Source organism: Rhinoderma darwinii, chromosome 1 (genome assembly GCF_050947455.1).
Source record: "Rhinoderma darwinii isolate aRhiDar2 chromosome 1, aRhiDar2.hap1, whole genome shotgun sequence".
NCBI classification, from domain to species: Eukaryota; Metazoa; Chordata; class Amphibia; order Anura; family Rhinodermatidae; genus Rhinoderma; species Rhinoderma darwinii.
This window is the reverse complement of record NC_134687.1, coordinates 657,633,021-657,777,199: the sequence shown is the minus strand read 5'-3', so window position 1 is coordinate 657,777,199 and position 144,179 is coordinate 657,633,021. Positions and strand designations below refer to the sequence as shown.

General features: G+C 42.5%; 3 protein-coding genes and 1 pseudogene across 3 annotated transcripts; 2 read left to right on the top strand and 2 right to left on the bottom strand.

The window, feature by feature from the left end:
• Positions 1–2,076: 2,076 nt before the first annotated feature.
• LOC142664148 (uncharacterized) lies at positions 2,077–3,102 on the bottom strand. Its single transcript, XM_075843133.1, has 2 exons — positions 2,978–3,102; positions 2,077–2,862 (listed from the first exon to the last, which is right to left on the bottom strand). The coding sequence occupies exons 1-2, from the start codon at positions 3,076–3,078 to the stop codon at positions 2,199–2,201; spliced, it is 765 nt and encodes a 254-aa protein (XP_075699248.1). The 5' UTR covers positions 3,079–3,102; the 3' UTR covers positions 2,077–2,198.
• A 22,760-nt stretch (positions 3,103–25,862) lies between these two features.
• Positions 25,863–63,446, bottom strand: LOC142664166 (gastrula zinc finger protein XlCGF66.1-like). The gene is made up of 6 exons (XM_075843192.1): positions 63,344–63,446; positions 52,517–52,680; positions 52,099–52,272; positions 51,903–52,014; positions 44,216–44,313; positions 25,863–27,014 (listed from the first exon to the last, which is right to left on the bottom strand). Exons 2-6 carry the CDS (start codon positions 52,592–52,594, stop codon positions 26,982–26,984), a joined length of 495 nt encoding a protein of 164 aa, XP_075699307.1. The 5' UTR covers positions 52,595–52,680; positions 63,344–63,446; the 3' UTR covers positions 25,863–26,981.
• Positions 63,447–63,779: 333 nt separating this feature from the next.
• LOC142705500 (oocyte zinc finger protein XlCOF29-like) lies at positions 63,780–77,806 on the top strand. The gene is made up of 3 exons (XM_075848295.1): positions 63,780–63,938; positions 76,918–77,081; positions 77,573–77,806. Exons 2-3 carry the CDS (start codon positions 77,004–77,006, stop codon positions 77,804–77,806), a joined length of 312 nt encoding a protein of 103 aa, XP_075704410.1. The 5' UTR covers positions 63,780–63,938; positions 76,918–77,003.
• Positions 77,807–77,850: 44 nt separating this feature from the next.
• LOC142705333 (uncharacterized) lies at positions 77,851–138,333 on the top strand (annotated as a pseudogene).
• The last annotated feature ends 5,846 nt before the right edge of the window (positions 138,334–144,179 follow it).

Here is a 144,179-nt window from a genome sequence, read left to right as displayed (position 1 = left end):
CCGCGTTTTGCGCGCGTTTGTATTGCGTATGCACTGCGTATACGCAGCCTTGTTACGTTTTAAACGCGCGCACGACTAGCGTTTGCATCGCGCGTAAAAAACGCAGAGAGGATTAGTGGGACGCCCGCCTACAAATAGGCCAGCTGGCCCAACCCCTGCTTGCTGGTAGAAATCTGTTTGCAAGCTTATTTCCGCCTCTGCAGAAACCACAGTGTTTGTTTTTCCCTTCAAATTGGAATCGCTTTGACACCCAACTATTATGGCTTCGCCAGCACTGGCGCGTGTGCTTCTTCTCTGGATGATCTCACGTCGGTTTGGCCAGCGCCGACACATGCTGCAGCACCACACGCCTGGAAGAAGTCGCATTTGGGTTCATCCACTTGTGGCCCAACGTACAATAAAAGGGCATTTCCATACCCTGTTTGAGGACTTACGCCGGCATCCCGACAAATTTCGATCCTTCTGCCGCATGTCTGTGGCCACATTTGACCTTCTGCTTGAGCAAACTCGCTCTGGTCTCACCTTCCAGAATACGAACATGAGACGCTGCATTTCGCCCAAGGAACGTCTGCTTGTGACCTTGAGGTATGTATGAAGCTGCTATAACTTAGTCCATGCCGCTGTCTGCTTCACCAGCCCCCCACTAACATGTGTTCTTCCTTTCTTTTTCTTTCTCTTTATTTGCTAGATTTCTGGCCACAGGCAATAGTTATCATTCGTTGCATTTTGAATTTCTTTTGGGAGTGACCACCATTTCCTTAATTGTCATATCCACCAGTGTCGTGTTGTGGCAGAGGTTAAAGAGCACGGTCATGCCTCAGCCCACGACAGAACAGTGGCTAAGTATATCAGAGGGATTTCTTAGAGCTACTAAATTTCCAAATTGCATTGGTGCCCTTGACGGCAAACACATTCGTGTGAGAAAGCCCCCACGCAGTGGCTCGCAATACTATAACTACAAGCAGTATTTTTCTATGGTATTGTTAGCCTTGGCGGACACTAATTATTGTTTCACTATTGTTGACATTGGCTCGTATGGAAGCTCGGCAGATGCACGCATATTCCGTACATCAAGAATGGGGAAGCGACTCGTGAATAGGCGACTGGGGTTGCCGGAACCCTCCATCCTCCCGGGCTCCAGCGGGCCCCCAATCCCGTATGTAATCGTGGCAGATGAGGGGTTTGCACTCACAAGGCAAGTCATGCGTCCCTTTGCAAGAAGGGGCTTGGATGACCGTAGGCGCATCTTCAATCTCCGCCTGGGCAGAGCTCGGCGATGTGTGGAATGTGCCTTTGGCATTATGTCGAACAGGTGGCGTGTCTTTCTGTCAACAATGCAATTGTCCATGCATAATGTCACACGTGTTATCCAAGCGGGTGTAGTTCTGCATAACTTCTGCCGCATTAATGATGCAAACTTTGATGCTGACTATATCCTAACACATGCAGACACCACTGACAATGTCCCGGTGATTCCTCTCGGCCGATCTGTCTCCTCCGGCCTTCGAGTTCGTGATACTTTGGCGGCATATTTTGAGTGCCCATCTGGACCAGCACCGTGGGGGGCTGATGACCTGTGAAGGGGTGAATGTTCTTTTGACGCTTCACTACCCACCTGAGATGTGGGCATTTTTTGTTTTGATTATTTTGGGGGTTGGGGTTGGGGTAGGGACTCGCAAAACATGAGGACCCTTGACGCGGGTTGCGAGCTTATATCTCTCGGGGTTTGAGCAGGACTTTACACAGTTGCCGACTTACTTTGCCCATATATCCTGTTGTGCGGACTCCAGTTAGGGAAGTCCAATTGCAAGTGTACTTATTTTGCTTCAGGGCCCATGGCAGGACCTAAACTTTGCAATCCCTTTCAAGCCATGTCAAACCCCGAGAGATTAACTAAAACCTCATATCACATGCCCATGCATTGGTCCAAAAGGCCAGAAGTGTGTGAGAGTGTAGGCTAAGGAAATGTGTGGCAAACCTTGTGTTGTGTGGTCTAAATGATTAATAAAACGAAATCAAACCATTACCCATAATTTTTTTTATTTAGGGATTCGGACCAATCCCAAATTTTGGGGACAAAAACTTAGACACCAACATGGTGTAACGAAATACAAAATAAAAACATGATCCCACAACATACGTGGCCAGGCCTGCACCACACACAACAGTGCCGTCCAAATATATTGGCACCAACACACTCAGAGGTGTTGGTATAGTTGTCCTGGGGAGGCATATGCCTGCATTTCAGCACCACTATGCTGGACCTGGAGCTGGGTAGGTTGTTCCTGGCCAGCATAGTGGTGCTGATGTGGTGGGTGGAATGTGGGCCCTGCGAAGTGGGGAGCCATAGGGCGCATGTATGGATGCGGACGGGCCATCTGGGGAACAGGGTGGAATTGGCCAGGCACCTGGGCCGTGGGTGGCGGCATGTAATTATTTCGCCACTGCTCTATTGCCGTGAAACACATATGGGGATTGTGTGGCGGTCTGCAAGCGTCGATCAATGTGACGATCGACGCCTGCAGACGGCCCATAAGGTCCATCGGCACCAGGCGTAGGAGGGGGACAATGCTGCGGCCGAAGGCATCATTGCCATCCTCCTCTGCGGCTCGCCTCAGATAGTCCAGTACCCGCGTATCCACCTGGGCAGATGTGGAGGGCTGTGGGGCACGAACACGCCGACTGCGGGCTCGCACGGGCCGCTCCTGGGCTGGAGAGGCAACCGGCCGTTCTGACTGGCCTGGTGCGGGCTCCTGGGGTGTCGGCTCGGGGCTGGGTGGCAGGATATTGGGAGCAGGGGGTTCGGCCACAGACTCCCCCACGTCAGTCTCCTCTGCTGTGTCCTCCAAATTGTCGGTGGTTCTACAAGGAGCAAAAAAAGTATGAGTACAATATCTAACATTGCCCACAACAACACGTTGGCAGACAGGACCTGGGCAAACACACATTACACTCATGCAACGACATAAATGCTTACGTGCGCATATCCATGATGTCCTTCAGGAACATCAGCTGCTTAGTATAAATGTAGGGCCGTTTGCGAGATGCCCCATCTCCGCTGCGTCCCTTGTCACCCATCTCTCGCCTGAATTGATCACGGCAGCTCCGCCACCGTGTCTTGATATCTTGGACTGGTGGATGTAACAAAAACATAACACGCCATCAGAACTATCACCTCTCACTACAAAATGAAGGGCCCTGCAATGGCAATGCGGTGGGACGTGGGGAAGCACCTGCTCCACCAAAGTTTCTTGTGCTAATGAGCGCAATACACATACAGGGCCCAGGTTTTCGATAGGCATGACAGGCATTGACAGAAAATGCCAGGTACTCACCCAACCGAGTGCGGTCACGGGTTCGGCCAGTCTCCCACTCTTGCCCAAAGAGGTTTTTGGCCACCAACTCCCATGCGTCCTCCTTCACCGTCCTGTTATGATACTCCTCACATCTGGTATCCCATATCGCTGGATGCTCCTGGACAAAAAGTATGAGGCGCTCCACATCCATCCCGCGCGGCATGGCTGTAGTATATGGCTGTGAAACGCTCCAAACTATCCGCACACAACTCTCCTGGCACTGGCTAGACTTGCCCCCTCGCACTTGAAAGGCAGGCACTTCCTGGTTTGGAGTAGCTTTGTGTAGCTTTATAGACTAATTAGAATGGACATAACAGCTCTTGCGTGTTTTTCGCGCATGCAACGCAGGACCGTCCGTGTGGCATGCATTGTTTTCACGCACCCATTGAAGTCAATGGGTGCGTGTTGCGTGAAAAACGCAAGAATATAGAACATGTCGTGAGTTTTACGCAACGCACTCACGCAGCGCAAAATACACGCATCGTCTAAACAGCCCCCATAGACTATTATAGGTGCGTACGACACGCGTGAAAAGCACGCGCGTCGCACGCGCGTATAATACGCTCGTGTAAATGAGGCCTTACTCATGTTTATTCTGTTTTATTGTCTGTATGTTCTTCCACATGGTATGATACAATGTTCAGATATGATGATGGCGCATTGCTATGCCAATATATATGATGGGTGCACTTTGTCAGTTCGCCTGCTACTAGGTATGTCCTCAAAGTAACCAAATATGCAACTCAGCTCTCTACTCACTGTAATATCTCAACAAGGAGGTGAACAACCGGAGCAGGTAAAAAAAGAGGTGAAATCCTCAACACCACAAAAAACAGAGACAAAATGATAGTTTTTTACCGCTCAGACGGTTGTAGATGTACAGTCTGAAGTGTCCATCAAGGGTTTGACCTTCCCCTCAGCTAGCATGCAGAAAGAATGATCCAAATTTCCACTGGTGTGTATATCTCGCTGGTACTTGTGGTTCCACACAGAAGTGAAACTGCAGAAATGCAACTGCTTGCTGTGTATATCCTCGTACGTGATGTTCTAAATCTCCAACAAGGGAGAAAAAGGAGATAGTGCACTACCTTTTGGAAACTGCAAATTCCACGACTTTATTCCATACTTACAAAAATGGATATAGATAAAAGCATAAGATAAGCTCTTGTAACACGCCAAATAATGCAACCCGACCCTGGGTTTCGCCCTTCTGGCTTCCTCTGGGGCAACAATGTCCTCAAAGTATATCAATTTCACTATATTTTATAATGGTACTTAAAATTCTTTCCTTAAATGTAAAAGGGTTGAATAGCCCACAAAAGAGGACATCTTTGTGGTCTGAGGCGAAAACTTTATCGTGTGACATCTGTGCTCAGGAGACACACCTTGTTCAGAAGGACGCGTTTAGGATGAAACGCCTTAGTTTCCGATTTGTTTTTCAGGCCCATTATCAATCTAAGTCTAGAGGGGTGCTTTTTTTCTATTAGGGATTCCCTTGCTTTCCAGCTTATCACTGAGGTCTCAGACCCCGTGGGTCGTTTTGTTATATTGGTCTGCTCCATTAATAATGTGGTTTATGCCATAGCATCTATATATGCTCTGAACAAAGGCCAAATTAGATTTGTTCATAAACTTTTGAGACGTGTGAATAAGGTCAAACAGGGGAGATTTATAATCTGTGGGGATTTTAATACTGTATCGGACTCTTCAGTGGATACTTCTTCTGTCAGAGGAAATGACAGATCGTTAGGCAAAGTACTGTGGCAGAGGGAGTTGTATTATGTTTGGAGAACTCATCATACCACAGAGAGAGATTATTCTTTTTTTCTCAGTAGCACACAAAACATATTCAAGAATTGATATGTTTCTGGTAGATAAACACAGTCTGTTAATCTCTCAAGCTTCCACAATAGAAACTATCACGTGGTCGGATCATGCCGCCATTACACTGACAGTGGAGGAGAGGTATAATTTCAACCAGACCTATTTATGGAGAAGCAATTCTTACATTATGACTCACTCAAAATACCAACATATTTTCGAGACCGATTTAAAATAATTTTTGGGGCTAATGTTGATTCCGTATCTGACCCGTACATTCTATGGAATGCACATAAAGCTTTAATAAGGGAAACGTTTATTAAGTTGGGGCATAGGGACAAGAAGTTACGGAATGAACAATCTCCAAGCTTCTTGAAGATATCAAATGATTGGAGGTACTTAATAAAGCTCAGAAAACGCAGGCACAAATAGATCAACTTTTGAATCTTAGACAACTTCGTACCTCTCTTTTATTTCGATATCAAAATAATCTAAAAAAGATGAAAGCCAAATACTATTCTCAGAACGATAAAGAAACTAAACTCTTAGCTTCCCGTATTAAAGTGCAACGTACTAGAAATAGAATTCCATTCCTGAAAAATAAAACGGATACTGGAAAATTATATAGCCTTAAAGATATTGCCACCAGATTTAAAGACTATTATAGCATGCTTTATGATTTTCTCTCCCAATCATAGAATCAGATATTCAACCGTTCTTGTCCAAATTAAACCTTTGCAAATTGACTACGGACCAATTAGAGACATTAAATTCTCCCATAACGTCGGATGAAGTCTCCAGGGTTATTACTTCCCTTCCTTTCCATAAATCTCCTGGTCCAGACGGCCTTGCAAATGATTACTACAAAACATTTCACTCCATTCTTGCCCCATACCTTCTGGGGTTTTTTGATAAGGCTATGTCATTAGGTTCCTTCCCGAAGGAAAACCAAGAAGCTTTAATAGTAACCTTGCCTAAACCAGGGAAGACTTCAGGTGTCCCACAAAATTTTAGACCTATACCATTGCTTAATTCGGACCTAAAAATATATGCTACGTTATTGGCTGTTCGTTTGGCTCCTCTGATACCTGATTTGGTTGACCCTGATCAGGTTGGATTTGTTAAGCACAGACAAGCCTTGGACAATACTAGGCGTATACTAAACATCTTACACTATTTGGAGTTTAGTGGCATTCCTTCGGTTTTGGTGTCACTGGATGCTGAAAAGGCATTCGACCGCATTAGTTGGTCGTATGCGTTCTCGGTTCTCAAACATATGGGTTTTAGTGGCAACATATTGACAGCCATTATGGCACTATAGTCTGCACCCTCAGCCAAGGTTTTTACAAATGGGTCTCTCTGAGAGGAATTTTCCATTTCTAATGGGACTAGGCAGGGATGTCCCTTGTCTCCTCTGATATTTGTTCTGTCGATAGAACCGTTGGCACAAGCATTACGGGAAGCTCCTTTTGTTAAGGGGGTAAAGATAGGAGATTGCGAACATACCGTCTCATTATATGCCGATGATATTATTCTCACACTTTCTGATCCAGAGAAATCTCTTGAAGCAGCTGTAGAAATTATTACAAAATTTGAGCTCATCTCGTATTATAAATTGAATACTTCCAAGTCACAAGTTCTCCCTATGAACATTCCTAAACATTCGCTTTTTTTCTTGAAAAACAGGTTCTCTTTTGATTGGCAGTCAGACTGTGGGGTTGTTATGACTTCATCTCATAAACATCTTTATAAACGCAACTATATACCAATGTTAAATGTTATTCAATTAGAGACACAGAGAATTACTAAATTTGAGATTTCCTGGATAGGACGGATAGCATCTTTTAAAATGATGTTACTCCCTAAGCTTTTGTACTTATTCCGTACTCTTCCTATCTTGGTTTGCAGGTCGTATTTTACTTCCATACAAAAGATATCAAAATTTATTTGGGCTGGGCGTAAACCTAGGACTTCCTATAATTTGCTAACCAAAGATAGGAAAGCAGGGGAGGTTGGGGTACCCGACATATACCACTATTATATGGCTTCCCTGGTATCTCCATTGGTTTCGTGGTGGAGAATGGATACCTATAAACATTGGGTACAGATTGAAAACTATGGGGCACACCCATCTAATTTTAAAATGTTGTTATTGGCTTCATGTTAGAAGTTGCCTATTTCTCCATGCGTTTCTCCATTGACTAAAGCTTCAATCCACCTTTGGACGAAATTTCATGACAATGCCGTTTTAGATATAACCAATTCTCCCACAGAATTATTGGCTATGGCGATTTCTAATTTGAATATAAACCATTGGATTCAAAAGGGTGTCTACGATATCTCTAAACTTTGTGAAGATTCCAAGATTATGTCTTTTGAACGGTTATCTGCCGTATATGATCTAACAGAGGCGAATAGATATAAATATATACAGATTAAACATTTTGTGGCAACTTAGAGACGTGAGAAGGTCTTTGGTAACACTTGTTCAATTGTTTTCACAGCAAAAAAAGGTCTTAAAGCCTATATATTCTCTTATTAAAGGACAGTGTCTGTTTGTTAAGTCCTACCTGTTCAGGGAGTGGGAGAGGGATTTGGGTATTACCTTTAAGAATGGAGCTTGGTCTAAAGCTCTTCCATGGATTAATAAATCACTAAGCTGTAGCTCACACTATGAATCTGCAATGAAAACTATATTGAGATGGTATTACACTCCGGACCGTTTGAGTAAAATATATCCGACTTCTTCCTACTTATGTTGGAGGGGCTGCGGTCACAGGGGTACTTTACTTCATATTTTGTGGAACTGTCCATTCATACTGGGGTATTGGAGGTCGATTTTCGCTCTCATCTCTGGCATTATTAATAATTCTTTTGTTGGATCACCTCAGTTAGCTTTATTATTTTTGGATCTTCATGTTATCCCTCCGAGATTCAGAGTTCTGATTTGTAAGATACTGATCATAGCGAAAATTGTACTGACCAGGTATTGGAAGTCTACATCTATTCCCCCGTTTGAAGAAGTTATTTCTGCAATTAACACCACATATTTATATGAAAGTAGCGTATGGCTCACATTCTATTCACTCCTTTTCGGAAATTTGGAACGCATGGAGAAATAATTTCAATTGCACTTTCCAATAACACCTACTGATACATGCATAATAGGTTATTGAATAGAGGTTGTTATTATAGAAATTTTGCATAACGCTAGCGATGATGACATAATCACTGCGAACGTTGTTATAAGATACATAATTAAGTTCGACTAAGACCATGTGGAATATTTGTATGTTTGTCTGAAATGTATGTTTTTCTATGCTTTTTTGCTGTATTTCATTATTGTATGACTGGATTTGTACTTTGTATAAGATGTCATTATACTTATTGTCATACTTGTTTCAATTGAAAAAACTTAATAAAAAAGATTGAACCAAAAAAAAAAAAAAAAGGAACGAGTGGAGAACTGTGATTCCAGCTCTACCTATGGAGGGTACTCTAGATACTAAACTTTTGAAAACTATTGCTCCATAATGTAAGAATGATGTAGAAAAGGACATGTATTATGAATGGTTGGATTTAGCTAAGGCAGATATTAGAGGAGATGCTCTTACAGCAACTATAACCCCACATGCTCCACCAATGTACTGTATGTCACCTTACATGATGATGATGATGATGTTGATCTACTAACCATGATAAGCAGAATGTCAAAGCCTAGAACAGGGGAATATATCCAAGAAGTGAGTTACAGGATGTAAAAGGTGGTTTGATGACTGATGTTTACATGAATATAGATACCACCAACATGATTGAGTCTAAAACTTGTTCTGAAATGAAGGGTGCTTCTGTCTACCCACTGTAAGTAGCGACAGGTCCTAACAAAGAGCAGTGGTGTATGAGAAAGCGTTGGTCTTGTACTGAATTGTTGGAGTTGAAGAAACAAGTAGGTAATTATAGAACGCACACAGAAACCGCTTGGGAATTTCTAAATACAATGTTTTCCACTCTTGATCTGGTTGGTCATGATGTTCTGCAGATGATGAAGTCTATCTTCACCCCTGCTGAAGTGGATGGGTTGTTGGAGAAAACTGGAATTAATTGTAAGCCCCCGATTTTTAAAGGTTCAGTAGAGGGTGAATGGAATTTGATACATAAAAATTTTGTTGACATGTTCAGAGAACATACATGTAGGTTGGAGTGCTATACACACCATTTATCAAGAGGCGAATGAAACAGTTAGAGAATACCACGACAGGTTTCGTAAGTTGATTAAAGATAAGGCTGGAGCTTTGTATGACATTCCTGATGTTATTGTTATATTGGTACAGACCTTTGTAAATGGTTTAAAGAGGCTCTGTCACCAGATTTTGCAACCCCTATCTGCTATTGCAGCAGATAGGCGCTGCAATGTAGATTACAGTAACGTTTTTATTTTTAAAAAATGAGCATTTTTGGCCAAGTTATGGCCATTTTTGTATTTATGCAAATGAGGCTTGCAAAAGTACAACTGGGCGTGTTGAAAAGTAAAAGTCCAAGTGGGCGTGTATTATGTGCGTACATCGGGGCGTGTTTACTACTTTTACTAGCTGGGCTTTCTGACGAGAAGTATCATCCACTTCTCTTCAGAACGCCCAACTTCTGGCAGTGCAGACACAGCCGTGTTCTCGAGAGATCACGCTGTGACGTCACTTCCCCAGGTCCTGCATCGTGTCAGACGAGCCGGCACCAGAGGCTACAGATGATTCTGCAGCAGCATCGGCGTTTGCAGGTAAATCGATGTAGCTACTTACCTGCAAACGCTGATGCTGCTGCAGAATCAACTGTAGCCTCTGGTGCCGATGTGGCCGACACGATGCAGGACCTGTGAGTGACGTCACAGATCTGCACTGCCAGAAGCTGGGCGTTCTGAAGAGAAGTGGATGATACTTCTCATCAGAACGCCCAGCTAGTAATAGTAGTAAACACGCCCCGAAGTACGCACATAATACACGCCCACTTGGACTTTTACTTTTCAACACGCCCAGTTGTACTTTTGCAAGCCTCATTTGCATAAATACAAAAATGGCCATAACTTGGCCAAAAATGCTCGTTTTTTAAAAATAAAAACGTTACTGTAATCTACATTGCAGCGCCGATCTGCTGCAATAGCAGATAGGGGTTGCAAAATCTGGTGACAGAGCCTCTTTAAGCTCTGCTTTTAGAACTAGATTTGTGACTGGTATGTCTGATGGGAAAGTTAGACAGATACCAGACGTATTGTTGTATAAACATGAGAAAAATCTTGGAAATCAAAAACAGAAAGACAGAAAAACTGATGCAAATAAAAATTGAAGCAAAAGAGACAAATCTTAGAAAAAGCTAAACAAGGAAACAGTAGTGACCAGGTTCAGAGAAGGAAAGACATCAGGTTTTACAATTGCAATGGGCAAGGTCAGATAGCCAGATCCTGTAGAAAGTCCAAGAAACAAAGAAATTATGTCTGTAATGACTTAGTATTTGATAAGTGTCTAAATGAAATGCAGGAAGGGGATTTTATGTTTTTACAATCTCTTTCTCATCCGCAGGAGCCTGAATTGTATCTCTAATCAATAATGAAATTCTTTCCTTATCGGATCAGAAAGTGAAAACAGTGGGAGTCACAGGAGATCCAAAATATCTTCCTCCTTCTAACCCCACCACTGTTTCTGTAGGTCCTATAACTACTGAACATTCCTTTTTGTTGGCAGCAGATGCCCCGATAAGCCCACTGGGACGAGACTCGCTGTGTAAGTTCGGATGTACCATTTACTGTACATCAGACGGTGTACATCTCCAGGTACCATTAACCGCTTCCCGACCGCCCACAGTAAATTCACGTCGGCACTTGCTGGGCTCTGTGCAGTGCCGACGTGAATTCACGGTGGATGTTAAATGCGAGATCTGGGTGTCTCAGAATAGCGCTGACACCCGGATCTCGCTGCTGTCACCTGCCTCTGGTCCCAGAGACATGATCGGGACCTGATTTATTCAGGTCCCGAACATGTGATGGTCATGATAATCAATCATGACCATCGCAGGGAAAGTTTGTTGTAGCAACAAACTTTCCGTCGTTGTTCTATCTCTCCTCTGCTGTTCTATCAGAGAGCAAACAGAGGAGAGACAGTGCCTCTAGTCCCGGAGACATGATCGGGACCTGATTGGTTCAGGTCCCGTTCATGTGATGGTCATGATAACCTATCATGGCCATCGCAGGGAAAGTTTGTTGTAGCAACAAGCTTTCCCACGTAACCTACACTGTCTCCCCTCTGCTGTTCTATCAGAGAGCAAACAGAGGAGAGATAGTGCCTCTGCTCCTGGAGACATGATCGGGACCTGAGAGGTTCAGGTCCTGGTCATGGTAACAAATCATGGCCATCGCAGGGAAAGTTTGTTGTAGCAACAAATTTCCCTGTAACCTACACTGTCTCCCATCTGCTGTTCTGTCAGAGAGCAAACAGAGGAGAGACAGTGCCTCTGGTCCTGGAGACATGATCGGGACCTGATTGGTTCAGGTCCTGGTCATGGTAACAAATCATGACCATCGCAGGGAAAGTTTGTTGCAGCAACAAACTTTCCCTGGGACCAAGTATATATAAACACTGTCTCTCTCCTGCTGCTTTGTCAGAGAGCAAACAGAGGAGAGACAATGTCAGATCTGTGAATATCACAGTATAAGACACAGTGAAAAAACACCACATAACAAATTCCCCCAATCCCATTAATCTGCCTTGTTAGGTAGGATATAGGGTTAGGGTATAGTGCTTGGTTATAGTATTAGGGTAGTTAGTAATAATAATTATTAGGGTATAGTTAGTAATAATTTATGGTGACGGTTAGGGTAGTATAAGTTATATTCGTAATCAATTTGATAGGAAGTGCTGTGCCAGTCAATTAATTTGTTGTGGCAATTAATTTGTTCTAATTAAATTAACGAACTTCATACCATTTACGTTTATATACCTTTACGTATAAAAATCTAAACATAATAAAATGGCCCGTCAATTTTATTCTGCAGAGAAAGCGTATGCCCTTTTATGCTCTGACAGTGAAGATAGTGTCTTGTCAGATGGCGAAGACTATTTTGAGGGTTTTGCTGTTAGCGAAAGTGACAGCTCTGAGTCTAGCGGTCATTCTGGTTCATCCTCAAAAAATACAAGGACCAGTACAGGACAGGTAGAGAGGGCTGTTGGAGAAACATCTCCAAATCAGGGCACGATGCCCAGTACAAGTGACATGCCTCATTTTAGCGAAGAGGCGCATGCCAACCTACAAGAGAATTTGCCAATAGATGTAGCATCTATGAGATGGGAGGCTTAAAATTCTGGTGCGCCATTCATCCCTGACTTTAATGCCACCCCAGGTACAAATGTGGAGGTGGAAGGTTTTGGTCCAATTATTAGTTTTTACTTATTTCTAACAAATGAATTTGCTGGAACATATTGTTTTCCAAACTAATTTATATGCTTCCCAATTCATCTCTCAGAATCCCCGTTCATATTATGCCAGGCAAAATTCATGGAGGCCAACAGATATTGATGAAATGAAGAAATTTATAGGCCTCACATTTGCCATGGGGCTTGTTAAAAAACCGAGAATTCGATCATACTGGTCCACCCGTCCCGTTCTAACCAACCCTGCCTTTTCTGCCATTCTCCCTAGAGCCCGTTATGAAATGCTCATGAGATTTTGGCATTTCAACGATAACGGTCAGTGCCTCCCTAGAAGTGCCCCAGATTATGACCGACTCTACAAAATCAGGTCCATCATCAAAGCGTTGTCAGACACATTTTTATTACTTTACACCCCCACGCAAAACATTTCCATTGAGGAGTCCCTAGTAAAATTCAAAGGGAGACTGCACTTCAAACAATTCATTCCATCTATAAGAGCATGGTTTGGAATAAAGCTCTATAAAATGTGCGAGAGTTCATCAGCTTTTCGTATTTATGAGGGAAAAGATAGCCAACTAAACCCACCAGGATGCCCCCCCTATCTAGGGACAAGTGGAAAAATTGTTTGGGAGCTTATTACCACATTTCTAGAAAAGGGCCATAACCTGTATGTGGACAACTACTACACAAGCATACCCCTTTTTAAAAGTTTGGTCGAACAGAACACAGGGGCTTGTGGGACCATTCGTAAAAACCACCAGGGGTTTCCACAATCATTGGTGAATGAAAAGTACAAAAAGGGGCAGTCAGGCGGTGTTCACAGCGGAGAGCTGCTTGCCCTAAAATACAAAGCCAAAAAGGATATTTTTATCCTCAGCTCGATCCAAACTGATTCAACAATGGATGTTGTAGAACGAGGTTCTACTACCCAAAAGAAAAAGCCTGTGTCAATCATTGATTACAACAAATACATAGGGGGAGTAGACCTTGCTGATCAGGTTCTACAGCCATACCAGGTATCAAGAAAATCCTATACCTGGTAAAAAAAAAATAGTTATTTACCTATTTCAGGTTGCCACATACAACTCGTTTGTGTTATACAAAAAGGCAGGAAATTCAAATACTTTTCTAGATTACCAGGAAATGGTCATTGAAGATCTTGTTTTAGCAAATGTTGGCCCCTCTCATCCATTAGAATCTGAATCTGTCAAAAGACTCACTGAGCGACATTTTATTGCTGTAATTCCCTCAACTGAATCAAGAAAGTACCCCCAAAGAAGATGTTGTGTATGTACCAAGAAAGGAATGAGGTGTGATAACCGTTATTATTGCCCAGATTGCCCATCACTCCCAGCCTTGTGTCTCATTGACGGATTTAAAATTTTCCACACAGAGCCACGTTTTTAAACTCTTTATTCATTTGTCCCATTTTAGACATTCAACAATATAATTTAGTTTATCTTTAGTGTGCCAACATTTTCTTGGATATTTTTGTTCTTGCCATTCTTGTCACAAACCCATCTTCATAAATGAACCACCAGCCAAAGTATACCCAAAAATAAAAATGTACCTAAAGGGGTTGTCCGATGAAAAGAAAAACTATTTAGCATTTTGCGTTTGTGAAATAAATAAACTTTCTAATAAACTCTATTTTTAAAACCTGCACGAGTTGCAGGTTTTAGTCCCCATTGTGTGGACCCAGAAGTGTGGAGCTGCGAATCTTGCTGGGATGCGTCAACACAATCTCCGGGAGGAGCATCCCCCTCCTCTCTGTGTGTTGATAATGCGGATGAAGGGGCTGGCTGCCTGGCTCAATTCATCAGCTATCCAGCCCCTTCCCCCTTAAGGCTGAGCTGATGAATTGAGCCAAGCAGCCAGCCCTTTTATACGGGTCATCGACAAACAGAGAGGAGAGGAACTCCTAAAGTCTGTGTCGAAGCGTGGCAGCAAGAACGGCCGGGTCTATGCAATGGGGAATGAAAACCTGCAATCCATGAAGGTTTTAAAAATTAAGTATATTAGAAAGTTTCTTTATTTCAAAAAAGCAAAGTAATATATTGTTAAAATGCAAGCTGAAAGCCAAAATGCACACAGTCCACTCGAGGCCCTGAAAAATGTTCAAACAGTCGGTAATCTAAACATATAAGGTAACTTACACATTCCTTGAGGGTAAACTTTCCAAAATATGGTTGCTTTCGGGGAGTTTCCACTGGGGCTAAGGGGCTTTGCAAATGCGACATGGCCTATGCACACCATTCCAGATAAATTGGAGCTTCAAAAGCCAAATGACGCTCCTTCCCTTTTGGGCCCTGCCGTGTGTCCAAACAGCAGTAAATGACTGAATATTGGGTTTAACTATACTCAGAAGATATTTCTTTACAAATATTGGAGTGCTTTTTCTCCTTTAGTCCCTATGGAAATGAAAAAAAAAATGTTCAAAACCTATATTTTATCGAAAAAAATGTAGATTTTAATTTTCACTAATTCCAATAAATGTATGCAAAAAAATTCTAGGGGCTAAATGCTCGTTATACCCCTAGATAAATTTCTTGAGGGGTGTAGTTTCCCAAATAGGGTCATATTTTAGGGGTTTCCACTGTTTTGGCCCCTCAATGGTTTTGCAAATGCGACATGGCCTCAGCAAACAATTCCAGCTAAATTTGAGCTCGAAAAGCCAAATGGTGCTCCTTCCCTTCTAAGCCCTGCTGTGGGTTCAAAGAGCAGTTTCTGACCACATATGGGGTATTTCTGTGCTCAGGAGAGTTTGCTTTACAAATGTTTGGGTTCTTTTTCTCCTTTATCTATTGTGAATATGGAATAATCTGAGGTAAAACTTAATTTTACTTGAAAAAAAAAGATAGATTTTCATTTCCATTACCTAATTACACTAAATTCAGCAAAAATCTGTGGGGTCAAAATGCTCACTATACCCCTCAATATATTCCTTGAGGGGTGTAGTTTCCAAAATGGGGTCACTTTTGGGGGTTTCCACTGTTTTGGTCCCTCCAGTCCATTGTAAACGCGACATAGTACTGAAAACCATTCCAGCAAAATCTGTGCTCCAAAATCCAAATGGTGCTCCTTCCCTTCTGAGCCCTGCCGTGGGTCTATACAGCAGTTTATTACCACATATGGAGTATTGCCTCAGGGGAAATTGCTTTATAAATGTTGGGGTGTTTTTTCTCCTTTATTCCTTGTAAAAATTAGAAAATTCTATGTTTTTTCAGGAAAAAAAAATAATTTTCATTTTTACAGACTAATTCAAATAAATTTAGCAAAGAAACTGTGGGGTCAAAATGCTAACTATAGCCCTAGATACATTCCTTGAGGGGTGTAGTTTCCAAAATGGGGTCACTTTTGGGGGGGTTTCAATTGTTTTGGTCCCTCCAGTCCGTTACAAACGCGACGTGGCACTGAAAACCATTCCAGCAAAATCTGTGCTCCAAAATCCAAATGGTGCTCCTACCCTTCTGATTCCTGCCGTGGGTCTATACAGCAGTTTATTACCACATATGGGGTATTGCCGTAATCAGGGGAAACTGCTTTATAAATGTTGGGGTGCTTTTTCTCATTTATTCCTTGTAAAAAATAGAAAATTCTATGGTTTTTCAGGAAAAAAAATAATTTTCATTTTTACAGGCTAATTCAAATAAATTTAGCAAAAAAACTGTGTTGTCAAAATGCTAACTATAGCTCTAGATACATTCCTTGAGGTGTGTAGTTTCCAAAATGGGGTAACTTTTTGGGGATTTCCACTGTTTTGGCACCACAAGACCTCTTTACACCTGATATGGTACCTAAAATATATTCTAATAAAAAGGAGGCCCCAAAATCCTCTAGCTGCTCCTTTGCTTCTGAGGTCGGTGTTTCAGTCCGTTACCACACTAGGACCACATGTGGGATATTTCTAAACACTGCAGACTCTGGGCAATAAATATTGAGTTGCGTTTCTCTGGTAAAACTTTGTGTTACAGAATTTTTTTTGATTCCAAATGAATTTCAGCAAAAAAAAAAAAATTTGTAAATTTCACCTTTACATTGCTTTAATTCCTGTGAAACGCCTGAAAGGTTAAAACACTTTCTGAATGCTGTTTTAAATACTTCGAGGGGTGCAGTTTTTAAAATAAAGTGTTTAAGGTTTTTTAAATATATGGGCCCCTCAAAACCACTTCAGAATTGAACTGGTCCCTGAAAAAAAAGCCTTTTGAAATTTTCTTTAAAATGTGAGAAATTGCTGCTAAAGTTCTAAGCCTTGTAACGTCCTAGAAAAAAAAGAAGGAAGTTCAAAAAACAATGCAAACATAAAGTAGACATATGGGAAATGTTAAATAGTAACTATTTTGGGTGGTATTACTATCTGTTTTACAAGCAGATATTTACAAAAATCATATTTTTTGCACATTTTCGCCAAATTTTGGCGTTTTTCACAAATAAATATTAAATTTATCGACCAATTTTTTTCACTAACATAAAGTACAATATGTCACGAGAAAACAATCTCGGAATCGCTTGGATAGGTATATTCCAGAGTTATTACCACATAAAGTGACACGTCAGATTTGAAAAAATAAGGCTGGTCCTGAAGGCCAAAATGAGCTTGGTCCTGAAAGGGTTAAAAAACATGGAGGATACTGTTAATCTGTTATATCTTACCCCACAATTAATAGAAAACAAAGCAGATGACTCTCATTACAGATCCTGCAGTAGAGGTCATGATACAAAATATACCGACCCATTAATGGAACTCTAATTCCACAGAAGTAGGTACAATAAGCCAAGTTCAGCCAGTGCAAATTTCACTGACACTGCACTGTGTTCTGCCCAGAAAGCCCCAATATCCTCTGAATTCAGAGACAAAGATAGGAATTGGCCCTACAGTTGACTCACTGTTGAAACAAGGCGTCCTTAAGAAAACCAATAGTCCTTGTAATAGCCCTATTTACCCCATTAAGAATCATTGCAATAGTCAAGCATGGGGAATTTTGCAGGATCTGAGAATTCTTAAATAGTGGTTCCCACGCACACAGTAGTCCCTAATCCAGCAACTATATTGATGCAGAGCCCCTCTGACAGGACTCATTTTTCAGTCATTGATTTGTGTTCTGCATTTTCTCCATCCCCATACACCCCGATTCACAATATCTGTTTGCATTCACTTACAGAGGACAGCAGTACACATGGACACGTCTACCTCAGGGTTTTCTAAACTCTCCCACTATTTTTAGTCAAGCCCTCAGCAATAATCTTGCTGATCTTCATCTACCTGGAGGATCTATAAAGATACAATATGTAGATGACTTTTGCTCTGCTGAACGTCTAAAGGGATTTGCCTTCAGGACACGGAAACTCTTACATTTTTGGCAGAGAATGGACACAAAGCAGCAAAGTGCAAAATGCAGTTGTGTCAGACCAAGGTGACGTACCTTGGGCATTGCATAACACGTGGTACAGACATCTACTCCCAGATTGAGTTGCTGCTATACAACAATTTATAATCCCACAAAATAAAAAAGAGATGAGAACATTTCTGGGACTGGTGGGATACTGTAGACTCTGTTTGAAGTTGACACTGTTACAGCCCAGCCAGATCATACTACATCGGTGTTCACATTTGAACCCTACTAGTTTGCTTCCTTATGAGACATGTTTGTCTCAGAGAGAGGAAGGGGAGGATTATGAAGGGTGTTACTTTTTTTTATTCTGACAAAGATCATGACTGTCCTGGACATATACAGACACTACCATGAGCTAAACTGAGACCTCTGACAAAAGCTTGTTATCTAGCGGACAAAAAGACTGTTACATATACACAGACGCAAGGTATGCTTTTGCAAGTGCCAAGCTCACACTACAGACCCAGTGACTAAGGGAAATCATCAAGCAGATGTAGCTGCAAAGCAAGCAGCCGGGAAAAAACTGACACATGAATTGACAACAGTAAAAATAGATATTACAAATTTACCATACTTTCAGAAACTTGTAACTATGCATACAGCTGTTCTCAACAGGAAAAGACCAGATGGAAGGACAAGGGATGGACCCAGAACACCGATGGTCTCCGGCGTGATAGTCAAGGTAGGCCAGTAGCACCAAAAGCATTAGCTGTCGGCATTAGCTGCAGCATCGCATGGTTTAAACCATGGAGGTAAGACCGCAATGCGAAATTTGGTCTTCACTTACTGGTGTGGCCCGAGTTTCACTGCTGTTGCGGTAAGGAAGTGTGCGTCTTGCCTCACTTGCTTTCAACAGAATGCAGGAGGTGCAAAGAAATCCTGTCCTTCACATCTTCCATCAACAACTGGTCCTTTTCACATTCTCCAAATTGATTACATACAGCTAACTAATGGTGGCAAGGTTACAATATGTGTTGGTGTAAAGGATTTGCCTGACACAGCTTCTGTGTCGACGCCCGTGGTTAATCAGCCTGCATCTGTTCCTAGGTCTGCTAGAGTGACTCGATCTGCTACCACTCAGGCTGGTAGGCTGAGGAGTGAGAGAGCCTATCGCAGCCTGGCCAGACGGTTCTAGCTCCCACCCTTGGTCTACTTATACCTTAATTTGCTGCTTGTCCTTTGCCTGTGATTCTCTTGTTTCCTGGCTCTTTTGTTCTTGCTGTTACCGTTGACCTCTGCTTCCTATTGACCCTGGCTTGACTGACTATTCTCCTGCTCTGCATTTGTTACCACGTACACTCCTGGTTTGACTCGGCTCGTCCACTACTCTGTTGCTCACGGTTTGCCGTGGGCAACTGCCCTACTTCCCTTTGCTTCTGTGTACCCTTGTCTTGTTTTGTCTGTCGTGCACATATTGAGCGTAGGGACCGTCGCCCAGTTGTACGTCGTCACCTAGGACGGGTTGTGCAAGTAGGCAGGGACTGAGTAGCGGGTAGATTAGAGCTCACCTGTCTGTCTCCCTATCCTGACATTACAGTTGGTATGTGTAGATCAGTTTTCAGGATGGCTTGAACCCCATCTAACAGCTTCACAAACTGCTGCTGTTACTGCTGCTAAACTTTGCAAAGAGTTTGTTTGTAGATATGATATTCCACAGGTTCTTTCCAGTGATCACAGACCGTCTTCTACTGGTAATGTATTTCAAACAATCTGACCTATGCTAGGAATAAAACAACAATTACATACATCTTATCACCCGGAAGATAGTGGTAAGGTTGTAAGGTATAATCGAACCATTAAAGAAAAGCTGGGGAAGTGCTGCAAAGAGATTGGTATGAAGTGGCCTGACGCTTTACCACTCTTGCTCATGAAACTAAGGACCACACCTTATGGTTCAATGCAATTGTCACCTTTTGAAATACTTTTTGGAAAACTTCCTAATCTTCCACTTTCACCCTCAGACACATACCTGACTGTGCAAAATACTGTGCAAAATATTCTGGACACAGGCTATGTCTTATGATTACAGAAGCAACTGAAGGAGATTCATCACCACGTACCACCTACCGAAAAAAACGTCTGTGTGTCACGACATTCAGCCTGGAGACTTTGTATTGATGCGCAAGTTTTTAAAGGTCTTGTTCTACTTTAGGACGCTGGGAAGGTCCACATCAAGTGCTTCTGATGACACCTACCGCCATGAAGGTAGAGGGCAGAGGTACGTGGATCCATATGTCACACTGCAAATGTGTAAAATTTGCTGTTGAACCATCTGACCAAGAAGGGGAGCTGGCTGATATCCTCGAAACCAGTCAACCAGATCTACAACTGTGACTCTCAGAGGACTGTGGTCCGAGGTAAGAGGTAAGAGGACATAATAAAGCCTCCCTCACAACTGCCACCTAAGCCGCAGCTGTAGCAGTAAGAAAATATACTAAATATACTGCTCTTCCATCGCATGAAGAGGACACTCTAAGAAAGAATGTTTGGAGCACAGCCAGATAGAGGACTTTGAAACATACTGTTGGGTGGATTTCTCATTATGACAATTGCTTGTTTGATATATGTTGATTACATGTGTCATGTTTCTATTAGCACTACCAGCTATACTGCTAATATTTTAGATCCTGCTGCTGAGGTCTCTAAACTAACAAGTAAATTGCAGGAGGATGATGGAAATATGGGTAATAGGAAAATAAAGAGAATCACATTTGAATTTACAGGAGGAATGGGAAAATAAGCTAGTGGGTATGCACAACACTATAGCTAAACATGCCAAGATAAATAACTGTTTGTACTCATTCCCTTATTTCGTCTAAGTCCATGCCATACATTGCAACTCCTGTCAAAGAAAAGTAATGGATTCTGGGTTTACAAGATCAATTTGAGTTTCCTAGAAACTCCTCCTGCACTCGTTATAATAATACTCGAGTTTCTCTTCCTGTAGGAGGCTGGACTTCACCACCGTGGTGGGTAGCAAAGAGAGGAACTACAATCTTCCAGCCCAGCCCCATGATGATATGTGGCACATAGTCTACCACTCTGAAATGTGATAGAATCAATATTACGGTTTATAATTTGGGAACGATTCCAGGGAGTTTTAACATCCAAATTGTGTTTTTCGTCTGGAGAACTATCATTTGGCGAAAACAACAGTTTTTGGAGGCTTAACATATGAGCTTACAAACAAAGCCTCAAAAACTCTAAGATAATTAATGGTTTCACATACCTACCAGAAGAAAATAGGTGCAACGAAAATGTAAAAGGTATTTTCTTGTATATTTGGTATCCTTCACCCCGTAAGCAGCCCTTGTTATGGTATACCACTGAAATAGCCTCTAGATTGTTCTCACACATAGGAGGTGAACATATTGCATTACCTGATAATTGGTATTATGTGTGTGGTATAATGTTGATAAACGTAAAGTAATGCACTTAGGACACAATAATAGTATTAATTCATATACATTAAATGGAATAAAACTGGGTATAACGGAACAAGAGAAGAAGGACCTGGGTATTCTGGTAACAAATAAGCTAAGCAGCAGCACTCAATGTCAGGCAGCAGCTGCAAAAGCAAATAGGATTTTGTGGTGTATAAAAAGAGAGATAAAAACCCAGGATTCAAATGTAATATTACCACTATATAAATCCCTTATAAAGCCACATCTCCAATATGGAATTCAGTTTGGGGCTCCACATTGTAAAAAGGACATAGGGGAACTGGAGAGGGTTTAAAGGCGGGCAACGAGATTATTAAATGGCATGGGAGGTGTCGCTTACAATGAAAGGCTAGAAAAACTAGGCTTGTTCAGCTTGGAAAAAAGACGTTTTAGAGGGGATCTTATGAATATGTATAAGTATATGTGTGGTCAATACAGAGAACTAGCGCATGACCTCTTCCTTCCAAGGACTCTACAAAGGACAAGGCAACACCCATTGTGTGCGGAAGAAAGATGTTTCAGACATCAATATAGAAAAGGATTCTTTACAGTTAGAGTGGTCAAGCTATGGAATACCCTACCCCAAGCGGTAGTGATGGCAGATACTATGTCAGCATTTAACGCCTTCCCGCTATGTGACTTAATAGTCCATCACAGGAGTTGCCCTGTTAATGCAAACTGACGGACTATTATGTCACAGCATTAACAGGAGACTGTGTCGGCAGACGCGTCTGTAGACACAGTTTTAAAGCAGTGATAGCTTAACGCTATCACTGCTTCAATGCCAGGACTGGAGCTAGCCTCCGATGCGGCCGATTAACCCCTTAGATGCAGCCCTCAAAACTGAGAGCTGCATCTATTGTGTTTACAACCAGATTGGAACCCTGCAATGAAATCACGGGGCTCCGATGACTGCTCTGGCAGACCAGAAGCCTAACAATGGCCTCTCGTCTGCCAAGTACGGAAGCCTGCTAGGTCACGCCAACAGGCGGGGCCTAAAAGGCGTCCTACTGCAGTTTCAAGATGGCGCAGGCTCAGAAGCTGAGCCTGCGACATCAGCCGTTGCTGTCAGCTGTATGTTACAGCTGACACCGTGCTGTAATGGCAGGGAACGGAGCTAGCTCCGATTCCTGCCATTAACCCCTCAGATGCCGCATCTTAGTGGCTTGTAGCGATCGACATCGACACAATGTTATCATGACGAATCAGATTGCTGCTATGGCAACTGGATTCCTAATAATGGCCTCCTGGTCTGCCACGTACGATAGCCTATTAGGCCCCACCCACAGACGGGACCTAATAGGCTTGCTGTCAGTGAATGACTGACAGCTCTAATCCATTGCACTACGTGGGTAGTTCAATGCATTAGAGTAAATATCAGAGGTGCAGGACCTCAAGTCCCCTAGTGGGGAAAAAAAAAAATGTGAAAAAAGTTAATAAAAAGTTGAATAAAAGTGTAAAAATAAAAGTTTCAAGTTAATAAAAACAAACACTGCTTTTTTTCCTATAATAAGCCTTTTATTATTGGAAAAAAGTGAAAACAGTTAAAAACAGTACACATATTTGATATCGCCATGTCCGTTACAACCCAAGCTATAAAACTACAATATTATTTTTCCCACACGGTGAACAGTGAAAAAAAACAACAAAAAAAACGCCAGTCACTATTTTTTTTATCACCACCCCTCACAAAACATGGAATAAAAAGTGATCATAAAGTCGCATGTACCCCAAAATGGTACCAATAAAAATTACAACCCGTCTCGCAAAAAACAAGCCCGTACACAGCTTTTTTGACTGAAAAATAAAAAAAGTTATGGCTCTCAGAATATAGCAACACATAATGTGCAGTGTCCAAAAGCGGATAACGTCTGGCCCCATTTATCAGTGCGACATCGGCCACATATCTCTGAAATATTGTTTATTTACTGCATTATTATAACCTCTTATTATGCCCTGATGTACTCCGCACAGCTTACATACGCCCCCGCATTACAAACTGAAATACCAGCAAATCCCCAAACAGACCAACTGCCAAGCAAAATCTGCGCTCCAAAAACCCAATGACGCTCCCTCCCTTTTGAACACTACAGCGCGCCCAAACAGCAGTTTACATTCACATATATGGCATCGCCATACCCGGGGGAACCAGCTTAGCAGTTAACGAGAAGTGTGTCTTCGGTGGAACAAACAGGGCACAACATATTGCTCACTAAAATGGCATATCAACGGAAAATTGCAATTTTCACTTTGCACCATCCGCTGCGCATTAATTACTGATGGAAAAACACCTGTGGGGGCAAAATTCTCACTACACCCCTTAAAATGCCTCAAGGGTGTAGTTTCCAAAATAGGGGTCACTACTTGGGGGTTTGTTTTGCTATTTGACCTCAGAGCCCTGCAATTGTGGGCCAATGCTGTGAAAATCACCAAAATGGACCTCAAATTAACATATTGCTCTTTACTTCTGAGCTCTGTCATATGTCCAGGCAAACGTTAAATGCCTTGAGGGATTTAGTTTCCAAAATGGGGTCACTTCTTTGGGGCTTCCACTGTACTCTGGTACCTCAGGGTTTTACAAATGCGACATAGCGCCCAAAAACCAAGCCAGCAAAATCTGCATGACAAATTCTGCTCCTGCATTTCTGAGCCCTGCCGTGTGTCCAAACAGCAGTTTATTATCACATATGGGGTATTGCCGTACTCGGAAGAAATTGCTTTATAAATGTTGGGGTGCTTTTTCCTCTTTATCCCTTGTGAAAATGAAAAAATTCAACTTTTTAGTGGAAAAAACGCTGATATTAATTTTTACGGCCTAATTCCAATAAATTTTGCAAAAGATCAGTGGGGTCTAAATGCTTACTGTACCCCCACATAGATTCCTTAAGGCGTGTAGTTTCCAAAATGGGGTCACTTTTGGGGGGTTCCTACTGTTTTGGTCCCGCAGGCACTTAGCAAATGTGACATGGCACCCAAAAACCATTCCAGCTAAATTTGAGCTCCAAATGGTTCTCCTTCCCTTTTGACCCCTGCCGTGTGTCTAAGCAGCAGTTTATGACCACTTATGGGATATTGCCGTAATCAGAAAAAATAGCTTTTCAAATTTGGGGTGCTATTTCTCCTTTATGCCTTGTAAAAATAAAAAATGTCAACATTTTATTAGAAAAATTGTAGATTTTCATTTTCACGGCCTAATTCCACTAAAGTCAGCAAAAAACCTGTGGGATCAATATGCTCACTATACCCCTCGATAAATTCCTTGAAGGGTGTAGTTTCCAAAATAGGGTCACTTTATGGGGGTTTCCACTGTTTTGATCCCTCTAGGACGTTGCAAACGCGACATGACACCGAAAAACATTCCAGCAAAATCTGTGCTCCAAAATCCAAATGGCACTGTTTCTCTTCTGAGCCCTGCCGTGGGTCCAAACAGAAGTTTATTACCACATATGGAGTATTGCCGTAATCGGGAGAAATTGCTTTACAAACATTGTGTTTTTTTTTTCTCCTTTGTTCCTTGTAAAAATTAAAAAATTTAAGTTTTTTCAGAAAAAAGGTGGATTTTCAATTTTACAGAGTATTTCCAATAAATTTAGCACAAAACTTGTGGGGTTAAAATGCTAACTATACGCCTCGATAATTTTCTTGAGGGGTGTAGTTTACAAAATGGGGTCACTTTTGGGGGCTTTCCACTGTTTTGGCACCACAAGACCTCTTCAAACCGGACATGGTGCCTAAAATATATTGTAAAAAAAGTAGGTCCGAAAATCCTCTAGGTGCTCCTTTGCTTCTGAGGTCCGTGTTTCAGTCCAAGAGGACACTAGGGCCACATGTGGGATATTTCTAAAAACTGTAGAATCAGGGTAATAAGTATGGATTTGCAATTCTTGGCTAAAACCTTCTGTGGTACTAAATGCTTTTATTACAAATGAATTTTGGCACCAAACAAAATTAAATTAGTAAATTTCACATCTGTGTTGCTTTAATTTCTGTGAAATGCCTAAACGGTTAAGAAACTTTTTGAATGTTGTTTTGAATACTTTGAGTGGTGCTTTTTTTAAATGGGGTGATTTATGGGGACTTTCTAATATATAAGGCCCTCAAAGCCACTTCAAAACTGAACTCATCCCTGTAAAAATCGCCTTTTGACATTTTCTTGAAAATGTGAGAAATTGCTGCTAAAGTTCTAAGCCTTGTAACGTCCTAGAAAAATAAAAGGACGTTCAAAAAACAATGCAAACATAAAGTAAACATATGGGGGATGTTAATTAGTAACTATTTTGTGTGGTATTACTATCTGTCTTACAAGCAAATACATTTAAATTAAGAAAAATGCTAATTTTTACAAATTTTCTTTAAATTTTGGTGTTTTTCACAAATAAATACTGAATTTAATCGACCAAATTTTTTTACTAACATCAAGTACAATATGTCACAAGAAAACAATCTCAGAATCGCTTGGCTAGGTGATAGCATTCCCAAGTTATTACTACATAAAGTAAAACGTCCGATTTGAAAAAATCGTCTGTGTCCTGAAGGCCAAAACAGGCTGTGTCCTTAAAGGGAACCGGTCACCAGCATTTCACCTATTATACCAGCAATACCTGGTGGTAGTGGGTGAAAAATAATTTCTATATAACCTATAATTGTCTTCTTATTCGGCTCTGAAGCTTTAGTATTCCTTTTTTAGTGTTCCCACACCGTATGCAAATGAGCATAAAAGAGTCATATCTTCATTTGAAAAGAGTCAAATCTTCATTTGAAAAGAGTCATATCTTTATTCCTCAAGTCTTTCCGAGTTTACCCCGCCTCCTTACTTTTGATTGACAGCTCCTCGCCTTCCCCCAGCTCACAAAATCCCACGCTCGTGCATTGATGTCCTCTTCTGGTGTGTGCGCACAAAGGGACACCAGATTATTACGATAAATGGCGCGAAATGTTTGCAGACCGTTATTTACAGTTGAAGGAGGAGTTTAGCAGAGGGCATAATGGCAATGAACTTTTGATAGCAGCAGCCAGTGAGGGATAAGTAAAGTTCAATAGGTGAAATGCTGGTGACAGGTTCCCTTTAAGGGGTTAAGGTGAGTTTCTTCCTTAGTTCTACATTACAGTAACACGTCAGACAATGTGTTATACATAGTGCAGAACCTGAGGGAGCTGTGACTGCACATACAAGTTCTCTACAAGGTGTTCTATGACTCCGGTCATGAACTAGGCTTAGTATCAGATTTTGGGGGGCGCCAGCTGCGATTAACAATTGCACTAACAGCCGGGATCTGAGAAAACTCAGTTTAACCACTTAAGTACCGCAATCAATGCTGATAGGTGGCTCGCTTTAAATGAAAAAAAATTATTTCTTGCACAACAGAGAGATAAAGTGATAAGTAAGAAAACATAAATGCACGAGTCCTGGCAAGTAAACCATTTTAAACAGCATCACCATCTTACTCAAGCCGTCTCAACCGAATGTTATCAAACTTACAAGGATATTTGCTATTAATATACAATACTTTGTACCTGGGAATTCACCTTTTAACGAGGTCCAATCAAGTAGCCTGTTCAGAAGCTTAAAATAACATTTAGGTATTCTAACTGTGGAGACATGGAAAAGAAAGAAAAATTATGGTAAGTAGATGGTAAGGGTTGTTACGATTTAATTTGTGTCTCAGTGGATGTTAGAAGGTACTAAATGTATAAAGTAAAAGTGATTGATCCTTCCTGAAAACCACACTACTAGACATTTGATTTGCGTGACTACAGGAAGGTTTGCCGGCAAACTGGATTTATGTTGATATGTAGGATAAATAGAGCAGATTTGAGCCAATTCACCTTCAAGCAATATAGGAAACCAGATTCCTCCATCAAATTAAAGGGGTATTACCAACTTAGACTTTTATGGCATATCCACACAATATGCCATAAGCGTCTGATAGATGCGGGTCCCAGCTCTGGGACCTGCACCTATATCGAGAATGGGTATCACTCGACTCCTCTTTCTCCTGGTGAGGTGGCTGCAAGTTGCTGATTCCAGGTGGGGACTAGAAGAGATAGGGCTGAGGCATGTGCGGGGCTCTGTATTCTGTTGTTTAGAAATTCAGGAAGATTATGTTGAGTTAGAATTGGGCACCGGACGTTTGTATATGACATTTGTGGATATATGAGGACAGGACATTTGTATATGAGTGGTGGGGGTTTGACACCCGGACCCCACACCAATCAGCTGCTCCGGCTGCCTCCAGACACCGGATGTTATGCACTATATGCAGTGTTCGGTCCTGGAAGCAGATGGCTCTGGTCACAGTATAGCGGCCGTGCTGCAAAACTGCTGCTTTACACTGTATGGAGCCATCTGCTTCCGACCAGCCACTGCATAACATCCGATGCCTGGAGACAGCTGATCAGTGCGGGGTCCAGGTGTTGGACCCCCATCAAAAACATACTGATGACCTATCATGTGGAAAGGTGTCCAGTGAGTAAAAACGTCCCGTGCCTGAACAACCCCTTTTAACTTCTGATATTCTGTGTTCAGTTTCAGACATCCGTTCCCTAATAATTTTGTATCAAGCTTAACAATGACAGTCCTGTTTTAAGTTAATCTACTTTGGTTTCAAGCATAGATTGGCAGGAATTGATTCCCCCAAGTACTTCTGAAAATTTCGGATCTTTGCTGGAAGAGAAGCCAAAAAATCTCTGGGGGACTGAGGGAGACCTCAAACATAGAAAGTGAGTGCTCAGGAGAGTCCCATCGTAACGGCTTGATTGTCAGACATGGTTGTGCTTTTCAAATGTTTGAGTTTCATTAAGTAATTTACACAATACTAGTGGTGACAGGGTGTAGACCAGAATCCTGGACTTGATATATTTTAAAATGTTTTTCAAAACATTACTAAGGTTGGAATCACACATGTAGTTTTTGTGGCAGTGCTTGCTGCATTTTTTGTTGAGCCAAAGCCAGGGGTGGATTCATAGGGAATGGCTTATACTTTTCCTTTCTGCTGGATCCACTTCTGGCTCAAACTGCATCAAAAACTGCATGTTTGTTACCAGCATAATAGAAACGTTATAAATTTATCTACTTTGTGGTTTGAATAAAAATAAAAATCGCGAAATCCATTTATAATCCTAATAGAAATTTACAGTAAGAACTCTGAGGGAAACTTCATGTTCTCACCAAATTATAAAGTAGAAGACGAAGATATGCAGCAGTCTACAGGAGAAAACATCATTACCATTAATGTACAGGGTGGGCCATTTATATGGATACACCTAAATAAAATGGGCATGGTTGGTGATATTAACTTCCTCTTTGTGGCACATTAGTATATGGGAGGGGGGAAACTTTTCAAGCTGGGTGTTAACCATGGCGGCCATTTTGAAGTCGGCCATTTTGTATCCAACTTTAGTTTTTTCAATGGGAAGAGGGTCATGTGACACATCAAACTTATCGAGAATTTCACAAGAAAAACAATGGTGTGCTTGGTTTTAACGTTACTTTATTCTTTCATGAGTTATTTACAAGTATCTGACCACTTATAAAATGTGTTCAAAGTGCTGCCCATTGTGTTGGATTGTCAATGCAACCCTCTTCTCCCACTCTTCACACACTGATAGCAACACCGCAGAAGAAATGCTAGCACAGGCTTCCAGTATCCGTAGTTTCAGTTGCTGCACATCTCGTATCTTCACAGCATAGACGATTGCCTTCAGATAACCCCAAAGATAAAAGTCTAAGGAGGTCAGATCGGGAGGCATTCAGGAAGTTAATATCAGCAACCATTCCCATTTTATTTAGGTGTATCCATATAAATGGCCCACCCTGTACATCCAGGACTTCACAGTAAAGATCTGTCATTTAATTCCCCTAATCATGAGGAGCCTTCTCCTGACCATTCACAGATTGTTACCACAAGTACAGCTCAGAAAGGGGGTAAAAGGTTTCATCGTGGTAAAGAGTTTACAAAAAGCACAGGTCGTTATACACAGAGAACAAGTTACACAGGAGAGAAGCCATATTCATGTTCAGAGTGTGGGAAGTGCTTTTCAGGAAAATCAAATCTTGTTTTACATGAGAGAAGTCACACGGGAGAAACCATATTCATGTTCCGAATGTGGGAAATGTTTTACAGGAAAATCAAATCTTGTTATACATGAGCAAATTCACACAGGGGAGAAACCATATTCATGTTCCGAATGTGGGAAATGTTTTAAAAATAAATCAAGTCTTGCTATACATCAAGGAAGTTATGAAGGGAGAGCCTCCAATTTTATTTCTTAATTAAAAAATTGTGATAACCTCTCTTGCTCTGGTGTACACCACCTATTTGTTCATAGAGTTTATAGGAATAGGGAAAGAGGGAAAGTAGAGCAAGAGTGGTCAGTATCGCCTTCAATTATTTAAATTGATACGATCTGGTATAGTAGGTGAAGAAATTTGGTTAGTGCAATGTCGACTTTTTTTTTTGCACAACCGTATTCACTTATTTATATTTTTATTATTTTATATTTTTATTAATTTGCTGTAAATATTTTTTGTTATTTGTTTTATTGTATTTTTCAAATCCCATTGACTAGGAGACCATTCGTTGGCTATTCCTCTTCAATGGGAAAAAGGAGGGAGTACTCCAAAGATTTATATCGTATTTGTGACTTATTCATTGATGTGCACCATACAAAGGTATCAGCTGCAGCTTGAAGTAAACAAGCAGCTGATTATTCCACAGTAAGAGGGTGTTCTCTAGCTGTAATGCTCTGTGGTTGCTTATATTCAGATTTAAAGCAACTTGAGACGCTCTGGGAGAGATTAAATCTCCCAGTTCGTCACTGCTTGTGTCCCAGCTATATGTGTATCCAAAGTGTTGTTGCTTCAGACCTTTAGCTGAACAGCAACACTAGGATGACAGCCTGCACGGCACTGGGGCAAGCTATGTGCACAACACAAGGTATCAGCTGCAGCTTGGAATAAACGAGCAGCTGACAGAGTAACAGCCGTGAGTGCCACAACGTCATCAGCACTCACGGCTGTTACTCTGAACAGGCATAACACGGCCTGTAATTCCAACCCCACGGGTTGGTAGTGGGTGACTGTCAGCTGCTCGTTTATTCCAAGCTGCAGCTGATAGCTTGTGTTGTGCACATAGCTTGCCCCAATGCCGTGCAGGCTGTCATACTAGTGTTGCTGAAAAAACAACCAATAAAAAACTATTCCCGAATTTCTTGTTTTTGGTCATTTCCTCTTCCAAAAAATGAATTAAAAAGTGATCAAAATGTTGTATGTGTCCCAAAATGGTACCAATAAATTCTACAGCTTGTCTCCCAAAAAACAAGCCCGCACACTGCTCCATCAACCGAAAAATAAAAAAGTTATGGCACTAACAATGCAGTGATGAAAAAAAATCCCAACGTGCAGGCCGGGGGGGAACATTCCTCCAGCTTCAGGGCCATAGTATTTAGGAACTAGGAAGGGACATAGCACATCTGCTGGAAGCCACGGCACCCGTATTATACCAGGGCAAAACTTTGCCAGCAAAATTTCCAAAACTAGAAAGGAGAAAAAATCCCCAAAAGGTGCAGAGTGTTACAAAATAGGGATAAGAAAGAATACAGTTTATGAGTGCGACACCGGCCTGTGTATAACGGATTGCTTCACAGTGTAACACACATCTATGGATAATTGTATTATTTACCCCATTATTATACCCTCTTATTATGCCCCTGATGTACTCCTCAAGATTACATATACCCTGATGTACTCCTCACATATTACATATACCCTGATGTACTACTCACATATTACATATATCCTGATGTACTCCGCACATATTACATATATCCTGATGTACTCATCACATATTACATATACCCTGATGTACTCCTCACATATTACATATACCCTGTTGTACTCCTCACAGATTACATAAACCCTGATGTACTCCTCACACATTACATATATCCTGATGTACTCCTCACAGATTACATATACCCTGATGTACTCCTCACATATTACATATACCCTGATGTACTCCTCACATATTACATATATCCTGATGTACTCCTCACAGATTACATATACCCTGATGTACTCCTCACACATTACATATATCCTGATGTACTCCTCACAGATTACATATACCCTGATGTACTCCTCACATATTACATATACCCTGATGTGATTACATATACCCTGATGTACTCCTCACATATTACATATACCCTGATGTGATTACATATACCCTGATGTACTCCTCACATATTACATATACCCTGATGTACTCCTCACATATTACATATACCCTGATATACTCCTCACATATTACATATACCCTGATGTACTCCGCACAGATTTCATATACCCTGATGTACTCCGCACAGATTTCATATACCCTGATGTACTCCGCACAGTTTACATATACCCCGATGTACTCCTCACATATTATATATACCCTGATGTACTCCTCACATATTACATATACCCTGATGTACTCCTCACAGATTACATATACCCTGATGTACTCCTCAAGATTACATATACCCTGATGTACTCCTCACATATTACATATACCCTGATGTACTCCTCACATATTACATATACCCTGATGTACTCCTCACAGCTTACATATAACCTGATGTACTCCTCACATATTACATATATCCTGATGTACTCCTCACATATTACATATACCCTGATGTACTCCTCACATATTACATATACCCTGATGTACTCCTCACATATTACATATACCCTGATGTACTCCTTACAGATTACATATACCCTGATGTGATTACATATACCCTGATGTACTCCTCACATATTACATATACCGATATACTCCTCACATATTACATATACCCTGATGTACTCCGCACAGATTTCATATACCATGATGTACTCCGCACAGATTTCATATACCCTGATGTACTCCGCACAGTTTACATATACCCCGATGTACTCCTCACATATTATATATACCCTGATGTACTCCTCACATATTACATATACCCTGATGTACTCCTCACATATTACATATACCCTGATGTACTCCGCACAGATTACATACACCCTGATGTACTCCGCACAGATTACATACACCCTGATGTACTCCGCCTAGATTACATATACCCTGATATACTCCGCCCAGATTACATATACCCTGATATACTCCTCACAGATTACATATACCCTGATGTACTCCTCACAGATTATATATACCATGATGTACTCCGCACAGATTTCATATACCCTGATGTACTCCGCACAGTTTACATATACCCTGATGTACTCCGCACAGTTTACATATACCCTGATGTACTCCTCACAGATTATATATACCATGATGTACTCCGCACAGATTTCATATACCCTGATGTACTCCGCACAGTTTACATATGCCCCCACATTATAAACTGAATTACCAGTAATACTCAAACAAAACTACTACCAAGCAAAAGCCACACTCCAAATGGCGCTCCCTCCCTTCTAAGCCTTACAGTGTAGCCAAACAGCAGTTTATGTTTACAAGTAAGGAATTACCAGAACCCGCTTAACAGTTTATGAGGTAAGATTCTCCAGTGGCACAAACTGGGCACAACATATTGTGCGGTGAATAGGCAGATAAGAGGAAAAATTGACATTTTCACTTTGCATCATCCACTCCATATTAAAAACACCTGTGGGGTCTAAATGCTCACTACACCCCTTGATAAAATGATAAATTACTTTAGGGGTGTAGTTTCTTAAACAGGGTCACTTTTTTTTTGGTACATCAGGGGCTTTGCGAATGCGACATTGCGTCCGCAAACCATTCCAGCAAAATCGACGCTCCAAATATCAAATACCACTCCTTCCCTGCTGAACCCGCCCACATATGTAAACAGCAGTTCATAACCACGTATGGGGTGTTAACGTACTCGGGAGAAATTGCTTTACAAATGTTGGGGGCTTTTTCTTCCTTGTGAAAATGAAAAATGTTGATCTAAAACTACATCTTATTGGAAAAAATTAAATCTTTCATTTTCACCGCTTAATTCTGATTAATTCAGCAAAAAAATCTTTGGGGTCAAAATCCTCATTATAGCCCTAGATGATCCCTCAGGGGGTGCAGTTTCCCAAATGGAGTCACTTTTGGGGTGTTTCCACTGTATAAGTACTACAGGGGCTCAGCAAATGTGACATGGCGCCCTGAAACCATTCCAAAATCCAAATGGTGCTCCTTCCATTCTGAGCCCTACTCTGTGTCCAAACAGCAGTTTATGACCAAATATCGGGTATTGTTTTACTCGAGAGAAATTGCTTTACAAATGTTGTGGTGCTTTTTCTCCTTTAGCCCTTGTGGAATGAAAAAAAATTAGCTAAACTTACATTTTCTTTGAAAAAATGTCGATTTTCATTTTCACGACCTACTTCCAATAATTTTTGTAAAACGCCTGTGGGGTCAAAATGCTCACTAAACCCCTAGATAATTTCCTCAAGGGGTGTAGTTTCCAAAATTGGGTCACTTGTTGGGGGTTTCCACTGTTCTGTTACCTCAGGGGCTTTGCAAATGCGACATGGCCTCCGCAACCCATTCCTGCTAAATTTGAGCTCCAAAAGCCAAATGGCGCTCTTTCCCTTCTAAGCCCTGCCGTGTGTCCAAACAGCCGTTTATTACCACATATGGGGTCAAATTTTACTCGGGAGAAATTGCTTTACAAATGTGGTAGTGCTTTTTCTCCTTTAGTCCTAGTGGAAATGAAAAAAATGTTATTTCCAAAAATTTCTGCAAAAAAACTGTTGAGTCAAAATGCGCACTATACCCCTAAATAAATTCCTTGAAGGGTGTAGTTTCCCAAATGGGGTCACTTTTGAGGGGTTTCCACTGTTTTTGTACCACAAGACCTCTTCAAACCTGACATGGTGCCTAAAATATATTCTAATAGAAAGGAGGCCCAAAATCCACTAGGTGCTCCTTTGCTTCGGAGGCCGGTGCTTCAGTCCATTAGGACACTAGGGCCACATGTAGGATATTTCTAAAAACTGCAGAATCTGGGCAATAAATATTGAGTTGCCTTTCTCTGGTAAAACCTTCTGTGTTAAAAAAAAATGGATTCAAAATGAATTTCTGCAAACAAAAATAAATGAACTTTGTAAATTTCACCTCTACTTTGCTTTAACCCCTTAGTGACCAGCCTATTTTAAACCTTAATGACCAAGCCATTTTTTACGTTTTTCCATTGTCTTATTCAAAAAGCTATAACTTTTTTTATTTTTGCATCGACATAGCTGTATAAGGTCTTGTTTTTTGCAGGACAAGTTGTACTTTTTAATAGCACCATTTTGGGGTAAATAGAATTTATTGATGAACTTTTATTAACTTTTTTTTGGGTGGGAATAGAAAAAAAAACTGCAAATTTGCCACACTTTTTTTGCATCCTAAATCTACGCCGTTTACCGTGTGGTATAAATAACACTATAACTTTATTCAGCGGGTTGTTGTGATTGCAATGTTACCAAATTTGTATAGATTTTGTATGTTTTACTACTTTTACACAGTGAAAACCCTTTTTTCCAAAATTATTTGTTTTTGCGTCTTTATATTTGAAGGGCCATAGCGTTTTTATTGTTCCGCCGATGCAGTTGTATGAGAGCTTGTTTTTTGCGGGACGACTTGTAGTTTTTATCGGTACCATTTTGGAGTAGATGCGAGTTTTTGATCACTTTTTATAAAAAAAAATTTAAGGCTGGATTCAGAGAAAAGAGCAATTTTTGCATATTTTTTTATTTGATTTTTTACGACGTTCACCGTGCGGGTTAAATGATGTAATAAGTTTATAATTGGAGTGGTTACGGATGCGGCGATACCAAATATGTGTAATTTTTTTACTCTATTTTGATTTTTTATAATAAAGCAGTTTGTAAGGGGAAAATGTGGGATATTCATATCTTTTTCACTTTTTTTTTTTTACTTTTTATTAAACCTTTTTTTTACTATTTTACTAGTCCCACTAGGGGACTTCACTATGCGGTAATTCGATCACATTTATAATACACTGCAATACTTCTGTATTGCAGTGTATTATGCCTGTCCGTGTAAAACGGACAGGCATCTGCTAGGTCATGCCAGAGGGGCGTCTTATTGGGGGTTTCTAATATATAAGGCCCTAAAAGCCACTTCACAACTGAACTGGGCCCTGTAAAAATAGCCTTTTGAAATGATCTTGAAAATTTGACGAATTGCTGTTCTAAGGCTTGTAACGTCCTAGAAAAATAAAAGAATGTTTAAAAAACGATGCCAATCTAAAGTAGACATATGGGGATGTTAATTAGTGACTATTTTGTGTGGTATATATCTGTCTTAGAAACAGATACATTTAAATTTAGAAAAATTCAATTTTTTCCCATTTTTCACTAAATTTTTATGTTTTTCACAATTAAATACTGAATGTATCGACCAAATTTTACCACTAACTTAAAGTCCAATGTGTCACGAGAAAACAATCTCAGAATCGCTTGGATAGGTTCGCTTGGATATTCGCTGAAACATGTCAGATTTGAAAAATGAGGCTCTGTCAGGAAGGTCAAAAGTGGCCAAAGCTGGAAGGGGTTAAAGCCATTCCAGGCTACCAACGATTATATATGTGACAACTGCATGGGGCATCGGCAGTTGGAACATATATAGCAGTATGGCAGTCATGAAGGGGTTAATGTACAGAATCTCATGGGCACGAGATCGGCTGCCACTTCACTTTCTCAAAAGGATTCAGGACCATTAGTATAAAGTACTTCACTGGCCCACCAGGGTATCAGAGGATCCTTCAGAAGGCACAGGCTCTACAACAATAATGTCATTGCTATGATTGACATGTCACTGTAGTGATTGATCAGCTGCTCTCATGAGAAATCATCACATGGGTGTGTAAACGGATGTGCCAGGGGACCTGACCAATCACAGCACGGAACATTGAAGAGGAGGGTCACCATCAGGGATGTCAGGGCCCCATACAGCAAAATATTCAGGGACCTCTGCTATTTTAGTGTCTAAAAGATCTGTTAGTGAAAATACTGGGAGTAATGGTGTAATCCAAGTCATTTACTTCACTCTTACTATTATCTGATGGGACAAGTATCCAGTTGAGGGGTAGATTTTTGTCTTAAGCCCTGTGTTCTGACCGATTTCGCCACTAGGTCCTTTGATACCCTTTTCACACGCGTGAGGAGTACATCAGGGTATATGTAATCTGTGGGGAGTACATCAGGGTATATGTAATCTGTGGGGAGTACATCAGGGTATATGTAATATGTGAGGAGTACATCAGGGTATATGTAATATGTGAGGAGTACATCAGGGTATATGTAATCTGTGGGGAGTACATCAGAGTATATGTAATATGTGAGGAGTACATCAGGATATATGTAATCTGTGAGGAGTACATCAGGATATATGTAATATGTGGGGAGTACATCAGGGTATATGCAATATCTGAGGAGTACATCAGGATATATATAATCTGTGCGGAGTACATCAGGGTATATGTAATATGTGAGGAGTACATCAGGGTATATGTAAGCTGTGCGGAGTACATCAGGGTATATGTAATCTGTGAGGAGTACATCAGGATATATGTAATATGTGAGGAATACATCAGGATATATGTAATATGTGAGGAGTACATCAGGATATATGTAATATGTGAGGAGTACATCAGAGTATATGTAATATGTGAGGAGTACATCAGGGTATATGTAATCTGTGAGGAGTACATCAGGATATATGTAATCTGTGCGGAGTACATCAGGGTATATGTAATATATGAGGAGTACATCAGGATATATGTAATATGTGAGGAGTACATCAGGATATATGTAATATGTGAGGAGTACATCAGGATATATGTAATCTGTGTGGAGTACATCAGGGTATATGTAATATGTGAGGAGTACATCAGGGTATATGTAATCTGTGAGGAGTACATCAGGGTATATGTAATAAGTGAGGAGTACATCAGGGTATATGTAATATGTGAGGAGTACATCAGGGTATATGTAATCTGCAAGGGAAGGGGCAGTAGCCCACGGAACACCGTGAGGAAACCAGAGTTGTCAACGAGCCAGTCAGAATCAGGATGTCACCAAGTATACGAACGCAGAGCAAGGAGCAGGAAGCAAACCGGGGTTAGAGCGAAGCAGGATAAGCGGAAGCTGTAGCATGGCTGAAGCAAGGCAGTAGCAGGCTGGAGCAAGGCTGTAGCAAGGCCAGGAAACCAGGAAGAATCACAAGCAATGAGGAAGAGAAAACGGCAGGTATAAATGGACAGGGGGCGGAGCTAACTCCGACTGACCAGGCCGCGATAGGCTCTCCCACTCCTGAGCCTGCCACCCTGATTGGTGGGAGCCGGAGTCAGTCTAAGAGGTCCGGCCTCAGGTGTCGATTGATTAATCCTGGCATTATCCACAGACGTAGTGCCTGGCAGATCCTTTACAAGTACATCAGGGTATATGTAATATGTGAGGAGTACATCAGGGTATATGTAATATGTGAGGAGTACATCAGGATATATGTAATCTGTGAGGAGTACATCAGGGTATATGTAATATGTGAGGAGTACATCAGGATATATGTAATATGTGAGGAGTACATCAGTGTATATGTAATATGTGAGGAGTACATCAGGATATATGTAATCTGTGAGGAGTACATCAGGGTATATGTAAAATGTGAGGAGTACATCAGGGTATATGTAATCTGTGAGGCGTACATCAGGGTATATGTAATATGTGAGGAGTACATCAGGGTACATGTAATCTGTGCGGAGTACATCAGGGTATATGTAATATGTGAGGAGTACATCAGGATATATGTAATCTGTGAGGAGTACATCAGGGTATATGTAAATTGTGAGGAGTACATCAGGATATATGTAATATGTGAGGAGTACATCAGGGTATATGTAATCTGTGAGGCGTACATCAGGGTATATGTAATATGTGAGGAGTACATCAGGGTATATGTAAATTGTGAGGAGTACATCAGGATATATGTAATATGTGAGGAGTACATCAGGGTATATGTCATCTGTGAGGAGTACATCAGGGTATATGTAATATGTGAGGAGTACATCAGGATATATATAATGTGTGCGGAGTACATCAGGGTATATATAAGCTGTGAGGAGTACATCAGGGTATATGTAATGTGTGAGGAGTACATCAGGGTATATGTAATCTGTGAGGAGTACATCAGGATATATGTAATCTGTGAGGAGTACATCAGGGTATATGTAAATTGTGAGGAGTACATCAGGGTATATGTAATCTGTGAGGAGTACATCAGGGTATATGTAATATGTGAGGAGTACATCAGGATATATGTAATATGTGAGGAGTACATCAGGATATATGTAATCTGTGAGGAGTACATCAGGGTATATGTAATCTGTGAGGAGTATATCAGGGTATATGTAATATGTGAGGAGTACATCAGGGTATATGTAATATGTGAGGAGTACATCAGGGTATATGTAATCTGTGAGGAGTATATCAGGGTATATGTAATATGTGAGGAGTACATCAGGGTATATGTAATATGTGAGGAGTACATCAGGATATATGTAATATGTGAGGAGTACATCAGGGTATATGTAATATGTGAGGAGTACATCAGGGTATATGTAATATGTGAGAAGTACATCAGGGTATATGTAATATGTGAGGAGTACATCAGGGTATATGTAATATGTGAGGAGTACATCAGGGTATATGTAAGATGTGAGGAGTACATCAGGGTATATGTAATATGTGAGGAGTACATCAGGTTATATGTAATATGTGAGGAGTACATCAGGGTATATGTAATATGAGAGGAGTACATTAGGGTATATGTAATCTGTGAGGAGTACATCAGGGTATATGTAAGATGTGCGGAGTACATCAGGGTATATGTAATCTGTGAGGAGTACATTAGGGTATATGTAATCTGTGAGGAGTACATCAGGGTATATGTAAGATGTGCGGAGTACATCAGGATATATGTAATATGTGAGGAGTACATCAGGGTATATGTAATCTGTGAGGAGTACATCAGGATATATGTAATATGTGAGGAGTACATCAGGGTATATGTAATCTGTGAGCAGTACATCAGGGTATATGTAATTAGTGAGGAGTACATCAGGATATATGTAATATGTGAGGAGTACATCAGGATATATGTAATATGTGAGGAGTACATCAGGGTATATGTAATATGTGAGGAGTACATCAGGGTATATGTAATATGTGAGGAGTACATCAGGATATATGTAATATGTGAGGAGTACATCAGGGTATATGTAATATGTGAGGAGTACATCAGGGTATATGTTATCTGTGAGGAGTACATCAGGGTATATGTAAGCTGTGCGGAGTACATCAGGGTATATGTAATCTGTAAGGAGTACATCAGGGTATATGTAATATGTGAGGAGTACATCAGGATATATGTAATATGTGAGGAGTACATCAGGGTATATGTAATATGTGAGGAGTACATCAGGGTATATGTTATCTGTGAGGAGTACATCAGGGTATATGTAAGCTGTGCGGAGTACATCAGGGTATATGTAATCTGTGAGGAGTACATCAGGGTATATGTAACCTGTGCGGGGTACATCAGGGGTATAATAAGAGAGTATAATAATGGGGTAAATAAATAATAATACACAGATATGTGCCCGGTGTCGCACTGATAAATGGCGCCCGATTTTATCCGCTTTTGGAACACTCTGCACATTTTGCATCGCCATATTCTGAGAGCCAGAATTTCTTTATTTTTTTTCTCCACCGGAGCTGTGTGAGGGCTTATTTGTTGCGGGACAATCTGTAGTTTTCATTGGTACCATTTTGAGGTACATGCGTTTTTTTTTATCACTTTTTATTCCATTGTTTGGCAAGCAAGGTGACCAAAAAACAGCAATTCTGACAATGTTTTTTTTTTTTTTGTTTTTTTTTTATGGTGTTCACCCTGCGCTATAAATGACAATTTGACTTTATTCTGCGGGTCGGTACGATTACGGCGATACCAGATGTATATAGTTTTTTTTACATTTTTGCAGCGTTTGCGCGATAAAATCACTTTTTTATAAAATAATTTATTTTTTGTGTCACCATATTCTGGGAGCCATAACTTTTTTTATTTTTCAGTCAAAAAAGCTGTGTAAGGGCTTGTTTTTTGCGGGATGGGTTGTAGTTTTTATTGGTACTATTTTGGCTTGCATGCAACTTTTTGATCACTTTTTATTGTATATTTTGCGAGGGGTGGTGACCAAAAAAATAGTGATTCTAGCATTGTTTTTTACTTATTTTTTTTGCAGTGTTCACTGTGCGGGAAAAATAACCGTTTTATAGTTGGGGTCGTTACAAACGCGGTGATACCAAATGTGTGTACTTTTAACATGTTCTTTTTTTCCTATAATAAAAGACTTATTATAGGGAAAAAAAGCATTTTTTTGTTGATGTAACTTATAACTTTTATAAAACATTTTTATTATCTTTTTTTCACTTGTCCCACTAGGGGACACTCAGACTTGGAGCTCTGACCACTGCTGGAACACATTACACCACCTACATAGTGTAATGTGTTCTAACTGTCATTGTGATGTGGCAGTCAACTCTGACAGGAAGCCTACGAGGACCAGCCTCCGGCTGGTCCTCATAGGCTTCTGTACATGGCAGCCCGGAAGCTATTGTCTGGCGTCCGGTTGCCATGGGTACCATAGCCAGCCCCCGTGATTTCACGTGGGGGCTGCTGATCTCCGCTAAACTCCTTAAATGCGGCGATTGCAATCGACCGCCGCATCGTAGGGGTTAACTGCCGAAATCAGCGGCGATGGGACGCTGATCGGCAACAGGGAATGCAGGGCAGACACCCTGCACAGTTAACCGCCGCTGCCGTGTAGTTAACTGTCAAAGTACAGACGTAACTGCACGTCGGGGTGTGCAAAGTTACTGCTTATCTTGACGTGCAGTTACGTCAAGGTGCGGGAAGGGGTTAATACCAATTGGGAATAACTTTATTACAAGAACCTAATATTGCCATTCAGAATCTAATCTTGGAACACAGATAATGCGTCGTGATACAAAGCACACATCTCCTGCTGAATTCATGGACATGACAATGAGGTCTGTATATCCTAATGGCTGCACAGTCATCTTTAGGCTGTAGTTGAATATACAGGGTGAAGTTATCAATCAGAATCCGTAATGAAGGTTTCTGGTGTTGTTCAGTAAGAATTGAGGCTGCTCTAAGGGGAAAGAGGGTGTTAGGAAACTAGTAGCTAGTAAGTGTCGTGACTAGTAGCCAAGCTTCTGGGTGGACCTGGTTTGAGATGCAGAGCCAATCTCATTTCTCTGTCTGCGTCCGATCAGGGCCATGGGTGGAGTATTTGGGTCTGGTCAGTTTTCTCATTGTTGCCTGCGATTTTCTTGTGTCTGATCAAGCTCCTGGTTACACCCTGTATAACCTTAACTGTTTGGACTACTTGAACTGGACTTCGGCTTTGACTTTGGATTTAACCTCTGCTCACTGATTTGGACATTCTGCTCTCGGCTGGTTTTGACATCTGCAACTCCTGGTATTCTTCTGTTTTGCGATTTGGACTTTTAGTATCTCCTGGTTTAGAACTCTGCTTGCTGATTACCTCTGTCTTGTCTGGTTATTGTCTGCTTATCTGTTCCGGTATTGCCTGCATTGCACCTCCTGTCCAACACCGTATTCTGTAAAACCAACCTGGATTCTATGTAGCCATATCACACCTGCCTTGCGGTGGGCTCTGGTGAAGACCAGAGAGTAACCTTAGACTCTGCTGATCAGAATGGTGATGGACTTGAGGTAGCTGATTTACCTGTATGCTTGATCCAGACAGTCTCCAGCTACCTTTGGGGTATTGCTAGTATAGCAATTCCATGAACTTGCACTCTGGGGAATTGCTCAAGTAGTGATTCCTTGACAGAGGGTCCTATCAAGTACTAATAAGGTGGACCTAGTGAAGTGGCCTCTGAGTGCAGGTTATCATCACTGAAACATCTTTGTATGTACAATAATTTCATGTGAAATACGAGCTTCCTAATAAACATGGATCTGAAAGATTAGGATTACCCAGAAAAAAAATAAAAAATTCCATTGTGACGTGTGTGCAGAGTTGTCATGGGGACCTTGTGTGTTTTCTAATAGTTTCTCAATTCTTGTCCCGGCCTCATATTAAATATAGATCTATAATGAGGATCTTTCTTCTCAGCCGTTATTATTATTCGGGGATTTGTAATGGTTGAACCAAATAAAATTGAAAAGTACCAAAATGTATGTTTTTTGCTGTGGACTATAACAAAATGATGTTTAACCCTTTCCCGTAAAATGTAAGTGATCAGGCGACATCTAGTTCCTCCACAATGTACTGACATTTAGGGTTTGTCCGCTCGTAGCGGAATTGCTGCGTACTTCCGTCCGGAATTGCGTATGAAAAACATGCCGCAGAATACTGTAGGAGAAAAGTGGGTGAGATTTAACAAATCCCATCCACATGCTGCGTAAAATTTACGACCAGAAATTGAGCTACGGTGCCTATTTTTCGTACCGCAGTATGTCTATTACTGCTGCGGAAAGTTGACTGAATTGCTGCGTTTTTCAGAGGAGATGTCACCATCTCCCAGCATTTAATAAAATGCAGCAAAATCCGCACCGTTTTCCACGGTTTTAACGCAGCAGAAATCCTGCTAGTTACGTGTGGACTAGCCGATATAGTAAATTCAGATGCGACAGATGTGTTACAGAAACTTCTGCAGATGAGATTCATGTGAATAGAACAGTTTCTGTACAAGAATTTCTGCAAACCTCATACAGATGAATGGAAAAAGTCGCAGAAATTTCTGCAACAAATTTGCTGCGTGTCAATTCTTCAGTTGTAAAAAACTACATGAGTTTCATGCGTGTTTTACAAGCGACTCATCTGAAGTTTTTTTTTTTTTTTTTTATTCATACATTTGTAACATATTTTTTTCTGCCGTTTTTCAGGTTCTATAGAGAAGCATGATGTGTTTTGAAAAAAATGCCACGCAAGCAAAACACCAAAAGGGCAGAAAAAAACCACACATTGTGTGCAGTGCATTTTATATTTTACTATTATTTATTTATGACTGGAAAAAAAGAAAAAGAAAAAAAAGGCAAAAAAAACGCCTCTGTGACGGTGGTTTCGCACACAGTTCAAGGTTGGAAATGTCAATGAGAGCCGCCTATCAGCATTGATCTCGGTGCTCAAGTGGTTAAACGAGATTCCGGCCGTTAGTACATCTGTTAATCGCAACTGGTGCCCCCCAAAATCTGATACTAAGCCTACTGCATGACCGGATCCATAGATCACCTTGTAGAGAACTTCTATGTGCAGTCATAGCTCCCTCAGGTCCTGCACTATGTATAACACATTGTCTGACGTGTTACTGTAATGTAGAACTAAGGAGGAACCCCACCTTACCAAACCTCCCAATTCACTTTCTAAATTCATTATTACTGAACTGTGGTAAGACCTCCTGGAATTTCCTCCTCCACTTCACTGTTACACGGGTGATCGCCCCTCACCTGCTCTTCTTCTGCTTCATTCTCCGCTTTATTATTAGTCAGCTCTTCCCCCTGATTTTACATATGTAACAATTCAGTACAATACAGCAGAGAGTGCGAAGAATCTAACAGATCAACATAAGAAACCACCAAAATCTATGACCCCATCTATGACCGCAGCACCAAAAAGCTCCACACCCCCTATATAGATCTGGTATAGGGCTCAGCTTCATCTACCTGATGATTCTCTGGGACATTGTGATTTTCCTCTGGACAGTCCTGGGAATACAGAGGACTGGGACATCTCTGTGGTGGATTTCTCCTACTGGATCCATCTGTAGGAAACACACAGTGACTGAATACATGACTACTGTATATCTGTCTATATATCACACACTTCTCTCTACACTTCTATGTTTACTGATCAGAGCCGAAATTACAATGTTGAGGTTCTCACCACCTGCGCCGTGGTCCCAGTGCTTTGTCAGCCGCAGGCCTATTGTGGCCTACCAGAGTGAATGGTGGGGAACCAACGGCTTTCTGCTCCACCATAGTATTTAATTGCATTTGCCTCCTAAGCATGTGAATACATGTGAAATCGGCAGGACGCAGGTACCTCTTATAAGAGCCCCGTGCCAACCAAAAGAGTACCAGGTCGTCGCTCTGGAACAATACAATACCAATTCCTGAGAGGGAACCCACGGTCAGACAAAGTACCTGTAGTAAGGAAAACAACTACTCCAAGTTTCCTCTCTACAGGGGATGGGAAAACACTGAGGTGTTGGAGGAAGCTCTATGGTTATATACCCCCAAGTTTCCTTTAACTGGTGCGGTTATTTCGAATAGGGAGAAAAAATTATGTTTATGATTACATTTACCGGTAATTGGTTTTCTGTGAGACCATGACAGCACCATGAGAGAGACGACCCACACTATCCTCCTCCATACATACACCGATCAGCCGTAATATTAAAACCATTGACAGGTGAAGTGAAGAACATTGATGATCTCGTGACAATGGTGCCTGACAATGGGGGGGGGGGGGGATATTAGACAGGAAGTGAACAGTCAGTTCTTTAAGTTATTGTGTTAGACACACGGAGAAGTGTAAAATGAAAAAGGGCCAAATTGGTCAGAGCATCCCCAAAACTGCCAGTCTTGTGGGGTGTTTCTGACATGTAAGGGTTCTTACCTACCAAAAGTGCTCCAAGGAAGGACATCCGGGGTACCGGCAACAGGGTGATTGGCGGTTGTCATGGGGTTTGTTAGGTTAATACACGATCAACAGAGCCAGTGAAGACAGGCCAACTCCAACAGGATTTATTGTATCCAATTCTGAAAGGTCGCCTTCCACGCAAGGACAGCACACAGTCCACAAAATCAGGTAATCACAGGAAACTCCTCAGAGCGCCGGCCACAGCTTCAGCTCACATTAAAGTCTACATCCAGGAGATCCCTCTCCTCCCCAGGACAAGCCCTTATATACCCCTCAGGGGGAGGAACATCTTGGCAGTTTCTAGTCACCATGATCTGTTATAATATTGACTTTAGTTTGTATTTCTACTGTCTGTATGTGAGTTGTGTCCTTTGTAGTATTATATGTATTGCCCATCTATTGTCTGCCACAGCAAGGATTAGAACACATTGGGGGGAGATCATTGAATCCGCTCTTTTTGCTGGTCTGCACACTAGCTGAGTGATGGTGGTGCGTCCTGATAATCCCCTGTGGAGACTGGACAATGAGGACACTTTATGTTTTGTGGCTGCACCTCGGACTCATCTGATTGTCCATGTGCTGGACACACGACCTGTGGTACCTGATTACAGAATGCATTCCTCTATGCTGAGGGCTCACAATAAACCACACATAATGCACCATCACAGCAGTCAAGACTCAATTTACGTGGGGAGCTCATCTGGTCCCAACCCCCAGAGGATTTACTATACGCCAAATTACTGAAAAAGTCCCTGCTAGCTATAATAGAAAGGTGTCAGAACACGCAGAGCATCGCAGCTTACTGCGTATGGAGCCATGTAGCCGCAGACTAGTCAGAGCGCACTTGATGACCCGTCCACCACCAAAAGTGCCTACAATAGGCAGTATCAGAACTGGGCAAGGGAAGATGTTGGCCTGGTCTGATAAATCCAGTTTTCTTATACATCATGTGGACGGCCGGGTGCATCGCTTAATTAGGAAGGAGATGGCAGCAGGATGCATTATGAGAAGAAGAGAAGCCGGTGGAGGCAGTGTGATGATCTGGGCAATGTTCTGCTGGTCCTGGCATTTATGAAATGTGACATTTAACACCTACCTAAACATTGCTGCAGACAAGTACCCCCTTATGGCATCGCTATTCTTAACGGCAGTGCCCTCTTCCAGCAGGATAATGCCCCCGCCACACTGCAAATATTGATCAGGAATGGTTCAAGGAGTGACTTGTCTCCAAACAACCGATCGGATTAAGATCTGGGGTATCTGTAGGATGTTCTGGAAGAACAAGTCGGATCCATGGAGGCCGCACCTCACAACTTACAGGACTTGAAGGATCTGCTAACGTCTTGTGCCAGATACGATGGAGATGCCACGTCTCCATGGGTCAGAGCTGTTTCGGCAGCATGGGGGCGACCTACACAATATTAGGCAGGTGGTTTTACTGTTAGGACTGATCGGAATAGACAGAGAGAGACAGTCTAAGTCAATCACGTTTAAACTTTTTAGACTTACAACCCCCAGTTCACCCAGAGGAAGGCAAACAGCACTCTTTATGGAGGACTTGTCGGCTCTCCTCACACGTCTGTATAGTAAATTCTTGTATTCCCCATGAATCAACAATTCTGGAACATCGTTTCTCAGAACTCTACGTTACGCCGTTCCTCTGTAATTCCTACCGGAAAATAGCAATTAGACCTACCGGTAATTGTATTTCCAGGAATCCATCATGACAGCACTACAGGAGGTTGCCCTATTGACCTCTGTAGGGACAGGAAGACAGGAGAGGTTAAAAGGCCCCTCCCACCACCCACTTGCCAGTGTTTTTCAATTACTACACCAGGATGGATGCAACCCTATTTTATTTCTAGGGATAATAACTGACATGTTAATTGCACAAATCAGAATTCAATAAGGGAGGGATGTAATGGTGCTGTCATGATGGATTCCTGGAAATACAATTACCGGAAGGTCTAATTGCTATTTTCCAGTACATCCCTCATGACAGCAATACAGGAGCAATACCATATTATAATGCTCAGGGTGGGACTACGGATTGAAGGACTTTCCGTCCAAAACTTAAATCCGTATCGGACAGAACATCGAGCCTATAATGTTTGCAAAACGTATGATGGCTTGACCAAGTGGAAGCTCTGCAGATTTGGTCCATAGAGGCTTCTCTTCTTTCTGCCCAGGATGCCGAAACTGCCCTCGTTGAATGGGCTCTGATGCCTTGTGGGGCACATAGTCCTTGGGACTTGTAGGCTTCTTGTATGGTAGTTTTTACCCATCTCGCTAGAGAGCCTTTTGAGGCTTTCTTTCCTCTATTCTTTCCCCCAAACAGGACAAATAGATTTTTATCTTGTCTCCAGGGGAGGTTCTATCCAGATACTGAAGAATTGTTCGCCTGACATCCAGGCAATGGAATTTTTCTTCTTGTTGGTTTTTTGGATCTGGATAAAAGGAAGGTAGAATTATTTCTTGTTCTCTATGGAAAGCAGTAGATACCTTTGGAATAAAGGAAGGATCCAGCTTTAGGATGATCTTATCCTCTTGTACTTTTAGGTACGGTTCTATGACTGACAGAGATTGGATTTCTCCAATCCTTCTTGCTGAAGTAATAGCGACTAAGAATGCAGCTTTTAGAGTTAAAAAATGCATACTAATTGTGTCGAGCGGCTCAAAGGGGGGCTCACAAAGAGTCGTTAACACCACATTCAAATCCCAGGTAGGAACCGATTTCTTTAGGGAAGGTTTCAGTTTAGAGACCGCTTGAGTGAATCTTCTGATCCACCGATGTTCAGCCAGAGGAGTGTTAAAAAAATTACCTAAGGCTGAAATCTGTACTTTTAAGGTACTAGGGCTAAGCCCTTTCTTGAATCCCAATTGTAAAAAATCTAGGATTTTCGTAATGTTGGGAGAAAAGGGGTCTGGTCCTGGGTTTCCATGCCAGGAGCAGAATTTCTTCCAAATTTTTTGATAGATTTTTGAGGTAACTTCTTTATGACTTGATAAGATAGTTGAAATTACCTCATCTGACAGACCGTGGTTCCTCAAGATCTGCCTTTCAGGATCCAGGCTGACAATTTCAGAGTTTTTATTCCCTGAAAGAATAAGGGACCCTGGGAGAGAAGATTCTCCTTGACTGGGAGCATGATAGGGTCTTCCAACGCTAGGTATTTTACAATTGGAAACCAACTTCTTTTTGCCCTGACTTCTTACGAATGCCATGATCTCTGCCATAATTTATGTAAAAATTCTGGGGGCGGAGGAAATGCCGAAGGGGAGGCAGACAAACTGGAAGTGGAGAATGGAAGGACCGTCCTGAATTGCGAATCTGAGGAATCTCTGGTACGTGGGGTGGATAGGAACGTGATAATACGCATCCTTTAAAATCGATCGTACACATTGATGCCTCTTCCCTTATTAGAGGAATCGTCGATCTGATAGACTCCATCTTGAATTTTCGATATTTCACCCATTTGTTTAGGACCTTCAGGTTGATTATTGTCCTGTAGGAACCGTTTGGTTTTTTGACTAAGAAGATTTTTGAATAGTGGCCTTTGCATATTTCGTTGTCGGGAACTGGAGAAATGGCTCTCAATTTGAGTAGTTTCTGGACGTCCTGGATAAGGATCTGATGAAGGTCTTTTGCTTGGTACTGGGTTATTAGAAATTTCTCCGGAGGAAAATTCTATTTTGTACCCTTCTTCTATGATCTTTAGAACACAGGGGTTCTGGGTTATTCTCGACCATTTAGGATAAAATTGTAGGAGTCTTCCTCCTATGCTCTTGGCGTCATTGCTTTGAGGGCTGGAATGAATTATTTGGGTTAAGGAGATATCCTCGACCCCTCGACCCCTTTTTCCTTTGGGGTAACTCCAGCGACCGGACTTCCCTTTCCCGCTGTAGTTCTGTAAGGTAGGATCCCTCTGTTGGCGAAATCTTCCAAACTGAGGGGGTTTTTTTGGTTTCTCTTCAGGAAACCCCTTTTTCCTATCTGCTGCATTCTCCAGCATGTTATCGATGAGAGGACCGAACATCAGAGACCCGGGATAGAACACAATTTGTTCTTGGACTTCGTATCTCCTGACCACATTTTGAGCCATAATGCTCTTCTAGCAGAATTTGAGAGAGCCCCATTCCTGGCAGCAAATCTAATAGATTCCACTGAAGTGTCTACCAATCCGTTTGCCATTTTTAGTAAAGGTAGAGATTCTAATAGATCTTGTCGTGATGTCTTCATCATCAAATGGGTCTCTAGCTGGTTTAGCCATATAAACATTGCTCTTGCTGCTGATGTGGCCGCGATATTAGTCGAGATCAAGGCAGAGGAAGATTCCCACGCTCTTTTCAGTAGTCCGTCTGCCTTTTGGTCCATGGCGTCCCTCAACTGCGAGGTATCTTCAAATGGGATTGCGTTTTTTTTAGCAACCCTGGCTACTGGGACATCTACTTTTGGGATCTCATCTCAAGACTTAGTGTCTTCTGGATCAAAGAGAAGTCTGTTTTTAAAATCTCTTGAAATGAAGAGCCTTTTTTCAGAATCTTCCCATTCAGTTGTCACCATTCTTTTGAGATTTTCGTTTACCGGAAAAACCCTTGTTTTCTTTTCTGTTAGACCTCCAAACATCTCATCCTGGATGGTATGTGGTTGGTCTTCTTTGGGAATATCCATGGTTTCCCGTATTGCTTGAATTAAGGTATCCGACATTTCGGAAGAGAAGCAGAATTTTTTCTCTTGAGTGGAAGAAGTTGAAGGCAAGAGTTCCTCTCCTTCTTCTAACTCACCCTCTGATAGGTAATAACATTCCTGCTCCAAGTCAGAGCCCTGAGAGGGAGGACAATATTTTTGATCCACTTCCATCCGTGGTCTTTTTGCCCGGGAGTGGGAGGGAGTCTCTTGAGGGGCGAGGGAGGCTACTGACTGACCCACTTCTTCACGAATCATAGCCCTAAGTTCAGACATGAACGTTGGTTGTTCCTCCTTTAGTATTTTTGCAATACAGTCCTGACACAATTGTTTCCTATGGGACTCTGGCAATTTTTTTGCACAAGTCGCACATTTTTTAACCTTCTTTTTATCAGTTTGTCTCTGAGAGGAATCTTTTTCCTAGAGAAAACAGAAGGTAGGTAAAGTATGGTGTACATACATAAGGGGTCATAACCCTTCCCCAAGGTTGAGACTCACGTGACCCTGGGACATATCTGGAGTTCCATCAGGATGAGGAAGTTCCATACTGCGACAGGTAACAGGCAATGCAATATGCAATCCACAAAAATAATCCAAGTTAGAGTTATCAGCTCTAACTACATACCTGTGCGTGTCCCTTTAAATGCGGGCGTTTTGAATTTCCCGCCTTCCAAGATGGCCGCGGACCGGAAGTAGCCCGACGTCATTTCCGGTCGGCTATTCGTCTCCAGCATGTTTTCCTTTGGAGTGCAGCCGCCATAGCCGGCGACTGAGGCTTGCTATGCGGTGCAGCGAGGATCCCTGCCGGTGCGTCCACGTTTATGGAGCTGCCGGTCCCCGCCTGGTCCGCGGCCAGGCCGAAGCCTGCTTGGGAATCCCCAGCCCCCACACACTACCCGAACCCTGCCTAGGATTCCTCCGGTAGATGTCTCAGGGTGGGAGCTAAGGGACCCCTCGTTCGAGGGGTGTTAGCCTGGGCTTTAGGGGGAAGAGAAGGGGGAGTGCACGGACCCCCCGATCTTGCCCCCTGCCCGAGTTTCTTTCCTGCAGTAACACAGGAGCGACGTCTCTCTGCTCCTGACCCTGTGGGGACAGGAAGAACACTGGCAAGTGGGTGGTGGGAGGGGCCTTTTAACCTCTCTGTCTTCCTGTCCCTACAGAGGTCAATAGGGCAACCTCCTGTAGTGCTGTCATGAGGGATGTACTGGAAATGTAAGATTAAATTGAGAAAAGGGTGATACCATTCCCCATGTAAAAGAGTCGTGTCCCTACACCTTCTGATATTGTCAGCACTGATTGGACATTGTCAGACTGTATGGACACGCCCCTGGCTGGTAACACCTAGATGTAAAATCATTAATACATTTCTAGGAGGAATAACAGAGGAACAGCACAATGCAAAGTTCTAAGAAAAGGTGCTCTATAATTGTTAAATTATGGAAAATGCAAGTATTTAATATACATAACGAATCCCAGTAGATCCAGAGGAAGGTGAAAACCAATCACACAACAGAGACCCAATTCTACATAAAGTGGAAAATACCTCCCTGCCCCCGGCTGACCATCCGACAGATCTCTGGATCCACAATCTACATTACTACCAGTGACCCTGTATAGTGTGTCTTACAAAGGAAGATATTTAACCCTTTGTTATATCTCCACACAATTGTCATGTTCGCTGTTCCCACATGGTAGAACTTTACACTCCTCATGTTGTAGAGATTATAAGAGCAGCGCAGATCAGTCTCTGGTTATATAAGACTATGTTCACACACACAAGTCACTGTCCCATTCATCTGATTGTGGTTAGTTAAAATTCATCTACCTGCTGCAGAAACAACAACATTCAGATATATAGAAATTTCTACAACAAATCTGACACCATTCCCTAGTGCAGCACTGCAGCAAAGCGAGGAACTTGTGATTAGAGATCATGAATCACGTCTGTATATACTGTACATGATGAAATTAACCCTTCAACCAAAAAATAATAATATATAAATTATATATCTATACCTCACCTTGTAATGTGCGCGGCCGGTAGTCCTCCATCATGATCTCCTTGTACCCGTCTAGATACTCCCACTCCTCCATGGAGAAATAGACAGTGACATCCTGACACCTTATAGGAACCTGACACACACAATGATACAGTCATCACCCAGACACCTCCAGTGCTGTTACTGTAGAATTTCCCAGCATTCCCAGCAGTGTCACCTCTCCAGTCAGCAGCTCAGTCATCTTGTAGATCAGTTCTAAGATCTTCTTCTCATGTATCCGGGAGTGAGGGGGAGGCTCTGTAATGGGGCTCTGACTACTGCACCATCCTCCTGACTCATGGATGATGGGAGTCGTACAGTCACCCAATGTCTTCTTCACTATTGTGTACTCCTGTGTATGGAGACAGAGACACTTAGAGAACTAAACACAGTATTCCCCCCTCAGTAGAGAGAGGGAGATTGTGACCCCGCTGTATAGAGCTCTAGTGATCCCACATCTGTAATACTGGAGACCTCACCTACAAAAAGACATTGAGAAAATAGAACGAGGCCAAAGACGACTACAAGAATGGTGGAAGGTCTGAAGAATAAAACTTGTTCTATAATAAAAAGCATCAAAATGTAGAAAAGTTTACCTCTCCGCTCAACAGGTAGATGATCTCCAAGGTGAAGTCTAATATTCTTCTGCTCATCTCATTCCTGTCCTTGTCCATCCTTGGTGGGTCACTCAGGAGAAGGAATGTTGTGGAGGAGAAGATGAGAAAACTGGAGGAACTGGAGAATCTAGTACTGCAGATGTCTTTACGAAGAAAGGAGAAGATGGAAATCATACAGGGGACAACATCATGTGTGACACACAGAACCTCACTTATTCATCATTGAGAGAAACATCTTCTCAGAGCCATCACCACATGGAATAAAAGGGGTATTCCCAACACGGAAATTTCTCCCCAGGAGATGCCAGAAATGTCTGATAGATGCGGCTCCACCTCTGGGTGGCCTTGTTAGGTGGTTCCTGTAACTCCTATAGAAGTGAACGGTGAGACACAATCTGCTCAGGTCCTCCAGCTGTATAATATGCTGCCAACAGATCATTCTGGTGGTCAATGTGACAGATGACCTTTATGAATTAATAGACCCCTAATATAAGTTTTTACAGATATAAGAAGTTACCTCAGAGATCCGGGATCTTCAGATACATCTAAAATTCTTATTTATTACAGTATTTACCTATTCCTTGTAGATTGTTTTACCGGATAGTAATTGTACTTCACTGTACCCTGTGACTGACACTTTGTTCACATCTGCAAGACAGACAAACACCACGGTTCATGGAAGGTCCCGGCAGTGCAGCGTGTATGCGCGGAAGGCGCCGCCGGCGGTCCAGCGTGTATGCGCGGAAGGCAACGGCGGTCCAGCGTGTATGCGCGGAAGGCAACGGCGGTCCAGCGTGTATGCACGGAAGGCAACGGCGGTCCAGCGTGTATGCGCGGAAGGCAACGGCGGTCCAGCGTGTATGCGCGGAAGGCAACGGCGGTCCAGCGTGTATGCGCGGAAGGCAACGGCGGTCCAGAGTGGATGCGCGGAAGGCAACGGCGGTCCAGCGTGGATGCAAAGAAGGTGCCACGGGTCCAGCGTGTATGCAAGGAAGGTGCCGGCGGTCCAGCGTGTATGCAAGGAAGGTGCCGGCGGCCCAGCGTGTATGCAAGGAAGGTGCCGGCGGCCCAGCGTGTATGCAAGGAAGGTGCCGGCGGCCCAGCGTGTATGCAGGGAAGGTGCCGGCGGTCCAGTGTGTATGCAGGGAAGGTGCCGGCGGTCCAGCGTGTATGCAGGGAAGGTGTCGGCGGGCCAGTGTGTATTTACGGAAGGTCCTGGCAGTGAAGTGTGAGGCAGCAGCATGTATTATGCGGTGTGTGCAGTATCTCTGCATTATCATATCACTCAGCACTCACATCTTACACACAGACTCCTGTAAAGTGTGACCTGTTCTCCACCTTCTACATTACGCTGTGCTCCTCCTTCTACATTACTCTGTGCTCCTCCTTCTAGATATGTCCTCTGCTTCTACATTACTCTGTGCTCCTCCTTCTAGACCTGTCCTCTGCTTCTACATTACTCTGTGCTCCTCCTTCTAGACCTGTCCTCTGTTTCTACATTACTCTGTGCTCCTCCTTCTAGACCTGTTCCCCCACTTGTACATTATTCTATGCTACTCCTTCTAGACCTGTTCTCTGCTTCTACATTACTTTGTGCTGCTCGATTTAGACCTCTCCACCACCTTCGACACAGTAGACCTCACCCTCCTGATAAAAATTCTCTAGTCCCTTGACATCATAGACTTGTCCCTCTCCTGGATCTCCTTATACCTTACCAACTAAACATTTTCTATCTCCCACTCACACACCACCACCTCCTCCTCGTCCCACCCTCTCTGTTAGTGACTCTCCAAGGTGTATCTTGGGACCCTTACTCTTCTCCATCTAAACCTTTAGTCAAATTTATCTCTCTGGTCTTGATGTTACCTCCCTGCTATCTAGAGTGTATTAGGGTATGTGCACACGACCTCTTTTCAGACGTAATGGAGGCGTTTTACGCCTCGAATTACGCCTGAAAAGACGGCTTCAATACGTCGGCAAACATCTGCCCATTGCTTGTAATGGGTCTTAAGATGTTCTGTGCAGACAAGCTGTCATTTTACACGTCGCTGTCAAAATACGGCGCGTAAAATGACGGCTCGTCAAAAGAAGTGGCAGGACACTTCTTGGGACGTTTTTGGAGCCGTTTTCTCATAGACACTATTGAAAACAGGTCCAAAAACGGCCGTAGAAAACGCCGCGAAATACGCGAGTTGCTCAAAAAAAAATTGAAAATTAGGGTGTTTTCCCTTGAAAACAGCTCCGTATTTTGAGACGTTTTTGACTCTGTGTGTGTGAACATACCCTAACAGTTATCTCCTCTTTCACAAAGATCAACATGGAGAAAACTGAAATCATCTTTACCCCATTTCACTCACCCCCCTTACCAGAACTAATCAATCACAGTTAATGGCTCCACACTTTTCCCCATCTCACAGGTCCGCTTTATTGGGATAACCCTTAATTTCAAACAGCACAGGCAAGTGCTTAACACTTATTCCTGCCTTCACCTCAAACACCATCTTGAAGTCAGTCTTTCCTCACCCTCGAGCAGACATAAATGCCAGTATATATGCCCTCATCATCTACCGCGTAGACTACTCTAACATTCGTCTCTGTGGCTTCATACATTATACACTATTATACCCTCCTACTCATTCTCAACTCTGCTGCAAGGGAAAATCTACCTCTCCCCTCATTCCACCTCTGCGGTCACTGGCTACCTATTGCCTGCTGAATTAAGTTCAAAATATTAAAAAGGACATGTAAGGCTGTCAACATCCTGTCCCCTCCATCTATGCCCTAATCTCCCGATACCTACCCACACGTAATCTCCTGTCCACTACCTGTCCCCTCCATACATCTCTGCCCTAATCTCCCGATCGCTCTACCCACAAGTAAGCTCCAGTCCACTACCTGTCCCCTCCGTATATACTTGTCCTAATCTCCCAATACCTCCCACAAAATATCGGGTCTACTACTTGTCCCCCCATCCATACAGCTCTGCCCTAATCTTCTGATACCTCCCCACACGTAATCTCCGGTGCTCACAAGACATTTTTTGCTCTCCTTTTATCTGTTCCTCACGTTATCATCTAGAAGATTTCTCCCTTGCATCCCCCATATTCTGGAACTCTGTAACCCAACACATCAGATCTCTCCCACCATCCAAACCTTCACTAGTAACCTGAACACTCCCTCTTCAGAAAAGCTTACATCCTGAAATAACCAGACGCCACTACTCCACCGAATGACCAGCTTCTACCCTCATCTACTGTCTCCTTCTCTTGTAGAGCCTACGCGGGCAGGGTCTCTCATTCTCTTGTAGAGAACAGTACACGGGCAGGGTCTCGCCTTCTCTTGTAGAGTGCAGTCTACGCGGGCACGGTCTCTCCTCTTGTAGAGTGCAGTCTACGCGGGCACGGTCTCGCCTTCTCTTGTAGAGAACAGTACACGGGCAGGGTCTCGCCTTCTCTTGTAGAGAACAGTACACGGGCAGGGTGTCGCCTTCTCTTGTAGAGAACAGACTACGCGGGCACGGTCTCTCCTCTTGTAGAGTGCAGTCTACGCGGGCACGGTCTCTCCTTCTCTTGTAGAGAGCAGTCTACATGGGCAGTGTCTCTCCTATTGTAGAGAACAGTCTACACGGGCAAGGTCTTTCCTTCTCTTGTAGAGTGCAGTCTAGGCGGGCAGGGTCTCTCCTCTTGTGGAGTGTAGTCTAGGTCGGCAGGGTCTCTCTCCTTCTGGACCAGTCTGTCATTCATTAATGTTTACTGTCTCATGTTATTTACTTAACCCCTTGGACACGCAGCCAATTTTCATTTTTCCTCCCTCCTTCCAAAAGCCAGAACTTTTTTATATTTCCGGTGACATAGCCGTATGAGAACATGTCGTGTGGGACGGGATGTCGTTTTTAAAGGGGTTTTACAGGATCGGACAATAGATGACCTATCCTCCAGATAGGTCATCAGTATATGATCGTGGGGGTCCGACACCCGGACCCTGCACAGATCAGCTGCTCCGGCTGCTTTGTACGGTCTGCAGTAGTTAGAACCAGAAGAAAATGGCTCCGACCGCAACATAGAGACCGTTCTGTAGAACTGCAGCTCTGCTCCTAGTCACTGTACTAATACTGCAGCATAATGATACCGCTATTCCGTGACTGGAGCACCTGCTATCAGCATGGACGTCTGGTGCCCGAGGCAGCCGGAGCGGCTGATTGCACCGGGTCCGGGTGTCAGACCCCCACAGATCATATAGTGATAACCTATCCGCTGGAGGTCATCAGTTGTCCGATCGTGGAAAACCCCTTTAACATCCCCTATAATGTACTGGGAAAGAAAAAACAATTGTGGGGCGGAATAGCGGAAAAAGCAGTGACTCCTGTTGTTTTTTGGGTTACGTTTTTGCGACGTTCACCATGCGGTAAAAATGACTTGTTCCTTTTATTCTCAAGATAAATACGATTACGACGACACCAAATTTATATATTTATCTCCTACAAGGAAAGAACGAGTTGTTTAAAAAATAAAACAGTTTTGCGTCGCCGTATTGTGAGACGTTTTATATTTCCGGTGATTGCGCGGTGTGAGGGGTTTATATTTCCGGTGATTGCGCGGTGTGGGGGGGTTTTATATTTCCGGTGATTGCGCGGTGTGGGGGTTTTATATTTCCGGTGATCGCGCGGTGTGGGGTGGTTTATATTTCCGGTGATCGCGCGGTGTGGGGGGGGGTTTATATTTCCGGTGATTGCGCGGTGTGGGGGGTTTTATATTTCCGGTGATTGCGCGGTGTGAGGAGTTTATATTTCCGGTGATTGCGCGGTGTGAGGGGTTTTATATTTCCGGTGATTGCGCGGTGTGAGGGGTTTTATATTTCCGGTGATTGCGCGGTGTGAGGGGTTTTATATTTCCGGTGATTGCGCGGTGTGAGGGGTTTTATATTTCCGGTGATTGCGCGGTGTGAGGGGGTTTATATTTCCGGTGATTGCGCGGTGTGAGGGGTTTTATATTTCCTGTGATTGCGCGGTGTGAGGGGGTTTATATTTCCGGTGATTGCGCGGTGTGAAGTGTTTATATTTCCGGTGATTGCGCGGTGTGAGGGGGTTTATATTTCCGGTGATTACGCGGTGTGAAGTGTTTATATTTCCGGTGATTGCGCGGTGTGGGGGGTTTTATATTTCCGGTGATTGCGCGGTGTGAGGGGTTTTATATTTCCGGTGATTGCGCGGTGTGAGGGGTTTTATATTTCCGGTGATTGCGCGGTGTGAGGGGTTTTATATTTCCGGTGATTGCGCGGTGTGAGGGGTTTTATATTTCCGGTGATTGCGCGGTGTGAGGGGGGGTTTATATTTCCGGTGATTGCGCGGTGTGAGGGGTTTTATATTTCCGGTGATTGCGCGGTGTGAGGGGTTTTATATTTCCGGTGATTGCGCGGTGTGAGGGGTTTTATATTTCATGTGATTGCGCGGTGTGAGGGGGTTTATATTTCCGGTGATTGCGCGGTGTGAGGGGTTTTATATTTCCTGTGATTGCGCGGTGTGAGGGGGTTTATATTTCCGGTGATTGCGCGGTGTGAAGTGTTTATATTTCCGGTGATTGCGCGGTGTGAGGGGTTTTATATTTCCGGTGATTGCGCGGTGTGAGGGGTTTATATCTCCGGTGATTGCGCGGTGTGAGGGGTTTTATATTTCCGGTGATTGCGCGGTGTGAGGGGTTTTATATTTCCGGTGATTGCGCGGTGTGAGGGGTTTTATATTTCCGGTGATTGCGCGGTGTGAGGGGGGGTTTATATTTCCGGTGATTGCGCGGTGTGAGGGGGGGTTTATATTTCCGGTGATTGCGCGGTGTGGGGGGGTTTTATATTTCCGGTGATTGCGCGGTGTGAGGGGTTTTATATTTCCGGTGATTGCGCGGTGTGAGGGGTTTTATATTTCCGGTGATTGCGCGGTGTGAGGGGTTTATATTTCCGGTGATTGCGCGGTGTGAGGGGTTTTATATTTCCGGTGATTGCGCAGTGTGAGGGGTTTATCTTTCCGGTGATTGCGCGGTGTGAGGGGTTTTATATTTCCGGTGATTGCGCGGTGTGAGGGGTTTTATATTCCCGATGATTGCGCGGTGTGAGGGGTTTATATTTCCGGTGATTGCGCGGTGTGGGGGGGTTTATATTTCCGGTGATTGCGCGGTGTGAGGGGTTTTATATTTCCGGTGATTGCGCGGTGTGAGGGGTTTTATATTTCCGGTGATTGCGCGGTGTGGGGGGTTTTATATTTCCGGTGATTGCGAGGTGTGAGGGGTTTTATATTTCCGGTGATTGCGAGGTGTGAGGGGTTTTATATTTCCGGTGATTGCGCGGTGTGAGGGGTTTTATATTTCCTGTGATTGCGCGGTGTGAGGGGTTTTATATTTCCGGTGATTGCGCGGTGTGAGGGGTTTTATATTTCCGGTGATTGCGCGGTGTGAGGGGTTTTATATTTCCGGTGATTGCTCGGTGTGAGGGGTTTATATTTCCGGTGATTGCGCGGTGTGGGGGGTTTATATTTCCGGTGATTGCGCGGTGTGAGGGGTTTTATATTTCCGGTGATTGCGCGGTGTGAGGGGTTTTATATTTCCGGTGATTGCGTGGTGTGGGGGGTTTATATTTCCGGTGATTGCGCGGTGTGAGGGGTTTTATATTTCCGGTGATTGCGCGGTGTGAGGGGTTTTATATTTCCGGTGATTGCGCGGTGTGGGGGGTTTTATATTTCCGGTGATTGCGCGGTGTGAGGGGTTTATATTTCCGGTGATTGCGCGGTGTGGGGGGTTTATATTTCCGGTGATTGCGCGGTGTGAGGGGTTTTATATTTCCGGTGATTGCGCGGTGTGGGGGGTTTATATTTCCGGTGATTGCGCGGTGTGAGGGGTTTTATATTTCCGGTGATTGCGCAGTGTGGGGGGTTTTATATTTCCGGTGATTGCGCGGTGTGAGGGGTTTATATTTCCGGTGATTGCGCGGTGTGAGGGGTTTATATTTCCGGTGATTGCGCGGTGTGAGGGGTTTATATTTCCGGTGATTGCGCGGTATGGGGGGGTTTATATTTCCGGTGATTGCGCAGTGTGGAGGTTTTATATTTCCGGTGATTGCGCGGTGTGGGGGGTTTTATATTTCCGGTGATTGCGCGGTGTGAGGGGGTTTTATATTTCCGGTGATTGCGTGGTGTGAGGGGTTTTATATTTCCGGTGATTGCGCGGTGTGGGGGGTTTTATATTTCCGGTGATTGCGCGGTGTGAGGGGTTTATATTTCCGGTGATTGCGCGGTGTGAGGGGGTTTATATTTCCGGTCATTGCACGGTGTGAGGGGGTTTATATTTCCAGTGATTGCGCGGTGTGAGGGGTTTATATTTCCGGTGATTGCGCGGTGTGAGGGGGTTTATATTTCCGGTGATTGCGCGGTGTGAGGGGTTTATATTTCCGGTGATTGCGCGGTGTGAGGGGTTTTATATTTCTCGTGATTGCGTGGTGTGGGGGGGTTTTATATTTCCGGTGATTGCGTGGTGTGAGGGGTTTTATATTTCCGGTGATTGCGCGGTGTGGGGGGGTTTTATATTTCCGGTGAATGCGCGGTGTGAGGGGTTTTATATTTCCGGTGATTGCGCGGTGTGAGGGGGTTTTATATTTCCGGTGATTGCGCGGTGTGAGGGTTTTATATTTCCGGTGATTGCGTGGTGTGAGGGGTTTATATTTCCGGTGATTGCGTGGTGTGAGGGGTTTATATTTCCGGTGATTGCGCGGTGTGAGGGGTTTTATATTTCCGGTGATTGCGCGGTGTGGAGGGTTTTATATTTCCGGTGATTGCGCGGTGTGGGGGGTTTATATTTCCGGTGATTGCGCGGTGTGAGGGGTTTTATATTTCCGGTGATTGCGCGGTGTGAGGGGTTTATATTTCCGGTGATTGCGCGGTGTGGGGGGGTTTTATATTTCTGGTGATTGCGCGGTGTGAGGGGTTTTATATTTCCGGTGATTGCGCGGTGTGAGGGGTTTTATATTTCCGGTGATTGCGCGGTTTTATATTTCCGGTGATTGCGCGGTGTGGGGGGTTTTATATTTCCGGTGATTGCGCGGTGTGGAGGGTTTTATATTTCCGGTGATTGCGCGGTGTGGGGGGTTTATATTTCCGGTGATTGCGCGGTGTGAGGGGTTTTATATTTCCGGTGATTGCGCGGTGTGAGGGGTTTATATTTCCGGTGATTGCGCGGTGTGGGGGGGTTTTATATTTCTGGTGATTGCGCGGTGTGAGGGGTTTTATCTTTCCGGTGATTGCGCGGTGTGGGGGGGTTTATATTTCCGGTGATTGCGCGGTGTGAGTGGTTTATATTTCCGGTGATTGCGCGGTGTGAGGGGTTTATATTTCCGGTGATTGCGCGGTGTGAGGGGTTTTATATTTCCGGTGATTGCGCGGTGTGAGGGGGTTTATATTTCCGGTGATTGCGCGGTGTGGGGGGGTTTATATTTCCGGTGATTGCGCGGTGTGAGGGGTTTTATATTTCTGGTGATTGCGCGGTGTGAGGGGTTTATATTTCTGGTGATTGCGCGGTGTGAGGGGTTTTATATTTCTGGTGATTGCGCGGTGTGAGGGGTTTTGTAGGGTGAGATGTGGATTTTGTCGGTGACATTTTGGGGACTTTCCATTCCACATGTTGGAGAATTGCGACGACTTAAAACAGCGTCGTTCACATGTGAATTATTACGTTACTTATTTTTACCGCTTACATAATTTTTTTCTAAAAACAAAACAAACATATTACAATGTATTACTATGGTAACCGGTCAGCATCGCGCAGTTTCTTCGGAGGACAGAGGAAGCCGCTATTCTAACTTATCAGATGCCGCGGTCGCTATTGATCACGGCATCTGAGGGGTTAAACGGCCGGGATTGCGCTGTCTCCGGTCTTGGCGGTTGCAGGCGGCGGTCAGAAGTCGTGTACGGTGCCGGCTCCGCTCCTTCTAGTGTGACGGCGCACGTCCAACATAATACTATAGAAGACCAAAAGAGAAAAATTGACGCTGAGAAACTATGAAGTAGAAAATATACAAAAAATACTTTATTAACAATAATAGCACATATAAAAAGAATCCATAAAAACAGGGATCCTTGGCTGATCTATTAAGCCAGACCATGCAGTTATGCAAGAAAGAGGTAGATGAAATGCATGTGCGTCCTTTGAAGGATGTAATGGATGCGTGTAAGCATCCGTAAATGACAGTCTGTTCCAAAGTAGGTCAATTTGTATGCAATATAAATGTAAGGTACTACAGACTACATAAAAGTACATCAGATAGTTAGTTAGGGGATCATAAGAACAATTATGACAGCACAGATGCCAGTTAACATAATGAATACAAGGGATCAAAACATGCAAGGCGAAATCAATAACAAGATAAGTAAAGTTTCACAGAATCAATAAGGTCTCTCATGGTGACTGAGCAGAGTGAATGCAGCCAAGATCCACCCCAACGCGCGTTTCGGCGCTAATGCCTTCGTCTGGGGGTGGTGTAGGGTTGAGGTCAGAGGTCCTTTATTTGAAATTAAGCCAATGAGCTACGTGAAATGCAGCTGTTGCGTATATCCAAGAGGTGTGTTGTTTTGCCCTGTATAATTATAGGTCGCTGTCTCACTGTAGCTGGGATGAGGCGTCCACGTCAGTGCCAGCGACGGAAAACCCGAGCCGGAAACACGCGACCGTGTCAGCAAGACTCGGTCACGTGGATCAAGCAGAGGCTCGCCGTGGATGACAGAGACGGGGGCCGGACCTCAACCACCAATGAGAGAGCGACACAGGGAAATCAATGCAGTGAGTGAAATGTATGAACAACATATCGGACTTCTACGTAATATAACTCAAAATAGAGAATGTGGGATCGCAACGAAGGTTCCACGTATGAGTTAATCAGGGACGATAAGTATGCAGTTTGAAGCAACTAGTTTGTGGTTAATATATTTGGGGTACAGCCAATGGTAATGTATGTGTAGTGAATATATATATCGGCGTTTAGAGAGATACAAAAAGATGGTGACGCAATGCAAGTAAATAACGCAATGATGCCAGTGTGAACTAAGCTTTGTAATTATTACAAAGATGGAACATGAGGACTGCGTGATAAAAGAAGAGAGTGCATGGAAATGAATATTGATAAATAGATATGATGATGAGTGCGCTTAAAAATGAATAGAGTAAGATACATTACAAATAAATGAATGGGTGAACTTATATAAACCATATTTGAAAACCGAAGCTTAGTATTAATGTAAGGCTATTATTTAAATAGGTGTAAAAAGAAATAATAAAAAAATAATAATAGAAAAGAAAATGAGAATAAAAGTGATAATAAAAAGTGGTTGGAGTATGTGATAAAGACGGTGCAAGGTATTAAGAGTTAATATTTAGAATAACTGCATGGTCTGGCTTAATAGATCAGCCAAGGATCCCTGTTTTTATATGTGCTATTATTGTTAATAAAGTATTTTTTGTATATTTTCTACTTCATAGTTTCTCAGCGTCAATCCTTCTCTTTTGGTCTTCTATTGCATTTCTGATGCGGTTTGGGCTTCACACCCTGAAATCGACCTATAGGTCTACACATATATTTATGTGAGATTTGCCTTGGGTATGTAGATTTCTGTTGCTTCCTTTTGGATCGAACAGAATACTATAGATCTGATGTCACCAAGGGGTTAAACCCTCCTGTATTTTATATTTACAGCGATAATAATAAATAATAATAATCACCAACACTGTGCCAGACAAAAACGCACCAAAACCGCACAGAAATGACCTCATGTAACCTTACCTTACTACTGCATCATGGGAAATCTCCTGACTGATAACAGAGAGAACACTAAACAACAGCGGTGACCGGAAGTCATGTACACCCGACCAGCGCTGCTCCACCTCATACATGGCAATAGCTGAAGGACCTGTGATGACGTCACCACCATGTGATCAGGGCAGGAGGGCATAGAACTCCGCCCTCATGTCACGTGATCATCACCTTTACACATGAGTCCCACTCCGTCAGAGATCCGCCCCTGATATCACGTGATCATCATCACAGGTCGTCCGTCCATCGCTCATTATTCCCACTTCAAATCTCCTACCTTTAATGCCGCGGTCACGTGATTTTCATATCACAGGTCCTTCATCCACCACGCCTCCTCTCCACTGATAATCTCCTCCCCTCCTGCCCCGGTCACGTGGTAGTGACGTCATCACAGGTCCTTCAGCTATTTCTGTGTATGAGGTAGAGAGCAGCGCTGGTCGGGTGTTCTCTCTGTTATCAGTCCCCCCTGTATGAGTGTGTATACAGAGAGCTGTCAATCATTGAGTGACCCCGCCCACTGGACGCCTAGCCGGGATTTAACCCCTCCAGTGCCGGCCTCTTTGGGGTAAGTGGTTATTTCGGATGTTTTGTGGGACGAGTCGTGTTTTGTAATGACATAATATTCGGGACATACAACTTATTCACTGACTTTTATACATTTCTTGTTAATGTCGTTCACCGTGCGGTTTAAGGGAATGTTCACACGTAGCGAATACGACCCACAACACGCAAGGAAATCACCCAAATATTCACCCCAAATGGTGGACGTATAATCCCCCCGAATATCTACTACAGAAATACAACAAGGCCGATCCTCACCTCTCCCAGCGTTACCATAGCAACACGTCCCAGCTCTTCCGGCCATGTCCAGGGGACCTCTATAATGACGTGTGACCTCTCCGGCCTGTGATTGGCTGCCACAAATGCGCAGCGAATCCGCGGTATAAATCCGATATCATGCGTGATTATAATCCGCACCGCAGGTTAACCCCTTAAACACCAGGACAGGTTCAGTTTTCGATTTTTCCCTCCCCGTGTTTACCTCAACGAAAAGAGCCGTTGGTGATCATAGGTATTTTTTGGGGGTACTGTTTGATATTATGCCGTTTACTGGGTGCGATCAAGTTCCTTAGAGTTTACGCTCGTCTATAGGTAATTTTGGGAGGGTTTTCATAAATTGATCATTCGTAAGAATATGCCAGTGTTTTTGGAGTGTGGAGCTGACCAATCTACTGCCTTTCTTAAAAGTGGTAATAAAATTGCATCTAAAATCCATGGATTTTTTGGTGTCATGGGTTACAGGGTTTATACAATCAAATTGTGTCAAAGCTCTTGCTCTGGATTCAGCGCCCTTGATTAAACTAGAGGGGACGTTTTTTTCTTTGAACCTCTTCCTCAGAAGGTCACATTCTTTGGAGAAATCTTTGTCGTTAGAACAGTTTTTTCGTATCCTTTTGAACTGGCCAAAAGGTACGTTTTTAAGCCAAGGTGGATAATGGGCGCTCCTGAAATTCAGGTAGCTGTTGACATCAACTCCTTTAAAATGGGTTTTTGTGGTCAGCAAGTGACCCTTCTTCTCAATTGTGAGATCGGGGAAGTCGATTTTGTTGGCAGAACAAACGTGTGTAAAAGAAATTCCTAAAGTGTTATTATTAAGGTGATTGATGAAAGGGGTGATCACGGATGAATCACCTCTGATGATGAATAGAAGGTCATCAATATAACGTTTGTAGAAAACGATGTGGTCTTTATACGCATGATCACCATATATATATATATATATATATATATATATATATATATATATATATATATATATATATGAGTCTTCAAAGACTCCCATGTACAGATTGGCGTACGATGTGGCAAACCGAGATCCCATCGCACAGCCTTTAAGCGGTCTGAAAAACTTCCCTTCGAATGTGAACACGTTGTGGGTTCATATAAATTCAATGCTATTTTTAAAAAAATGAATCTGATCATTGGGAAGACGTGGATCTGAGATCAGAAATGACGTGATAGCTTGTATACCAAGGTCATGCCGAATGTGTGTATATAACCAGAGGTCTGTTAGATCGTGACTAGATTGCAGGTCGAGTAGCTCTCTAGTGAGATGGGTAGAGTCTCTCAAGTATGATGGTAATTTAACAACGTACGGTTGGAGGTGCTTATCTATGAAATGGGATAAATTACTGGTGAGTGACCCAATCCCTGAAATGATCGGTCGGCCCGGGGGGTTGGGCAAAGATTTGTGAATTTTTGGGGAACGGAGCAATTAAAAATAATTTTTCTTTTTTACATAAAATATTATCCAGGAATGCTTTTTCAATGTGGGATTTGTATTCAATTTGAAATAAAGGGATGGGGTTAGACAGTAATCTCTCATAAAAATTGATATCTGACAATAGTCTATAGGCTTCATTTATGTAGTCAGTACGGTCCTGTATAATAATACTGCCTCCCTGGTCAGCTGATTTGGTGAGGTTATCTGAGGAAACTGTTGGTTTTTCGATTGTTTTGAAATCATTGCTGACTAAGTTAAAAAAGGTTTCCAGGACTGGTCCCAGATGATGGAGAGGATAAAAAGGTGGATTTGGGGCATACATCTACTGTGATGGGCATAGGGATAAGGGGAGGTGTGACAGGAATGGGTGGAGTAATAGAGAGAGAAATTGCGAAATGCCGTAGCAAAGTCAATTTACGCATAAATCTATTGAGGTCCATAAAAATTTCAAAGCCATCTGGCGGGGTTGTTGGACGAAAAGAAAGGCCCTTGGATAATAGGCTGATTTCATCTTTGTTTAAATTGAATTTAGATAAATTGAATAGTTTCACTGTCTCAATTTGTGTTTTTTGGGGAGGAGGGGGAAACTTGGATCTACCCCCTCTGGCTGTACCTCGTACTTTCTTTTGGACTAAACTTTTTGGATCTTTGGGAAAAAAAGCAGTTATGGTCCTGGATTTTGGGCTTTTTAGTAAGGGTAGAAGAATGTCCCGTGAGTGGGAGATTGGGGTGATCGGGGGCATGGTGAACTGCGAGGGGAGTCCTAAAAAAGACACCGCGACAAGGGTGTTATCTAGTGTGGGTCCCAGCTCATCAGTGGTGATGTTTTGAACAGGCGGTGATGATTTGTGGTATGTATCGGGGGCCACGCTGTCATGTAAGGATAAATTCAATAGGGAAGGGGGGAAGGGTGACAATGTTGGTTTCAATAAAATCATTAAAAAGGGGAGAGTTGGGGGGGGGGTATCTGGGATTAAATTAAAAAGTTTCAAATGCGCATCCAAATTACTGGCTTTAAAAGCATGTTGGGGCATTTGGCCTAAAGTGGTGATGGAAGTTGCAATATGTGGATCATATGAAGGGGAACGGAATTTGTATAAGGGATAGGAATAGTGGATGCGACAGGAGCAGCATTTGCTTTATAATTACGATTAGGAGGCGCGATCTAACAGACCTCTGGTTTTTAACTGCAGATGTATCATCGTTATATACACACATTCGGCATGACCTTGGTATACAAGCTATCACGCCATTTCTGATCTCAGATCCACGTCTTCCCAATGATCAGATTCATTTTTTTAAAAATAGAATTGAATTTATATGAACCCACAACGTGTTCACATTCGAAGGGAAGTTTTTCAGACCGCTTAAAGGCTGTGCGATGGGATCTCGGTTTGCCACATCGTACGCCAATCTGTACATGGGAGTCTTTGAAGACTCTATATATATATATATATATATATATATATATATATATATGGTGATCATGCGTATAAAGACCACATCGTTTTCTACAAACGTTATATTGATGACCTTCTATTCATCATCAGAGGTGATTCATCCGTGATCACCCCTTTCATCAATCACCTTAATAATAACACTTTAGGAATTTCTTTTACACACGTTTGTTCTGCCAACAAAATCGACTTCCCCGATCTCACAATTGAGAAGAAGGGTCACTTGCTGACCACAAAAACCCATTTTAAAGGAGTTGATGTCAACAGCTACCTGAATTTCAGGAGCGCCCATTATCCACCTTGGCTTAAAAACGTACCTTTTGGCCAGTTCAAAAGGATACGAAAAAACTGTTCTAACGACAAAGATTTCTCCAAAGAATGTGACCTTCTGAGGAAGAGGTTCAAAGAAAAAAACGTCCCCTCTAGTTTAATCAAGGGCGCTGAATCCAGAGCAAGAGCTTTGACACAATTTGATTGTATAAACCCTGTAACCCATGACACCAAAAAATCCATGGATTTTAGATGCAATTTTATTACCACTTTTAAGAAAGGCAGTAGATTGGTCAGCTCCACACTCCAAAAACACTGGCATATTCTTACGAATGATCAATTTATGAAAACCCTCCCAAAATTACCTATAGACGAGCGTAAACTCTAAGGAACTTGATCGCACCCAGTAAACGGCATAATATCAAACAGTACCCCCAAAAAATACCTATGATCACCAACGGCTCTTTTCGTTGTGGTAAAGCTAGATGCCTTTGTTGCTCGAGTATTATTAACAAGAGTTCCAATTTTACCTCCTTAGTAACTAAAGAAAGTTTTCAAATTAAAAGCTTTTTGACTTGCGGTAGCAGCTACGTGGTTTATCTGCTACAATGCACATGCAAGCTTCAATATGTGGGTCGCACAACCCAAACCCTGAGAAATAGAGTCAATAAGCACAGATTTAAGGTAAAAAATGGTTATCCTAAACACAGTGTATCCCGACATTGCGCTTTGGAACACAAAATGCAACTTTGATGTCATGACTGTTATCCCCATTGAAAGTATTCCGTTAGATTTGTCTATTAGGGTATGTTCACACGAGGGCGTCCGTTACGGCTGAAATTGCGGGGATGTTTCAGCCTGAAAACATCCCCGTAATTTCAGCCGTACCGGCATGTGCAGGCGCTTGAACGCCGCTTCCATTACGGCCGTAATTAGCGCTGCTATTCATTGGAGTCAATGAATAGCGGCTCCAATTACGACCAAAGAAGTGACAGGTCACTTCTTCTACGCGGGCGTCTATTTACGCGCCGTCATTTGACAGCGGCGCGTAAATATACGCCTCGTGTGAACAGACAAACGTCTGCCCATTGCTTTCAATGGGCAGATGTTTGTCAGCGCTATTGAGGCGCTATTTTCAGACGTAATTCGGGGCAAAAACGCCCGAATTACGTCCGTAAATAGGCCGTGTGAACATACCCTTAGGTTCATCAGACTCAGAGGGAGAATTTTTGGATTTATAAACTGGGGACCCTACATCCAAATGGCCTCAATGATATTACAGAGTCTGTATTGGATTAACATTTAATTTCCCCTCCAATCCATTTGTCATATTACTATCAACGTTATTATTATTCATTTATTCTTATTAACACTGTTAACATTTCATGTTTCCTCTTTATTATATTATATTTTATTTTATTGTATTATACTATATTTATGGTACAACTCAACATTCATTGTAACACCTAATTTCTCTCTTGTCATGACATCTACTCAAATATCTGATTTCCGTATATCCATTACATTGTACTATCGTAATTACCGTTTAATGCTTTCCACGTATATTGAGTCCACTTTTATCATGTAACTTTTAATATTTTATCGTCTCTCACATTAATTCTCGACTCACATTTCCTTTCCCCTCTGTATCTTGCTTCACGCGATCCATTCGCGGTTGCGTGTCATTCTGCGTTCCATTGTCTTTTGGTTCCTACCGACCACCGTACTTTTTGCGGTCTCCTTGACTCCGGCAAGGTCTGTTTGTTTATTTATTTTTTTTGATTAAGAAACTTTCTTTCTACATATATTTATATCAATCCGTTACACTTACCTGCACATATTTATCACATTTATCGTTATAACTCCCGTTATATGAAGTATTCGCGTTTTTACTAATGCCGCAAATAGGCTTTTAGTTCGCCGCAATTAAGTATCCATTTTTACTCTACTCTGGTGTATCCATTCATCAATTTGTAATTCCATGTACTAATCGTATTTTGAATTATGTAAAGTTCTAAACTGTTGCTCTGACCTCTGACCTTTCTGTGTTTTTGCGGTTTTTTGTTCCGTTGCTCCGTGTGAATTGGTCCAATTAACATAATCACATGCCTCTGTATATATACATTCATGTTCTCTGTATGTTTCACCTGCCTAATGAAGATGCCAGTCCGGCGTTGAAACGCGTAGCATCTGTCTTATACCTTGCTTTTACACAATGAACCAAACTGTTCATTTAGAACCAAGCAGCGCCTACGTAATCCCTCTTTTTTTGCTTTTATGCATTTTCTACTTAATGCAACCCCTTAGGGTGTTTGCGTTTGGGATTGGCAGCAGCTTCTACTATATTGCAAATACCTGCCAGTATCTGCAACCATCAAGGTGAGCAATTTCACCATTTTTGCTCTTCCACATTACAATCTGATCTGCACTATCTGGCGCCGTGTCCTTTTCACTTTATTTTAATTCTCAGATCTATAACTTTTGTGTTTTTCTGTCGGTGCCGCGGTGCGAGGATTAGATTCTGCAGGACGAGTTGTAGATTTTCAGGGCGTCATATAAAGTATCACATAATGTCACTGCAACTGCAAAACTTCTATGTGGGGGGAATGGGGAAAATCGGGGATTCCGCCAATGTTTTTGGGTTTTATTTTTACGGAGTTCACCGTGTTCTGCAGGACAATGCGGTTACCGTGAGAACAAATTTCTATAGTTTTTCATGATGTGCGACATTTTACAAAAAAAATAAAATTATTTTAATGTTTTTATTTTTTTTATTTTGTGTCACCAGATTCTCATAGTTGCCAACAGTCCTGAATTTACAGAGACAGTCCCGGCAAATTACTGTACTGGACATGTCCCAGCCATATACAATTGTATCTGCATCCTCAGGACACAGATCCAGTTAAATACTATGGCGGAGCAGGAAACTATCAACTCCCTGCTCTGCATTCACTCCTCCTGGGGCGGAATCCCCGTCCAGAGCATCTTATAGAGAGGGCTGTGTGTGGCACTATCTACAGGGGGGCTGTGTGTGGCACTATCTACAGGGGGGCTGTGTGTGGCACTATCTACAGGAGGGGGCTGTGTGTGGAGCTATCTACAGGGGGGTGTGGCACTATGTACAGGGGATTGTGTGTGTGGCGCTATCTAAAGGGGGTGGTGTGGCGTTATCTACAATGGGGTGTTTGTCACTATCTACAGGGTGTGTGTGTTTTTGGCACTATTTACAGGGGGAGTGTGTGACACCTACTACAGGGGGCTGTTACATAGTTACATAGTTACATAGTTACATAGTTAGTACGGCTGAAAAAAGACACATGTCCATCAAGTTCAACCAAGGGAAGGGAAAAGGGAAGGAAAAATTTCTACACATAGGAGCTAATATTTTTTTGTTCTAGGAAATTATCTAACCCTTTTTTAAAGCCATCTACTGTCCCTGCTGTGACCAGCTCCTGCGGTAGGCTATTCCATAAATTCACAGTTCTCACTGTAAAGAAGCCTTGTCGCCTCTGCAGCTTGAACCTTTTTTTCTCCAGACGGAGGGAGTGCCCCCTTGTTTTTTGAGGGGGTTTTACAAGGAACAGGATTTCACCATATTTTTTGTATGTGCCATTAATATATTTATATAAGTTAATCATGTCCCCCCTTAGTCTTCTTTTTTCAAGGCTAAATAGGTTTAATTCTTTCAATCTTTCCTCATAACTTAAATTCTCCATGCCCCTTATTAGCTTCGTTGCTCTTCTTTGTATTTTTTCCAACTCCAGGGCATCCTTTCTATGAACTGGAGCCCAGAACTGAACTGCATATTCTAGATGAGGCCTCACTAATGCTTTGTAAAGTGGCATTATTACATCCCTGTCCCGCGAGTCCATGCCTCTTTTAATACAAGACAATATCCTGCTGGCCTTTGAAGCAGCTGATTGACACTGCATGCTGTTATTGAGTTTATGATTTACAAGTACACCCAGATCCTTCTCAACAAGTGAATCCGCCAGTGTAGCGCCCCCTAGGACATATGATGCATGCAGGTTGTTCGTACCCAGGTGCATAACTTTACATTTATCTACATTAAACTTCATTTGCCAAGTGGACGCCCAAACACTTAGTTTGTTTAAATCTGCCTGTAATTCATGAACATCTTCCATAGTCTGAACTATATTACATAGCTTGGTGTCATCTGCAAAAATAGAAATAGTGCTATTAATCCCTTCCTCTATATCATTAATAAATAAGTTGAATAATAGTGGTCCCAGCACTGAACCCTGGGGTACACCACTTATAACCGGGGACCATTCAGAGAAGGAATCATTGACCACAACCCTCTGGATACGGTCCTTGAGCCAATTCTCAATCCAATTACAAACTATATTTTCTAAACCTATAGTCCTTAATTTACCCATTAGGCGTCTATGGGGGACAGTGTCAAATGCCTTTGCAAAGTCTAAAAACACTAAATCCACAGCGGCCCCTCTGTCTAGACTTCTGCTCACCTCTTCATAAAAACAGATTAGGTTAGTTTGACAACTTCTGTCCTTAGTAAAACCGTGCTGACTGTCACTTATAATGCTATTTATTGTCACATAATCCTGTATATAGTCCCTCAATAGCCCCTCAAACATTTTCCCCACGATGGATGTTAAGCTTACTGGTCTATAATTACCCGGGGAAGACCTAGAGCCCTTTTTGAAAATAGGCACCACATTTGCCCTGCGCCAGTCCCTTGGCACTATACCAGTCACTAGAGATTCTCTGAATATTATGAAAAGGGGGACAGAAATAACTGAACTAAGCTCTTTAAGAATTCTAGGGTGTAACCCATCTGGTCCCGGAGCCTTGTGCACATTTATTTTATTTAATTTAGCTTGGACCATCTCTACATTCATCCAATTCAGTATATCAACTGATATATTAACAGCACTGGCACCGGCTACATCAGCTGCTCTTTCTTCTGTTGTATATACAGAGCTAAAGAACCCATTTAGTAACTCTGCCTTCTCTTGATCCCCTGTGATCAACTCCCCATTACCATTATCTAGGGGTCCTACATGTTCAGACCTTGGCTTTTTTGCATTTATATGCTTGAAGAATTTTTTAGGATTTGTTTTACTATCCTTGGCCACCTGCCTTTCATTTTGTATTTTTGCTAACTTTATTACATTTTTACAGATTTTATTAAGCTCTTTATATTTTACAAAGGCTACAGCTGTACCCTCAGATTTGTATTTTTTAAATGCCCTTTTTTTGTCATGTATTGCCCCTTTCACAGAAGGTGTAAGCCATGTGGGGTTTAATTTGAGTCGTTTATACTTATTACCTGTAGGAATAAATTTTGCACTATAATACTCAAAGTAGATTTGAAAATCTCCCATTTATCATTTGTTCCATTATTTGACATTAGTTCTTCCCAGTCTATATCCTGAATTGCAGCCCTCATCCTGGGGAAATTGGCTTTCTTAAAATTAAATGTTTTTGCCCTCCCAGCCTGCGTTTGTTTTTTACAGTATAGGTAAAATGTAACTATATTATGATCACTGTTACCGAGGTTTTCACGAACATTGACATTCCCAACAAGATCTGCATTATTAGAAATGACCAGATCCAACAGAGCTTCACCTCTAGTCGGGTCTTCCACAAACTGGCCCATAAAATTTTCCTGCAACAGGTTGAGGAAATGTCTCCCCTTTGCAGTTGAAGCCGAACCATGACACCAATTAATATCCCGGAAATTAAAATCTCCCATTATCACTACAGTACCCGCCTGTGCAGCCCGCTCCATCTGTTTATATATCTGACCTTCCATCTCCTCAGTTATATTGGGGGGTCTATAGATTACACCAAAAGTAATTTTTTCAGTGATCACCTCCCTTTCTAGTTCCACCCACAAGGTTTCAACCTCCTCACAGTCTTCACCCACTATTGTCTCTTTCACACTCGCCTTCATATCACTTCTCACATACAGACATACACCACCACCTTTCCTATTTGTCCTGTCTTTACGAAAAAGTGTAAAACCCTGTAGATTTACAGCCCAGTCATGTGAAGAGTCCAGCCATGTTTCAGCAACACCAACTATATCTATATTTTCTTCCAGTATCAAGGCCTCCAGCTCCCCCATTTTGCTTGCTAGACTTCTGGCATTTGTGAACATACACTTTAACTTGCCTGTCAGTTTTTCACTTTTATTATCAGAAATGTGATTTGACATTAATCGGTCCTTTTTATTTACACTGATGTTTTGTAACGAAAGGATCTCCTTATCTTGTTGTCTAGTCCTCTCCCCACATTCTGTTTCTCCCCCCACCAATATAGTCTGACCCCTCTCTAACCTGGCTACCCCTTTTTTTTCTACATTGACCTCCCTCCTCAGCCCTAGTTTAAAAACTCCGCCACCCCAGCTAGAATTCTCTCCCCCAGCACAGCGGACCCCCTTCCATTTAGGTGCAAATCATCTGCAGAATACAGTTTGTACCCCAATGAAAAGTCAGCCCAGTGCTCTAGGAACCCAAATCCTTCTCCTCTACACCAAGACTTCAGCCATGCATTTAACTCCCTAAGCTCCCGCTGTCTTTCCTGTGATGCGCATGGCACAGGCAGTATTCCTGAGAATACAACCTTGGAGGTCCTTCCCTTCAGCTTGTAGCCTAGTTCTTTAAAATTATTCTTAAGGCTCCTCCACCTACCATTTATTCTGTCGTTGGTACCGACATGGACCACGACAGCTGGATCATCACCAGCCCCTCCCAGCAATTTGTCCACCCGTTCCACCACATGCCGAACCCTGGCACCAGGGAGACAGCAAACCATTCGGTTGAGGCGGTCTTGGCGACAAATTATTCTATCCGTCTTCCTGATTATAGAATCCCCTACGACTATCAATTGTCTTGGCTTGCCTGCATTACCATCCCGCCGACTACTAGCTGGGCTGTTCTCCCGGCTGTTAGGGAGATCAGTATCCACTAGGGCTGCCTTTTCTGAGACTGACACCCTCGCATCATCACCCAACCTGGCAATTTTGCTTGGAATACCAGAAACCGGATCGGCCTTCCTTGTCTTTGACCCCTTTCTACTGCCCCTAACTACATTAACCCAGCTACTTACCTGATCCTGCTCACCCATGTCTTCACCCTCCAGTTCTAACCCACTAACTGCATGCTCTGTGAGCAGCAAGCTCCGCTCAAAATTGTCTATCCTCCTCAGTGTTGCATTCTGCTCCTCCAGATCTCTAATACGAGCTTCCAGGTGAACAACATGCTCACATCTGCCACAGAGATATTCACCCTGGAACTCCGGCTCCAGTCGTGTATACATATGACAAACTGTGCACTGAAGAAAACCTCCAATCTTGCTATCCATTATCCAAGTTACACCAAAACAGCGAACAATTGTCAAAGAAAAAGAAGAGTACTTACTGGGGCTTCAACTCCTCTTTTCAACTCCGGTTTTAGAACTCCACTTAGTTCACAAGCCACTTAAACCACCAAGCTCAGAAAGAGCTGTGTGATGGCTCTATCTAAAGGGGGTGTGTGACATTATCTACAGTGGGGTGTGCGGCACTATCTGCAGGGGTGTGTGTGTCGCTATCTACAGGGGTGTGTGTGGCACTATCTATGGAGGGTTGTGTGTGTGGCACTATTTACAGAGGGGAGTGTGTGGCACTCTACAGGGGCGTGTCTTTGGCGTTATCTACAGGGGTGTGTGTGTCTACAGTGGGGTGTTCAGCGCTATCTACAGGGTGTGTGTTTGGCCCTATCTAAAGGGGTGTGTGGCATTATCTACAGTGGGGTGTGTGTCGCTTTCTACAGGGGTGTGTGTGTATGTGTTTGGCACTATGTACAGGGGGTTGTGTGTGGCACTATGTACAGGGGGTTGTGTGTGGTAATATCTACAGGGCATTGTGGCGCTATTTACAAGGGGCACTGAGTGTGGCACTATCTCCTGCCTGTAAACAACCAGATAACCAGAGAGATACCGGCCACCAGAGTGGTTGTCAGCCAAACTAGTGCAGAATATTTTGTCTGTTTATTAATATGGAGACAATTCTGGGAAGAAAGCCACGCCCCATAACCCACACCTACTGTATAAGTCACGCCCATAAGACACACCCACCAAATAAGCCACACCCTAAGTCTCCCTGGGGAAAAAAATGTTGGCAACTATGTATCCAGAGCCAGAACTTTTTTATTTTTCTGTTGATGGAGCGGAGTGAGGGCTTATTTTTTGTATGACGAGCTGCAGTTTTTGATCGCTTTTTACACCTTTTTTTTTTTTTTTTTTTTTTTTGAGCTTCTAATGTTTTTTTCTTGTTTTTTCTGGCATCGTTCACCATGCGGGTAAATAACATTTTATTGTAATAATTCTGTTCACGGATGCGGTGATACCAGTTATGTTTATTATTTGTGTTTTTTACATTCCTTTAAAGACAAAATGGGAAAAGGTTTTATTTTATATTTAATAATATTTTGTAGAGAACTAAAAACTTTATTTAACTATTTTTAACAAATTATATTACTGTTCGGGGGATGTGATCTAGTGATGATTAGATCGCTGGTACAATACACTGAAACACTAATATCGCAGTATATCGTGATTAAGGGGTTAATGGGAGCAGAAAGATGGCGGACCTTCATACCCCAGGCTGCCATGACAACCATCCATATCCCGTGAACGTGTCGCGAGGGGCCGATGAGCTGTCACAGAGGACCCCCCCTCTTTCTTACAACTTAGATTCTACAGTCACTATTGACCACGGCATATAAGTAGTTAAATGTCCGGGGTCGGGGCTCTCCCAGGTCTCCGGCCTTTGCAGCAGGTGTCAGGTCTTCCCTATGTCATGTGAACAACTCCTGAGCGGTAAATGTCCTGTGCAGGAAGGGGTTAAATGAGTAAAATACAAGTTTATACTGAATCTTATCCCACAAAACACTGTATCACTCTGCTCCGCTCCACCTGCGCTATAACATGATGATAAGAGATCACACTGCATGTTCCCTATATATAATGTCACCTCAGCTGCTGCAGAACCTAACAGTTCATATCAAACACTGACTGCATAGTGTGCACAACGTCTTGTGAGATGTCAGCAATGTCTCCCCAGTATCCGCCATGTGTCAGGTTGTCAGGAGTCTGGTCTTCATTGTCTGGGGGAATGTCTTCATTTTACTCTTCTCACCCGAGAGATATGCCATAAATGTCTGATAAATGGGGGTCCCACCTCTATGTGGAGAACGGGGGTCCCCTGACCCGCCTGGTGAGGTGATGACTGAATGGAGAGGTGACCACACATGTGCACGACTCTCTCCATTCACTTGTATAGGAGTTCCAGAAACAGCCGAGCACGGCCAGAGGTGGAGCCGCATCTATCAGACATTTCTGGCATATCCTGGGGAGAAATGTCCGTGTTGGGAATACCCCTTTATTCCATGTGGTGACGGCTCTGAGAAGATGTTTCTCTCAATGATGAATAAGTGAGGTTCTGTATGTCACACATGATGTTGTCCCCTGTATGATCTCCATCTTCTCCTTTCTTCATAAAGACGTCTGCAGTACTAGATCCTCCAGTTCCTCCAGTTTTCTCATCTTCTCCTCCACAACGTTCCTTCTTCTGAGTGACCCACCAAGAATGGACGAGGACAGGAATGAGATGAGCAGAAGAATATTAGACTTCACCTTGGAGATCATCTACCTGTTGAGCGGAGAGGTAAACTTTTCTACATTATAGAACAAGTCACACATAGGGAAGGGACAATACATAATAGAAAGTGATAGGAAGAATCCAGTGTCCTGTATAACAGTGTCCAGACCTTCCAAGTGACGTCAAGAAGCCACCAGCAGAAAAGCTGAAGGTCAGCCACCAATATGGTCAGTTATGTGTCATGTCACCAATGCAGCAATAGTAATGTTGTAGAGCAATGAGAATGACAAGGAACCAGGAGGAACAGGATGACCTCTATATAGAAACATAGAAGATGACGGCAGGAGGAGAGCACATGGTCCATCTAGTCCCCCCAATATTATTTCCTTTTTAGTTTTGGCCTCGTTCTATTTTCTCAATGTCTTTTTGTAGATGAAGTCTCCAGTATTACAGATGTGGGGTCACTAGAGCTCTATACAGCGGGGTCACAATCTCCCTCTTTCTACTGAGGGGGGAATACTGTGTTCAGTTTTCTAAGTGTCTCTCTCCATACACAGGAGTACACAATAGTGAAGAAGACATCGGGTGACTGTACGACTCCCATCATCCATGAGTCAGGAGGATGGAGCAGTAGTCAGAGCCCCATCACAGAGCCTCCCCCTCACTCTCGGATACATGAGAAGAAGATCTTAGAACTGATCTACAAGATGACTGAGCTGCTGACTGGAGAGGTGACACTGCTGGGAATGCTGGGAAATTCTACAGTAACAGCACTGGGGGTGTCTGGGTGATGACTGTATCATTGTGTGTGTCAGGTATCTATAAGGTGTCAGGATGTCGCTGTCTATTTCTCCATGGAGGAGTGGGAGTATCTAGAAGGACACAAGGATCTGTACGAGGAGGTCATGATGGAGGACTACCGGCCGCGCACATCACAAGGTAAGAAGAGACAGATATATATATATATGTTTGGCATTACTGGGGGCTGGCAGCCATGCTGAAGTCTTAATAGCGTCATGTGCAGTACATATACACGTGTGTACAATGACGTGTAATGTAGGAGCTCCACAATTTCGGCTCCTTTTACATCACGATAGATCCCTACGTTTCGCGCTGCCGGATGCTCTTAACTCTGCATTACATTACACTGTATAGCGCTGGCAGTCGTTCTGGATACAGGAGATATGGAGACTATTAGGACACTCTGTCTCCTATTGCAGAGTTATGGGCAGCCGGCAGCGTGGACTGTGGGCAGTCCGTGCTGTAGTTAGACGTAAACATGATAATACAAGTCATGTAGAAAGACTATTATCGGCACACTCCGGCAGTATAATAGTTCTCTTTAATATTACAAGTTATGGTACTAGATCCTGGAGATGGGACGATGATCCAGGGAGTTATGGAAATTTCCAGATTTGGAGGCAGGGAGGAGTTTTCCGCTAATGAGACAATTGTCATCCACCTCATGGGGGGTTTTGTCTTCCTCTGGATTAACACGGTCGGATTATAGGATGGGCTTTTTTCATCCTTAATAACTATGTAACGCAGAATGTATGGAGCAAAATTTACCACTAATATAAAGTACAATGTGTTGTGAAAAGACAATCTCACAATGACTTGGAGAGTAAAATCTTATTCCTACTTGTGCTATGTATATCTTCTGTAGCCAATTTTTTTCTTTTTTCATTGAATATTTTATTACATTTTTTTCATTTGACTTTAATTACGCATTTTTTGTTGCTTTTTGTTTTTACGATACAGCTGTTATGTCTCTTCCATACAAAGAAGCTGGATCATTCACTATAAGCCTATTCCGTAAGTGAAGTGAACTGACGACTCGTCTGTGAGCGGGTCCTGTGTCTCCATGTTCTTCACCTTAGATGTGATTGATATTATTGTGATCCTGTGTGTTAGAGACACAGGACCCGCTCTCAGCCGAGTCGTCAGTTCACTTCACTTACGGATTCGACTGATCGAGAATGATCCAGCTTCTTTGTATAGAGGAGACATAACAGCTGTATCTTGAAAACAAAAATAAAAACTTGTAATAAATCAATTCAATTTTTTTTTATCTTTAACCCCTTGATGCAGAATTACTTACATGCATGGCATAGAAATGCAGCCATTCCGCCGTACATGTACGTGATTGAGATAGATCGGGCACACAAGCTGTGCCTGCACAATCACCGCGGGAGCCCAGTCCCCAAAGAGAGAGATCAGCGGCACATCACAGTCCCAGAGAGCATTCACAGGGGGCATATAAATAGGAGAAAGTTTTCAATCGGTGCAGGCAGTGTCGAGTCGTAGCCAATCCAGCTCCACAGTAGACGCAAAAAGATAGAGAAACCGCAGCGCACGCAGCTTTCCAGGTATCAAAAAAGTTTCTTTATTTCACCATAAGCGACGTTTCAACCCAAGTGTGGGTCTTTCTCAAGCAATAAACAAAGTGCATATGTGCAGGTTATGTAGAGGAAATTACATCACAACCATGATTGCAAATGCCAATGCAGATGCAGCATAATTTTGATTAGTAAAAAACAACAGTATAAATACATACATGAGTGCATAAAACATACAATACCCTGGTAAATGGATAACCGGACCGTCTATTTAAAGGAGCGATCACAGCTCATCGATTTTAGATTTATGTGTACCGGCGTTCACCCGTCCCCAATGCCCATGCGCAAGGTTCGGCACACGTCATAGCATTATTGCCGTTACTTAGGAACCGTAATCACATGACCGCGATCAACATGCCGCGTCATCAAGTGCCTATCCCATGGCAACACGCTGCGAACACAGTAAATACTGTCAATTAACCATTTATCTGCTATTACATTTACTCCATAGTATATTATACTCAATACGACGTATGCTATAGAGTGGATGTCATAAAAATCAAGAGGATTACATAGTAGTTAAAGCTTTTTATTAAAGCAATCCCTTATTCAATAATGCCATTATTTATTAACCCATAATATCATATAGCCGTAAGCATCTGTCTATAGCAGAACGGACGTTAGAGAAAACCCAAACTGAACCCACTAATAGCTCGTCGGGTAATATCAAATAAGGGGGAAAAAATCACCTACTTTATGGATACATAAAGTGGCAATAAACACATTAAGAACATAGTCTCGATGGAAATGTCCGTATATGTATGGGTCAGCACTAATATGGAGGGCAGCAAAAAAACTACTATAATATATATTATGATCATATACGTGACACCAAGGCTATATAAAAAGAGGCATTTTATTATAGTAAATAACATCAGGAGGAAATCCACATGGCAGAGAGGTATTGAACAACTGGAACAATATTTCTTTATAGTAACTAAAGTCCGGAGTTCCATCTTCACAAAGTTTACAAGATCCCACCAGGTATAAGTAACCTAGAAAGAAATAATACATTTTATTAGAAGATAATATTAAAAAAATCATAACAGAGCAATATGACTGTTAGGTACACAACTTAAAATCTAAGCACTTCAATTTAAAAACAAGCCCACTGCAACATGATATAGACACGTATAGAAAAGTAGAACTAGAAGAGAGAGCCTATTTTGAATTCCCGATTCATGCCCTTTGGCTCCAAGCAATCAAGCTCATAGATCCACCGGAGCTCCAACCTTTTTAACATGGCTTCCCTATCTCCTCCCCTGCACAACTCAGGGGCCCCATCAATAATTCCAAATCTCAATTGAGAAACATTGTGTCGATGCTTCTCAAAATGTTGTGGAATAGGTAAATCCAGCTTTTTTTGATGTATAGTGTATTTGTGTTGTCTGAGCCTACACAAATCCCCACCGTTTAATGCCAATCTTTCAATCTCAAACCTACAACCCCCACTGTTCAACCCCTTAACTGTCATGGTCATTAGCGATTGTGACATTGAAGTTGTTTGACAGAGGGAGCCCCACGATTGCCGACCAGTTGCCATGGCAGCCGGGGGCCTAACAAATGTCCCAGCCCCGCCTTGGCTGTATGCCTATAAGGCCGTGCCAGGGGCATGGCCTAATAAATTTCCTGTCAGTTTTCCACTGCCAGGCAATAATTCTTTGGTATTGTAATGACGGGGTAGGGAGACAGACAGGTGAGCCCTAATCTACCCGCCACTCAGTCCCTGCCTACTTGCAACGGCCCGTCCTAGGCGACGGCGTACAACTGGGCGACGGTCCCTACGCTCAATAAGTGCATGACAGACAAACAGACAAGGGTACACAAAAGCTAAGGGAAATGGGGCAGTTGCCCACGGCAACACAGTGAGCAACAAGAGTAGTGAACGAGCCGAGTCAAACCATGAGTGTACGAGGTACAAATCGCAGAGCAGGAGCGTAGTCAGTAAAGCCAGGGTCAAAAATGAAGCAAGGTCAATGATCATAGCAGGAGCAGCAGAGCCAGGAAACAGAAAAAAAACACAGGCACTGGAGGAGCAGGAAATGCAGGTATAAATGGACAGAGGGCGGGAGCTAGCTCCGTCTGGCCAGGCTGTGATAGGCTCTCCCACTCCTCAGCCTCCCAGCCTGACTGGTAGAAGATGGGGTCACTCTCTCAGACTTAGGAGCAGGTGCAGACTGATTACCCACGGGCGTCGACACAGAAGCTGTGTCTGGCAGATCCTTTACAGGTATAATGAGTATACCAAAGCATTATATCTGTGATCAGGGGATCACATTGCAAAGTCCTCTAGTGGGACTAAAAAAAAAAATTAAAACTGATAAAAAAAAAACACATGGTTTTATTTACTGGAAGTGTAAAAAAACAAAACTCACGTGTATATAGTATCCCCCATGATCGTAACGACTTGAGTAGTAATGTTAACCCATTAATTAAACCACTGGGGTAATGCCATTCAATAAAGACCACACAAAAATAACGGCGAATATGCTATTTTTTTCCCATTCCCCTAGCAAAAAATAAAAGTTAATCAATAAGTCCCATGTACCCCAAAATAATACCAATGAAAACGACATCCCTGTATCCTTTAGTATTCTGTCCTGCAAGCCAATGTGCTGTCAGATAGTTAGGTCAATTTCCTATGTACGGTAGCGATGCATCTGGTTTCCAAGGGAGGCTTTCACATAGCTATGACGCTCCACTAGCTCGCCCAATCCCTCTCCTCTTCTGCCCACTTCCTCAGACTAGACGTGACGCTGACGCTAATCTGATATTCAGCACTCAATGGGCAAACAAGTTTCTTCCTGTATATTTGTTATGTCCTCTCTGATTGGTTGTACATCTGTGGATGCAGTATTGTGGATAGGGAAATTACGGGAGGTTATTTTACGGAGACACCGTTGTTCTGTTCCCGCGAGTGTTATGCAAACAGCCATCTTCCTTGAAGACGCCACTATAGGTGGTGAAACATGTAGGGAGGCTGTATTAGAACTCAATTTTAATGCACAAATCCATGTAGACCAGCCTGACAATCAGTAGGCACTTATTTGGGGCAGATATAGAAGTCACTGCTCCGCTCCTCTGCTCGATGAATGAATAAGAGCAAATATTGTGTGAAGTTATTGCCACTAGGTGAGAGTCACACAGGTGCTGCTGCTTATAGACGTCTATGAAGAGGGCAGGGGAGCTGGAGGAGTCAGCAAGAGCACAAAGACAAAGATGTTGTTACCATAGAAGTCGTTTATGAGGTGAGGGGAGCAGGAGGAGAGAGAGGAGACATAGGCTGCTGGTAAGAGTTATATGTCACCCTAGTGCTGGATTTTTCGCTACACTGCTCCTTACTGCTGTATAATATCCTTCATGCTGCTGCAGAGAGAGGGTGTGCTACAGAGAGATAGTGGACCAGGATGGGTGTGTCCAGGTGTGTGCAGTGTATAGAAGACATGATAGAACTTAGACTCCACCCACTACCTCAGGGAAAACTGAGAATTAGAGATAGAGCCTAAAAAAAACTTCTAAAAGAATGAATGCCATATACAAGACATATAATGCCCAGAAATAGTATTATTCCTCCTGTACACACACAACACATGACAAATTAATCTGAAAAGTAGTTTCAAAATTAGGTTCGCTTTAAGGGTCTTTAAGAAGTTTTCCAAATAGGTTTAAAGATGTAATTTCTTTATATTGGATTAAAATAACAGATCCATGATTATTAGGAAGCACCTATTTTAACCAGTTGCTGACTGCCCATAGATTATAAATGTCCTGGTGGTCCACACCTATCTCTGCAAGGACGTTTTAAAACATCCTGCAGAGTTTTCCCCTCTACGCCCCTCTCACTCCATCAGAGTTAAATATATCACTTATTTTATTACACAATATATGTACTGAGATTAAGAAGACCAAATAAATATAGGTTGTCAGAGGAATAGAACAACAATTTGCATTTTAAATTATCACATGTTTGAAACTTGAATGAGGCCGTTTCATTAGGTCCATGTTATTAGTACTTGATGGGACCCTCTTTCCCTTTAGAACAGCCTGTTTTCTTAGTGGAATGATATTACTAGGCACTGGAAACTTTTATTACAGATTCTAATTAAGAGATGTGTGCCTTGTCTCATTGCACATTATCTTGTTAAATGTAGACTGTGGCCAAGATTAGATTGTCAATAACATTATTAAGTTAAAGTGGTTATCCGGGGACCAAAAATTGCTTTGCATTCATATTTATTTTATGTAAAAGAAGTCACTTACTAATATACCTTAATTAAAAATTTGGTACTAAATGGTGCCGTTCAGACCCGGTGAAATGTTCCCGGAAATCCTGGAGCTTTGCTAATAATGATGACGCCCCAACACGGCCCCACGTGACGGAGGGCTTACGTTCCGTGCTGTTCGTGTCGGCGTGTTCTCAATGGCATAACCGCAAGGGGCTTTCACATTGTCTATTTCTGAAGTTCCCGAGCAGAGCATCAGCTAGCACTTTGCTTGGGACTCCAGCACTACTCCCGACATTTGGTCAGTGAGTTCAGGGGTTTCCTACAGCTGGAGTCCCGGAGCAGAGCATCCTCTGAAGCTCTGCCTGGGGACTCCAGCACTGCTGCCAACGTCACTATCCATATATGGTATAGTAGAAAAACCCAAGCACTCTATAGATATGATGGATGTAGAAGTAGATTTTCTCAAATCATTGTTTTTTTTATTCAAAGTAATTCAACTTTTTGTTATGTTGTGTTTTGTCAGCCGATTCTCAAACAACATTTTGGCCCATTACAGGCCTTTGTCACAATCGCTGTTTTTTAATACAGAAAAATAAATATAACATAAGTATAACATTAAATCAGATGATCACTTGTTTCTATATCGACATAATATCATTAATTACAATATTATTATATATCAAGACATTATTAAAAACAATACCATAATAGGGATTATTTTCATAATAAATATTTTCAATGACAAATGCAGAGAACATTAGTCTATCTGCTTTCCATATTTATGAAGGATGTCATCCTGAATTATGAGCATTGGCGGAGTTCAGTGAAGGAGAAACTCTAATAGAAAAAAAAGCAACATCACCATAACTATTAATGTGTATGATTAAGAACTACAATACATACGTCCTAGGAATATATATATAAAACGTTCATGACATATCAAGAGCGCAATCCACAAGGTAAGTATATGGCCAAAGTTTTACAATACATGTGAATCAAGGTAATATATACAAAAACATCTGTCCATATATGGGCAGTGACGTTGGCAGCAGTACTGGAGTTCCAGAGCAGAGCAGCACTGTCCGTATATGGACAGTGATGTTGGCAGCAGTGCTGAAGTCCCCAGGCAGAGCATCAGCCGATTCTCTGCTTGGGGGCTCCAGCGATAGGAAACACCTGAAGTCACTGTCCATATATGGACAGTGATGTCGGCAGCAGTTGTAGACTACCCGAGCAGAGCATCAGCTGATGCTCTGCTCGGGGACTCCAGCGATAGGAAACCCCTGAAGTCACTTACCAAATGTTGGGAGCAGTGCTGGAGTCCAGAGCAAAGCGCTAGCTGATGCTCTGTTCGGGGACTCCAGCAATAGGCAATGTGACAGCCCCTTGCGGTCATGCGATTGATAACACGCTGACACGAACATCACAGGAAGCAAGCCCTCAGTCACGTAGGGCCGTGTCGGCGCGTCATCAATATTAGAAAGGCTCCAGGACTTCCGGGAACAATTCTCCGGGTGTGAACGACACCATTTAGTACTGAATTTTTAATTAAAGTATATTAGTAAATTACTTCTTTTTACATAAAAATATGAATGCAAAGCAATTTTTGAACATTTTTGGTCCTGGATAACCCTTTTTAAGATGTTGTATGTACAATTAGTATTGAAGGGCCAAATGTGTTGGCAAAGTTCAGGCTTTATTGCCAGACAAGGTTCTGCTTTTCAAAAAAAAAAAAAAATGTTTTTAGCAATTTAAGCTTTATATAACAAAAGTAGAGGACTGGGTGTCGACCAGAATCCTAGACTTTGTCATTGAATTTATATTTTAAAGTGTTAGACAAAGCTTTATAAGGCTGGAATCACACATATAGTTTTTAAGGCAAGTTTTTGACCTGAAGCCAGGAGTGTATTCAAAAGGCATGGCTTAAACTTCTTCCTGCTTGATCCACTTCTGCCTTTGGCTCAAAACACTGCATGTGTGTTTCCAGCCTAATATGAATGTTTTAAATTTGTCAACTTTGTATTTTGAAACAAAATCACACAATACATTTTCAATCCTAACAGAAAAATCCAGAAAGAACTCTGAGGGAAACCTCACATTATCGATCAATTATAAAGTAGAAGATGAAGATATGCAGCAGTCTTCAGGAGAAAACCTCATTACCCTTAATGTACATCCAGGACTTCCCAGTAAAGATCTATCATATAATTTCTCTAATCATGTGGAACCTGCTCCTGACCAATCACAGATTGTTACCACAAGTACAGCTCAGAAAGGGGGTAAAAGACTTCAATGTGGTAAACCGTTTGCAAAAATCTCAGGTCTTTTTACAAACCGAAGAAATCACACAGGGGAGAAGCCGTATTCATGTCCAGAATGTGGGAAATGTTTTACACAAAAATCAGGACTCGATAGACATGAGAGAAGTCACACAGGAGAGAAGCCGTATTCATGTTCAGAATGTGAGAAATGTTTTACACAAAAATCAGATCTTGTTATACATGAGAGAAGTCACACAGGGGAGAAGCCGTATTCATGTCCAGAATGTGGGAAATGTTTTACACAAAAATCAGGACTCGATAGACATGAGAGAAGTCACACAGGAGAGAAGCCGTATTCATGTCTAGAATGTGGGAAATATTTTACAAGGAAATCACATCTTGTTATACATGAGAGAAGTCACATAGGGAAGAAGCCGTATTCATGTTCAGAATGTGGGAAATGCTTTACACAAAAATCAGGTCTTGTTGCACATGAGAGAATTCACACAGGAGAGAAGCCATATTCATGTTCAGAATGTGGGAAATGGTTTACAGATATATCAAGTCTTGCTAAACATGAGAGAAGTCACACAGGAGAGAAGCCATATTCATGTTCAGAATGTGGGAAATGCTTTACACAAAAATCAGGTCTTGTTGCACATAAGAGAATTCACACAGGAGAGAAGCCGTATTCATGCTTAGAATGTGGGAAATGTTTTACAGATAAATCACATCTTGTTAGACATGAGCGAAGTCACACAGGAGAGAAGCCATATTCATGTTCAGAATGTGGAAAATGTTTTACACAAAAATCAGGTCTTCTTGCACATATGAGAGTTCACACAGGGGAGAAACCATATTTATGCTCAGAATGTGGGAAATGTTTTGTAGATAAATCACGTCTTGTTAGACATGAGAAAAGTCACACAGGAGAAAAGCCGTATTCATGCTTAGAATGTGAGAAATGTTTTACAGATAAATCACATCTTGTTATACATGAGAGAAGTCACACAGGAGAGAAGCCATATTTATGTCCAGAATGTGGGAAATTTTTTAATTCTAAAAGCAAACTTAGGGCTCATCAGAGAAACCACACAGGAGGGAAAACATTTTGATGTTCTTTATGTGGAAAATGTTTACACACTTGGTTTTTGCTAAAAAACAAAACAACAACAAATACATGTGAGATTCCAGCCTCAGAGAGGATCTAGGACAGCGGTCTCAAACTCGCCCAGGTATAGGGCCGCACATAGAAAAAATGTGAAGTTGACGGGCTGCATTACATTCAAATTTGATACAATACAAAATTATTGTTTATTAGTTATTTTAATTACTATAACAACACTACATTCCTATAACAATACTACATTACTATAATACTATCGCTAGGTTTAAACTTACTGGAAATTTGTGAGTTTACTCCACGTGATCGTTTTAACAATCTAGTTAAATGCAGTCCGGTGGCTCAGTTGGCAGCGTTTGGCATACACAAGAATGTCAAGATTGGGCAGCCCCTTATTCAATCGTACCATAGTGCGCACCACGGGCCGCAGATGACCGCCTCAGGGGCCGCATGTGGCTCGCGTGTTTGAGACCCGTCATCTAGGAGAAACATGTCTCATTTAAACCTCTGTCGTTTGTTTTACCCTTTGTTGTTGAAATGTGTGGTATCACCATGCGGAGATCCAGAGCGCTCTGAGGCCTTCAGAAAGGTTATGGATGTCTATGATCCAGGAAAGGGAAGATGTCCAAACTATTAGATGTCAATCATTCCACTGTCCATCTATAAGTGGAGATTTGATACAACTGCTAATTGGTTCAGGCCAGTCTGTCTCAGTAAGATCAGCCTGAGAGCAGAACACAAGATGCTGAGAGAAGTTTCTGAGAACCCCAGAATTTCTTTAAAGATCTACTGCAGATTCTGCCACTTTGAATGTCTACCATTGCAAAAATGAAAACTACATGGGCTTGTGCCAAAATAAATCCTTTGCTGTCCAGGAAAAACATCAGGACAAGACTAAAGTTTGTTCGTGAACACCTAGGCAAAAAACATGACTTCTGGAACAATCTGCTGTGGAAGGAAGAATCAAAAAGTTATTTGTCCCCAATACCAAAATACATGTTTGGCATAAATCATAGATCACATTTCACCAGAAAAAAAAAACTATAAATTACTTGAGAGCATGGTGGAGGAAATTTTATGGTTTTGGACTACTAAACTGCATCAGGACCTGGGCAGCTCATGCTCCTAGAATCCAGAATGGATTCTACATAGGCAGAGGCTGTTTGAGGATAATGTGAGACCGTCTGTCAGAAAGCTTTCCGTTCATGTTGAAGTAGACTTTGTAACATGGCAATACCAGTAAACCCACCAAGGAATGGCCAAGAAAAGAAATAGAGGGTTCTTTAATGGCAATGTCAAACTAAATTCACTAGTTCTAAATCCCATCAAGATCCTGGGGGGGGGGGGGGATATAAAACTGGCTGTGCATGCTCCCCATGAAAGAGTGGGAAACAAAATCTTCCATATAAGACACACTAGTAGACTGTAAAGCCTGATTCACATTTGCATATTTTGTTCATTATGGGTCCAAAACATGGATGACGTGCAGATCTTTCCATTATACTTTTCTCTGTTTATGTACCGCACCCACTGTTGGCTTAAAAATACTGATGGAAAGTACTAACATAAATACACAAGTGTGAGGCCTTACAAATAAAGAAACGCTTGCCGAAGGTTGTTTTTGCCAAAGGGGGAGAAACTGGTATTTGAGCCATAGAAGGAAGTGGCATATCTGTGAGGTTTGGTTTTTTTTTTGTTTAAAAAATTATTGTAAATTTTTTCTTTTTTTTTCGATCTCCTTTTTATTTTTCTTATACTGTATGAATGAAGATTAAATATTGATACACATGTCAACAAATGTAAAAAAAAAGATTACATGGGGTTTCCTTACATGACTGTAGTCGGAGACTTAGACACTACAGGCTCCATACACGTGTAATTTTGGAGGGTAGAAGAATGATTGTGAGTAAGATTAAGACGACATCAGTGTTTAACTTACACATGACAAACATTATAGTTGTGTTACCATCCACAGAGCAGGTTTTACATGAACTACCTTTCCTATCCTGACACAGCCGCGCAATGATCTCCCATCATCTTACACTAAACCTTATGTAACGTATTGTTACAATTTCATTTTTTAATAAAGTGCTTGTTTCTCGCAATGTTTCTGGTTATTTTCTGCTTTTGTTAAATTGGGTTTTATCAATGTACGTAAAAATCTGTCTGTCTGTTTACAAGGCAATGATGTCACATCACATGGTGAGGATTGGCTGCCTTAGAGACGAGACATGGGGTCATGACACCTTATAAACATAGAGAAGCGGGAAGCTGCAATGTTGGAATGGAGCAGAATAAAGGAGTATTCCCAGAACATGATATGCCATAAATGTCTGATAGATGCAGGTTCCAGCTCTGGGACCTGCACCTATGTGGAATATAGTGGTCCTCTGACCTGCCTCATGAGTCAGCTGCCGCATCATGGTGGACAATGAATGGAGAGGTGGCAGTGCATGGGCATATACTAGATCCATGTTCTTTAAAAAATACCTCTCGGTTTAAGACTTTAGATCTCGATGTTTCCGGCTAAGGAAGTCCGCAACCAATTTTTTTGATCTTTTTAGATGGACTGTTGAAAGGGACAGATTTTCCTCGGCCAAGGCGACATACGGATGTAGCCATCTTTATCTTGACTCTTATAACTTGCTGCAGCGTAATATCACACAAGTCATTAAAAGTCATTGAAAAAATCAAGATAAAGGATCTTGCTACTGTGTTTAACGCATTAAAAGTCGAGATAAAGACGGATACATCTGTAAATAGTATTGTCAGACAGAATCTTGACAAGGTGATGTCTTAATTGTAGAAAGGCCAATTTTGGTGTTTTCCAGACGCTATCAATTCTTGGTAACATCTTAACCAGACGTCCTGAGGCCAAGTTCCCTGTAGAAATTTGTCCTGGAAATAAGACCCAAAGATTGTTTCATATTTGCACAGGAATGTAGAGATTGTTAAAATTCTTTTATCTAAAGCCATGAACAAAAAATTTATAGAAATTCCATTCTGTAAATGTGAAGAGAATTGTCCACAGGTATTTTGCAGCCACAAAGGATTGGAGAAAGGGCTGAAAACTTCTCGTCTAGTTCCAGGGGAAAACTTAAGAAAAGTAATTAGATCTAAAAATTTAACAGAACGGCGTAACATAGAATGAGTACCTTCAACACATGCACAATAAAATCAGTGGGTGTGGGGGTTTACCTTCCGGGGTACAACCATGTAGGTACAACGCTATATTAGAGCATGTATGTAATGAGGATATTGCTGGTACTCATTGTGTGCAATGGCCATGTCACTTGGAATTTTGGGGATCAGCAGACAACTGGACAGGATTCCATGTCCAAAAACTTGTCTGGCACAATCCTTGTCTGGATAAAAAAGAACGGAAAAAGCTTCCGGTTCCGGCGCTGACATGTAAGGAGGGAGAAAAGAGCTCTCCGGACCTGCCGTAGCAAAAAAGCGACATTCATGCCTAACATACTACAACAAACAGACAACGAAAGAGGTACCTAACTGACAGGGTAGCAGAGAAGACAGCGGTTGAGCTGATAAATATAATACCGCTGACTTACACGGCGATTTTGGAGTCGGCCATTGTAGCGCGACACGCGTCTGAGAAAGGGGAGCGGTGCCGACCTTTACCGGGAGAGAAAGCCAAAAACCCAGAGGTGGTAGCACGAGATTTGAAGGCCACCCCGGACCAGAAACCGGACCGGAGACTATTTTTGGCGCCAAACCCAGTGATAGCTGGTGGAAGGACCGAAAACGCCATTGCTCCCCACAGGCCCCGCCCCGAGCTAGACGGCGTGGAGACAAGAAAAGCTAAGATAATAGCTGAAGAACACACACCCCACGACAGAGAGCAAAACATGCCGCCGATTACAAGAAAGGAGAAGCAGGAGAAACAGCCGGTTAACAGGTCAGCATCAGACCATGACGAGGCAGAGTCTGAAGGGGAAGGAGAAGAGTCGACATCAGGAGCGGCAATGATCAATTATAAAAAATTAGCCAGTGAGGTAGCAAAGCGAATAACACCAGACATAAAGGACACTTTAGCAGCTACAATATCTGCCTCGTTACAATCGATGCAAAACGAAATTACCCAACATGGAGCTCGACTGGATGAAGCGGAACAACGAATATCCATGCTGGAAGATGATGCGGCTGACACGCATGAAAAGTTACAGGAGCTTCTGACAGAAAAACATCGGATGCTATCTAAAATTGACGATCTTGAAAATAGGTCACGTCGGAACATAGTATTACATAGTATTACATAGTATTACATAGTTAGTACGGCTGAAAAAAGACACATGTCCATCAAGTTCAACCAAGGGAAGGGAAAAGGGAAGGAAAAATTTCTACACATACAAACATCAGAATTGTTGGTATCCCGGAATCGGTGCCTGTTTTACAGCTGAGACGCATCTGCGAATATGAGATACCGAAACTACTGAACATGGAAGGGCCATGTAAAGTGGAAAGGGCGCACAGGGTGGGCCCAGACAGGCAAAACTCACAACAAACACAGAACTCGCAAAAAAGAGCAAGGCAAGTGATTGTGCGATATCTGGACTATTCGGATAAAGAAGCGCTATTGCGTTCGCACAAAACACGTAGGGGACCGACAAAATTAAATGGCACCACTGTGATGTTGTTCGGAGACTACTCGGCAGAAGTTTCAAAAAAACGTAAGCTGTTTAGCAAGATCTGTACGGCATTCCATAACAAAGGAATAAAGTTCCAGCTTCAAAATCCTGCAATACTGAAAGTCACCACACAAAGTGGCACACTGCAGACCTACACGGAACATCAAGAAGCGGAAGCGGTATTCAGAGATCTACTAAAGGAATCTACTCCTCCAGCACGTACAGAAGAAGCCTCAGCGGGAAACTCACAACAGCATGTAGCCCATACAAGTGGATCGTCTCCCAAAGAAAAGAGACTGCATCAAACCCCGAGACATGGGTAGAGACCCAGAGGTGGTAAGATTATGTTGGGCCAAGAGGGTAGAACGTGCAGTGAGTATGTCACGGGACTGTTACTAATTGTTCCTGTTGAGTAGACAGATCCTGGCAAGATGGGGAGGACATAAGTTATAAGTGTGTGCCACTATACTTGCAAATGCCAGTTTAAGTAAGAAGTGAATGCATCTCAAAAGGTATCCTGTTATTGTTATGATTTAAGCTTGTTATACGATAAACACATCTGACGGCAGGTTTGAGACGGACACATGTCAGAAAAAAGAGAAGTCATAAATGTAAAGGTGGGAGAAAGGGGGGGGCCCGGGGGGAACCGGGGGAAGGGAAGGGAGTTTACCATAGTTGGGGTTGTTGGGTTAAAGGCAGACATATACACATATCATATGAAGGCTTAAATGAACATTTACATCTTTCTACCAGGGAACTAGACGGTGAAATATACCACAGTACAGATTTTACAATTAGGATGAAACCGACTATTGTAACACAATACATTCTATTGTTTTATGAGAGTAGTGACATGGAACGTTAAGGGACTCTAGTCCCCACATAAACGATTCTTGGTCTTGAGACATCTCAGCAAACTAAAAGCGGATCTGGCCCTTCTCCAGGAGACACACCTGGAGGAGAAAGACTTTTTTCGCATGCGGAAATTTTGGGTGGGAGAAGTTCATGGGTCCCCAGCAAAAGGCAGGAAAAATGGGGTAATAATACTAGTTCACAAAAACTTTGCAGCCACATTACGCTCGAAATCCTTAGACACTGAAGGAAGACTACTACATGTATTGTTAGATACTCAAATGGGCGAATTGAGTATATATAATGTGTATGCACCAAACTCCAGCAATCGCATATACTTTCAAAATCTAAAGGCCACAATCCTAGCAGACACCTGTGCTCAGAAGATAGTAGGAGGTGACTTCAAGTCATGCATGTAGCGGAAGATAGAAAACGAAAGTTCCCAACTACGAACTTAGCCACTGATGATATTTTACCAGATCTCTCACATGACACACAGTTGAGTGATGGATGGCGATACGCACATCCAGATGATAGGGATTTTACTTACTTCTCACCGACCCATCAATCGTGGTCTAGGTTAGATTATATTTTTTTGAGTTCGAGTTTACTACAGAGAATAGACCAAATTGACATCACCAATATGGTAATATCGGATCATGCACCGGTGAGGTTAGTACTGATGGACACTCAAACTAAAGGGGGGGATTTTCAATGGAGGTTTCCATCAACACTAGCAGGGGAAGAAGACTTCCAAACAATGCTAAAAGGATGGTGGCTAGAATATGACACTGATAATGCAGCACATAGAACTGACCAAGTGTTGTACTGGGAAACGGCCAAAGCGGTGCTAAGGGGGAGACTGATATCTTATATGACATACAAGAAAAAGCAAACATTTCAAAAATATAGAGAATGTAGCGACATTTTACGGGGGGCCTATTCTAATTTCCTGGCAGATGCGACTCCGGAAAATCAGAAGAAGTGGGTAGAAGCCAAACAACATTTTGAATCATGGTTAGAAAAAAAAGAAAGATTGGGTAGATCTATCTATGAGGCTAAACTGTTCCGATTCGGCAACAAAGCAGGGAGAATGCTCGCGGGATTGTCCAGAGGATTCCGACCACACACGCACATTACACGTTTGACAGATTGCAGAGGTGTCACTCACGCTGATCCTAGAAAGATAAACGAAATTTTTCATTCCTTTTATCAAAGGCTATACGAACCTACTAACACGACAGATGATATAGCAGGGGCACAGTTTTTAACACAAATAAACTTACCTGCATTATCAGCGGAGCAGCGGGAAAACATAAATGCCCCAATAGAGATGGAAGAGTTGCAATCGGCTATTGTGGCTTTATCAAATGGGAAGGCACCGGGACCTGACCGTTACCCGGCAGAATTTTACAAAATACTGCAGGAACAGATAACCCCGACACTGTTGGATTACTTCAATTCGTTGCTGAATGGTGCAAATATTCCACACGCAGCCAACACAGCATATATAAAGGTGATCCCGAAAGCAGGGAAAGATGTATTGCAGCCAAGCGCGTATAGGCCCATTTCACTCATAAACCAAGACATCAAACTAATATCTAAGATTATGGCAGCCAGGCTTGCACTACTGATGCCGCTTCTGATAGGACCATCACAGGTTGGCTTCATCAAGGGCAGAGCGGCTGTTACTAATATAAGGAAAGTCCTGGGAGTGATGGATGAGATTAAGGCCCGGCCATCATTATTTCAAAAGGCAGCACTCATACAACTAGATGCTGAAAAGGCGTTCGATAATGTGGAATGGCGTTGGTTGAACATGGTCATGGATAAATTTTGCATCGAGGGGGGATTTAGAACATACCTTAACACTCTGTATAATAATCCCACTGCAGCGGTATGCACACCGGGAGTCAGGTCACCAGTGTTCAAACTACATAAAGGAACGAGGCAGGGCTGCCCCTTGTCACCGTTATTGTTCGACTTAGCACTGGAACCTTTAATTCATGCTTTGGAGCATGGGAAAAAGTTTGAGGGCATACAAGTGGGAAGAGTTGAAGTGAAAACTGCAGTGTTCGCAGATGACATCTTGCTGTTTCTCAGGAATCCAGCCCAGCACCTACAAAACATTTTTGAATTATTTCGGGAGTACGGGACGTTTGCGGGACTAAAAATTAATCCAAACAAAAGTGAGTTGCTGGGATTAACATCCCATAACCATTCAAGAGATTTGGAAATTCAAAAGTCAGGAATTAAAATTGCAAAAAACCACATTACATATTTGGGGATTCAGATAGGGAGTACTGCGGGATCTTTATATCGCCTAAACTACGGACCACTATTTCATAAAATAAAATCAGAACTAGACAGATGGGCCTCCCTGCCGCTCTCAATGTTAGGCAGATGCCACCTGGTGAAGATGATCTCGTTCGCAAGGTTACTTTATCCGCTACATACCTTGCCACTTTTATTGAAACATACAGAGGTCAAAGCTTTTAACAAAGCCATATCTAAATTTATTTGGTCAGGGAAACGCTCACGGGTATCATTGGTTAAATTGCAAGGATATCATTGGCAGGGGGGGATGAATGTTCCACATTTGAGGGGCTACAACATTGCTAGCTTGTTTAGACATGTCCTGGACTGGATACACCACACAAATCATTATTCTAATTACACAATAGAAGCGGAGCTAGCAGGAACGTGTGACCTCGTGGCTCTTTTACATACCAAACTGGGCGCTCTTCCGCAACATGTAAAGGGTTCTGTAGTGCTGAGAGACACTAATATGTGCTGGAAGGAAGTGAGGAAAAAGCAGGGCCTACCCTTCCGACTATCAAAATACTTACCTTTATGGTCACATGTAGAGTTCCCGGCGGGGCAGTCCAGTAGCCTGTTTAATAAGTGGAAACAGCAGGGCATTGCAACAGTGGGTCATATCTTGCATGCCTCAGAACCCAGACTAAAAACGTTACTTGAACTGGTAGAGGAATTCAGTATACTACCAACACACTATCTCCAGTATCTGCAGGTCAAGTCGTTTTGTATTACCAGAGTGGGGAATCTGGAAGGAGAAGTGATCGATAATCGATTTGATGAGATGGTGGGGGAAAGACAGACTAGGAACACATCAGATCTGTATAAAACAATTAAAGATTTATATGTGAGACTCAACTCGAAAGACCTGTTTGCATACTGGAGACGCATTCTTAAGATACCAAACATTAACACACACATATTGGAAGGATGGAAGGTGGTGAGAAAGCATGTCATCAATGAAGTGTGGAGGGAGACCCAGTTCAAACTGATGCATGCGGCTATATACGCTTTTAATATACCAGCAAACGCTAACAATCCGAATAGAATGCATGCATGCCCCAAATGTAACCAGCAACACTCTGATTTATATCACGGCATCTGGGTATGCCCTAATACACAAGAGTTCTGGGATGTAGTACTTGATTATGTCCGAAAACTCTGGGAATGTACCCTAACGAAGACACCCATGCTGCTTCTTTTTCATTCGGTGGCTTCACTGGAGACAGGGGAAGAGGGAGCTCTTTCATATGTGCCGCCATTGGCACATGTGATATTGGTGGTGGCCAAAAGGTGTCTCTTAAGGATGTGGCTGGAAGCCAGCGTACCCACAATGGATCAACTGATCCAACAATTGAAAGTTTGCCTCCAATCAGATAGAAATGAAGCAATTACAGCTAAAGAGAAAAGGACGGCAGGGTTCTTCAAAAAATGGAGACCTTTTCTTCTGCAGCTATCTGATTCAGAAATTGGGGAGGTAGTAACGGGATTTCAGTACACAAAATGGTATCTCACAGAAGAGATTAAAGGGCAATTAGGAAGGCTGAAGACTGTAGAGCTGAGAGCCTAAGGGTATGTGCACACACACTAATTACGTCCGTAATTGACGGACATATTTCGGCCGCAAGTAGTGGACCGAACTCAGTGCAGGGAGCCGGGCTCCTAGCATCATACTTATGTACGATGCTAGGAGTCCCTGCCTCTCCGTGGAACTACTGTCCCGTACTGAAAACATGATTACAGTACGGGACAGTTGTCCTGCAGAGAGGCAGGGACTCCTAGCATCGTATATAACTATGATACTAGGAGCCCGGCTCCCTGCACTGTGTTCGGTCCGGTACTTGCAGCCGAAAAACGTCCGTCAATTACGGACGTAATTAGTGTGTGTGCACATACCCTAAATGGAAATGAGAGAATAGTTCACTGGCAAGAGAGAAGAGGGGAAAGATATATCAGAATAGAGTGATTTACATATTGTCTGCCACAGTTGGAATGTTAAATGTTTCAGCATTTTGCAAAGGTTTAATGGAAAGTGTAGTCAAGAATGTCTGAAATGTAAACGCTTAAGTAAAGTTTGTATAAACCGCAAGTTAAAATGTGATAAAACCTAAATGACATACTCTGTAATACTGTTCACTTTTTCAAAGAGTGGGCAATGCCATTCTTTTGTTGTATATATGTGGTATGTTCAATAAAAACTTTTATTCAAAAAAAAAAAAAAAGAACGGAAACGTTTCTACATTTTAAAGTTTTATTTGATGTCTCAACAATACTTCACATTTCCGGGTGCTTTGAACCCCTTCTTTACTTCAGAAACATATACACAACGTGGTATCCATCAAACATGTAGGCCGGGTTCACACAAGACATAAATGTTCCACTGTAGATTTTGGCACAAATCTGTGTTGAATCCACAAAAACATTCACGTGAATTTTGCTGTGGATTCACCTTGTGTTTCAACCCTTCTACATTGAAATGGGTGAAATTCTCAACAAATCTGCCACAGAATGTGCATGGTGTGGATTTAAAAATCTGCAGCCTGCTCATATTTCCATGTGGAAAAAGTCTGCAGCATGTGGAGAACATTTGTAAAATCATATCCACTCCCTACTACTGTAATCCGCTGCGGATTTTACCTGCGCAAATCCGTCTCGTAGGGATTTATTCTTAAAGGGAATGTGTCATCATACAATTACCTATTGTTTAAATCATGTTTTTATGTTAAGTTAGTATTTTTTACATTTTTAATGTTTTTTTCTGTGTCATTATCTATACTAACAAATAATCCTAAAATTGTGTCGTTTTCACGCTGTTGTTAAGGGTCATCAATTTAGGCAGGTCATCAACTGGACCTCGTTGTCTTCCTATCTGGTTTCAAATATGTGGGAGAGCTTGACGATGCATCAGAGAGAAAATTCTCTAGTTTATTAGGAAACAATACATAGATTACAGTGAAGGAAATAAGTATGTGATCCCTTGCTGATTTTGTAAGTTTGCCCACTGTCAAAGACATGAACAGTCTAGAATTTTTAGGCTAGGTTAATTTTACCAGTGAGAGATAGATTATATATTTAAAAAAAAAAAAAGAAAATCACATAGTCAAAATAATATAAATTTATTTGCATTGTGCATAGAGAAATAAGTATTTGATCTCTTTGGCAAACAAGACTTAATACTTGGTGGCAAAACCCTTGTTGGCAAGCACAGCAGTCAGACGTTTTTTGTAGTTGATGATGAGGTTTGCACACATGTTAGATGGAATTTTGGCCCACTCCTCTTTGCAGATCATCTGTAAATCATTACGAATTCGAGGCTGTCGCTTGTCAACTCGGATCTTCAGCCCCCTCCATAAGTTTTCAATGGGATTAAGGTCTGGAGACTGGCTAGGCCACTCCATGACCTTAATGTTCTTCATTTTGAGCCATTCCTTTGTTGCCTTGGCTGTATGTTTCAGGTCATTGGCGTGCTGGAAGACCCAGCCACGAGCCATTTTTAATGTTCTGGTGGAGGGAAGGAGGTTGTCACTCAGGATTTGACGGTACATGGCTCCATCCATTCTCCCATTGATGCGGTGAAGTAGTCCTGTGCCCTTAGCAGAGAAACACTCCCAAAACATAATGTTTCCACCTCCATGCTTGACAGTGGGTACGGTGTTCTTTGGGTCATAGGCAGCATTTCTCTTCCTCCAAACACGGCGAGTTGAGTTAATGCCAAAGAGCTCAATTTTAGTCTCATCTGACCACAGCACCTTCTTCCAATCACTCTCAGAATCATGCAGATGTTGATTTGCAAACTTCAGACGGGCCTGCACATGTGCCTTCTTGAGCAGGGGGACCTTGCGGGCACTGCAGGATTTTAATCCATTACGGCGTAATGTGTTACCAATGGTTTTCTTGGTGACTGTGGTCCCAGCTGCCTTGAGATCATTAACAAGTTCCCCCCGTGTAGTTTTCGGCTGAGCTCTCACCTTCCTCAGGATCAAGGATACCCCACGAGGTGAGATTTTGCATGGAGCCCCAGATCGATGTCGATTGACAGTCATTTTGTATGTCTCCCATTTTCTTACTATTGCACCAACAGTTGTCTCCTTCTCACCCAGCGTCTTACTTATGGTTTTGTAGCTCATTCCAGCCTTGTGCAGGTCTATGATCTTGTCCCTGACATCCTTAGAAAGCTCTTTGGTCTTGCCCATGTTGTAGAGGTTAGACTCAGACTCGTGACTGGGCCCACTTCTTGGACTAACAACACGGGGAAGGTTGCAGCTGCTTTTTGTTGCTTGTTCAGCTTGTGCATTCCCTTTTGCTTCAGGGGTCTCTAGTCTTGTGTGCGCTTACATTTTAATTATGGATACCTCTGTAGGTAATACTAGAGCCTGAAGTAGTTGTTGTACTGCATCTGCATTTTTGATTGGTTAGCCTGCTGAAGTCAGAAAGCCTCTTGATCGCCATAATGTGCCATAATCGTGTGTGACTCCAAAGGTTTACCTTGAGTCTGTATAGACATTCACCCTTTTACTTGTGCCCTACTTACATGCTTCTGCAAGTGCCATGAGTTCTGCCTCTTGGGCAGAGCTGCTGGAGGGCAGTGACTTTTGCAGCACTGTCTTAGCTTCCTGGACTACTGCCTACCCGGTGGTGAAATGTCCTGTCTGCTCATTCCAGTATCTGGATCTGTCTACAAAATACTGAACATCATAGTTATTCAAAGATACATCAGTGACACCTGGTAACCCTTGGGATTCAAGTTGCATTAAACTGTGACAATCATGTTCATGCTCCATATCAAAAAAGACATTGTCATTTGCAAGTTCATACATTAATGATCTTACATCCCCCCCTACTTTTAATTTTAATTTGAATTTTCACGTCCTACTTCCAATAATTTCTGTAAAAAACCTGTGCAGTCAAAATGCTCACTATACCCCTAGATAATTTCCTTGAGGTGTGTAGTTTCTCAGATGGGGTCACTTTTGGGGGATTTTTACTGTTTTGGCACCGCAAGAGCCCTTCAAACCTGACATGGTGCCTAAAATATATTCTAACAAAAATAAGGCCCCAAAATCCTCTAGGTGTTCCTTTGCTTCTGAGGCCGGTGCTTCAGTCCAGAAGCACGCTACGGCCACATGTGGGATATTTCCTAAAACTGCAGAAACTGGGCAACAAATATTGAGCTGCATTTCTCTGGTAAAAAATTGTATTAAAAATTAATTTCTGCAAAAAATGTCACCTCTACAGTGCTTTAATTCCTGTGAAATGTGTAAAGGGTTAAGACATTTTCTAAATGCTGTTTTGAATACTTTGAGGGGTGCAGTTTTTAAAATGCTGTGCCTTTTTGGGGGTTTCTAATATATAAGGCCCTCAAAGCCACTTCACAACTGAACTGGCCCCTGTAAAAATAGCCTTTTGAAATTTTCTTGAAAATGTGAGAAATTGCTGCTAAAGTTCTAAGCCTTGTGATGTCATATAAAAATAAAAGGATGTTCAAAAAACGATGCCAATCTAAAGTAGACATATGGGGGATGTTAATTAGCAACAATTTTTTGTGGTATAACTGCCTGTCTTACAAGCAGATACATTTAAATTGAGAAAAATGCAAATTTTTGAAATTTTTCGCTAAATTTTGGCTTTTTCACAATTAAATACTGAACATATCGAGCAAATTTTGCCAGTAACTTAAAGTGCAATGTGTCACTAGAAAACAATCTCAGAATCACTTGGATAGGTGAAAGCATTCCGACGTTATTACCACATAAAGTGAAACATGTCAGATTTGAAAAATGAGGCTCTGTTAGGAAGGTCAAAAGTGGCTAAAGAGGGAAGGGGTTAATCACCTAAAACAAATAAATATATATATATTTGGTTTTTTTTGGTTGCAGGGAACTCTTAGGGTATGTTCACACAGAGTGTTTTCAGCCGTTTTTCAGGCCATAAACATCCTGAAAAACGACTGAAAAATCGGAAGCAGAACGCCTGTAAAGGATCTGCCAGGCACAACTTCTGTGGATACGCCCATAGGTAATCAGTCTGCACCTGAGTCTATGTCTCTGAGACTGACTACAGCTTCCACCACTCAGGATGGCAGGATGTTTGTCTCTTGCACTTACTGAGCGTAGGGACCGCCGCCCAGTTGTACCCCGTCGCCTAGGGCGGGTCGTTGCAAGTAGGCAGGGACAGAGTGGTGGGTAGAATAGGGCTCACTTGTTCGTTTCCCTACCCCCATCATTACACGCCTGCAAACATCTGCCCATTAATTTCAATGGGAATACTGCGTTCTGTTCCGATGGGGCATTTTTTACGCGGCCGTTTTTCAAACTATGGCGGAGCAGGGAGTCGAAGGCTCCCCAGCATTCGCTCTGGTAGGCCATAGTCTACTTTAGGCCTGCGGTGTACAAGGTGCTGGCACCTCGACACGGGTTGTGAGGACCTCAACATTGTAATTTCAGCTCTGATCGGTAAACAAAGATGTGTTGAGAGAAGTGTCTGATATATAGACAGATATACAATAGTCATGTATTCAGTCACTGTGTGTTTCCTACAGATGGATTCAGTGGAAGAAATCCACCAGAGAGATGTCCCAGTCCTCCGTATTCCCAGGACTGTCCAGAGGAAAATCACAAAGTGCCAAAGAATCATCAGGTAGATGCAGTGGCGGATTAAATAGACCATAGGCCATGGACTGTTACCCAAACTCGGGCCCCCTTCTCCACCACCGCCCTGCTGTAACTATTGTTAACCCCACCTTTTTGTGCAAGCATTAAAAATTGTTTGTTACGATTCCCCTTGTCACAGGGTTGTGTCCCTACATACTGACAGTCTCCAACCATTGCTGACAGTATGACACTGTGTAGGGACACATCCTCCTGACATGGGCAATGCTAACACACACATATGTCTATCAGTCCTGGACTGTACAAAGACATTATGTGAAATACAAGGATTTCCTATAATAAACATGTCGGGAGAGGTGACAGATTCTCTATAAATCTAGTGACTCACAGGTGATGTCTTTTCAGATTCTAGTAATTTTTTTTCTTCTTTTCTTCTCCATCAGGTCCAGACTTCATGAAGACTTCACCCGGCCATGACCCATTTCTACAGAATTTTCCTCTCAGATGTCTTCAGCTTCTCACTTTTCCAACATTTCAACCCCTATAAACGAAGATAAAATTATCATGGTGCCACACACCATGCCCATAAATACAATATCACCAAATACTGTGCCCCTAAATATAATAGCACCAAACACTGGGCCCCTGAATAAAATAGTACCAAACACTATAAGGTAAAGCATCACATACACAGCGCCCCCTGTAGATAGCGCCATACACAGTGCCCCCTGTAGATAGCGCCACACACAGCCCCCTGTAGATAGTGCCACACACAGCCCCCTGTAGATAGCGCCACACACAGCTCCCTGTAGATAGCGCACACACAGCTCCCTGTAGATAGCGCCACACACAGCCCACTGTAGATAGCGCCACACACAGCCCCCTATAGATAGTGCCACACACAGCCCGCCGGTAGATGGCGCCACACACAGCTCCCTGTAAATAGCGCCAGACACATCCCCCTGTAGATGGCACCACACACAGCCCCCCTGTAGATAGGGCCACACACAGCCCCTTGTAGATAGGGCCACACACAGCCCCTTGTAGATAGCGCTACACACATCCCCCTGTAGATAGCGCCACACAGGCCCCCTGTAGATAGAGCCACACAGGCCCCCCTGTATATAGCACGACACAGGCCCCCCTGTATATAGCGCCACACAGGCCCCCCTGTAGATAGCGCCACACAGGCCCCCTGTAGATAGCGCCACACAGCCTCCTGTAGATAGCGCCACACAGCCCCCTGTAGATATCGCCACACACTGCTCATAGCACCACACAGCTCCCCCTGTAGGTAGCGCCACACCCCCCTGTAGATAGTGCCCCACGCACCCCTGTAGATATTACCACACACACTGCTCCCTGTAGATAATACCACACACTGCTCCCCATATATATTACCACACAATCCCTGTAGATATTGCCACACAACCCCTGTAGATATTGCCACATACCCCCTGTAGGTAGCGCCACACACTGCTCCCTGTAGATATTGCCACACACCCCCTGTAGGTAGCGCCACACACTGCTCCCTGTAGATAGCGCCACACATCCCTCTGTAGATATTACCACACACTCCTTGCAGGTAGTGGCACACAGTGCCTCACCCTTTTATATATGGTGGCACACAGCGCTCCCCCCTTGTAAATAGCGCCACACTGCCCCCTTGTAGATAGTGCCACACAGCCCGCTGCCCCCTTGTGGATAGCGCCACACTCCCCCCCACATGTAAATAGCGCCACACTCCCCCCTCCATTGTAAATAGTACCACACTCCCCCCCTTGTAAATAGTGCCACACTCCTCCCCCTTGGGCCACACCCGGGCCGTCACAAACCCCAGTCAGAGCGCTGCCGCATGAAACCCTGGCTCCTCCTAACGCTAATTGCTGCTGCAGGTGTCGAACATATAGGGCACATAGCAGCAGCGATTAGCTGATCTGAGGCACCCACCCCTTCCTACTACCTAGTTGCGCTTGGTGCACATGCCCCGACTGCCCCCCTAGCTACGCCCCTAAGTGGCTGTCGCTGGCATCGGGCCCCCTCCGTGCTATCAACGTCACCAGGTATGAGTGGGCCCGTGCGGTTCGGGCAGCCATGGGCCTCGGATGGCCGCCCAAACCGCCCTAATGATGATCCGCCACTGGGTAGATGGTGCCAAAGTCTTATCCAAATATGACCATAAAGTAATGAACCCGAAGTTCATACTATATTTTTTTTTTTCTTGTTTGTTTAGGGCGAAAATCTGATTGATATTAAGGTTGAGGTTAAAGATGAAGCAGAAGAGGAGACGGATGTAATGGCTGAGCAGCAATGTAAGGAGGGGAGACTTTCATTAGTTGTAATGACAAACCTGTATTGAGGGTCACCTAGATACTACGCCCATCATCTCATCATCCCATGTAAATAATCTATTCCGCCACTGTGTGTTTCCTACAGATGGATCTAGTAGGAGAAATCCACCAGAGAGATGTCCCAGTCCTCTGTATTTCCAGGACTGTCCAGAGGAAAATCACAATGTCCCAGAAAATCATCAGGTAGATGAAGCTGAGCCCTATACAAGATCTATATAGGGGGGTATGGAGCTTTTTGGTCCTGCGGTCGTAGATGTGGTCATAGATTTTGGTGGTTTATGTTGATCTGTTAGATTCTTCGCACTCTCTGCTGTATTGTACTGAATTATTACATATGTGATATCAGGTGGAAGATCTGATTAAAAATAAAGCGGAGAATGAAGCAGAAGAAGTGCGGGTGAGGGGCGATCAACCGTGTAAGAGTCAAGTGGAGGAGGAAATTCCAGGAGGTGTTACCAGAGGTCAGTAATAATGAATTTAGAAAGTGAATTGGGAGGTTTGTTAAGGTGGGGTTCCTCCTTAGTTGTACATTACAGTAACACGTCAGACAATGTGTTATACACAGTGCAGGACCTGAGGGAGCTGTGACTGCACATAGAAGTTCTCTACAAGGTGTTCTATGAATCCGGTCGTGCACTAGGTTCAGTGTCAGATTTTGGGAGGGACAGCAGGAGACCTTAAAAATGTCAATAATTCAATACATTAGTATGTCTGATGATCGCTGGTTCAAATCCCCTGCGGGGACTAATAAAAAGTGTTAAAAATTGTTAAATACATTTTTTAGTGGTGTACAAAAATTAAAAAACCTTTTCCCACTTTTCCTTTTAAAGTATTGTAAAAAATAAACAAAATTGGTATCACCGTATCAGTAAAAGTCTGAATTATTACAATATAAAATTATTGAAATCACATGGTGAACACCGTAAAAAAAACCTGAAACCGCCAGAATCGCTATCTTTTGGTCACCTTTGCGCTAAAAAATAATATAATAAAAAGTGACCAAAAGTCGTATGTACCAATATAATCTACAGCGCACCCCAATAAAGTAAGCCTTTACTCTGCTCAATCAACAAAATAAAAAAATAAAATAAAAAATAACCCGCAGGATAAAGGTAACGTGATTTATACAGAACCGTGAATGCCACATTTAAAAAAAATTGCTGTTTTTTGATCAGTTTGCCTAAAACAAATGGAATAAAAAGTGTTTCAAAAGTTGCATGTACCCCACAATGGTATTAATAAAAAGCCCCCAAACCACTACATCTATGAAAAAATAAAAAAGTTATGGCTCCCATTAGTGATGTAGTCCTCACAGTTTACATATATCCTGGTGTACTCACATATTACATATGCCCTGATGTACTCCTCACACATTACATATACCCTGATGTACTCCTCACATATTACATATATCCTCATGTACTCCTCACATATTACATATATCCTGATGTACTCCTCACATATTACATATACCCTGATGTACTCCTCACATATTACATATACCCTGATGTACTCCTCACATATTACATATACCCTGATGTACTCCTCACATATTACATATATCCTGATGTACTCCTCACAGTTTGCATATATCCTGGTGTACTCACATATTACATATGCCCTGATGTACTCCTCACATATTACATATACCCTGATGTACTCCTCACATATTACATATACCCTGATGTACTCCGCACAGCTTACATATACCCTGATGTACTCCTCACATATTACATATACCCTGATGTACTCCGCACATATTACATATATCCTGATGTACTCCTCACATATTACATATACCCTTATGTACTCCTCACAGATTACATATACCCTGATGTACTCCTCACATATTACATATACCCTGATGTACTCCACACATATTACACATATCCTGATGTACTCCTCACATATTACATATACGCTGATGTACTCCTCACATATTACATATATCCTGATGTACTCCTCACATATTACATATACACTGATGTACTCCTCACACATTACATATATCCTGATGTAGTCCTCACATATTATATATACCCTGATGTACTCCTCACTGATTACATATACCCTGATGTACTCCTCACATATTACATATACCCTGATGTACTCCTCACATATTACATATACCCTGATGTACTCCTCACATATTACATATATCCTGATGTACTCCTCACATATTACATATACCCTGATGTACTCCTCACATATTACATATACCCTGATGTACTCCCCACATATTACATATACCCTGATGTACTCCTCACATATTACATATATCCTGATGTACTCCGCACATATTACATATACCCTGATGTACTTCTCACATATTACATATACCCTGATGTACTCCTCACATATTACATATACCCTGATGTACTCCTCACATATTACATATACCCTAATGTACTTCTCACATATTACATATATCCTGATGTGCTCCTCACATATTACATATACCCTGATGTACTTCTCACATATTACATATACCCTGATGTACTCCTCACATATTACATATACCCTGATGTACTCCTCACATATTACATATATCCTGATGTACTCCTCACATATTACATATACCCTGATGTACTCCGCACATATTACATATACCCTGATGTACTCCTCACATATTACATATATCCTGATGTACTCCGCACATATTACATATACCCTGATGTACTCCTCACATATTACATATACCCTGATGTACTCCTCACATATTACATATACCCTGATGTACTCCTCACATATTACATATACCCTGATGTACTCCTCACAGATTACATATACCCTGATGTACTCCTCACATATTACATATACCCTGATGTGCTCCTCACATATTACATATACCCTGATGTACTTCTCACATATTACATATACCCTGATGTACTCCTCACATATTACATATACCCTGATGTACTCCTCACATATTACATATATCCTGATGTACTCCTCACATATTACATATACCCTGATGTACTCCGCACATATTACATATACCCTGATGTACTCCTCACATATTACATATACCCTGATGTACTCCTCACATATTACATATATCCTGATGTACTCCTCACACATTACATATATCCTGATGTACTCCTCACATATTACATATACCCTGATGTACTCCTCACATCTTACATATATCCTGATGTACTCCTCACATATTACATATATCCTGATGTACTCCGCACATATTACATATACCCTGATGTACTCCTCACAGATTATATATACCCTGATGTACTCCTAACAGATTATACCCTGATGTACTCCTCACATATTACATATACACTGATGTACTCCTCACATATTACATATACCCTGATGTACTCCTCACATATTACATATACCCTGATGTACTCCTCACATATTACATATACCCTGATGTACTCCTCACATATTACATATACCCTGATGTACTCCTCACATATTACATATACCCTGATGTACTCCTCCCATATTACATATATCCTGATGTACTCTGCACAGATTACATATACCCTGATGTACTCCTCACAGATTACATATACCCTGATGTACTCCTCACATATTACATATACCCTGATGTGCTCCTCACATATTACATATACCCTGATGTGCTCCTCACATATTACATATATCCTGATGTACTCCTCACATATTACATATACCCTGATGTACTCCTCACAGATTACATATACACTGATGTACTCCTCACATATTACATATACCCTGATGTACTCCTCACATATTACATATATCCTGATGTACTCCTCACATATTACATATACCCTGATGTACTCCTCACATATTACATATACCCTGATGTAGTTACATATAGTTACATAGTTACATAGTTAGTACGGCTGAAAAAAGACACATGTCCATCAAGTTCAACCAAGGGAAGGGAAAAGGGAAGGAAAAATTTCTACACATAGGAGCTAATATTTTTTTGTTCTAGGAAATTATCTAACCCTTTTTTAAAGCCATCTACTGTCCCTGCTGTGACCAGCTCCTGCGGTAGACTATTCCATAGATTCACAGTTCTCACTGTAAAGAAGCCTTGTCGCCTCTGCAGCTTGAACCTTTTTTTCTCCAGACGGAGGGAGTGCCCCCTTGTTTTTTGAGGGGGTTTTACAAGGAACAGGATTTCACCATATTTTTTGTATGTGCCATTAATATATTTATATAAGTTAATCATGTCCCCCCTTAGTCGTCTTTTTTCAAGGCTAAATAGGTTTAATTCTTTCAATCTTTCCTCATAACTTAAATTCTCCATGGCCCTAATTAGCTTCGTTGCTCTTCTTTGTATTTTTTCCAACTCCAGGGCATCCTTTCTATGAACTGGAGCCCAGAACTGGACTGCATATTCTAGATGAGGCCTCACTAATGCTTTGTAAAGTGGTAATATTACATCCCTGTCCCGCGAGTCCATGCCTCTTTTAATACACGACAATATCCTGCTGGCCTTTGAAGCAGCTGATTGACACTGCATGCTGTTATTGAGTTTATGATTTACAAGTACACCCAGATCCTTCTCAACAAGTGAATCCGCCAGTGTAGCTCCCCCTAGGACATATGATGCATGCAGGTTGTTGGTACCCAGATGCATAACTTTACATTTATCTACATTAAACTTCATCTGCCAAGTGGACGCCCAAACACTTAGTTTGTTTAAATCTGCCTGTAATTCATGAACATCTTCCATAGTCTGAACTATATTGCATAGCTTGGTGTCATCTGCAAAAATAGAAATAGTGCTATTAATCCCATCCTCTATATCATTAATAAATAAGTTGAATAATAGGGGTCCCAGCACTGAACCCTGGGGTACACCACTTATAACCGGTGACCATTCAGAGTAGGAATCATTGACCACAACTCTCTGGATACGGTCCTTGAGCCAATTCTCAATCCAATTACAAACTATATTTTCTAAACCTATAGTCCGTAATTTACCCATTAGGCGTCTATGGGGGACAGTGTCAAATGCCTTTGCAAAGTCCAAAAACACTAAAGCCACAGCGGCCCCTCTGTCTAGACTTCTGCTCACCTCTTCATAAAAACAGATTAGGTTAGTTTGACAACTTCTGTCCTTAGTATAACCGTGCTGGCTGTCACTTATAATGCTATTTATTGTCACATAATCCTGTATATAGTCCCTCAATAACCCCTCAAACATTTTCCCCACGATGGATGTTAAGCTTACTGGTCTATAATTACCCGGGGAAGACCTAGAGCCCTTTTTGAAAATAGGCACCACATTTGCCCTGCGCCAGTCCCTTGGCACTATACCTGTCACTAGAGATTCTCTGAATATTATGAAAAGGGGGAAAGAAATAACTGAACTAAGCTCTTTAAGAACTCTAGGGTGTAACCCATCTGGTCCCGGGGCCTTGTGCACATTTATTTTATTTAATTTAGCTTGGACCATCTCTACATTCATCCAATTCAGTATATCAACTGATATATTAACAGCACTGGCACCGGCTACATCAGCTGCTCTTTCTTCTGTTGTATATACAGAGCTAAAGAACCCATTTAGTAACTCTGCCTTCTCTTGATCCCCTGTGATCAACTCCCCATTACCATTATCTAGGGGTCCCACATGTTCAGACCTGGGCTTTTTTGCATTTATATGCTTGAAGAATTTTTTGGGATTTGTTTTACTATCCTTGGCCACCTGCCTTTCATTTTGTATTTTTGCTAATTTTATTACATTTTTACAGATTTTATTAAGCTCCTTATATTTTACAAAGGCTACAGATGTACCCTCAGATTTGTATTTTTTAAATGCCCTTTTTTTGTCGTGTATTGCCCCTTTCACAGAAGGTGTAAGCCATGTGGGGTTTAATTTGAGTCGTTTATACTTGTTACCTGTAGGAATAAATTTTGCACTATAATAACTCAAAGTAGATTTGAAAATCTCCCATTTATCATTTGTTCCATTATTTGACATTAGTTCTTCCCAGTCTATATCCTGAATTGCAGCCCTCATCCTGGGGAAATTGGCTTTCTTAAAATTAAATGTTTTTGCCCTCCCAGCCTGCGTTTGTTTTTTACAGTATAGGTAAAATGTAACTATATTATGATCACTGTTACCGAGGTTTTCACGAACATTGACATTCCCAACAAGATCTGCATTATTAGAAATGACCAGATCCAACAGAGCTTCACCTCTAGTCGGGTCTTCCACAAACTGGCCCATAAAATTTTCCTGCAACAGGTTGAGGAAATGTCTCCCCTTTGCAGTTGAAGCCGAACCATGACACCAATTAATATCCCGGAAATTAAAATCTCCCATTATCACTACAGTACCCGCCTGTGCAGCCCGCTCCATCTGTTTATATAGCTGAACTTCCATCTCCTCAGTTATATTGGGGGGTCTATAGATTACACCAAAAGTAATTTTTTCAGTGTTTACCTCCCTTTCTAGTTCCACCCACAAGGTTTCAACCTCCTCACAGTATTCACCCACTATTGTCTCTTTCACACTCGCCTTCATATCATTTCTCACATACAGACATACACCACCACCTTTCCTATTTGTCCTGTCTTTCCGAAAAAGTGTAAAACCCTGTAGATTTACAGCCCAGTCATGTGAAGAGTCCAGCCATGTTTCAGCAACACCAACTATTATCTATATTTTCTTCCAGTATCAAGGCCTCCAGCTCCCCCAGTTTGCTTGCTAGACTTCTGGCATTTGTGAACATACACTTTAACTTGCCTGTCAGTTTTTCACTTTTATTATCAGAAATGTGATTTGACATTAATCGGGCCTTTTTATTTACACTGATGTTTTGTAACGAAAGGATCTCCTTATCCTGTTGTCTAGTCCTCTCCCCACATTCTGTTTCTCCCCCCACCAATATAGTCTGACCCCTCTCTAACCTGGCTACCCCTTTTCTTTCTACATTGACCTCCCTCCTCAGCTCTAGTTTAAATACTCCGCCACCCCAGCTAGAATTCTCTCCCCCAGCACAGCGGACCCCCTTCCATTTAGGTGCAAATCATCTGCAGAATACAGTTTGTACCCCAATGAAAAGTCAGCCCAGTGCTCTAGGAACCCAAATCCTTCTCCTCTACACCAAGACTTCAGCCATGCATTTAACTCCCTGAGCTCCCGCTGTCTTTCCTGTGATGCGCATGGCACAGGCAGTATTCCTGAGAATACTACTTTGGAGGTCCTTCCCTTCAGCTTGTAGCCTAGTTCTTTAAAATTATTCTTAAGGCTCCTCCACCTACCATTTATTCTGTCGTTGGTACCAACATGGACCACGACAGCTGGATCATCACCAGCCCCTCCCAGCAATTTGTCCACCCGTTCCACCACATGCCGAACCCTGGCACCAGGGAGACAGCAAACCATTCGGTTGAGGTGGTCTTGGCGACAAATTATTCTATCCGTCTTCCTGATTATAGAATCCCCTACGACTATCAATTGTCTTGGCTTACCTGCATTACCATCCCGCCGACTACTAGCTGGGCTGTTCTCCCGGCTGTGAGGGAGATCAGTATCCACTAGGGCTGCCATTTCTGAGACTGACACCCCCGCATCATCACCCAACTTGGCAATTTTGCCTGGAATGTCAGAAACCGGATCGGCCTTCCTTGTCTTTGACCCCTTTCTACTGCCCCTAACTACATTAACCCAGCTACTTACCTGATCCTGCTCACCCATGTCTTCACCCTCCAGTTGTAACCCACTAACTGCATGCTCTGTGAGCAGCAAGCTCCGCTCAAAATTGTCTATCCTCCTCAGTGTTGCATTCTGCTCCTCCAGATCTCTAATACGAGATTCCAGGTGAACAACATGCTCACATCTGCCACAGAGATATTCACCCTGGAACTCCGGCTCCAGTCGTGCATACATATGGCAAACTGTGCACTGAAGAAAAACTCCAATCTTGCTATCCATTATCCAAGTTACAAAAAAACAGCAAACAGGTGTTAATCAAAAATAAAAAGAAGTAGAAGAGTACTTACTGGGGCTTTAACTCCTCTTTTGAACTCCGGTTTTTGGAACTCCACTTGATATACAAACCACTTGTTGTTTCAAGCCACAGAGCAGGCTCTACAGAGTAGTGAGGCCGGATTTATAGCACCTGGTAGCAGCTAACGCCTCCCCCTTACTCAGCTACTCAGCAGGAAGGAAACTGCAAGGGAAAAAAAAATGGTTTTAAATAATGTCACTTTTGCAAACTTTGTAGCAAGCAAGCAATCAATACATATATCACATACAATGGCCCCCCACTTTGTCACACACAACACAGTAAATCAATCCGGTTTTTGGAACTCCACTTGATATACAAACTACTTGTTTTTTGCAAGCCACATATTACATATATCCTGATGTACTCCTCACAGCTTACATATACCCTGATGTACTCCTCACATATTACATATACCCTGATGTACTCCTCACATATTATATATACCCTGATGTACTCCTCACATATTACATATACCCTGATGTACTCCTCACATATTACATATATCCTGATGTACTACTCACATATTACATATACCCTGATGTACTCCTCACAGATTACATATACCCTGATGTACCCTCACATATTACATATACCCTGATGTACTCCTCACATATTACATATACCCTGATGTACTCCTCACATATTACATATATCCTGATGTACTCCTCACATATTACATATACCCTGATGTACTCCTCACAGATTACATATACCCTGATGTACTCCTCACATATTACATATACCCTGATGTACTCCTCACATATTACATATATCCTGATGTACTCCTCACATATTACATATATCCTGATGTACTACTCACATATTACATATACCCTGATGTACTCCTCACAGATTACATATACCCTGATGTACCCTCACATATTACATATACCCTGATGTACTCCTCACATATTACATATACCCTGATGTACTCCTCTCATATTACATATATCCTGATGTACTCCTCACATATTACATATACCCTGAGGTACTCCTCACATATTACACATACCCTGATGTACTCCGCACATATTACATATATCCTGATGTACTCCTCACATATTACATATACCCTGATGTACTCCTCACATATTACATATACCCTGATGTACTCCTCACATATTACATATATCCTGATGTACTCCTCACATATTACATATACCCTGATGTACTCCTCACATATTACATATACCCTGATGTAGTCCTCACATATTACATATATCCTGATGTACTCCTCACATATTACATATATCCTGATGTACTCCGCAAATATTACATATACCCTGATGTACTCCTCACATATTACATATACCCTGATGTACTCCTCACATATTACATATACCCTGATGTACTCCGCACATATTACATATACCCTGATGTACTCCTCACATATTACATATACCCTGATGTACTCCTCACATATTACATATACCCGGATGTACTCCTCACATATTACATATATCCTGATGTACTGCTCACAGCTTACATATATCCTGATGTACTCCTCACATATTACATATACCCTGATGTACTCCTCACATATTACATATACCCTGATGTACTCCTCACAGATTACATATACCCTGATGTACTCCTCACATATTACATATACCCTGATGTACCACGCACAGATTACATATATCCTTTTTCTAATGCCTTAGAAGCCGTAGTCAAAATTGACAGTGGCATCTAAGGGGCTAAACAAGCGGAATCAAAGTGATCTTTAATTCCACCCATTGCAGTAAAGTGTCGGCTGTATTACACAGCCGACACCCGTTGAGTATGGAGTGTGCGCAGCCCGTGAGCGCGCTCCATACTTCCCTTTAATGGTAGGTGACCATGCGTTAAGGTAGGGGTTTATGTGTAATTTTTTCTTCATTTATTTTTGTTTGTTTTTAAACTTTTATTTTTATGGCCTTTCCATCAGAAAATATATTTGGGGAACTTTTATTATTTCATTTTATTTCTTTTACGCTATACTTTTCCTCTGTAACTGGCGCTTTACAGTAGGGGAGATCAGCCGTGTTATAGTGACTATTGTCACTGATAGGGCCGTGCTGGGTACAGTAGCAGCCTCCTACTAGCGGAATTTCGGCGATCATGTTACCAGTCACATGACCACTGGGATCAATAGAGGCAGCAGCGCTCATTGAGCGTTGTGTACGTGAGTGAAGAGAAGATAAGTGGTAAAAAACACTTTTGTCTTCTTTTCAGGGTTCCTGGCAGTCTCTGATGGCCGGGCACCCGACATTTAGCTGCTCAATCACTCAGTCAGCAAACTTAAATCGGCACTGTATATACACAGTGGACAGTCCTTAACCGGTTGAACATCATTTTAGGAGTCAATCAAAATGAAAAAACACTTACATTTTGGTGATTTCCTTTGTACTTTGTCATTTATATGGTTCTTCCATTACAAATCTTCTAATAATAACAGCTGAGAAGAAAGATCCTCATTATAGTTCTATATTTAATATGAGGCTGGGACAAGAATTGAGGAGCTATTAGAAAACACACAAGGTCCCCATGACCACTCTGCACACAAGTCACCAGGGGACACGTTGTCTTCAGGATATTTCTGTAGTACAACCTTCGGCTGCAATATCAAGCAATCAGATCTCCGCTGTAATCTACTATACACTAAATAGCTATTTTGGAACATGTCTTCTTTAAATGGACACTAACTTTTCAAACAACTTATGGTAATCGAATAGTATACCTGATATATTTGAACTTTGTAATTGAATTACTGTTATACTTTAGCTGTTTTATCCATGAACATTTTATGTGAAGTTAGTGCCACTAGGTGAGAGACACACGGACGCTGCTACTTATAGAAGTCTATGGAAAAGGTAGGGGAAGCAGAAGACGGGAGCAGGAGCACAAAGACACAGATTCTGTTGCCAATATAATTTGTTGCTGCAGAATTTACTTTGTCCCTTAACTTTGGACATTATCTGCATTTGTCTATGAGTTCCAAATGAATGAATGCTCTCTCACTGGTGGATCTGAGAGAGGCCGGCCGGTCGGAGGGAGACCTTGACGTGCAGTGTCAGTGTTCAAAACAGTCTCTGCCCCTAGGAGGGGCAAATGCATCTTTATTTATAAGGAAATGAGAGTAGGCGTTCCCCTCATAATTGCACATATACATTCTACATATGGTAACATACAGAATCCCAAGCTCATCTTAGTATGTATCTTTAGTCAAAAGAAATACAATGTCATCAGGTCTTGTCACGTGGCCTCTGTAACAGCTGAATGTAAAGTCATAAACCAGAAGGCTTAGAATAGAATACCCCATCCTCCTCTAGGCTGTTTAACAGTTTCACCTGTCTGTCATGTTGAGCAATTTAGGTTCACACATGCTTAGCCATGTATTAGAATACTCATTCACCGGCTACATTCTGATCAGCTCCCCTGAATCAGGGCATCCCGTTGTGCCATTCACCTTTGGATGGGTACTCAGTATACGTGTCTAGCAATAGGTGAGTGTACAGCGTTACATACTGTACACACCTGAAGATTTAGGGAATTCCAGCATTTACAATTCATACAATACCATCTATTTTGGTGTCGTGCTACGGCTTGACAAATAACTTTATCAGGTATGGAAGCATTCAGTGCCACGTAAACCGGTGGCCCTGAATGTCTCCTCACTTCTCGGTTCTTAGGGTGGTGGGTGGTCTGAACCCAATGCACTTTAATATCCTGCGCTGTTTTCTTAACTGCTGATACTTTTGAAATCAAACATAGTACAAGTTTAAACATAATATATCTCTATCTAAGTAGCTGATTGTAGTCTGGCTAAGGTACATACTCCTGGTCTCCTGGGTGGCAAACACTTATATGCTTCAAACCCACATATATGAAGTATATGTTGGGTGGAAGCACATCCCTGGAGTGATTAAACCCTCCTGCAATCCAGGAGAACAAGATCATGTCCAGTCCGGTGACATTCATCGATGCCACCCCTTTATTAGATTACCTCATATTGCGCTTTCTAGACCCTGCATCATCCATTTTCTAGCTGTCTCGGAGCACTGTGAACTGCCAGTTCTTATCCCCACACAATATATATATATTCCGTGTTTTTTTTCCCCCACAATCGGTGAGGTTTACAGCATCAAACATGTCATTTTTATTAACCGACCTCTGTTTACACATCACACAGTGTCATTGGGGTAACATCTAATCATGGACTGCAGTATTCCTGGCCTGAGTTCTATTTTCCACAGCGATTTCCTTTTTAAATGTCTTACACGGTTATACAGACAGGGAACCAATGACCACTCTGCTACTATAAGGGAAACAACTCAGGAGAGTTAGGGTTAAGCGCTAGGGAAAAGAGATGGGACTGCAAGGCCAAGGCAATAACTTCATCTATCTTCAGATCTTGCATCGTTTTTGAAGAAAACAGTCCAACAGTTTAGTCAATACTGATATCACTTGATGTTTGATAAACTTGTCCTTAAACTCTTCTTCTTCTAGTTCATCATTTAGACAGTAGGTAAAGTAGAGATGACAGAGAAGATGAAGGTCAGCCGGAGCTTGACGAGACCCTTAGTTCAGCATCGTGATTGAGGACCTTTCAGCAGTGACTGGCGTGTATCCAAGTTGTCTTTCCTTCCAACTTAACGGATGTAGACGTTGTGAGTTGGACTTGGTACGGATAGTCACAGTGCGACTCTAGTGTTTTACAGTGTCTCTTTAAACACGCCCAGTGCCCGGCTGTAAATAATGTCCTCCTTTCACTTTGGATCTGGAATGGAATCATAAACATATTTATACATCTGTGTGAGCTGTTTTTTTAGTTTTTTTTTACAGAGCTCCTAAATAACTAAATAACTGGTGAGGTCAGAGTGCGATGGGCAGACATTCAGTCCAGGGTTTATGGGTTTCAGCCATGACCTTCTGGATTTTTTACTTTAAAGTGCTATTCAAACTTTTTACCTTCCCACTGCTCTGGGGATGATAAGAGGTGTGAAAAGATGCTCTATGCCCAGAGCCTGCAAGATTTCTTGAAGTACTTCTCCAGTAAAGTGAGTTCCTCTATCACTTTCTATTGTCTCAGGGACCCCATATCTACATACCACTTCTGAAAGCAATCTTTTATTTTGCTGCGGCCCTCGTTACTGGCCACGCCTCAGGCCACCCAGAGAACAGATCTACAGAGACTGGTACATATTCATACTGTCCCACTTTTGGTAACAGAGTCAATCTGCAATCGCTGATATGGGTAGTCTGCCTTTACCATATGCCTTTTTGCAACCCGCACAGTTTTGCTTATGTTATGGCAGACACATATCATGTACCTCTGGACAAATCTGGCAGCAGCACTGCTGAAACCTGGGGCTACCCACCTTTCGTCACCATTGCACACATTCCTCCTCTTGACACATGCGTTGGTCTTTGCATTAGTTGGGTTACCATGGGGAAGAGGACTCTGGGTAGGCACATCCTGTTACCCAACTTGCATATTCCATCCTCCCCTTCACTGGCACCTTTTGTTTACCAGTGTCCTTTTTCTTCTTTTGTGGCTTGACTTTGTAGTCTACTTAATAGTGTCATGTCTATGGGACCAGATGATGTGCTGGTCAAGAATACGTCCCCCTCTTTGAGGGATGTGAGAGCTGCAGCTTTCGCAGCCTCGTCTGCAAGTCTATTTCCCCTCACTTCAGGGATAGCTTGCACTTTAGTAAGAGCTACCTATCTGCTTTGGCAGTGTCAGAGTCTCAAACAGTTCTTTCACTCTCTCAACATTATGGGTTTACCCGTGGATCCAGCAAAATTGCTGCTCCTCCAGATTAGGCCATAATCATGTGCAATACCAAAAGCATATCTAGAGTCAGTATATATATTTGCGGTTTTACCTTCAGACAGTCTACACACTTCAGTGAGTACCTTCAACTCCACCTCCTGTGCCGCCATTAGGGGGGGAGTGGTTTTTACTTTAATACCTCTGTTTCGGTAGTAGCAGTATACCCAGTCTTGTAGCATCCTTCATGGTGGTACCTGGAACCATCTACAAAAAAACCTCAAAATCTAGATTAGATATTCTGTCCTCTGTTACATTTTACGTTTTCATCTCCATTGTCATTAATTCAGCACAATTATGTTGGTGACCTGGGTATTGGGGAATGAAATCACTGTCTGCTATTTCCTGTGACTTATCCCATTCCCTCTCAAGTCTCCCCGATCATGTATCCTTCTCTTCCTCCTCTGTTGGATCCTGCGGAAGCAATGTAGCAGGGTTCAACATCGTACATCTCTGTATGGTTAGGTTAGATAGGGTGATGAGACTGGTCTTATACTTAGTAGACATGTGCTTAGTGTGTGTTTGATTAAGAATCTCACTAACAGCATGGGGCACCATGAGAAATAGAGGCTAATCTTAGCGCTGTCTGTTGCCTTGTCTTTGAGTAGAGCAGCTGCTGCTACGACTGTAATGGCAGGAAGGAGGTTGAAGGGAAAGTGAGCCCTAATCTACCCACCGCCCTGTCCCTGCCTACTTGCAACGACCCGCCCTAGGCGACGGGGTACAACTGGGCGGCGGTCCCTACACTGTCTAACTGCACCGGAGAACAAACTGGGAAAACGCAAGGGAAGGGGCAGTAGCCACGGAACGCCGCGAGGAAACGGAGCGGTGAATGAGTAGTCAGGACCAGGATGAAGTGGAGTATACCAAAGTGAGCACGGAGAAGGAAGCAAGCCAGGGGCACAGCAAAGCAGGTTAAGCGGAACTGCAGCAAGGCAGAAGCACGGCAGAAGCAGGCTGGAGCAAGCAGCAGTGAGGCCAGGAATCCAGAAGAATTACAAGCACTGAGGTAGAGAACACGGCAGGTAATAAAGGACAGGGGGCGGAGCTAACTCCGACTGACCAGGCCGCGATAGGCTCTCCCACTCCTGAGCCTGCCACCCTGGTTGGTGGGAGATGGTGTCAGTCGAACAGGTCTGGCCTCAGGTGTGGATTGATTAATCCCAGGAGTATACCTAGACGTAGTACCTGGCAGATCCCTAACAACGACACAGATACAAGCATGCTTCAGACCGTTAATGGCTTCAACTTCTTCCTCTGTCAAAGTGAAGGGTTACTGCCCTATTGCATCATATAGGGGTTACATAAGGGCAGAAGTGGAGGACACCCTTTCTTTACAGTACCCATGAGACCATGGAAGGTACAAAGTTTGGCATTCTTAGGGAGTGGGGCGTTTATAAGGACATACATATTTCTTCAGTACCCCTGCTTCCAAATACTGTCTTATTTGGATATCAATACTTTGCAACTGTGGTAGGCTTGGAGGGCACTACTTCAACTGGGATATGGGTCTGTTTGCAATAATTTTAACAGTCACAGGGGCCACAGACATGCCTCCTACAACTGTTCCCAGAAGGAGGACAGGACCACCCTCAATAATTCCTGAGATGTGAGGTCTTCCTCTCAGAGCAATACCTCATAGAATGCAACACACACAAAATTTAGCATATCATCAGTAACTTCAATTTATCCATCAGGTGTATATTTGACACAGCGTGGGGTGTGGACCCACTGGGCCGTACCACGTAGCGGGACAGCAGCTGGCTAAACAGGTAAAATGCAATGTCTATAGTTCTGAAAGGGTACCTGAGGCTATGTAGACAGTAGCGGTGGTTTCAGGCTAAGATGAGGCTCCGACAGTAGACAGACTCCCAGTGGGGTGCGACACAATAGATATAGCGGAGGGCACAACACGACTCTTGAAGGCACAGAAGCACGGTAGCATGGGCTACAGGGCATAGGCAGCAGGAACAGGAAACACTGGGAACAGAAAAACACTAGGAGACCATTTGCAAGAACAAACTTAAGGTAACACAGCAACGCTCAGGCAAAGATCGAGGGGGCAGAGCCCATTTTATAGTCCAGAGACATTCTGGGCTAATTGCAGCTATTCTGCAAATGTGTGCATACTGGCCCTTTAAGGCCGCGCGCGCCCTGCAGGAGACCGTGTCCTGACCAGGAAGTGGGAGATGCCGTCAGAGGGTAAGTCAGGATGACGGTCCGCGGCCATAGACGTTACTGTATTGGATGAGAACCTACATTGCAACAAGGATGTCAGAAACTATAAGATTGACTGGACAGGAATCTGATACCAGAAACTCGACAGAAAGCTCTTGTGAATTCTGTAATCTTATTTGCATTTTCATTACGTCAAATATATTCCCAGTGTGTGTGTGTGTGTGTGTGTGTGTGTTTGTGTGTGTGTGTGTGTGTGTGTGTGTAATGTGCATATATAACACAAAGTATACTTGTAAAGGATCTGCCAGGCACAACTTCTGTGTATACGCCCATAGGTAATCAGTCTGCACCTGAGTCTATGTCTCTGAGACTGACTCCATCTTCCACCACTCAGGATGGCAGGCTTAGGAGTCGGAGAGCCTATCGCAGCCTGGCCAGACGGAGCTAGCTCCCGCCCTCTGTCTATTTATACCTGCCTTTCCTGTTCCTCCTTTGCTTGTGATTCTTCTCGTGTAGTTTCCTGGCCCAGCTACAGCTTCTACTATTTGATCCTGCTCCATATTGACCCTGGCTTACTGACTACTCTCCTGCTCTGCGTTTGGTACCTCGTGCACTCCTGGTTTGACTCGGCTCGTTCACCACTCTTGTTGCTCATGGTGTTGCCGTGGGCAACTTCCCCATTTCCCTTAGCTTTGTGTACCCTTGTCTGCTTGTCTCGTGCACTTACTGAGCGTAGGGACTGCCGCCCAGTTGTACCCCGTCGCCTAGGGCGGGTCGTTGCAAGTAGGCAGGGACAGAGTGGCGGGTAGATTAGGGCTCACTTGTCCGTTTCCCTACCCCCATCATTACATAATCACAAGCCCATATACCTAGTCTACCCTGGTCCCTGACACTACTATGGACCCCCTTGAGACGCTGGCCCAGCAAATGCAGGGTCTTTCCCTACAGGTCCAGGCCCTGGCTCAGAGGGTCAACCAGCCTGACGCTACCATGGTAGTGCCCCGTACCTCACCTCTTGAACCCCACCTCAAGTAGCCAGACCGATTCTCAGGGGACCGGAAGACTTTTCTCTCCTTTCGGGAGAGTTGTAGGCTCTACTTTCGCTTAAAGCCTCACTCCTCAGGTTCTGAGAGCCAGCGGGTGGGTATAATTATGTCCCGGCTCCAGGAAGGGCCCCAAGAGTGGGCCTTCTCCTTGGCTCCTGACGCCCCTGAACTTTCCTCCGTTGATCGTTTCTTTTCTGCTCTCGGACTCATTTATGACGAGACTGACAGGACTGCCTTTGCCGAGAGTCAGCTGGTGACCTTACGTCAGGGTAAGAGACCTGTTGAGGAGTATTGTTCTGACTTTAGGAAGTGGTGCGTAGCTTCTCGGTGGAATGACCCTGCCTTAAGGTGCCAGTTTAGGTTGGGTCTGTCGAACGCCCTGAAAGACCTGCTAGTTAACTATCCCTCTTCTTACTCCCTAGACCAGGTTATGGCTTTAGCGGTACGACTTGACCGACGTCTCAGGGAACGACAACTTGAACGTTTTTGTGTTTTCCCCTCTGACTCCCCCATGATGCCTCCCGAGGTCCCATTGCTTCGCTCTTCCACGGAAGATTCGGAGGTACCTATGCAACTCGGGGCCTCCGTGTCCCCCCGACAACGCAGAGAGTTCCGCAGGAAGAATGGTCTCTGCTTCTATTGTGGGGATGACAAGCATCAAGTGAACACCTGTCCTAGGCGTAAGAATAAGCAGCTGGAAAACATCCGCGCCTAAGTGATCATCGGGGAGGTCACTTGGGCGCACAGGTATTTCCCGTAAATATGAAACGTAATAAAATCTTGCTTCCCTTTCAGGTCTCTTTTGGTGGTAGGTCTGCTACCGGCAGTGCCTTCGTGGATTCAGAGTCTTCTACTAATATCATGTCTGTGGAATTTGCTATGTCTCTAGCTATGCCTTTGATTGATTTGCCTAAACCTGTCCCAGTAGTGGGTATCGACTCCATTCCTCTTGCTAATGGTTATTTTACACAGCATACCCCTGTTTTTGAACTCCTTGTTGGCTCCATGCATTTGGAGCAGTGCTCTGTACTGTTGATGCAGGGATTATCGTCCGATTTGGTTTTAGGCCTTCCCTGGTTGCAGTTGCATAATCCCACGTTTGACTGGAATACTGGGGAGCTTACCAAATGGGATAATGAATGCTTGACGTCATGTTTTTCTGTTAATTCTATTTCTCCCCCTGAGGAGGTGAACACGCTACCTGAGTTTGTTCAGGACTTCGCTGATGTTTTCTCTAGGGAGGCCTCCGAAGTGTTACCTCCTCATAGAGAATACGATTGCGCTATCGAATTGGTACCTGGAGCTAAGCTCCCTAAGGGTAGGATATTTAATCTTTCTTGTCCCGAACGTGAAGCCATGAGAGAGTATATCCAGGAATGCCTGGCCAAGGGTTACATTCGCCCCTCTACTTCTCCGGTAGGTGCTGGCTTCTTCTTCGTAGGGAAGAAGGATGGTGGTCTTAGGCCATGCATTGACTACCGTAACTTGAATAAGGTCACTGTAAGGAACCAGTATCCCCTTCCTTTGATTCCTGATCTCTTTAATCAGGTTCAGGGGGCCCAATGGTTCTCTAAGTTTGATCTACGGGGGGCGTATAACCTTATCCGCATCAAAGAGGGGGATGAGTGGAAGACTGCGTTTAACACGCCCGAAGGTCATTTTGAATACCTCGTCATGCCCTTTGGGTTGTGTAATGCTCCTGCGGTCTTCCAGAATTTAATAAATGAGATTTTAAGAGATTACCTGGGGGTATTTCTTGTAGTGTACCTTGATGACATACTGGTGTTTTCCAAGGACTTTTCCTCCCACATTGAGCATGTCAGGAAGGTGCTCCAGGCCCTTCGGGAAAACAAACTGTTTGCGAAAACCGAAAAATGTGTGTTTGGGGTACAGGAGATACCATTTTTGGGTCAAATCCTCACTCCTCATGAATTCCGCATGGACCCCGCCAAGGTCCAGGCTGTGGCGGAATGGGTCCAACCTGCCTCCCTGAAGGCTTTACAGTGTTTCTTGGGGTTCGCTAATTATTACAGGAGATTTATTGCTAACTTCTCGGTCATCGCTAAGCCTCTTACGGACCTCACTCGCAAAGGTGCTGATCTCCTCCACTGGCCTCCTGAGGCTGTCCAGGCTTTTGAGGTCCTTAAGAAGTGCTTTATCTCGGCCCCGGTGCTGGTTCAGCCCAACCAAATGGAGCCATTTATCGTGGAAGTTGACGCATCCGAGGTGGGAGTGGGGGCTGTCTTGTCCCAGGGTACCAGGTCCCTCACCCATCTCCGTCCCTGTGCCTACTTCTCCAGGAAGTTTTCGCCCACTGAGAGTAACTATGATATTGGCAACCGCAAACTCTTAGCCATTAAATGGGCATTTGAAGAGTGGCGCCACTTCCTGGATGGGGCTAGGCACCAGGTAACGGTCCTTACCAACCACAAGAATCTGGTTTTCCTAGAATCTGCCTGGAGGCTAAACCCGAGACAAGCTCGATGGGCGCTATTTTTTACCAGATTCAACTTTTTGGTTACCTATAGGGCTGGGTCTAAAAAATTAAGGCCGATGCACTGTCGCGTAGCTTCATGGCCAGCCCTCCTTCGGAGGAAGATCCTGCTTGTATTTTGCCTCCTGGTATAATCATTTCTTCTATTGATTCTGATTTAGTCTCTGAAATTGCAGCTGATCAAGGTTCAGCTCCCGGGAACCTTCCTGAGGACAAGCTGTTTGTTCCCCTGCAATTCCGGCTAAGGGTACTTAGGGAAAATCATGACTCCGCACTATCTGGTCATCCAGGCGTCCTGGGTACCAAACACCTCATTGCCAGAAACTATTGGTGGCCTGGGTTGCCTAAAGACGTTAAGGCCTACGTCGCCGCTTGTGAGGTTTGTGCTAGGTCCAAGACTCCCAGGTCCCGACCAGCGGGCTTACTACGTTCTTTGCCCATTCCCCAGAGACCTTGGACCCATATCTCCATGGATTTTATCACCGATTTGCCTCCATCTCAAGGCAAGTCGGTGGTGTGGGTGGTAGTAGACCGCTTCAGTAAGATGTGCCACTTTGTGCCCCTAAAGAAACTACCCAATGCCAAAACGTTAGCTACGTTGTTTGTCAAACACATCCTGCGTCTCCATGGGGTCCCTGTCAATATTGTTTCGGACAGAGGGGTACAATTTGTTTCATTGTTTTGGAGAGCCTTCTGTAAAAAGTTGGAGATTGATCTGTCCTTCTCCTCTGCCTTCCATCCTGAAACTAATGTCCAAACTGAGAGGACTAATCAATCTCTAGAACAATATTTAAGGTGTTTTATCTCTGACTGTCAATATGATTGGGTCTCATTCATTCCCCTCGCCGAATTTTCCCTTAATAACCGGGTCAGTAACTCGTCAGGGGTCTCCCCCTTTTTCTGTAATTTTGGGTTTAATCTACGGTTCTCCTCCGTTTCACCTGGTAGTTCCAACAATCCCGAGGTAGAGGTCGTTCATCGGGAACTGTGCACAGTCTGGGCCCAGGTTCAGAAGAACCTAGAGGCGTCCCAGAGCGTACAAAAACTCAGGCTGATAGAAGACGTTCTGCTAACCCCTTGTTTATGGTCGGGGATCTGGTGTGGTTATCGTCTAGGAACTTGCGTCTTAAGGTCCCGTCCAAGAAGTTTGCTCCCCGGTTTATTGGGCCGTATAAGGTCATTGAAGTCCTCAATCCTGTCTCCTTCCGACTGGAGTTGCCCCCATCTTTTCGAATACACGACGTGTTTCATGCCTCCCTCCTTAAACGCTGCTCCCCGTCCTTGGCTCCCTCGAGGAAACCTCCTGTTCCCGTTCTCACCCCTGAGGGGGTGGAATTCGAGGTGGCCAAGATTGTGGACAGCAAGATGGTCCAAGGCTCCCTCCAGTACCTGGTCCATTGGAGAGGATACGGGCCTGAGGAGAGGACTTGGGTACCCGCCCGGGATGTTCACGCTGGGGTATTGGTCAGGAAGTTCCACCTTCGTTTCCCCAATAAACCAGGTCCACTTAGAAAGGGTCCGGTGGCCCCTCATAAAAGGGGGGGTACTGTAAAGGATCTGCCAGGCACAACTTCTGTGTATACGCCCATAGGTAATCAGTCTGCACCTGAGTCTATGTCTCTGAGACTGACTCCATCTTCCACCACTCAGGATGGCAGGCTTAGGAGTGGGAGAGCCTATCCCAGCCTGGCCAGACGGAGCTAGCTCCCGCCCTCTGTCTATTTATACCTGCCTTTCCTGTTCCTCCTTTGCTTGTGATTCTTCTCGTGTGGTTTCCTGGCCCAGCTACAGCTTCTACTATTTGATCCTGCTCCATATTGACCCTGGCTTACTGACTACTCTCCTGCTCTGCGTTTGGTACCTCGTGCACTCCTGGTTTGACTCGGCTCGTTCACCACTCTTGTTGTTCACGGTGTTGCCGTGGGCAACTGCCCCATTTCCCTTGTCTGTTTGTCTCGTGCACTTACTGAGCGTAGGGACTGCCGCCCAGTTGTACCCCGTCGCCTAGGGCGGGTCGTTGCAAGTAGGCAGGGACAGAGTGGCAGGTAGATTAGGGCTCACTTGTCCGTTTCCCTACCCCCATCATTACAATACTCTTAGAAATAAATAATCGTTTTGCAAAATAGCATAATATTTGTTTCCTTAATTAGTATATGTCAATTATTAAATAAACCAATTGATTAACATAAATGATGAAACATATTGTGCACTATGTGTGTAATCAACCTTCTTAATATCAAATAATCATAAACTAAAATGTAACAATGACATATAAAAATCTTTCTTGTCAAGTCACTTATCATGTGGTGATTTCAAATAAACCATTTCCCTTTATAATAGTTCAGCACACACACCAGTCACTCACAATATCGGCTGTTACCAGACACTCACAATACTGAGAATCCAATCTCACACATGTATACCTTTTGTGTGTACCTTTGGTAAAACAAGTGTATGACCAGAATGACTGTGTATAAACTCCTATTCTTTTATTATTCATCCACTGAACTATAATCTTCATTTAGTAATGCGCATCATATTACATTTAAATATGAATGTGACGTTTTTCATTGGGGACAACACATAAAACACATATAACATATAAACATAAAACATATAATACTCAATCCTGTCATCTTATCAGGCTTTTTTCTTATTTTGCTCTAAATGTGCACTTTTCTGCAGACGCAGCTATACAACGGATAATAGAGAATGCAGCATTAACCCCTTACTAGCCAAAACTTACGAGCTACAAGGTCAAAATGTCACCATGTGCTCCTGTCAATCAATGACCAGCATCTTCACAATATCGGTCCAGAATGGAGATCTGGGGCATCATGCTCTTGTAAGTAAAACACGTTATTATCTTATAATTAGCTATATTACTCTAACACTGTTAGGGTATGTTCACACTACAGCGTCCGTAACGGCCGAAATTACGGGGCTGTTTTCAGGAGAAAACAGCCCCGTCATTTCAGCCGTAACGGCATGTGCAGGCGCTTGAACGCCGCGTCCATTGCGGACGTAATTGGCGCTGCTTTTCATTGGAGTCAATGAATAACGGCTCCAATTACGCCCCAAGAAGTGACAGGTCACTTCTTTGATACGGGCGTCTATTTACGCGCCGTCTTTTGACAGTGGCGCGTAAATATACACCTCGCGTGAACAGACAAACGTCAGCCCATTGCTTTCAATGGGCAGGTGTTTGTCAACGCTTTCAAGCCGTAATTTCTGACGTAATTCGGGGGTTAAAACGCCCGAATTACGTCCGTAAATAGTGTGTGTGAACATACCCTTACTATAGATTAACATTATATCTTGTTAGACATTCAATGCAATTCTTAAAATGACTGTTAAGTAAACCAAAAATGAAAAAGATTTACAGTATTGTTTAAAATGTCTTGGAAAAACTCCTATAATGAGAGGAAATTTCATTAGTGACAATTTAGGACAGATGATATACAGTATATTCCAACAACCATATCTGGATAGTAAGAATCTTCACTTTATCAATCTCACTTTTCCTTCTACAATCCACGGTCATTACACTTATAATTATCCTATTGGCTTTAACTCTATTTCTAGCCAATTCCTAATCCACATCTATCTATCTATCTATCTATCTATCTATCTATCTATCTATCTATCTATCTATCTATCTATCTATCTATCTATCTATCTATCTATCTATCTATCTATCTATCTATCTATCTATCTATCTCTCTATCAATAATCCCTGAACATTTCTCCCAATGTTTCCTTTTTAGGAAGTGAAGAGTCAATTGATTCCTTTATGAATTCAGATGACGCCTTTCCCTCAATGTATGGCTAATAACTGGGGGCACGTCACCTCTGGAAACCTCTTGTTTCTGTAAACCTTTGGTTTATAAAGCTGTACATTGAAGAATTATACGTTGGCACATTCTTTTCTACTGGAATGTCACTATCTATAGAATTAGATGGTGGTTAATTCTTACTTACAACTGGCAACTGTGCTTCTTTGTGTTTTTTTTATTAATTTCTGGTACATTTAATCACCTCTCTGTTCTCTGCAACTCTGTCTATTAATCCAGGGCCCATCATCTCTCATGAAACCATCCCTTCTAGTATAACTGAGGACTCCCCTGCTTGGGCTTTCTACGTTATTTTCTCTAGGTTCTAAACTAAACCTTTCCCCGCATAGTTTTCAAACAACATCCGCTGTTGTTTTTCCCCACCCTGTACCTTGGGTGTTATGCCCTAATTCCCGGCTAGCCAGCCCTTTACCTTGGGCATACTTCGATCCAGATTTCCCCATGCCCCTCTGCTAAATCCCAGACTTACTAACGTATCCACCCTTATTTTGACTTTTTCAATGGGTTTTGCTGTGTGATGTCACGCTGCAGCAAGTTATCAGGGTCAAGACAAACCTGGCCACATACGGACTAACTCTTCAGTCTATTTTTTTCCTGGCCTATTTTAGTCTGTCTCATGGGGGTTACCATATGCACTATGCTAAATCTTTTAGTCTGTCATGGGGGTTCCCTATGCACTTCTGCTGATCAGTAGGGCAACCACGTATATCTGATCTGTTTAATCCTAAACAGCAGCCAAATAACTATCGTCAACAAGCACAAGTCCCTTAGTATAATATACGTTAACCTACTTTATGTTGTATTTAAAGGGATGGGTGTGATTTATAACTGTCTTAGGGGCCCGCGGATATTCTATAAACTTTCTAGTTACAGAGATGTTACTTAACCCCTTAAGGACGGAGCCTAGTTTTGGCCTTAAGGCTCAGAGCCCATTTTTCAAATCTTACATATTTCACTTTATGTGGTAATAACGTCGGAATGCTTAAACCTACCCAAGCGATTCTGAGATTGTTTTCTCGTGACACATTGGGCTTCATGTTCGTGGTAAAATTTGGTTGATATATTCAGTGTTTATTGGTGAAAAATTGCAAAATGTCGAGAAAATTTTGAAAAAATTGCATTTTTCAGAATTTAAATGCATCTGCTTGTAAAACAGATGGTTATACCACCAAAAATAGTTACCAGTTCACATTTCCCATATGTCTAATTTAGATTGGCATCGTTTTTTGAACATTCTTTTATTTTTCTTGGACGTTACAAGGCTTAGAACATAAACAGCAATTTCTCATATTTTTAAGAAAATTTCAAAAGCCTTTTTTTAAGGTACCTCTTGAGTTCTGAAGTGGCTTTGTGGGGCCTATGTATTAGAAACCCCCATAAAACACCCCATTTTAAAAACTAGACCCCTCAATGTATTCAAAACAGCAGTTAGAAAGTTTTTTAACCCTTCAGGCATTTCACAGGAATTAAAGCAAAGTGGAGGTGAAATTTGCAAATTTCATTTTTCTTGCTGAATTTCAATTTTATTCATTTTTTTTTCTGTAACACAGAAGGTTTTACCAGAGAAACACTACTAAATATGTATTGTCCAGATTCTGCAGTTTTTAGAAATGTCCCACATGTGGACCTACTGCGCTCGTGGACTAAAACACAAGCCCTAGAAGCAAAGAAGCACCTAGTGCATTTTGAGTCCTCTTTTTTTATTAGGATATATTTTAGGCAGCATGCCAGGTTTGAAGAGGTGTTGAGGTGTCAAAACATTAGGAATCCCCCAATAGTGACCCCATTTTGGAAACTACACCCCTCAAGGAATTCATTTAGGGTTGTTGTTACCATTTTGACCGCACAGTTTTTTCACAGCACGTATTTGAATTGGGCTCTGAAATGAAAAAAATGTCATTTTTTCCAATAAAATGTCATTTGTGATCAAAATTTCTTATTTTCACAGGGAACAAAATACCCCATTTGGTTGCCCAATTTGTCCTTAGTGTGGCAATACCCCATTTGTGGTGATAAACTGCCGTTTGGGCCCATGGGAGGGCTCAGAAGGAAAGGAGCGCTATATGTTTGTTGGAGTCCAGATTTTGTTGGATTGGTTTTCGGGTGCCATGTCGCATTTGCAGAGCCTCAGAGGTATCAAAGCAATGGAAACCCACCAAAAGTGACCCCATTTTGGAAACTACACCCCTCAAGGAATTCATTTATGGTTGTTGTTAGCATTTTGACCACACAGTTTTTTCACAGCACCTATTTCAATTGGGCTGTGACATTAAAAAAATGTCATTTTTTCCAATAAGATGTAATTTTTTACCAAAATTTCTTATTTTCACAGGGAACAAAATACTCAATTTTGTTGCCCAATTTCTCATGAGTGCATCAATACCCCATTTTTGGCAATAAACTGCCGTTTGGGCCCATGGGAGGCCTCAGAAGGGAAGGATCGCTGTGTGTTCTTTGGAGTACAGATTTTGCTGGTTTGGTTTTCGGGTGCCATGTCACATTTGCAGAGCCCCAGAGGTATCAAAGCAATGGAAACCCACCAGAAGTGACCCCATTTTGGAAACTACACCCCTCAAGGAATTCATTTATGGGTAATGTGACCTTTTAGACCCCAAAGTTTCTTCACAGAACTTATTTGAATTGGGCTGGGAATTAAAAAAATATATATTTTTTCCAATAATATGTCATTTTAGCTCAAAATTTCTTATTTTCACAAGAAATAAAATACTCCATTTTGTTGCCCAATTTGTCCTGAGTGCGGCAATACACCATTTGTGGTGATAAACTGCCGTTTGGGCCCATGGGAGGGCTCAGAAGGAAAGGAGCGCTGTGTGTTCTTTGGAGTACAGATTTTGCTGGATTGGTTTTCGGGTGCCATGTCGCATTTGCAGAGCCCCAGAGGTATCAAAGCAATAGAAACCCACCACAAATGACCCCATTTTGGAAACTACACCCCTCAAGGAATTCATTTATGGGTGTTGTGACCATTTTGACCTGATAGTTTTTTCACAGAACTTATTTGAATTGGGCTGGGATGTAGTTTTGGCTGAAAATTTCTTATTTTCACAAGAAACAAAATACCCCATTCTGTTGCGCAATTTGTTCTGAGTGCAGCAATACCCCATTTGTTGTGATAAACTGCCGTTTGGGCCCATGGGAGGGCTCAGAAGGAAAGGACCACCATTTGGCCTACTGGGGATTTTCTAGTGCGAAGTCATGTATGCAGAAGCCCCTGAGGTACCAGTACAGTTGAAACCCGCAAGAAGTGACCCCGTTTTAAAAACTACACCCTTAAGGCATTCATCTAGAGGTGTAGTGAGCATTTTGACTGGAGACCTACACCCCATAAACTGTAATCTGGGTTCTCCCGGGTATGGTAATACCCTACATGTGGCTGTTATCAGCTGCCTGGACACACAGCAGGGCCCAGAGGGGAAAGACGAGGTGGGATAAGCTGTGTGGAGTGCATCAGGGTACCGTATTTTCCGGACTATAAGGCGCACATAAAATGCTGAGAATTTCTCAGAAATAGAAAGTGCGCCTTATAATCCGGTGCGCCTTATATATGAACCCGACAGTAAAGAGAGGGGTTCATACAGGATCCTTTACCTCTATCGTGGGCGGCAGGGGTCGGCGGCGGCATACCACAGCACACACCATGCTCCTCCCCCCCGTGCGCCTAGGAATGAACTGAAAAAGTACGGTAAGGGTATGTGCACACACACTAATTACGTCCGTAATTGACGGACGTATTTCGGCCGCAAGTCCCGGACCGAACAGTGCAAGGAGCCGGGCTCCTAGCATCATACTTATGTACGATGCTAGAAGTCCCTGCCTCGCTGCAGGACAACTGTCCCGTACTGTAAACATGATTATACTACGGGACAGTTGTCCTGCAGCAAGGCAGGGACTCCTAGCGTCGTACATAAGTATGATGCTAGGAGCCCGGCTCCTTGCACTGTGTTCGGTCCGGGACTTGCGGCCGAAATACGTCCGTCAATTACGGACGTAATTAGTGTGTGTGCACATACCCTAAACGTTTTGATTTGCAATTACAGCTGAACCAGTTGCAAGTTATTGTTAAAAAGTGTAATAAATTTTGACTTGCAGTCTGAGCAATGGTTTATTTAACGGTAATGTGCTGCGCCTTATAATCCAGTGCGCCTTATATATGAAACATGATTGCTTATAAGGCGCTCATAGAAAGTGCGCCTTATAATCCGGTGCGCCTTATAGTCCGGAAAATACGGTAAGTAAAATTGGGGTAAATTATAAACCAAGGGATGTATGATAAATTTTAAAACACTTTCATACAGAGCTCTGGTTATTCGGGACACGTGTCACATTGATATATTGTGTCATCCATTATCGCCCTCTTATAGCAGACTTTGCACCTCTTTTGACTTTTTCCCTTCTTGCCAGTTTGGGGAACTTCTCCTGGAAAGTGTTGTCCTGGTACAATGCGTGTGGCCCCGCTTCCAGAAGTACTGGGTGCCCCCCCCTTCTTGGTCCCTAAAGATTAGGTTCTTGATAATCACCTCTTGAAATTCCAGGAAAGTTCCCGTCTGGCCTGCACATCGACGTAGCATGTACGCATTGTACAATGCCATCTGTATGATGTGCCCGGCCAGCTTCTTATACCACATAACATGGCGCTGTAGGGCTTCAGGGCTTGATCTTACAAGTCCATCCCTCCCATGTACCTATTGTAGTCCAGGATGCAGTCTGGTTTGGGGGTGGCCTTTCCTTCATATATCTTAAACCTGTAGGTATACCCTGATGCACTCTACCACAGCTTATACATCTTCACGCCATACCTTGCCCTCTTACCCGGCAGGTACTCGCGGAATTGAACCCTCCCTTTAAAATGTACCAGGGACTCATCAATAGAAATACACTTCTCGGGGGTGTATGCTTGGGAAAACCGGGCACTGGAACGGTCTAATAGGGGTCTCCGTTTATACAAACAGTCAAAACTGGGGTCATCTCGGGGTGGGCACGGCTCATTATCAGTATGATGTAAGAAGCGAAGTATTGCCTCATTTATTTATTTTTTTAGGTTCCAGTTCAGTTCTGAAGTTGCTTTGAGGGGCCCATATATTAGAAACCCCTATCAAATACCCCATTTTAGAAACTAGACCCCTCAAAGTATTCACAACAGCATGTAGAAAGTTTATGAACCCTTTAGGTGTTTCACAAAAATTTAGAGCAAAGTAGAGGTGAAATTTACATTTTTTTTTGTCAGAAAATCCTCTTTATACCATTTTTTTTATAACACAAAAGGATTTATCAGCGAAACGCAACTCAATACTTATTGCCCAGATTCTGCAGTTTTGAGAAATATCCCACATGTGGCCCTAGTGCGGTAATGGACTGAAGCACCGGCCTCCGAAGCAAAGGAGCAGCTACAATCCATTGTAGTTTTCTTGGGGTGCATGTGGCTTTTTGATCAGTTTTTATTCTATTTTTAGGTGGCGTGGTGACTATAAAACAGCAATTCTACTATTGTTTTTTTTTTCGTTTTTTTTTACAGCGTTCACCGTGCACTATAAATAAAATATTCACTTTATTCTGCGGGGCGATACGATTACGGAGATACCAGATGTTTATAGTTTTTTTTTATGTCTTATGGCGTTTGCACAATAAAATAAGTTTTGTAAACAATCATTCACTTTTTGTGTTACCTTATTCTAAGAGTCAGAACGTTTTTATTTTTCAATCAATAAAGCCGTGCGAGGACTTATTTTTTGCGTAACGAACTGTAGTTTCGATCAGTACCATTTTTAGGTACATGCGACTTTTTGATCTCTTTTTATTCCATTTTTTGCGAGGTGAAGTGACCAAACAATTGTGATTGTGGTACGGTTTATTATTATTTTATTTTACGGCGTTCACCGTGCAGGATAAATAATGAAATAATTTTGTAGTTCAGGCCGTTACGGACGCGGCAATACCAATTATGTATAGTTTATTTGTTTGTTTATATATTTTTATTAATAATAAAGGACTGATAAGGGAAAAAGGGGGATTTTTACTTTTATTACTTTTAAAACTTTTATTTTCTTATTTTTACACATCTTTTTTTAACTTTTTTTTTACTGTATTACTTTGTCCCACTAGGGGACATGAGGGCAGGAGGCCCTGATCGCTATTCTAATACACTGCACTACATGCGTAGTGCAGTGTATTAGAACTGTCAGCTAATCACTGACAGCAAGCATAGTGGGTCCTGACGTTGTCAGAACCCACTAGGCTTCCGTCTATGGCATAGCCGGACGCCATTGTTTGGTGTCCGGTTGCCATAGTCACCATCGCCGGCCGCTATCGTGTAGCAGGCCGGCGATGGCAGCTTAACCCCTAAAAAGCCGCGATCTCTATAGAACGCGGCTTTTAAGGGGTTAATCAGCGGGGACACAGCGATCGGTCCCCGCTGTAGGAGCTGTGACAGCTGCTGAACAAGACAGCAGCTGTCACAGCTCCTGTATGTGTCGGAAGGACGACCGAAACGGCCGTTACTCCCGAGACGTACTATTACGGCATGGAGCGCGAACGATACAGCTGCCATGACGTAATAGTACGTCAAGGAGCGGGAAGGGGTTAACAATCAGAAACTCATTCAGATTGATCATCCAAGGATTAGCCCACATACATACTCTTACTTCCGGCCAGGTGCGCCTCCTATGCGTCACAGTCTGGATGAGCGAAAGTCCTAACAATCACTTGGGCGGGGATAGTTACCCGTCACTTCTGCAAGGATCAATTTTCAACCTGATCCTAATACAGACTAAAGCCAGGGACAGGCCCTTTAGCGTTATCTCGGTATTTGTTTGTTTCTGTATGTCTTAGGATCAGAAAACAAACGCTCCCTAATCTCAGCCTCTCACAGATACACTCACAGATTTGTTTCTACTCACACACCTATTCCTATAACACATACAACAGCTCATAGACAAATGGTGTTTATGGTTCCCAATTAGTCAAAAGAGACAATACCTGGACGGCAGCTAAAACAAGAGAGAAGTGCACAGTAAGAATAACATTTCTTACTCACTGGTTTTGCGTGCAGTCCTCCCTTATCTTAGCTGTCATCCACCTTAGATTATCGCCTTTGATCTGTGTTGAGATCTTGGACAATAACCCCCATGTAATGTCGCTGCAGAATTTACTATGTCCCTTAACTTTGGACATTATCTGCACTTGTCTATGAGTTATATAAATTAATGCTCTCTCACTGGTGGATCTGAGAGAGGCTGGCCGGCTGGAGAGAGACCATAACATGCAGCGTCGGTGTTCAAAAACAGTCTCTGCCCTAGGGGGTGGATCCATATTTATTTATAGGAAAATGAGAGTAGGTGTAACGCTCAAAACTTGCAAACATAAACATTCTACATATGGTAACATACAGAATCCCAATCTCATCTTTAGTATATATCCTTAGCCAAAAGAAATACAATGTCATCACGTTTTGTCACGTGGCCTCTGTAACAGCTGAATGCAAAGTCATAAACGAGAAGACTTAGAATAGAATAGCCAACCACCCTCTGTAGGCTGTTGTTACAGCAGATCTGTAAGCTGCAGTTACACCTATCCATAGCAGTAGATATTAAGCACTTTTCGGTTCACACATATAAAGATATTAAAATATTTTTGAAAGTATGCTTTAAGGGTCTTTAAGAAGTTTTCAAAGTGGGTTTAAAGATGTTGTTTTTTTATATTGGATTAAAAAAAACAGATCCATGATTATTAGGAAGCATCTATTTTAACCAGTTGCTGTCTGTCCATAAACTATAAACGACCTGGTTTTCCTCAGCTATCTCTGCAGAGTTTCCCCTCTTCGCCTCTCTCACTTCATCAGAATTAATTATGTAAATTATTTTATTACACAATATTGTATGTTCTGAGAAAAACAAGACCAAATAAATATACACTACCGTTCAAAAGTTTGGGGTCACCCAGACAATTTTCCATGAAAACTCACACTTATATTTATCAAATGAGTTGAAAAATGACTAGAACAAATAGTCAAGACATTGACAAGGTTAGAAATAATGATTTTTATTTGAAATAATAATTTTCTCCTTCAAACTTTGCTTTGGTCACAGAATGTTCCATTTGAAGCAATTACAGCAATGCAGACCTTTGGCATTCTAGCTGTTCATTTTCTGAGGTAATCGGGAGAAATTTCACCCCATGCCTCGAGAAGCCCCTCCCACAAGTTGGATTGGCTTGATGGGCACTTCTTGCGTACCATACGGTCAAGCTGCTCCCACAACAGCTCTATGGGGTTGAGATCTGGTGTCTGCGCTGGCCACTCTATTACAGATAGAATACCAGCTGCCTGCTTCTTCCCTAAATAGTTCTTGCATAATTTGGAGGTGTGCTTTGGGTCATTGTCCTGTTGTAGGATGAAATTGGCTCCAATCAAGCGCTGTCCACAGGGTATGGCATGGCGTTGCAAAATGGAGTGATAGCCTTCCTTATTCAAAATCCCTTTTACCTTATACAAATCTCCCACTTTACCAGCACCAAAGCAACCCCAGACCATCACATTACCTCCACCATGCTTGACAGATGGCGTCAGGCACTCTTCCAGCATCTTTTCAGTTGTTCTGCGTCTCACAAATGTTCTTCTGTGTGATCCAAACACCTCAAACTTCGATTCGTCTGTCCATAACACTTTTTTCCAATCTTCCTCTGTCCAATGCCTGTGTGCTTTTGCCCATATTAATCTTTTCCTTTTATTAGCCAGTCTCAGATATGGCTTTTTCTTTGCCACTCTGCCCTGAAGGCCAGCATCCCGGAGTCGCCTCTTCACTGTAGACGTTGACACTGGCGTTTATCGGGTACTATTTAATGAAGCTGCCAGTTGAGGACCTGTGAAACGTCTATTTCTCAAACTAGAGACTCTAATGTACTTGTCTTGTTGCTCAGATGTGCAGCGGGGCCTCCCACTTCTCTTTCTACTCTGGTTAGAGCCTGTGTGTGCTGTCCTCTGAAGGGAGTAGTACACACCGTTGTAGGAAATCTTCAGTTTCTTGCCAATTTCTCGCATGGAATAGCCTTAATTTCTAAGAACAAGAATAGACTGTCGAGTTTCACACAAAAGCTCTCTTTTTCTAGCCATTTTGAGAGTTTAATCGAACCCAGAAATGTAATGCTCCAGATTCTCAACTAGCTCAAAGGAAGGTCAGTTTTATAGCTCCTCTAAACAGCAAAACTGTTTACAGCGGTGCTAACATAATTGCACAAGGGTTTTCAAGTGTTTTCTAATCATCCATTAGCCTTCTAACACAGTTAGCAAACACAATGTACCATTAGAACACTGGAGTGATGGTTTCTGGGAATGGGCTTCTATACACCTATGTAGATATTGCATTAAAAACCATATGTTTGCAGCTAGAATAGTCATTTAGCACATTAACAATGTATAGAGTGTATTTCTGATTAATTTAATGTTATCTTCATTGAAAAAAAACTGTGCTTTTCTTTCAAAAATAAGGAAATTTCTAAGTGACCCTAAACTTTTGAACGGTAGTGTAGGTTGGCAGAGAAATAGAACAACAATTTGCTATTAAATTGTCACATGGCTAAAACTTGAATGGGGCCACTTCACTAGGTCCACCTTATTAGTACTTGATAGGACCCTCTTTCCCCTTAGAACAGCCTGAATTCTTAGTGGAATCATATTACAATGTACTTAAAACCTTTATTACAGATTCTGATTAATAACCTCACTCTGTCTATTCCACTACATCCTAAAGATGTTAAAGATGATATATAGAGCTAATTAGAATGTCTGTGAATTCAGCCTGAGATGTGTGCTTTGTCTCGTGACAAATTTTGTTAAATGTAGACTGTGGCCAATATCCGATTGTCTGTAACATTAAGTTAAGATGTTGTATGTCTTATTAGTATTTAAAGGGCCAAATGTGTTGGCAGAGAACAGGCTTCATTGTCAGACAAGGTTCTGCTTTTTCAAAAAAATTTTTTTATCAAGTCAAGCTTTATGTAATAAAAGTGGAAAACTGGGTGTAAACCCGAATCCTGGACTTTGTCATTGATTTATTCTAACGTGTTATACAAAGTGTTGTAAGGCTGGAATCACATATATAATTTTTTCGCTGAAGCCAGGAGTGGATTTAAAAGGCTTGGCTTAAACTTCTTCCTGCTTGATCCACTTCTGACTTTGGCTCAAAACACTGCATGTGTGTTTCCAGCCTAATATGAATGTTATACATTTGTCAACTTTTCTATTTTGAAACAAAATCACAAAACAAATTTTTAATCCTAACAGAAAATTCCAGTAAGAACTCTGAGGGAAACTTCAGATTATTGCTAAATTATAAAGTAGAAGATGAAGATATCATCCAGCACTCTTCAGGAGGAAACCTAATTAACCTTAATGTACATCCAGGACTTCACAGTAAAGACCTGTCATATCATTTCACTAATCATGAGGAACATTCTCCTTAGCAATCACAGATTGTTACCACATGTACAGCTCAGAAAGGGGGTAAAAGGTTTCAATGTGGTAAACCGTTCACAAAAATCTCACGTCTTTTTACAAAGAAAATAATTCACACAGAGGAGAAGCCATATTCATGTTCATTATGTGAGAAATATTTTACAGATAAATCACATCTTGTTAAACATGAGAGACTTCACACAGCCATATTCATGTTTAAAATGTGGAAAATGTTTTGCACAAAAATCAAATCTTGTTACACATGAGAAAAGTCACACAGGAGAGAAGCCGTATTCATGTTCAGAATGTGGGAAATGTTTTGCACAAAAATCGAATCTTGTTCAACATGAGAGAATTCACACAGGACAGAAGCCATATTCATGTTCAGAATGCGGGAAATGTTTTACACAAAAATCACATCTTGTTATCCATGAGAGAAGTCACACAGGAGAGAAGCCGTATTCATGTTCAAAATGGGGAAAATGTTTTACAGCTCAAGCAAGTCTTATTGTACATAAGAGAAGTCACACAGGAGAGAAATCATATTTGTGTTCTGAATATGGGAAACGTTTTACTACTAAAGGCAAACTTAGTGCTCATCAGAGTAACCATACAGGGGAGAAGCCATTTTGATGTTCTATATGTGGTAGATGTTTTACAAGAGAATTAAAGTTTGGAACTCCTCAGAGAATTCACATGGAGTAGAAACCATAATCTCGTTTAGAATGTTGGAAATGCTATAAGAGCAAAAAAAAAAAATATGTTAACCCCTTAACTGCTCTGTGGCTTGAAAAACAAGTGGTTTGTATATCAAGTGGAGTTCCAAAAACCGGATTGATTTACTGTGTTGTGTGTGACAAAGTGGGGGGCCATTGTATGTGATATATGTATTGATTGCTTGCTTGCTACAAAGTTTGCAAAAGTGACATTATTTAAAACCATTTTTCCTTTGCAGTTTCCTTCCTGAGTAGCTGAGTAAGGGGGAGGGGTTACTGCTACCAGGTGCTATAAATCAGGCCTCACTACTCTGTAGAGCCTGCTCTGTGGCTTGAAAAACAAGTGGTTTGTATATCAAGTGGAGTTCCAAAAACCGGATTGATTTACTGTGTTGTGTGTGACAAAGTGGGGGGCCATTGTATGTGATATATGTATTGATTGCTTGCTTGCTACAAAGTTTGCAAAAGTGACATTATTTAAAACCATTTTTCCTTTGCAGTTTCCTTCCTGAGTAGCTGAGTAAGGGGGAGGGGTTACTGCTACCAGGTGCTATAAATCAGGCCTCACTACTCTGTAGAGCCTGCTCTGTGGCTTGAAAAACAAGTGGTTTGTATATCAAGTGGAGTTCCAAAAACCGGATTGATTTACTGTGTTGTGTGTGACAAAGTGGGGGGCCATTGTATGTGATATATGTATTGATTGCTTGCTTGCTACAAAGTTTGCAAAAGTGACATTATTTAAAACCATTTTTCCTTTGCAGTTTCCTTCCTGAGTAGCTGAGTAAGGGGGAGGGGTTACTGCTACCAGGTGCTATAAATCAGGCCTCACTACTCTGTAGAGCCTGCTCTGTGGCTTGAAAAACAAGTGGTTTGTATATCAAGTGGAGTTCCAAAAACCGGAGTTCAAAAGAGGAGTTAAAGTCCCAGTAAGTGCTCTTCTACTTTTTCTTTTTGATTAACACCTGTTCGCTGTTTTTTTTTTTTTGTAACTTGGATAATGGATAGCAAGATTGGAGGTTTTCTTCAGTGCACAGTTTGCCATATGTATGCACGACTGGAGCCGGAGTTCCAGGGTGAATATCTCTGTGGCAGATGTGAGCATGTTGTTCACCTGGAAGCTTGTATTAGAGATCTGGAGGAGCAGAATGCAACACTGAGGAGGATAGACAATTTTGAGCGGAGCTTGCTGCTCACAGAGCATGCAGTTAGTGGGTTTGAACTGGAGGGTGAAGACATGGGTGATCAGGATCAGGTTAGTAGCTGGGTTAATGTAGTTAGGGGCAGTAGAAAGGGGTCAAAGAAAAGGAAGGCCATTCCGGTTTCTGACATTCCAGGCAAAATTGCCAAGTTGGGTGATGATGCGAGGGTGTCAGTCTCAGAAATGGCAGCCCTAGTGGATACTGATCTCCCTAACAGCCGGGAGAACAGCCCAGCTAGTAGTCGGCGGGATGGTAATGCAGGTAAGCCAAGACAATTGATAGTCGTAGGGGATTCTATAATCAGGAAGACGGATAGAATAATTTGTCGCCAAGACCACCTCAACCGAATGTTTTGCTGTCTCCCTGGTGCCAGGGTTCGGCATGTGGTGGAACGGGTGGACAAATTGCTGGGAGGGGCTGGTGATGATCCAGCTGTCGTGGTCCATGTCGGTACCAACGACAAGAATTTTTCATAAAAAATTACATCTTATTGGAAAAAAATGACATTTTTTTAAATGTCACAGCCCAATTGAAATAGGTGTTGTGAAAAAACTGTGCTATCAAAATACTAACAACAACCATAAATGAATTCCTTGAGGGGTGTAGTTTCCAAAATGGGGTCACTTCTGGTGGGTTTCCATTGCTTTGATACCTCTGAGGCTCTGCAAATGCGACATGGCACCCGAAAACCAATCCAGCAAAATCTGGACTCCAACAAATACATAGCGCTCCTTTCCTTCTGAGCCCTCCCATGAGCCCAAACGGCGGTTTATCACCACAAATGGGGTATTGCCACACTAAGGACAAATTGGGCAACAAAATGGGGTATTTTGTTCCCTGTGAAAATAAGAAATTTTGATCACAAATGACATTTTATTGGAAAAAATGACATTTTGTTTCATTTCACAGCCCAATTCAAATACGTGCTGTGAAAAAACTGTGCGGTCAAAATGGTAACAACAACCATAAATTAATTCCTTGAGGGGTGTAGTTTCCAAAATGGGGTCACTATTGGGGGATTCCTACTGTTTTGGCACCTCAACACCTCTTCAAACCTGGCATGCTGCCTAAAATATATTCTAATAAAAAAGAGGACTCAAAATGCACTAGGTGCTTCTTTGCTTCTAGGGCTTGTGTTTTATTCCACGAGCGCACTAGAGCCACATGTGGGATATTTCTAAAAACTGCAGAATCTGGACAATACATATTTAGTAGTGTTTCTCTGGTAAAACCTTCTTTGTTACAGAAAAAAAATGAATAATGTTGAAATTCAGCGAGAAAAATGAAATTTTTCAAATTTCACCTCCACTTTGCTTTAATTCCTGTGAAATGCCTGAAGGGTTAAAAAACGTTCTAAATGCTGTTTTGAATACTTTGAGGGGTCTAGTTTTTAAAATGGGGTGTTTTATCAGGGTTTCTAATACATAGGCCCCTCAAAGCCACTTCAGAACTGAAAAGGTACCTTAAAAAAAAGGCTTTTGAAATTTTCTTAAAAATATGAGAAATTGCTGTTTATGTTCTAAGCCTTGTAACGTCCAAGAAAAATAAAAGAATGTTCAAAAAACTATGCCAATCTAAAGTAGACATATGGGAAATGTGAACTAGTAACTATTTTGGGTGGTATAACCGTCTGTTTTACAAGCAGATGCATTTAAATTCTGAAAAACTCTATTTTTTCAAAATTTTCTCTACATTTTGCAATTTTTCACCAATAAACACTGAATATATCGACCAAATTTTACCACGAACATGAAGCCCAATGTGTCATGAGAAAACATTCTCAGAATCGCTTGGGTAGGTTTAAGCATTCCGACGTTATTACCACATAAAGTGAAATATGTCAGATTTGAAAAATGGGCTCTGAGCCTTAAGGCCAAAACTAGGCTGCGTCCTTAAGGGGTTATACACCTCAGATTATTCACAGACATTTAACAGCCAATAAGATTGTTTATTTTTTTTGGGTGGAATTAGCCTGGATCTGCCAAATTATATTTACCTGAGGTCAACTGTGACCGGGATCTATGAAGGAAAAGTATTATGGATATAAAGAAGAAAAGAAGAGCCTGGTTTAGGCCATGTTCACATCTGCGTCGAAGGCTCCGTTAGGGGCTTTTGATGCAGATCCAGCCGGTTTTGCCGGAGTTTACCAGAGACAATAGCGCAGAATGCTGCGCTATTGTGTCCGGTGAAATCACGGACACCCCCACAGAAAGCCGACAGAACTTATTAAAGTCAATGGATTCCATCGGCAACCGGCGGTATCCGTTGTGTAATGGAACCGTTGGTTCTGTCATTCCCTTGTTCTGCTCCTCTGACGGAGCAGAACATCAGAACACACCAACGCAGGTGTGAACCCAGCCTTACTTACAAAGCAGAGAAGCTGAATTTTCACCATGAACCTCGCTTCTTTTTACTGTATTCATAAATTCCCCCACACTGCAGGAGAATCCAGAGTGACTGTAATGTCAGGATAGTGAGACAGACAGGTGAGCCCTAATCTACCCGCCACTCAGTCCCTGCCTACTTGCACAGCCCGTCCTAGGCGACGGCGTACAACTGGGCGATGGTCCCTACGCTCAATATGTGCACGACAGACAAAACAAGACAAGGGTACAAAGAAGCAAAGGGAAGTAGGGCAGTTGCCCACGGCAACACCGTGAGCAACAGAGTAGTGGACGAGCCGAGTCAAACCAGGAGTGTACGTGGTAACAAATGCAGAGTAGGAGAATAGTCAGTCAAGCCAGGTTCAATATGAAGCAGAGGTCAATGGTAAGAGCAGAAACAGCAGAGCCAGGAAACAAGAGAATCACAGGCAAAGAACAAACAGCAAATGAAGGTATAAGTAGACCAAGGGCGGGAGCAAGAACCGTCTGGCCAGGCTGCGATAGGCTCTCCCACTACACGACTGTAATTACGGGGAATTGAGAAAGTTCATTGTGGCATCAGAGGGGGCAACATGAAGAAGACACTTGCACAGAAAGAGTGCAGGTGGATCGTCCTACTGGGGTCAATGAAACCCGAGGGATTGAACGAAACATTAAGTTTTGCACCTTTCCTGTAAAATCTACTGCTGAGTTTGTTTATTTGTTATTAATTATGTTTTTTGTATTATAGTTATGATTTTTTAGATATCCTTCTACTTGTCCCATGTGTCTGGTTCCCGTGTGTGGTGCAAATATGACGCGATCCATCTGAACTTCCAGGAGAAGATAAGATCAAAAAAACGAGGATGTTTGTTGATTTCTCTATTTATAATTATTACCATGTAATGATGTGATATTATATGTAGATGGCGCTATTGTGCCGCAATACTTCTTTATAATATAGCCCTCTTCAGAGTGGCTTACTATGACAACTTCTCTTAACATAATAGGGCGAAAATGTAACATACTCCCCGACTAATGTATTCGGGAATAATGTCAACTTAGTGAATCTCTGGATTTATATTTATTTATCTATTTTAGTCTCTATACACTATCACTTGGGGGGAGAGTATTCCGTACCTTTCTACATTATAGTAGGTTTCTTGATAGAGAGTACTATATCTTTGTTTATGACCCTGATATTGTATCAGGGTATATTTATAACACTATTAATATTTGTTTGTGTTCCTTTTGATATCACTATATGTACACAGCTCTGTGTACCTTAATGGTTTATCCCTAATTTATGTCCAACGCAATACTAAGTATGTGCGCTGGCATATCATACACATATTACTCTTTATTTACTTTACTTTTTTGTTGTTATTATTATTTTTATTTATTTACTGTGTATTCTTTGTGTTCACTCAATGCTTGTCTTATTATATAAATATATTTGTGTATCACGTATATTTTCTACTTATGTACTATTTGTCCTGTTTTACCTTGTATATTCACATATGCCATTGATGCCTATTTAAACATAAAATGACCCTATAACTACATCATTATGTTAATAGAATTACCAAAATATGATGAACACCTTATGCTCTAATCCTGGGATCCTGATTCTCTCATCATTTGAACCCACTTACCTTCTTGATGACGTGCGCTTGCTCGGTGATGCGGCTTGCGGCGACGCCTGCCCCCTTCGGCTTCGATACGTGCACTGCGCATGTCCGGAACTCCTGTCACGCGTCGGGAATCCGGATGTGCGCTCCAGCATGCGGGGCCGGATGTGGGCATGCCTCGCTTCCGGTCGCGTCATCGGACAAGCGCCGATTCTTGTCTCGGCGCTAATGTGGATTCATTTCATTACACACACACACTATAAAAGGACCACACACACTATGGGTTTGATGTACCCCCTGAGGAAGCGACCAAAAACAGCGAAACGCGCGTTGGGGGTTCTTCTGTGGACCGTTCAGCACGGACGTATGTTGATACTCTCGTTTTGAATGGGTAAGACTGCATTACTACAACTGCTCACCGTTTATTTACTGATTCTCCCTATGTGACTCCCTTGTGACCTGGTAATATCCACTGTATTTATATATAACTGAGAGGACACTGTGGATTATCAGTATATAATCCATGTTGATGAGATACATTACATATCTAACTGTGTGGGTAGCATATATGGTTTTGCCCTATATACCATTTCATTACGTAATACTGTCCTGTGCTGTATCACGGTATTAGTACTAGAGTCT

Coding starts and splice junctions, on each gene's coding strand:
- LOC142664166 (XM_075843192.1), bottom strand. CDS start 52,594: ATGGACAAGGACAGGAATGAGATGAGCAGAAGAATATTAGACTTCACC. Junction 52,015..52,098: donor CTGAGCTGCTGACTGGAGAG/GTGACACTGCTG, acceptor TGTGTGTGTCAG/GTTCCTATAAGGTGTCAGGA. Junction 44,314..51,902: donor CCGGCCGCGCACATTACAAG/GTGAGGTATAGA, acceptor TGTTTCCTACAG/ATGGATCCAGTAGGAGAAAT.
- LOC142664148 (XM_075843133.1), bottom strand. CDS start 3,078: ATGGGTGACAAGGGACGCAGCGGAGATGGGGCATCTCGCAAACGGCCC. Junction 2,863..2,977: donor GACATCATGGATATGCGCAC/GTAAGCATTTAT, acceptor TGCTCCTTGTAG/AACCACCGACAATTTGGAGG.
- LOC142705500 (XM_075848295.1), top strand. CDS start 77,004: ATGGACGAGGACAGGAATGAGATGAGCAGAAGAATATTAGACTTCACC. Junction 77,082..77,572: donor TCTACCTGTTGAGCGGAGAG/GTAAACTTTTCT, acceptor CTCCATACACAG/GAGTACACAATAGTGAAGAA.